The sequence below is a fragment of the Cupressus sempervirens genome, chromosome 3, assembly GCF_028749045.1.
Source record: "Cupressus sempervirens isolate cs-2001-9-10 chromosome 3, ASM2874904v1, whole genome shotgun sequence".
Taxonomy (NCBI): domain Eukaryota; kingdom Viridiplantae; phylum Streptophyta; class Pinopsida; order Cupressales; family Cupressaceae; genus Cupressus; species Cupressus sempervirens.
Genome location: NC_143120.1, coordinates 751,720,525 through 751,864,703, shown reverse-complemented (window position 1 = coordinate 751,864,703; position 144,179 = coordinate 751,720,525). Strand labels below are relative to the sequence as shown.

The following is a 144,179-nucleotide window of genomic DNA, read 5'->3' as shown; positions in this document are numbered from 1 at the left end:
TTGCATAGTAGGTTTCCTACGTGTCTTTGTTGTGCCTCTAGGTCTAGATGTCAATCTATGTTGGAACCTTTGAGTTAGTGTACTTTTAGGATTTCCCAGACTTAGAGAGTACTTGTGCTTTGTGTAATGTGATTTTTTATCCTATTTGGGACTTGAGACTATCTCTTCAGCGCGGTGGGAGTGGGCCATTTAGGTTCCACGCACTCGGGTGGTAGTGCTTTTTACTCTTACCATTGAGATTCGTCTATGGTCATCATGGCTGGAGCTTTCTTGGTTGGCATATACTTTCATTCTGTTCATGGATTATTATGACGGATGGTTAGATTTTATGATGGATGTTATATCATTATGGATGTATGGATGTATCATGTATGTTATTAGTTTCATTTATTTTACTGTACTTTGTATCATGGATTCGAGGATGATGTATCTTTATTTTTATATATGTATATTCTCTTAAGCCTTTCATACCCTGTGACATGTACAGTGGATGATTGAGCATTTCGAATTAATTTGCCAAGAGGCATTCGGAACAAATGTATATTAAATGGATATTGGGCTATATAATTATTCTTTCATGTGGATGTGGTAGTTGTTAGACTTAGGATTAATTAAATTTAAATGTGACTCAACGTCTTGGGATCCTTAAGGGATGTAACCTGTTATGTATGTTTGTTGATGATTACATGTTATTGCTTCCGCTACTATGTGTTTGATGTGTATGTTATACTTTCTTACTTAAAAAAAAAAATTGTTTAGCAAACTTAGTAAAACTTTAGGTTAATTCTTTTGGGTCCCTTGGCGGGGCGTTACAAGTGCATATGGCTTGGGGTTCTAAAGTCATTAAACCTAATCTTCATTTATTTTTAGAACAATAAACCTTGTAAAATTTCTGCAGCCAATGCTACACAGTTGTATATTTTTCTAAGAAATTAAATCATAGATCTAGCTAGATAGAAACTAAGATCACAGGAAAAATAAAAAAGAGAGCAACTCTAAATAGAATTATATCTTTCATATTCAATTCATTCATTATTTCTAAATTACAATAAGAACATAAGCATGCTTTATAGAATTGAAACCACCACATGCAAAATACATGCACGATAAACACCATTTAAAAAAATAGTAAAATTAGTGATTGGTTGTTAACTAATTGACTCATCTATAAAATATAGAGTCAAACAAGAAATAACATATTGTTATAATTAATAAACACTAACAGTCGTGCCTTAATTCTAACTAGGGAGAGTAGAAAACTGATGAAAGAAAGGGGATAAGAGGGAAAATCCAGTGGGAAAAAAACCCCCGCTTAAAATCTATGGAAAGAAATTCTTCTATGACATGAAAAATAGTGTGAACGTCTGTCGAATGATAACCATCATAGTGCTGAATGAAGAACCTCCTCCAAAACCAAGATGAAGATTAGGATCAATCTGCATGAGTTCCCCCAATGATACTACTTAAACACTAAACATATGACAAATAGAGGGAAAGACATATATCAATAAAATTGAAGATAGAGTTGACAATAATCTGCATAGCTCCCTCAAACAATGAATAGATGGAAATGAAAGGAAAAATATCTAATTGTCAAGGATGCAAGTGACACGTGAATATGTATGAGTGACCCTAATAACACTACTCAACCATGGAAGAATAAAATGGTGATTAAAATACAGTTGTCAATTGTCTATTAATCTAATCCACTTTGAAAGAAAAGGAAACATTCATATGAAGAGACATGAAAGATCCACAAAAGTAGTGCACCACTAGAGAGAAAATAATGGAAAGATCCATGCAAATAGAGCATGATCTTGACCTATCTCTAATGTAGAATTAGGCCCAACCTTTGATGTCATGAAAGTTTGATGTAAGTCTCTACTTGTGGGCCTAAGAAGAATCAGTGGCTTTTGCTCAAAATAATTGAATGGAATGAGAAAGATAGATGCTAAAAATTCAATCTTGGAAAACTCGATCTTCAATACCTGCAAAAAAAAATTGCATTTCTTTTCCTAGCAGCCTTAGCTCTAATACCATGTCAAATTTCTATAGCTAATGTTGCACAGATGTAGATTTTTCTAAGCAATTAAATTATATATCTAACTGGAAAGAAACTAAGATTATAGGAAAAATGAAAAAGGGAGCAACTCTGAATAGAATTACATCTTTCATATTCAATTCATTCATTTTTATTAAATTACAATAAGAACATAAACAATTTATATAAAAATGAAACCACTGCATGCAAAATACATGCATGATAAAAACCATTTAAACAAAAAGTGAAATCGATGATTGGTTGTTAACTAATTGACTCATCTGTAAAATATGGAGCAAAACAAGAACAAACGCATCATTAGCAGGATAACTTTAAGAAACCTCCCTTTAGAAACAAAAAGTATAAAATTTTGATGAATCAACCATTAGTACTAGGTGAAAATGTTAATTTTTATTAGTGAATTTTTATTTTCAAGTAGGAATTTTTTAAATTTTATTGGTGATTATTTTTCAATCATATACAAATTCTATAAAATCCTGGTAAATTTTTCATTATTGATTAAAATCGTGGAAAAGGGTACACATACCTAGAAACAATGATTTTATTATTATTATTAATATATGGAACCTAATTAATTATCAAACACTAAGGACTTTTATCATTATAGTTTCCCTTCAAATTATTGAATGGTGGTTTGGGGGAAGCACCCCTATTATTTTTAATGGTCAGATGATCCTAGATCAATGGCCTAAATCCTATTTCAAGCCAAAATTTTAAAAGGATACTGAGTTTTGTTGAAAGTTCCCAAAGTAAAGACACATGTCCCCAATCAAATCTATTTTGTGGCAAATTGAGAAAGGCTAAAAAATTTCATTTAAAGTCTTTAGAATAGAGATACATGTCAAATCTACATACTTAATATGTAGTGCAACTTAAATTTTTACCAAATATTGGCAAATATGAACATAAATGAAGACAAGCCTTGAAAATTATAGGCAAATATATTTGAATTGCTATGTAGAAAAATTAGATTCTATTGGTGAAATCATCACTAAAATATAAATATATATGTATTATTATTGGTGATTAGCCTAAGAATGTGACCCAATTTTGGTAAAGTACAGGTGATATGAACACCTCAAAAGTGCAAAAAATTAAGCCAAATCTAGGGTCACTGATGAGTGAGATTAGCCAATTGGTGAATATTACCCGCTAAAGTTATCCTTGATCATTAGAATTAATAAACACTAATGTAAAATCATTCCTAGTATTCATTTGACCTTCATAGTATCCCTTAATCTTAAGGATTACTCCTTTTGTTAGCCTATTTTATTTGCACAAGCTCCCTCCTTTTAAAAATTTTCAATTTCCAAATGATTTATCCAACTATGGTGGAATTTTGTGATTAGAGCTTTTGCAGAGCCTACAAATGCATCCATGATAGGACCATTTAATGTATTTAGATAACATTAATCTTAATCTAGTGGAACTAATAAAAATATTACCTACATATCTCATATTTCATAGTATTACCTATTGAGAAAAAAACGTGCTTTGCAAGTTAAAAGTTGAAGATTTTTCTAAGAAGTTATTTTACACTAGAGATCTTAAAAAAGAATTTCATAAATCTTCATCTATAAAATCTAATGGTCTTTACAACAGATATCTCAAAAGTTAAGTGGTTTCTTCATCAAGGGCTCTTGTAGCTCAAACCCTTGTTGATTTACTGATGCAAGAAGAAGGATGAATATCTAGGGCCAAAGTTGCACCCACCTATCCAAACCATCCTGAAAGAGTTAATACAATAGACGCAACACAAGGAATAGCACCAAGGAGAGAGAGAGAACAAGAATATCTTTATTGATTGCTCAAATATTCAACATATATGCCCAGCTATAAGGCCTTCTGAGTTACAACCAATTACAAATAGATTCAAATTGAGACAACCAACTTTAGGTTTGCATCCTCTACTTGATCCTCTAAGTTCTAACTAACTGCCCTTAAACTCAAACCTAGACCTCTTTAAATACTTGCCAAAATGGCTTACAAAAGATTCTAGAACATAGAAAGCCACAAGTTGGCTCAAAATAGTTATTAACTACTTATACCAAAATTAAATGTGAGCAAATTCGTCCTAAACTGGAACCAGACACAGATAACTTAGCAAATGAAGACTCCCAAAAAATTAGCATTTGGCACCCACAAAAGCTTGACATCTAAAGAAATCACTTGGTAGCAACTATGAACTTGGTATCCTCCAACACTTGACAACCAAAGAAAATCACTCAGTAACGAAAGGCACTCGGCAACCAAAGGATTCACTCAACATCCAATGGAATTCACTTGGCAACCAAAGCTAAGAATGACTTAGCATCCAAAGAGTTCAATCAGCAACCACAAGAACTCGGCAGTCAAATGAATGACTCGGCACCAACCAAATTCTTGGCATCCATTAAGAACTCAACACCAATAGGCAGAAACAACAAAAGTGCACCTGGACTATAAGGAAACCCAGGATGCTTCTTCATCAAACAACCAGGGTTGGAGAGATGATTCTCCTAAATCATGCAAGTGTCACAACCTAAGTCAAATCCAACTTAGATTGAGAAATCCATGTAGACTCTTCAATTGGTCTATTCTTCCATTTCATCAAATAATCATAGTAATATTTTCCTCTTGTACTCTTTTGAATTCTCTGATCCAAAATTTGTTCAACTTCTTCAAACTGTTGCTTATGATAATCATCAAGTATAGCCATTTCATCATCTAACTCATGATACTTGTATAAATTAGCTACATTGAATATAGGAGATATATCTATGTCATCAGGTAACTTGAATTCATAAGCATTACCACTGTCAAACTTCTTCAAGATCTTACAAGGTCCAAATTTCTTCATCTTCAGCTTACTGTATGTACTAACAGGAAATGTTCCTTTCTTCAAATGAACCATCATCTCATCACCAACTTCAAAAATATGATGTCTTCTAGACTTATCAGCATTCTCCTTATACTTTTGATTACTTTATTACAACCTTAACTTCACTTCCTTATGCAAAGACTCCATAAAATCAGCAAATTTTTCTCGTATAGCACTTCTCTTTTCTTCACCAGCAACATCTCTCAAATCTGATATACCTCTAGGGTGCATTCTAGTAACAATCTCAAAAGGTGTTTTCCTTGTACTCCTATTCATAGAATCATTATATGAAAATTCAGCTTGTGCCAATACCATCTCCCAATTACTTGGCCTATTCCCAACTAAATATCTTAGCAAACTACCTAAGCTTCTATTCACAAGCTCTGCCTGTCCATCTATATGTGGATGGAATGTAGAACTAAACTTTAGCTCGGTACCCATCTTCTTCCACAAAGTCTTCTAAAAATAACCAACAAACTTACTATCTCTATCTGAAATAATGCTTCTCGGTAATCCATGGAGTCTCACAATCTCTTTAAAGAAAAGTTCAGCAACATGCTCAGTATCTGATGTCTTCTTACATGGTATGAAATGAGCCATCTTAGAAAATCTATCCACTACAACAAATATAGAATCATACCCTTTCACTATCTTAGGCAATCCAAGAACAAAATCCATATTGATGTCACTCCAAGGTTTCTCAAGAATAGTAATAGGTGTATACAAACAAGTCTTTTAACTTACTCCTTTTGCAACTTGACAAATTTCACAACTCTTCACAAATTTTTAACATCCTTATACATTTCTAGCCAATAATACTTCTCTTTTAGCAAACTCAATGTCTTATCAATTCCAAAATGTCCAACCAATCCACCACTATGCTTTTCCTTAATCAGATTCAACCTCATAGAACTTATGAGAATACACAACTGAATACCTTTGAACAACATACCTTCTTGAATGAAATACTCATCATACTTACTTATGTGATCTGTTAGATTTGGTGCTTTGTACTCTCTCCATGTCTCAAAAAAATCAAGATCAACATCATACAATTATTTCATTTCATCAAAAACAAGAACTTAAACCTTCATTTCTATTAGCAAGGAATGTCTCCTACTCAATGCATCAACAACTCTATTAGTAACTCCACTCTTATGCTTAATGACAAATGTAAAACTCTGCAAATACTCAATCCACTTCATATGTCTCTGATTCAATTTATGTTGACTTCCCAAGTATTATAAAGCTTTATGATCAGTATACAACACAAACTCCTTAGGAATCAAATAATGTCTCCACTTCTTCAATGCTTGAACAATGGCATAAAATTATTGATCATACACAAAATACTTTCTTTTAGCATCATTCAACTTTTCACTAAAGAATGCAATAGGCTTACCTTCTTGACTTAATGTAGCTCCTATTGCATTACCACTTGCATCGGATTCAACTTGAAATACTCTATTAAAATTAGGTAAATCTAATACAGGTAATTCAACAACCTTTTGTTTCAAAGTCTCAAAGCTCTTATTAGTTCCATGTGTCCACTTGAATTCCTTTTTGTCTCCCCTCATTGTCTTAGTCATAGCATTACAAATAGCACTAAAATTCTTTATAAAATTTCTGTAAAAACTAGCCAAACCATGAAATGATCTTACCTCGCCCACATTCTCAGGTGTAGGGCATTCCAAAATTGTTTTAGACTTCTCAGGATCCATCTTTAATCCATTAGCTGAAATCACAAATCCAAAATACACAAACTCCTTTTGCATAAAAGAACAATTTTTAAGATTAATCAACAATTTTTCCTCTTTCAACCTCTACAATACTTTTCTAATATGCTCAAGATGTTCTTCTTTAGTCTTACTAAATATCAAAATATCATCCAAATAAACAATCACAAACTTACCCAAAAATCTTTTCAGAACTTCATTCATCAATCTCATGAAAGTAATAGGTGTATTAGTCAAACCAAAAGGCATAACCAACCATTCATACAAAACATCTTTTGTTTTGAAAGTAGTCTTCCATCCATCACCTTCTTTGATTTTGATCTGATGATAGCCACTCTTCAAATCAATCTTGGTAAAATAATTTTCTCCACTCAAACAATCTATCATGTCATCCATCTTTGGCATAGGAAACCTATATTTCACTATTATCTTGTTAATGGCCCTAGAATCAATACACATTCCCCATTCTCCATTCTTTTTAGGTGCTAACATGGTAGGTACAGTACATGGACTCAAGCTTTCTCTGATCGAACCTTTCTAAAACAACTCATGCACTTGTCTGTTAAGTTCTTCAATCTCTACAAGTGTCAATCTATATGGTGCTTTGTTTGGCAAACTAACTCCACGAATTAGATCCATACAATGACTTATGCTTCTTATTAGAGGTAAACCATCAAGAATATCATAGCAATAATATCTTTATACTCATTCAACAATTCTACAATTTCTTTTGGTACTCAATCAATACTACCATCTGTCACTCGGTCACCACTGACTGGCACTCGATTAACACTATTTTTTGGCACTCAATCTTCATTGAAAAAACTTAGTTTTCTTGGGATTATAGTAGAACAAACCTTATTCCTCTTTACTTCCTTTTCAAATTACTTTCCATTAACCATGCAAACTTTTATTGCAATATAACTAACCTCATTTGGACTTTCAATCAAAGGAAACAATGTTTGTTTCTTCCCTTTTACCCAAAGATTATATTGATTCAATCTTCTATCATGTACATCATATCTATCATATTGCCAAGGTCTACCCAACAAAATATGACAACAATCCATGGGCATAATATCACACAAAACTTCATCAAAGTAATGTCTAATCTTGAACTTCACAAGGCATTGCTCACTTACCAATATCTTATGCTCATCCTTGATCCATGAAATATGATAAGGTTTAGGATGCTTTAGCCTCTACAATTTCAACTTGGTAACTAGCTCTTCTCATGCCAAATCTGTAGAACTTCCACTATCAATGATCACATTGTAGCATGTTCTATCCATCTTACATCTTGTCTTGAAAAGACTTCTCCTTAAAATAGGTTCACTCATCACTTCCCTTATTACATAAGGTTCTTCTCACCATAAAATTTTCTCCAACTTCAGGTCGACTTGGTGAACCCTCATCATCTTTTTGAATCATAGCATTTCTGTTACCTTGCCTACTTTCAGAGGATCTACATTCAAAAGATCTATGTCCCTCTTTACAACATCTGAAATAATTACCATGAAATCTACCTCTAGAATAGGAATTACCTCTTCTTCGGTAAGAATTAGTGCCTCCTCAATAAGAATTACCACTTTTCCATTTGGTCTTGCCTTTGTCATCATTCTTCCATTCAAATTTTCCTTTATCCTACATAGAACTATCAGATCTAGCACTTTCTCCATAAGATCTACCTCTACCTCTCTGAAATCTACCACCTCTACCTCTTTGTCTTTGTTCATGGTTCTTTGTCAAGCTCTCCTCATCTTTCAAGGCATATTGATATGCTTCTTCTATGCTTTCCAACTTCACAAAACTTATTTCATCTTGAATTCTAGATTTCAATCAATTAATGTACTTTGCAATTTTCTCAACATCGTCATCCACATGTCTAGATCTGATGTCCAATCTATAGAACTCCTCGGTATATTCTTTCACAGTCATTTCCTTTTGTTTCAAATTTTGCATCTTTTTCAACAAGCTAACTTGAAAATCAACAAGAAGGAATTTATTCTTTACCTTGTTCACCATCTTTGGCCAAGTTTCAATCTTCTCCTTTCCTCTCCTTTTTCTATCAATTTGTAAGTGCTCCCACCATAGTGATGCATGACCTTTCAACCTAGTTACTGCAATCTTCACCTTTCTATTATCAGGAGTGTTTTCATACTCAAAGAACTTCTCCATATCAGAGATCCAATCCAACACAGCATTAGTATCGAATTTTCCATCATAAGGAACAACTTCTACAACAGGCTTTGAATTTTCCCTAGACAACACTCACAAAAATCTTTCCTCATCTTGATGTTCTTCAGGTTTTGGATTATGGTTTGGTGTTGCTGCTTCATCATCACTCACATCATCGAGATGCACTCCCCTCCTTTGGGGTGTCTCCACAGCATCTAATCTAGCTACAATTTATCTCAATTGATCCAATATAGCATTATCAACATTATTTCCTCTACCACGAACCATCTTTACAAATCAGGTTCTTGCAAGATTGTAACCCTCTACAAGTTATAGGTTAAATCCATAAATCTACCACTCTGCAACCAAACTCAAATTAGGGTTCTACACAATCCAATCTCCGCAAGGATGAATCTCAATCTTTGATACCAACTGACGTAGGCAAAAGGATGAATAATTAGGGCCAAAGGCACACCTAGCTATCCAAACCACCCTGCAAGAGTTAACACAATGGAAGCAACACAAGGAACAACACAAAGGAGAGAGAGAACAAGAATATCTTTATTAATTTTTCAAACATTCAACATACATGCCCAGTTGTAAGGCCTTCTAAGCTACAACCAATTACAAGTAGATTAAAATTGAGACAACCAACTTTAGGTTCACATCCTCTACTCGATCCTCTAAGTTCTAACTAACTACCCCTAAACTCAAACCTAGACCTCTTTAAATACTTGCCAAAATGGCTTGTAGAAAATTCTAGAACATAGAAAGCCACAAGTCGACTCAAAAAAGATATTAACTACCTATACCAAAATTAAATGCAAGCAAAGTCGACCCAAACTGGAACTAGACACGGATAACGCGGCAAATGAAGACTCCCAAAAAACTTGCACTTGGCACCCACATGAGCTTGGCATCCAAAGAAATCACTTAACATCAACTATGAACTTGGCATCCTCCAATGCTTAGCAACCAAAGAAAATTACCCAGTAACCAAAAGCACTTAGCAACCAAAGAATTCACTTGGTATCCAAAGGAATTCACTCGACAACCAAAGGAACTCAAGAGCAACTAAGAATGACTCAGCATCCAAAGAGTTCACTTTGCAACCAGAGGAACTTGGCAATCAAAGGAATGACTCAGCACCAACTGATCGCTCGGCATCCATTAAGAACTTGGCACCAATAGGCAGAAAGAACAAAAGTGCAAGATTACAAGGAAACCCAGTATGCTCCTGCATCATTTACACACTCATTAATACATTCAAATCTCCTCATTCACGTGCCTTACTCCACATGAATAAGGTAGGTGTAGACTCTAGGTAAATTTAATAGGACATATAGAACATAGAAATAAAGTAATCCATAGTATATTTAATTTTTCTTTGTTTCATTTTTCCTTCTTAATATTCTTATCATTTTTTTGACTCTACCTATGTATCTATCTTTTCCATTTTCAACTCAAATTGAAGGGTTTGAAAATTGGAAATGGAACATTGAATTTTTTGGAGAATATCATTAAAAATGCACTAAGATTTACAAAACATGTCTTCCACAAAACTGTGACATCTAGGGAAGCTTTATTTAACTCTAAAATTGAGCATTTACTTTGTAGAAACTCTTTGCAACATTCTTGTAACTTGGAATCAATAGCTATGGTAATGATTTGGTACCAAGACATTTTACCAACTGAAACAAGAGTAATAGATGGTAGTAAGTTCATTTTTTTCCAAATTCTGATATTCTAGGAAAACTTTGAAACTAAAAAAGTTTATTCTATAATATTCATTACTAGAGAATGATCCATGACAAGCTTAATTTTCTACTCTTCTCTGCATATGAAGAGAAAATGTCGAACTATTACACACATGCAAAAAATCTAGGACAGACCTTTCATCAAAGGAAGAAGAAGAGAAACCCTCAAAAATTTTACCCTAATGGTAATTGATGGTAGAATACATCTATGAATATAGACCAAAGATGGTCTCATAAGGATTTCCAAGATTCATGTAATGCCAGATTTGTAGTTAAAATGACAAACAGATTCACGATCTTTGATAAACCTGCAGGCAAGATCCTCAATCAGCAATAGAACAAAGGGCATCAAACCCACCAAAAGGAAAACAATCACTTGGAAGCCATTTTGGAAATTCCTCTGACATGCGTAGATTTGTTTGGAAAACCCATTCATCATCCCTTCTTCACAATTGAGCATTTAGATAATCAATTTAGAGTCTTCAACCTAACTAAATATGCGCATCCTGAGCTGCTTAAGCCTTCTTCCATTTAATTTGACCATTCTCCTACTACGACACCCCAACCAAGAAGGTCTAAATCTAACTCAGAACCCCCATCATCTTACATCCCTCCACGTCATCAAAAAGCATCCTCAAATGGCACCCCCCCCCCCCCCCCCCCCATCAAACCCTAAACTATCCATTGGTTTGATCTCCCTATTTAAAACTATGCATAAGCCCATTAAGATTTCTATTAAAGAAGTTGAAGACATCTATAATAAGTGTTGTAAGGGAGGAATTTTCGCAATTTGGAATGGCCCTTTAAGAGATTTCCTTCTTTTATCCGACTGGCTAGAGGAAAACTATGAGGACCGAGTAAGTATTTTCCACTATTTTGATAGAATTCTTTATCTACAATGTGAAGAAGAATCTATTAAAAAAACATTCATTTCAATCTCTGAATGTTTCTTTAATGGTCATATCATCAAATTCATAGATTGGTCTCATGAATTTCATATAGACTATATGATTCCTACATGGTTCAATATGCCTTCGCTCCCTCTGGAGTTACTTCAAGTAGATATTATTAAATCTATAGGATCTGTTGTTTGTGAAGTCATAGGTATTGATTCATCTTTCTATTGCTGTAATAGTGTTAAATTTCTTATCAATACCAAATTTAATCATCCATCAAAGTTTCAAAAGGAAATTATCACTAATAGAGCTTCATATGATCTTAAATTTCACATCTATGAAGGAGAAATAGCTGATATTTTAAAATTTTATGACATCCACAAAATTAGAACCAAATTCCTCCCTCTCACTTCTGATTTCAGAAGTTTCCTTAGATGAGAATAATGAAGAACAAAAGGAACCAGAATTACAGAGAGTAGAATTCTCCAACAAATCATTAGAAGGATTATGTATTTTAGACTGAGTTGCTTCATACTAAAGAAACAAACAACAGAAGGTTAGAAGATCGCTCAGTAGATAAAGAAAGGCTTAAAGCAATAATAGTGACTAATTACAAAGAAAAAACAAAGATGGATTTAGATGGTCTAACCCACAAAAAACATAAAGGAAAAAAGAAACGGGGAGCAGCTAAAATCAATAAGGATTCAAGCAGGAATGGAAAGAGTGTTTCTCCATAGCAGCAACAAAGAAATAGGGAAAGAGAAAATGGAGCCTTGGGGAAGCTCTCTACACCTATCCCAAATGTTGCAAATAAAGGTGCAGAATAGGAGAAGATCCCAAGCAACAATCAATTAGAAGATGAAAAGGATAATAATTGAAATATTATAGAGGAGATGGAGAATCATTTACTATTTAATTCTAAAGCAGATATCATAGAGAATTATATATCACAAAAGGAAACAAACAAATTAGAGAATACTCTAGATCAAGACATGGTAGACCAATCTCCTTCTCTGGCTCCTAGAAAGCTATGCAAATTTTGGAAAACACCAACAACATCAAAGAGTTCTCCATTCACTCCCAGCAGTTGCCATCAAAGTAGAGAGAAGAATTTAAGTATAGCAGATAAGGTATCAATAAAAGAACTTTAGCAATTTTTGAATAATAATAATACCTTGGATCTGACTATGGGGGAATTGAGCATAACAAAATTTGAAGAAGATAGGTTAAACCTCCTTATTGATTAGCTGGTTTAGGTCTTTTGTGAGGAAAACATTGAAGAGAGTACAAACACTCAAAAAGAGGAATTAATTAAAGAAATCCTCAAACTAGGAGAAAATAAGTACACATATGAAGAACTAAGGAAAGATCTATTAAAAATTGAAAAGGAGCATAATCTAAGGCAATTACAAATAAAAGAGCAAGAGGAGGAGTAGGACCAAAAGGGAAAAGATGACAGTAACAAATGCATAGTGGGAGTAAATGCAAATTTAGAAAACTAGTCTGGCATGGTGTATCAACTCCTCAAACAACTGGTACAGGAAGAAAAGGATAGGAGCACTGAAAGAAAAATTGATGGGGCCTAAATAGAAAAAGAAAACCTAGATCAGTTCGGAATCCATATGAATAAAGAAGGGCTTAAATCTCCTATCTATGGAAAATTGAAAGGCTAAAGAGGTAGAAAATCATTAAAAGAACTCACAGAAGCAAATAGGCACAGAAGAGAGTAGCAAAAGATTGATCAAATTTTCAATGTCAGGAAGGGGAAGTGCCTACCTAAGGAGCAATGAGGATCATGACATGGAATTCTAGGGGACTTAATACCCCTAGCAGAAAGAGGTTACTAAAACATAACCTCAAATATTTGATTCTAAAATTATTCTCATCCAAGAAACCAAACTAGATAAGTTAGATATTCCTAAATTAGATAAAAGGTTAGGACTTTGGAACTCTATATTTCAAGAATCTATAGTAGCTTCAAGATGTTTAGGGATTCTCTAGAATCCCAGGAAGGTAGACATAAACATCTTTACTCTAAATACCAACTAGATGAGTTGCTGGGTCCAGAGCCTCAAATCTGACCTTAAATTCATCCTCATTAATATTTATAGGCCTATTACCAACCTCAGTAAGAGATTAGTTTGGGAAGAAATTGGCTCTTTTATAAATAATTTTAAAGATAATTTGTCCTTATTAGGAGGAGACTTCAATACTATTTTAGAAATTAATGAAAAAATAGGTCGTAATCAACATCTATTGCAAGCTTCTAAGGATTTCAAGGCATGGTGCTATACCCATAGTTTGATAGACATATCGATTAGCAATGGAGTCTATACATGGAACAAGAGGAGACAAAATTTTGTATACATAGCTAAGAAATTAGATAGGTTTATGATTAAAGGGGATCTTGATGCTAATAACCTAAATTTTCACTCTTCCACACTTCTTGTTACTGGGTTCAATCACTTTCCAGTCATATTCAAGTTTTCAGAGCCACAAAAACATGCTAGGAACCCATGTAAATGTGAGAAAATGTGTTCCTGGATGCTGATTTCATTAATGATATCAAAGTATGGTGGGCACAAAACCAATTTGAAGGATCTAAGATGTATGTATTCATTGCCAAAATAAGGATGTTGAAGGAACGAATCCTCAGATGGAACAAGAAGCAATTTAATGATATATTCAAAGAAAAATTAGATATAGAAAACTAATTAAAAAACCTAAATTTAGAAGTGATTAAAAAAGGGATGGATAATGCTAGTTATATGTGAGAAAAATATTTATTGGCATAGTAAGAGGATTTTCTAACCAAAGAAGAAATTTTTTGGAGACAAAAATCTAAAGAGAAATGGTTAGATGAAGGAGACCAGAACACGAAATACTTTCATAATTCTACTTTATACAACAGATCTAAGAGCAAAATATCAGTTATTAAAAATCATTTTGGTATTGTTTCAGATAAACCTAGTGAAATCATAGAGACCTTCATTAAACATTTTCAAAATACTTTAAACAACTATGAAGGGTCCAATAGAATAGTACAGGCTAAGTTACTCAAAGTAATACCTAATATTATCACTACGGAAGATAATAAGGCATTAAAAAAACCCATCTATTTGGAAGAAGTCAAACAAGTTCTGTTTGAAATGAACCTAGAAAACATCCTGGGCCCAGATGGCTTCCAAGCCTTCTTTTACCACAAATGTTGGGATATCATAGGTGTAGATCTTTGGAAAGCAATTGAAGCATCCATAAATGGGGGTGATCTTTTATTAGAGATCAATCATTCATTCCTCACCTTGATTCCCAAAAAGTCAAAACCAGAAACCCCAGGAGACTTCAGACCCATTGCGCTATGCAACATAGTGTATAAAATTTTCTCTAAAATTTTAGCTAACAGGTTAAAGAAGATACTCCCTAAAATTATATCAGAAGAACAAATGGGCTTTGTGCCAAGCAGATCTATCCTAGATGGTATCATAACCATCCAAGAGATGATTCATTCAACTCGTATGAAGAAAGAGCCATGTATGTTCATGAAATTGGATATTCAAAAAGTATATGATATGGTTGATTGGAGATTCCTCTGTAAGGATATGGAAGCTATTGGCTTCTCCCATCAATGGATCAATCTTATCTACAAATTCATATCTACTGCTAAAATCTCGATTCTCATCAATGGAACACTAGAAGGCTACTTTGATATATCTAAAGGCATTAGATAGGGAGACCCTTTATCCCCCTTCCTTTACATCATCATGGATGAAGCATTTGGAAGAGCAGTGACCGATGCATACAATAAGAAAAAGATATCGGGTATTTTGGTTACTCAAAATATGCCCAATATCACCCACTAGCAATACGCTAATGACACTATATTGCTAGGTAGAAGTAGGATAGATGAGGCCTTAGGGCTTAAATCCATCATTAAAGGATATATGGAAGCTTTGGGTCAAAAAGTCAACAAGCTCAAATATGAGATTTAGTTTATGAATATGAAACCAGCATTGGAATAGTAGATCTAAAAAATCATGGGATATAAAAAAGGTCAAATCCCTTGCAAATATTTGGGAATCGCCCTAGACAAAGGAACAAAATCTAGCAAAGTGTAGTGTAATACCTTCGAAAAAATGAACACCAAACTCAGATGTTGGAAGGATATGGCTAACAAAGGCTGGAAAATGTACTAAGATCAGATCAGTATTATCAACCATTTCGATCTTCCCATTATCTTGCTTACCTTTGTCCAAGAGGAATCTTCATATATTCAAAACCAAAATGTGGAACTTTCTTTGGAAGGATTGTGAAGAGGACAAAAAATTGGTGCTCATTAAATGGGAGAAAATCTGCAAACCCAAGGAATTGGTTGGGTTAGGGATCAAGAATCTTCAATGGCAAAATGAAGCTCTAGGAGGGAAACTTATATGGTGCCTCTATAAGGATAGAGATCACAAATGGGACAAGATATTATAAAACAAATATTTAAATAAGGAGGATCCTCTATCATTATTTAGGACCAAACAACCCCCAAAAGGGTTAGAATGTTGGAAATTTATACTTAGTTGTAGGCACTTGATTTCAAAGTACTCGACTTGGGCTATAGGTAAGGGAAAGGAGGCTTTGTTTTAGAAATATTTTTGGGATGGTCACCCACCTCTACATAGGAACCACTCAATTAAGGATCTAAAAGACAAATTAAGCTCTCTCTAGGGTACTAGAGTCTATGACTATAGGATAGTAGTTTATGAGGAAGGTAACCCAAAATGGGTGTGGAAATCTTTGGAGGGTCTGGACGTGCATGTCGAATCAATTAATGTCTACCCAAAGCTGTTAGAAGATAGAAGGATTAGGAAATCTGAGAAGGAAGATGAACTCATATGGGAAACCTCTAACAATGGTAACTACAGTGTGAAAAATAGTTATAGGGCTATTTTAGATTCCCGAAAATGGGATGGTGTGGATATTCTGCTCAAGTTATGCTGGGATCCCTCGTGTCTTCCAAAAGCAGGTTTTTTCTTATGGTTAGCATTCCAAAATAGAATTTTCACCATGGATAGGATGAGGAAGTTTGATCTATAAGGTCCTTCTAGATGTGTTTTATGTAAGTACAATTGTTAAGACATTGATCATGTTCTTTTTAGCTATCCCTTCTCCCAAAAGTGTTGGTAATGGCTTAGGAGAATGTTGGGTTGGTCGACACCATTCCCAAATTCTTTTCCTAACCTGCTTAAGGGATGGCCCACCAGTCAGATCAAGGGTTTATATGACAAACTTTGGAACATATGTCCATCCATTATGATATGGGAAATCTGGAAGGAAAGAAATCAACGTATCTTTCGAAACCAGAATTGGAGCCTAAAGAACTAATTTCAAAAATTGAAGCTAGTATTGTGGAAACTACTAACTCGCATCTAAGAAATTCCTAGAAAGAGGAAGGTTCCTTCTCTATATGGGATGAGAAAATGAAGAAGAACTGGGTTAAACTGATTAACTCGCCACTGGTGTATCTAAAAAATAATGAGCCTAGAGAAAACTATAGATGCCCCCCCCTCCAGATGGGTGGTTTAAATTGAACTTCAATGGTGCTACCCGAGGTAATGCTAGCAAGGTAGGTATTGGATGCATCATTAATAAAGAGGATGGTCAATGGATAGATAAAAATGCTATGTCTATTTAACCTACCTCTAATAACCTCGTGGAATTAGAAGCTTTGAAAAAAGGACTTCAATTATGTCATAAATTGAAATTATCCAAAGTTATTATAGAGGGAGACTCTCAAATCATTTTAAATGCTTTGAGAAAATGATCAACCCCCAATTGGGTACTCAAATCCAATCTAGAAGAGGTCCTTGTTCTTCTAGACAAGTTTGCAAAATATAGGATTTGTCACATCTTTAGAGAAGGCAATCAAAAAGCGGATAGTTTAGCAAACTTGAGGGCAGATGGGGTCAATTCAGTTATTATTACAAACCATTCGCCTTTTTTAGAAGAATGATGGATGGCTTACCTCGGTTATGACTTCTCATTTGGCTTCCATCTTCTATATTTATTTACTCAGTTTTTATTTTTTCATGTTGCACATTTTCCCTTTTTGGATATCCCTCCTACATATATATATATATATATATATATATATTACATCCTCTCCTATATGTATCCCTAGGTTAATATTCTCATATCCATATAGACCATTATATATTAATTGTCAAACTTATATATATTTCTCTCTAGTTCTTTGATATTGTTCTCTACCATTATCACCCATAGGTATAAGTCTATAGCATATGAATTGGTATAGGAACTTTTCCCATATATTTCTATCAATATACATATATATTTGTAAGTATAGATAGTCAAAGATACTCATCTATATATGTGTGTCTTATCTCTTATCCCCAGGTTAGGTTCTTAATAGTGGTAGCATTTGGTCCAATTAACTATCATGGGGTAGGTCTTGATTTGCTAATAATGTTAATGGTGTCTCTAGTCATATAAGGGGTTTCTTCTAGATCCAATGCCCATCATGAATTGGGATGACTCTCATTTTGCCTTTAAATATGTGTTGTTGGCTTCAAGCATTTTGATGATGTTTTCATCATAATGGAAACTAGGCAAGATAATGCTGAGTTAAAGTAGGTTACATCACTAGACGACATCATCAATTTCTTCTTCTAGAGGCTTCTTTTGTCTTTATATGGGTTCTCAAGATCTCTTTATCGATTATCGACCTCCTTTTCAAAGATGGAAACTAACATCTATCTCCTTCATGCAACCAAAAATTGAACCATGGCCTTTTGAGGAAATGTAAAATTGGAACATTGGAACAGGATACTCTATATGGTTGATGACATGTCTCAATTGGCCATTAGCAGAGCCATCAGAGAAGGGGTCTTTGACTATGAATTCACCTAGAGGACCAATAGTGACATCATAGATTCCTTTATTGGCTGCAAATTAAAGGCAAAGGTGGAAGTTGAGGCCATTATAAGACTATGTTGTGATATTTTTGTCCCAACTTGGAGGAAGGGCTTGGAGAAAGCTGTTAAGAGTATTGATGATAAACTATGTATCCCTCTATCAGAAAAGTATATGAGATTACTGTTGGGTGATCCTGAATTGGCAACTACATTTTGGTTTATGTCTTTGATTATTTAGGAGAGTGTGGCTTTTTATCATGAATGGCCAAAAATGGAGGCCAACATTCAGTTTCTGCTTTGATGGAGAGGAATCATAACTAAAGAAAATAGGGACTAGCTAATGAAGTATCTCACCCTGTCCAAGGCATACATACAACCAGGAGTAACCTTCGACAACCTAGAGGCTCTTGAATTTTGCACTCCAAACTCCAAAAAGTCTAGTAGGGCCAAGACTGGTTTCGAATTTCCTCCTGAATGTCAGATTGAGAACCCCAATGACATTACTAAAGTCATAATGGTACTCTGGAGATGAGGTGTGGTCTCTAGTTTTTGTAGGTTTTGGCTAAGCATAGTTAGGGTTTGACATTTAACGGATACATAAGGATAGATATGTAGGCTAGGTGGTTTTAGTCAGTTTCAAATCTATTAAGATGATTGACAAAGGATTATATATACTTTCTACTATATAGGCGTAGTTTGTAGATAAATTTGGTTCGTAAATAACAACAGATATACTTTCTTCTAAGATGTACTAAAAACTTTGCTAAATATATAAAGTATGTTTATATAAATGGGTTTGTATGTTCATCTTTATCTTAATGTTTGGACTTTATATTGTTTTTGCCCTATGCTTCTAATGGTTGTATTGAATCATTACTTCCTTCACATCTGTATGATCTTTTAAATACAAATTTAAGTTAATATTCAATTTTCTTTTATAGCATTATGTCTCGATGTCCTTACTTTGTTTAACTCTTTGAGATGGGATTCGAATTTAGACACTACAGGCCTATGTCTCATTAGTAATTCTCAGTAGGTAGGTATGTGTTATGTAATTTTAGACTTGATGAGTATGTAACTATTTAAGCTAAGAGTTGGTCTCAAGCCATTCAAAAGAAGGGTTACAACTCCATCTCCCAGCTGCGTATTTACTGATAGTTAACAGATTATATTATTTTGTTCAAATCCTCATAGTAGGTTTGTCTTCAATTTTCTAGGGCTTGGTAATGGGCCAGTTTGGTGTTCCAAATCAATGTTTAGAGCTAAACCCTTATAGGTGATCTTGGCGACTAGTTCTAAAATTGGTAGAAAGAAGGCAGTCTTGACTGATAGTTTTATCCATATTTAGTGAAGTTGGTGTGGCAATACAATTTTGATTGATAGTTGGAATACAAATGGGATACTGGTGGAAAGGGTTAGCCAAATCCAATTTCTACCAGTCCTACACTCTTTTGGGGAACTCTATAAGAAGTTAAGACTTTAGTTGATGTAGGTTGAGCATTTTGTTTAGGAGATCTTCTGCACTCTATTTTTATTTTTCTTAGGTTTGGATAAATTGTGATAATTTAGTACTTTATTTTTATTTTACTAACCTTCTTCTTTTGAGTATAGGACTCTTTATTCTAGTTCCTTTTAGATGGATTTTCAATGATTTCTATATATATTAACTATGTTGATCATTCAAGTTTTATGTGCCTAGAGGTAGTCTTGGACATCAGAGTTCTTTTCGATTATTCCCATTGGAAGTTATTACTCATAACAGATATTTATTGATAGGGGTATGCCCCTTGCTATGATGTATTTCAAATTTTAACATGACAGTTATGTAACTTGAAATTCAATATAATAGGTTATGTATCGACTGGGGTATACCCCTTTTAAGATGTAATTATATAGGACTTATGTCTTGGGCAAGACTGGAGGGTTTCTTCCATTCTTTCCTACCAGTGCCCATTTGAACGAAGTTAAGCTGATGTAATTTTATTTTATTTAATAAAATCATTTAAGGCCTTGGTCATTTACCAATAAAAGAAAAATTAAAATTACTAGAGAATGAGCCTGTACTATCCTAAAACTACTAAAGAATGTTGTTGCATACATGTATTGGTTAGTAGTGACAATCCATTTGTTTTATATTGAAAAATAATCTATTTGAATATCACTCCTCAATGGACTAAGTAATTGCTATTAAAATCACTTTAGAATCTATGGATCCACAAAATAGTAATCTTAGTATCGACGATATTGAAAACCCATTAAATATATACCAGTGGAACTTAAACATGCTAATATTAAGTCCTTGAAAAGAATTAATTGCTTGTTCTTCCCATGAAAATTTACCCTCAAAATTTATTATTCTATCTGAGAATTAAATTGTAACTAAGAAAAGCCCATTTCAATATAGGAAGTGCTAGGAAATACATTTTAGTAAACAAATTACTTACCTTGGATATGTTGAGACAGAGGTCCAAATGTAGCTGATGGAGCCTTTAAAACCCTGCCTACTTGCTGAGAAAATATCTTATATAACATGCATATGAAGCCACAAACTTTCTGCTTGAGTGATTACCACATCTCAAGGCCTTAATGCTCTAGTGACTCTTTCATAGCATATAATAAAATTCTCGGAATATAATGTGATCATGAAATGTGCATATTATAGTTTAAACATAGAAAATAGAATTTTATATTTTCTTTTTTACCAAATTACCATAATCTATTGTCCATTTATATCTTATTGTTGAGTCTTTTTCATGTTCATCTAGTTTCATAACCATATAGAATACCATGTGACTTATCTTTATGGCCTCCAAGTAAAGAAAAATGAAGAATTGAAATACATACCTAATAACTCTAATGAAGCTCAATCTTACTAATACAAACTATAGAAATCTATTAATCTGAAAGATGCAATACTATGGTTTGGCACATGAGTCAAATTTATATCCATAAAGTAAAGTCTCTACAACAATTATTTTGATACAAGTACAAAGGCATCCAAAAAAATGATTACACAGAAGTTGGAAGAATTCCATCCACTTTTAGAACCAATGAGAAACATATGCATTGATCAAAGATTTTTCTCTACACTAGCCATTAAAGAAATGCTACCAAAACAAGCAATGAAATGCAATCTATGGGTTAGGAAATTTTTAGGTAAAATTATTTAGCAAGTCAAGAAGATGTTGAAGCATGCAAAACTATGTTAGTAGGAGTGAGTTACACATAAAATTAACAATAAAATGTGAAATCCAACTTCTATCAGATCCACATGCTTGTGGTTATCACACTAAAATTGAAGCACCAACATTCTCCCACAACCAAAGTTGCCCTATATTCTCATTGAAACCTTCCTATATATGCATGTAGAGAAAATGTCCATCAACAAAGCATACACATGAATTCTATTCAATTATTTCCATGCATGATACAAAGAGACATAATTTTTAACCATTTCTATTCCTAATTATTCCCTCTATGTTTAAATTAAATCATAAGAATTATTTAAAATTTCTTCATTATATTTAAATCAAGTGGTAATGAAAAATCATTTTAAAATAGTTTACAAAATACTTTCACAATTACTGTCATTTATTTATCTTAAGATCAATCTCATATGGATATGGGGTGTCCTCAGAATTAGAAAGACATATCTTATATACTCACCATCTCTAGTGATAAACTTGATATTAAGCATTGAAGAAATTGTTGATATTAAGTGGAATGAAGAACTATGGAAATAACCTCCAATCAAAATATTATTATTTTTAATTCTAAAAGGCTTCATTTTGAAAGACCGCCTAAATTTTTAATTGCACACACTAATTGGTGTTGGAAATCTCATTGAAAAGCTCATTGTGAAGATCAAAGAGGTAGATTGTTGCAAAGAAAGAAGGTAGAGAACGTTTTCAATCATTGTTTTGTCATTGATGTCAAACTTGCTATTGGTAGGAATGACATTTTCTTATAAGACCCAAGTACTATCACTTAGTTGATTGATGAAGAGGATTTGATCAACAAAGATGTAACAAGAGCACCTAAGGGAAAGGTTGAGTTATGATGTTGTAAAGAAGTGCAAGGATCAGTTAAGACAATGGTTAACTAAATAATGTATTGATAACATACTCAAGGATACAGAGGATGGTCACACTTAGAAACATTGGGGGAAGAAGTTGTAACAAAGTCGATTGCAAAGCCTAAACTGAAATTTTTAGTGGGTACCGAGCAAGTTAGTTGAAACTGAGCAAGTTAGTTGAAGCTGAGCGAATTCCTAGTTGGAGCTGAGTCTCAGAAAATTCTAGTGTGTGTCGAGTGATCCTCAGGTGCCGAGTGAAGATCAAGTGTCAAGCATTAGAAAATTCTAAGTTGGTGTCGAGTGATCTTCAAGTGCCGAGCATTAGGAAAATGCAGAGGGTACCAAGTAACATAGTATGTGTCAAGCACCAGTATTTCAATAGTGCCAGCTGCTACACTATTTCAAATGACAAAGATTCACCTAATCTGAGCCAACATAGTGGTTACATTGAACTTTGTGAATAAGTTGGAAGATAAGGATGATGAGCCAGTGGCACAGAATCTTATGTAAACCATTTTTGGGTGAATTCTAAAGGATTATTCAAGAAGTTTCTAGAGAAAACAAAATATGGGTTAGATGCAATGAATCCTACCTAATTCATACAAACTGAAATTAAAGAATGGAAGAATCGAGTAGGAAAAGGAACTCCAAGACTTCTATTTAAGGAGTCCTAGACCAAGAAGCAAAGAGCTGCTAATATTGTTGTTGTTGAAGAGCCAAATCTACAAAGTGGTTGAAAGGGTGTCAAGAGGAGACATCTTGGAGAAGGAAGAGCACAAAGGCTCTATTTCTACGAGTGGTCATGAAGAGATGATTGACTAGTATATTGAGTATGGAGACTCAAGGAGACAAATCTTGAAAGGAGGGGAGCTATTAAGAGTTGCAGAGATTGAAGGCCAGGAAAGGTTATGAGTTGAGAAGTGATATGAGATCTGCAAGATAAGTTGTATGTTGTAGTCAGGTCAAGATTTTCTAATACTCTCTAGAAATTGTATTAGATCTAAAAATCCTATGGACCTAGGTTGGCCTAACAACTATTTGTAAATCCTTTAACAAGGTGACATTCCAAGTGAATGTTCTAAAATCCTCTAACTAGGCCCACTTCATATAGGGTGGATAAATCCTCTAAAAAGGTCACATTTAACAGTGTGTTGTAAGCTTTTAATAGGGCGGGCCTTTCACCAGGCATCACTTTAGAAGAGTGATAATTGAGTAGCATGTTACTGGTAGTTTTTTCAAAATTGGGTTTCCACATAAATCATTGTTTCATGTGTTGATTTACAGTAACCTGCTGATTAGATAAGTTAAAGCATGGATAAATGAATGGTTGAATGGGTTCACTATACTTAGTGAAAAGTTTGAATAGGACATTTGGACCTTGAATAACTGATTAACCCCCTCCCCCCCCTTCTTAGTTATTCTAAAGCATTTCTACCAATTGGTATCGGAGTCATCTACTAATTTAGTTTCAAGGTACTAGAAGCAGGAAGATCAAGATGTCCAAGAGAGAAGTTCCTAAGCTCAACAAAGACAACTTTGTTGCATGGAAAAGTCTGATGAAATTGCACTTTGGATCAATAGGCGAATCTACACAAACCTCAATTGAAATAGAACATGTAACTCCAACAGGACCTCTGACTGTAGATTATTTGAACAAAAAGGAGCACAACCAAGCAATGTTGGAAATTGCCTCTGCACTTAACTATGCAGAATATGATGACATCAAAGACTATGACACTACATTCAAGATGTGGAAAACCTTATCAGAAATCTATGAAGGAGATCAAAATATCCAGAGAGTAAAAAGAGAAAGCCTAAGAGGAAAGTTTGATGACATGAAAATGGAGGAAGGTGAAAATGTTGCCTAGTATGTTGCAAGAATGAAAGAAGTGGTAAGTATAATAAGAAGTCTAGGTGGTCAATTGGAAGAAGAAACTTGCAATCAGTAAATACTTGAGAACTCTGCTCCTTATCTATGCTATTGGAGTTTCATCCATCCAAAAGCTAAGGTGTGTATAAGGGAACACACTAACCTTTGAATGAATAGTGGGAAGAATTACTATATTTGAGCTATCTAGTTTTGATAACTACAGACCTGATAACCTTGAATCTGCTTTCAAGGCCAAGATGACAATAAAAGACACTAAGAAAGACACATTAAGTAAGAAGAGAAGGAAAGGAAAACATGCATCCGGTGACAACAGCATAGATGAGGAAGATGTGGAATAGTTGGAAGCACTACTGGCTAGGAGATTCCATAGAGGCAAAGGTAAATTCAAAGGTAAGCTCCCTATTATATATTTCAATTGCAATGAAGTTGGTCATATTGCTGCAAGATGTCTGCAAAAGAAGAATTACAAAGAAGGAAACAAGTATAGGAACAAGAAAGAAGATGACAATAAAGATTACAAAGAAAAAGGCAAGAGATCCTACATTTTTGAAAAAAACTCTAATGAGAATGATGATGAAGTAGTCTATGTAGCCATGAAGGATGGATCAAAAAAAGATGAAGATGAAGCAACAATATTAGTTACCTATGTGAACAAGAATGACAAGTGGATGTTCACATCACATGATAGGAGATAAAAGTAAGTTCATTACCTTTACTCAATATGATGGAAATGGTGTTAGATTTGGTAATGATGCCCCATGTCAAATCAAAGTAAAAGGTTCTATTAAGCTCACAAAAAGGATTTCATGTGATAATGCATACTATGTTGAAGGATTGAATTACAAATTTTCGAGTGTATCACAGTTAGGCAATGTAGGTTGCAAAGTTGAATTTGGAAACAAAATTGCCAAGATCTATGACATTAATGGAAATTTGATAGGAAAGGGTGAACAAACCAGGAGTAATCAATTTTATCTTGATATGGGAGATGCAACATGTGTTGTTGTTAGACTTGATGATGTGTGGTTGTGGCATAAAAGACGGTGTCATGTTAAGTTTGATAATCTGAGCAACATCAGCAAAAAGAAGAAGGTCAGAGGGTTGCCCAAGTTGAAGAAACCTAAAAACACAATGTGCAAACAATGTCAACTAGGGAAGATGACTAAGTCTAGTTTCAAAAGAAAAACACACATTTTCAATGAAGTACTAGAGTTAGTCCATACAGACTTATGTGGTCCAATAGAAGTGCAAAGCTACCTAGGAGACAAATACATAATGCTATTTGTAGATGATTATTCTAGGATGATGACTGCTATCTTTTTAAAATAAAAATCTAATGCTTTTCAAATGGTTAAGTGGTATTTGGCCAGAGTTGAGAAAGAAACAGGAAAGAACCTGAAATGCCTAAGGTCAGAAAAAGGAGGTGAGTTTACATTGAAAGAATTTGAAATATTTTGCAATGACAAAGGCATCAAAAGGAAAACATCAACACCAAGAACTCCACCACAGAATGGTGTTGCTAAAAGGATGAATAAGTCAGTGATTGACTATGCTAGAACCTTGATGATGGAGAGAAATGTTGCACTAAAATACTAGAGAGAACTTGTAAGTACTGTAGTCTACACATTGAATAGAGTTCAAGTCAAGAAAGGTACAAATGCATCACCTTTTGAACTATGGTATGGTCACTCACCTAATGTTAAACATTTCAAAGTATTTGGTTATAAATGTTATATTATTAAAGATACTAGAAGTGGAAAGTTTGATGCAAAGAGTGATGAAGGCATATTCCTTAGATATTCCACTAGAAGTAAGATGTACAAGTGTTTGAACACTAACACTAACAAGATTGTGGAGAGTGCAAATATAAATTTTGATGAACATGCAGAAGTTCTAGTTGATGAGTCCAAGCAATCAGAAGATTATAGATCCTTTGTATACTTCTATATTGGAATGATTGTTGAAGACAATGTTGCAAATCAAGTTGGGAATCAACAACAAACTTCAGTATCTATTGAGTCTCAGCCTGTGAATGTCGAGTTGCATTCAGAAGCTGAGTTGCAAAATGTACAAAATACACATTCTGACTCTGAAAATAGTACATTGGAAAGGAATGATGAAGAAGAACAAAATGATTTTGAAGCTGAAGGATCAAATATAGAAAGAAGGATAGAACCAAGATTGGCTAAGTATGTGAGAAGACATCACCCTATAGATCAAATTATTGGTGACAAAGATGCCAGACCAATGACAAGGAATAGACTCAAGAATGAATCATGTCTATTGAGCAAGGTTGAACCTAAAACAATGAAAGATGCACTGCAAGATGATGACTAGTATATAGTCATGGAAGAAGAGATAGATCAGATTGAGAAAAACAAAACATGGTCTCTAGTTCCTAGACCACCTGATAAGAATGTGGATTGGTACCAAATGGGTGTTCAAAAAAAAACTTGATGAACAAGAAAAAAAGCTAGACTAGTTTGCAAAGGCTATGCACAAGAAGAAGGATTAGATTATGGGGAAACATTTGCCCCTATTGCAAGAATAGAAGGAGTAAGAACATTACTTGCATATGCTACATACAAAGGTTTCAAAGTCTACTAAATGGATGTGAAGTCTACTTTTCTGAATGGTATACTAGAAGAAGTCTACATAGAACAACTAGAGAGATTTGTTGATGAAAAGAACAAGGATATGGTATGCAAACTACACAAAACACTTTATGGATTGAGGCAAGCACCTAGAGCATGGTACGAGAGACTACATAAATATCTTGTAAAGATTGGATTTGAGAGAATAGATGACAACAACAACAACTTGTACATCAAAGCGGAAGAAGGTAAAACCATTTTGATATCAAAAATCTTTGTTGATGATATTATATTTAGAGGAAAATATGTTTTATGCAAAGATTCTACTAATCAAATGAAGCATGAATTTGAGATGTCAATATTTGGAGAAATCAAATTCTTTGTTGGATTACAAGTACATCAATTGAACAATGGCATATTTATGACCCAATCTAAATACATCAAGGAAGTACTCAAAACATTTGGGTGAGAAGAATCAAAACCAGTTAGCACACCAATGGCAACAAGTCATAAGCTATCCAAGACTAATGAGTCTGCTGAAGTGAATCTGACATTGTATAGATCAATGATTGGAAAACTGCAATATGTTGTACATAGTAGACCAGACATTACATTAGCTATTGGAATAGTAGCAAGATTTTTTACAAATCCAAGAGAAAATCACTTAATGGCAGTGAAGAGAATACTGAGATACCTGAAAGGAATTGATGGCTTTGGTTTGTACTACAAGAGGAGTAAAAAAATTGAACTAAGAGCCTACACTGATGCAAATTGGGGAGGTAACATTGATGATAGAAAAAGCACCAGTGGAGGAGCACTTTTCTTAGGAAAAATGTTGATTACATGGACTAGCAAAAAGTAAAGCTACACCTCACAGTCCACTGCTGAAGCTAAATATGTGGCAGCTGCTATAAACTGCACCAATATTATATGGATCAAACATTTGCTAGAAGGTATGAAGGAAGAAGTAACTGAGCCTATGATAATTTATTGTGATAATACAAGTGCTATCAATATATCAAAGAATCCTATAATGCATGCTAAAACCAAGCATATTGCAATTAAGTATCACTATGTAAGAGAGTTGGTGGAAGATAAGCAAGTGAAGATGGAATATGTTAGCTCAAAGGAATAGATTGTTGACATTTTCACAAAGGAACTACCTAAAGATTCTTTTGAGTATCTTAGAGCTAAGTTAGGGGTGATACCCCTAGCCAAGGCTACTTGAAGCAAAAGCAAGTATGCCCTGCATCAAATAAGTTGATTGATAAAGACATTACACATTGATGCAGAGGATGTTTACTTTGGGATTCATGCCTAAAGTAGTAGAAGTGTTGAAGCTCCAAACTAGTCACAAGCAAGGTGACAAAGGGAGAAAATTGAATGAACCTACAAAGCTACACTTGCATATTAAAGATGCTAATATGTCTTTGGCATTGTTGTCAAAGAGGGAGAAGATGTTTTAAACTAATCAACGGGAGAAGGATCAAGAAAAGGATAAATAAGGAGAAGTGAAACATAAACTAATCAATAGTATGGGGGAGAAGATGTGAGATACTGATCAAATGAAGATAGAAGCAAAAGTTAATAGAAATAATTAGGGGATTGATCAGAAGAACAGAAAATGAATAATACAAAGGAAGAAAAGACAAAGAACAAGGATACAACAACAAAGAGGGAGAAGCTGAAATAAAGCAATCAAAATAGTAGAAGGAGATATGAAGCTACAATTACTTTTTGGCATTTGACTTACTATTCTAACCTAGTTAGTTTGTGGTAGAATAGTTTAGTCTGATGGTTGATTAATTTGGTTTGCCATCAATGCCAAAGAGGGAGATTGTTGGAAATCTAATTGAAAAGCTCATTGTGAAGATCAAAGAGAGAGACTGTTGCAAAGAAAGAAGGTAGAGAATGTTTTCAATCATTGTTTTGTCATTGATGTCAAACTTGCTATTTGGAGGAATGAAATTTTCTTATAAGATCTAAGTACAATCACTTAGTTGATTGATGAAGAGGATTTGATTAACAAAGGTGTAACAAGAGCACCTAAGGGAAAGGTTGAGTTATGATGTTGTAAAGAAGTGTAAGGATCGGTTAAGGCAATGGTTAAATAAATAATGTATTGATAACATACTCAAGGATACAGAGGATGGTCACACTCAGAAACACTAGGGGAAGAAGTTGTAACAAGGTTGATTGCAAAGCCTAAACTAAAATCTTTAGTGGGTACTGAGCAAGTTAGTTGAAACCGAGAAAGTTAGTTGAAGCCAAGAAAATTCCCAGTTGGAGCCAAGCATCAGAAAATTCTAATGTGTGCTGAGTGATCTTAAGGTTTTGAGCATTAGGAAAAATGCAGAGGGTGCCAAGTAATACAGTATGTGTCGAGCACTAGTTTTTCAATAGTGTTGAGCTGCTGCATTATTTCAAATGACGAAGATTCATCTGATTTTAGTCGACATAGTGGTTACATTAAACTTTGTGAATAAGTTAGAAGATAAGGATGATGAGTTGGTGGCACAGAATCTTATGTAAACTATTTTTGGGTGAATTCTAAAGGATTATTCAAGAAGTTTCTAGAGGAAATAGAATATGGGTTAGATGCAATGAATCCTACCTGATCCATACGAATTGAAATTAAATAATGGAAGAATCGAGCAGGAAAAGGAACTCCAAGACTTCTATTTAAGGAGTCACAAACCAAGAAGCAAAGAGCTACTAATACTATTGCTGTTGATGAGCCAAATCTGCGAAGTGGTTGAAAGGGTGTCAAGGGGAGACATCTAGGAGAAGGAAGAGCACAGAGGCTCTACTTCTACGAGTGGTCATGAAGAGATGATTGCACTGGTATATTGAGTATGGAGACTCAAGGAGATAAAGCTTGAAAGGAGGGCAAGCTATTAAGAGTTGCAGAGATTGAAGGCCAAGCGAGGATATGAGCTAAGAAGTGATCTGAGATCTGCAAGATAAGTTGTATGTTGTTGTCAGGTCAAGATTTTCTAATGCTCTCTAGCAATTGTATTAAATCTGAAAATCCTATGGACTTAGGTTGGCCTAACAGCTATTTGTAAATCCTTTAACAGGGTGACATTCCAAGTGAATGTTCTAAAGTCCTCTAACTAGGCCCACTTCTAACAGGGTGGATAAATCCTCTAACAAGGTCACATTTAATAATGTGTTGTAAGCCTTTAATAGGGTAGGCCTTTCAACTTCAGAAGAGTGAGAATTGGGTAGCATATTACTGGTGGTTTTTCCCAAACTGGATTTCCACATAAATCACTATGTCATGTGTTGATTTTTTATGTGTTATGCTTGCATGTTGATTTATAGTAACTTATTGATTAGATAAGTTAAAAGATGGATGAATGAATGGTTGAATGGGTTCACTGTACTTAGTGAAAAGTTTGAATAGGACATTTGGACCTTGAATAACTGAATAACCCCCCCCCCCCCCCCCCGCAGTTATTCTAAAGCATTTCTAACAATTGGATGGTTATGTCCACAACATTTGAAAAACAAACACTCTATGCATTATCCATTAATGCATGTCGATAAACTATTGTAAAATTCCCTTACAACTAACAAGAATAGTAATGAAGGCAATATAAGTTAAATTTTGTACTTTTGAATTATATTTTCTTGAATGAAATATTGTGGTATTGGGTGTTAGTTCAAACCTCTTACAAATTATAGTTGTAAATCAATTATTTAAATTATTAAAAATATTTATCTCAATAAAATTGTTATATAGAAACTATAAAAAATTGGGCAATACATTGTTTAGGAAAATATGCATATTTTACTAAATTTTTGTATGAAAGTCATAAATGATTACTCGATTTCAATGATTTCTCTATAAAAATAAAAATTCTAATACACTTAACATACAAAAGCAAATTTTACATGAGAAAATTGGTATTAACTTATATTTACCTTTCACATATATTTCTCTTTCTTTAACTCTCTCCACCTCTCCTCTCATTCCTTATTTCCATTTTCATCTATATGTCATTCTCTATATCTTTATTAATATCTCTCCAACTTCACCCTCTCTCTGTAGATATCACCCCCTCACTTTTTATATCTCTAACACCTATATCACTCTCATTTGAAAAAACTATATGTCCTTCTCCCTACCCTCTTAAATATCCTATATCTTCACCTTGCCATTTCTCTATCTCATCATTTCTACCTTGCTATTAACAATACAATATTAAGAGTGTAGCCTTTGGAAACACAATTCTTGAATCAAATTCATAAATTAAACTTATGTTCTTCATTACATTTTGGCTAAATGGTTTAAGGGTTCACAAATGCAGTAATAGATTGCATATTCTTACTCTAGCAAAAAAGGAAAGAACTTTAATTCTTGTGTCCCTTGTTTATCTTTGATATTTTCTAAATCTTTAGTTCTATCTTTTTTACTATAGCAAGAATGGAGTTGTAAAATTTTCTAGACCACATTATTTCTATATAAGACTCATTTTGTGTGTTCCATTAGATGTATTATGCTCTCGTGTATTATGCTTCTTGATATATCTTTTTGTTTGTCAGACTCTCTTTGGATGACCCTTGTTTCTTTATTAGTGCATGGCTACAATTGTACCAACCCTATCATGACAATACTCTATTTGTGTCATCATTTATCTATATGTTATATGCATGTTATATTGTAGATGTGATTTTGTAATAAATATGATTTTGGTATGTCCATGTGTTGTTTCATGTCTTGTGGTCATTTCTTCTAACTTGCCTATGTTTGGGGCAATTTCACCGTGTGCTTCTCTTTTGGATGTATACATACCAACTTAATTGTTGTGCTTCCAATAATAAATACACAATCACTTTAATGTGAAGGCATGGACTATTTTGTATTTTACACTTTGTGCAAACATGCCACAAGAATTTTTATTACAATTTACCACAACATAATATTTTCTAGTGTCATTACGACACCCATTTTGCAGTCTCATGTCAATTCTTTTCTTCTTACATGTTTCACAACATCTAGTTTGTAATCACTTTTTTCACATTATCTAAAAAAATTTAAAAATTCTTTATAATCTTTAGCAAGATCAACAAGACTTTACTACACATGTTTGACTCTAGGCAATCAACCCTTACTAGACCTAGATGCCATGCCTCTTCTCTTCTGTCTTTTGTAAGTAGCCCTTAGTAAACCTAAATTCTACAACCTTCTTTCTTCTTGCATTCTCCCCATGTGTTTGACCTATGGTTATTATTTTACTTCTTTTTTCCTGCTATTTTAATTAATCTCAATCTATTTTATATTTATTTAAATTAAATTTTAAAGATATTGAAATTGTAATAAGATTTGAAGTTATAAATAATTTTTTGAATCTTAGATTTTTCAACTTAACGATATTATGTAGTGATATATTATAATATTAGATTATATATTAATATATGTTATATATTTAAAATATAATTTTAATCATTGATCAATGTTATACATTTACCCTTTTTTATCTATTTCTCCCTACCTTCCAAATAAACACTTCAACAAATATTAGCGTGTAACTTACAATCTTATGTATTTTCATTCTCTAGATAATAGATCTTGAGTGTGATACCAACTTATATATGTATTATATTGATTCTTTACAAATAATAATAATGCTGAAATTTCTTCATTATATAATTTAAATTTCGAAGGAAATTCGTAACGCAATTGTGTGCCCGCTAAAACAGACTGACATGGTGTAAGGACCGCTGGTTTGATATGAGGCTGTTATTCTGAAACTATTGAAAGATGCTATTAGTGGGCCCCTCGTGCAGTTCAATTTACTCCAGCTTTGAATAGACCTCAAAGAGCTTTTGAATGTAAACCGTATTTCATCCGTTTGGGCCTACGCTGTAAACATGGGCCTTCACCCCGCTAGCCGGGAAAAAAGGCAGACGCGGACCCCACATCAATTTCCAGCCATGTCTATCATATGCCCATTCAAATGCATGATACGTTCCGATGGATACGAAAGAACAAAGAAAAAAGCACATCCATAGTCATACATGATGGGGTTGCGTAAGAGCTACATTTACCCAATCCGCTCTCTTTCCATCCGCCAGTATATCATCCAACGCTTTCCTTGATATTTTCATTACCCGCTGCTCCGCTTACACGAGTTTCACGTTGGTCCCGGCGATGAGAGTTTGATCCCCATTCTTTGCTGGGTACTCGGCTTCACGATAACGTGAGTATGTTGCAATTTTCTCAGCGGACTTCTGTTAAATTATTTGCACTTCGGTTTTTCGCCAAATGTCTTTTATTTCTCTGGCTGAGTAGTGTTCTTTCGCGAAAAAGGGTTTCTGCAGTTTAGAAGTATTGTTTCGGGCCATGAATTTTCTTCCGCTCTTTTCTGTGCATATTCTTTGCTGAGGACTTTTGTTTTGGAGATTATAACAGTTTGTAACGTGATGAATTGTACTGATTGGATTTTTTGTTGGTATTTTCAGTGGTTTGACAGTGGAACGGCTGCAAAGCACGACTGCTACAGTTTTTTCAATGAAAATGGCACTGTAGCCCTCTGACTGGAAAATTTAGGGAAGAAAAGCGTGAGGACAAGAAATTGCTGACTGTGTAACAATGGAAACTCTGACCAGCGCGGAAGCCTGTGCAATAGTAAATGCTTCCAAACTTTCCATTCTGAGTCAGAAAACTGGTCAGCCTTCACATTCATTCAGAAAATTCAGTCATCAACTCAACGCCGGATCCGGGATTCTCGATGATAAAGGTGCTGAATGCCAAGGTTTCTCCATTCGGTAAGTTTGTTTCCTCGGCTTTACAGCTATATTTTCTTTTCTTTTTCATTTATGCAGATGGTGAGGCTATAAGGGCATATATTTTGCAGTGAATATGTTGGGAAAATGAGGAGCGTGAACATCAGGAAATGTTGGCCATTTTCGGATGGTTTGCTAGAAGATGGATTAATCAGAGGGGGAGATAAACTGCTTCCGCCTATTCACAGGCCTTGTAACAAATCGTGCGCCTGGCAAAATTGCGCCGGAGAAGAAAGGGAGCTTGAGACCTCGGTTCACAAATCGCAGCTTCATGATGATCCGCCGGAAAATAATTTGGGCACGGCCGACGGAACAATAGATCCCCAAATGACTATCTGTTTAAGTCCATGTTCTGAAGCGGACCTCAACATTTCTAAGGATCTGGAAGAGCAAATACGAAAACTGAGAACAGTTCAAATTTCAGGACAGGACGAGAGCGGTACTAAAGATGAAGATAGTAAACAGATAACAGAAGCTAAACATGCCGGATCGGATGTGGACCGGTACCGTCAGTGTTCATTTGGACTACAGTTTTCCAGATCAGAGTCTTGGAGTATTGAAACCCTAGATCGTACTTATCAGTCTCCTGCAGAAAGGAAGCCGACAGGAGCGCATACGAAACAACCGCCCGAGTCTAAGGAAACGGCCACCGGAAACCGGGACGGAAAACTGGATACCGCTCTGTGTAAATTAGATTCCATCGAAGAAAGTCCCGGTCGAAGTTGCAGATTTGATTTGACGGAAAGCGATTGCCAGCTATTTATGGATGTAGGTAACCGTCAGGAAACGGAAAAGGGCGAAGAAGTAGCGGGCGACCAGGTACTCGGAGGATCCGTGTCGAAGCAATCCGAGAGAAGCAAGATTGAAAATCTGAATTCTCAAGCAATTAAAATGGAGTCCGTCACGCAAAGAATTTCTGACACTGGCAACGACGAAGTTTCTGCAGTCAAAATCTGTCCCGTTTGCAAGACATTCAGTTCAGCCACAGTAACAGCTGTGAACGCTCATATTGACGATTGCCTTGCCCAGGCATCTCAGGCAGAGAAGAGGCGAAGCAAAATGCAAAATCACAGGCCGAGGAAACAGAAGAAGCGGTCAATTGCTGATATCTGTGCTGCTGCAACAAAACACAGTCATTTAAGTGACTTCCAAAAGTTGGAGAGGATAGAATCAGATATAGCTTCGACCGCACCTAATTGCAAGCTAAATCAAACTATTGGAAAGGTACAAATAGGTTTAACAAGTCCTGCTTGTGATGACTTGCCAAGTTTCAAGTGCAAGCGGAAGAGGGCAAATCGGGGTAATTCACTTGCTGGGCACGGAATATCCGGAAATGGAGGTGGAGCAGCTGGATCATTGGACACGAAAAGAAAACTTCCACGTCTTGGTATGATACCGATTATTTCGAAAGGACTTGAGGTATGTAGCAAATCTTTTCCATACACCTGTCGCTTTGTTCTTTTCATGTGCTATCTCTGAGACTTTCGTTACTGTTTCCTCAGCTTTGTGCTAAATTACCATTCGCGAACTTTCTCTTTTTCTATGGATTTCTTTTGAACGGAAACTGCAAATTCGCTTCTTATAACATAGTTCCACAATCCCTCATCAACATAGGTATCGCGGCCTAGGTGAAACATTCTAATTTCGTATGGTATTGCCTTGAGGGTCTTATGGTTCTAAACAAATTAATTTAGGCTACATAGCCATAGTTAATGATTGAATCCAGGCCACATTACCTGATAAGTAAACATGTTGAATGGCAACCCATGAATTGTAGTAGTAAATACTCCAATCTATACCGTTTCGATCAGGTCTGTAGCTGTGGATCAAGGTTGAATATCAACTAAATGAAAACTGCTTTTCCTGCACACAACATTTTAGAGAGATTTTGTAAGACAATGTATCTACTTGCCATCTTTAAACATCATATGCCAAGGAAGAAATTAAGTTTGGAAAATTAGTCAATTTTGATTATTTAATACTTGTAATTTAAAAATCAAGCTTTAGTATGATGTTTAAACCATTTAATATCGACTATTTATCCACAGAGTACGGTTTTGAAACAAAAAAGACATCATAACGAACAATTGACTAATTACAATTTTGAACACTAAATCCACGAAAATGCCATTTTATCTCTCTGTTACTGGATAAATACAACCGATCGGCTTTGTTTGACGCGTTTTAGCTCACGTTTATAAAACTACCTAATCCATTTTATCGTCCGCATTCTTTCAACTGTATCGAGCATTGATAGTTTTAACAAACGAATATGGCTATAAAGTGGCGAACCATTGTTTCCAATATCAACAAAAACATATAGTTTAAATTATGTTATGATGTGACCATAGCTATTCCATGCTTTTACGCAGGTATACACTTTCAACCCAATCCCGGGCTCCTAAAACGCTATATGTACAACAGTTGGGTTCGACCTACAAAATTTTCCATCGTGCTTATACCCAAAATTACAGTAATTTAAATAATCTCATCTCTCTATATGGTTGATTGGGAGAAATTATTTCAATAGCACCCAAGCTTTCCATGCAGTTTTAAGTAAAGCATTGATATACCTCGAATTTATCCTTTGCCCATATACCATCAGTACGACAGTCTTTAAGGTCTAAAGGTAAAATGTAGAAAATGCTTTATGAAGGGTTTGAATTTCTGGAGTTATAGTGCCAGCATTTTTGTTCCGCTGCAATTTTCTGCTCTTTCAGAAAGTTATGTTTGAGCTTAATGATATCCTCCAAATTTACAATTATAAGATTTCGAAGAGGAAATAAAGTAAATCAATGCTCTCAACCAATCGAACACTACAATTAATTGATAGCATAAGCGGAAGAGAATTAAAATCTCATGAATTGTTACACACATTTATGCTTCATCAAACGGCATATTTTTGTTTTCAGTAGATTGCCTACCAAGTCGATTAACTCCACTACTACTACTTCAATAACATTATTAGCGCAAATCAATTCTATTACTAGTTCATTAACATCATTATGAAAGATTTCATTAAACTGAAGTTAGAAATTGTCAATGGTCTTTGGTCTATATCTGAAGTTGGAAGGTTCTTAAAGAATCTATCAGAATTCAAATCTGACTGAGTGCCTGACTTCCATATCAGATAGATTTTAAAGAAATTAAAAAATAATAAATAAATAAATGTATGATACATATTTAGTTTATTTAACTATTCAAATTTCAATTACGAATGATAATAGCATATAATAAATAAATATTTATATAACATATAGTTTTGAGGAACGAATTTTAAAATATTTCTAACTCACAATTAGTAAAAATATTGGAAATTCAATATGTAGAATTTTTTCCTTTACATTTTAAATCTTTTTAAAAATGAAATTCACTTAAGACCATTTTTCAATCAACTACTTATACTATATGATAATTTTTAAAATAATATGATTTAACAAGATTGTCAATTGTTTTAAATTGATTAAAATATTTTAAATAAATGAATATATTTAACAATGCTAAATATTAGTATTTATTTGCACTTGTTTCTAATTCTTACTAAAATTAAATACATTGTTCTAAACAAAATTTAAATTTCACCTATACTAGAAATGTCATAGTGAAAAATAGCTATAAAAAGTTTTTAACTATTACCGAATGAGTCTACAATCATACATAGTTAAACAAAATAAAAGAGAATATCTGTAGAACTTGTATGACTAATTTTATTGATAGTATATAATTATATTATATATAATAATATTAAAAGATTAAAAATTTATAAGAAATTTTAAAAGACAAGATGTATATAACCATCCATATTTATATATCTACATATACATATAGAATGTCACCAAATCTTATTTATAACATTTCCTCACTCTCATAAATAATACAACACTAGCAAAATAAAATTAGTAAAATAATATTGAAATCCACATTACATAATATTTGTTTGTGTTAAGTCCTAGCTAGTCAATAGTCTACAAACATTATATCTTTATATCTTATTCTCTTTAATTTAAATTGAACTTTTTTGCAATTAACATTCCTTAATACATAAAGAATATTTTTTAGGCTTCAATAAATATTTATATATGAATATAAGTTTCTATAATTTATGGGGATCGATGCCAAAATAATTTATTCACAATTCCATTAAAACAAATCTACTATGCATGTCACAACTCTTCTTCTTAACAATCTCTTAAATGTCGTTCCCTAGACCTATGTTTTTAGATTGACTTTTTTAGCATTTGTTTGCCTACAATCATACTTTCCCAATTTCAAGATTTTAGATTTTATTATTTTCTATTTTGACAATCTTGATTTTATTTAAAATTTTAAAAACATTTGAAAATCTCAATAATCTATTATTTCATGAGGGACTTGAGTTCTATAGAGCTCTTCTTTTAAATGAACCAATCACTTTTTACACAAAATTATCTCCTCATAAGTAGGAGATATTTTTCTACAACAAGTTAAATTGTTGCTATCAAGATCTAACGTAGTTTTTGAGTCAAACTCATTGAACCATATTTCATGAGTAGTGCTTCACACAAACCCATCTCTCATGAGAATGAATGGAACACTTGGCACTCATTCAATCTAGGTGATGCTCATAGTGGTGAAACGGCGAGACTACTTGGGAGGTTGCCCATCCTAGTACTACTTGAATTTGAGCACACTTAACTATAGAGTTTTCTCCATGGTTGAACCTGCTCTACTTGAAACTCCATTGACAAAACCAGCACCAAGTGTTGTGCCTTATGAACCATTCATTAGAATGCCCCTTAAGCTCATCAATTGTTAAGTTGGAGAAATTTTTCCGCATAGCTGCTGAGTGTTTCATTCATTCTCATGTGAAATAGGTTGGCTTAGAGTAAACAACTAGTCATAAAATATAGATCAATGAATTTAACTAAAAAAAACAGCACTTAATTCTGATAGCAAAATTATCACCATTACAATAAAATGTTTTTAATAGCCAGTTTACGCATGTTATAATATCATTTAGGCGCTTAATAGTCTAGCCTTCCTTAAATCATGCAGAGCCTATCCGAAACCCTAAAACAAAGAACACATAAAAGCGTGGTCATTACCGCGTCAACCCATCCGTAAATTAAGGAGGAATGGAATCATTGGCGGACCCGATAACTTCTCCGCCGCATTTAGTACTTGAAGAATTATTTTATGCGATCCCTTAAAGTGATCAAGCTTCTGGACAATGTAACAACAACAGAATATTGTCAGGCGTGCCAGGCTGTCAAAAGTGTTCACATGTATGTGGATAGGCAATAGCCATGCGCGCAATTATGTTATATGAGTGAGATTTATATTCCACTCTATTTGGTTTATAATACGTTTCGAGATTTCAGACCATGAATAGCCAACTATGGTTTACGAACGCGTCTGAAATTGGAAGGAAAGGAAAAATAACCTGCAGATTAGATAGGATGAATATTTGCACTACACTTAGACAAGGTTTTACGGATTGTACTAAATCAAACCAAGTCTGTAAAAGAAACCGCAATAAAATCGCGTTCGTACGTTTGAAATGACAGGGAGAGGACAGCTGTAATTTTCGGACGTCTTTGACAACGGTATTTTATTCGGCAGTAAGAATTAATCTTTATCATTAAATTATCCGCACTCATAATCACGCGTTTTGTTTAATAAACATAACCCTAAAATCGTGCGACCGTAATCGACATTCATTTGTGCTCATGTCTCTCTCAAAACAATAAAATTATAGGCCCCATTCACACAATAAGAGTAAACAATTATGTATAATGGCATTGGCAAGAAGAAATGGATTAATACAATGGCGTAATGATTACGTTATTTATGCTGGGAAGGAAGTTTCCTTTATTTCAATTCAACGCGATGTGGGCCAGGCGGCTCTAGTGGGACTAGGAAATCTTGCACGGTCTGGATTGTGCCTTGAAATGTACGCCAACCTTTGTCTTCGCATTTATATTGTTAAATACTTTATTTAGCCTTTTCTTCTCTCGATCTGATTCCTACGACCCGCCCGTCGATTTCATTTTATTGGAAATTTGCTCGGCACCACAGCAGATCAAATTAAGCGGACTCAAAATCAAGTAAATACTATAAAGTAACGCTATTAAACTGCCATTTCATATTTGACAGCGTTTCCTTGGTCAGTCGTCTGACATATGGATCTATTAACATGACATTGGTAGAATGCTTAACTGCCTCCAATTATCATTGATTGTTTGTTTGTAAATTACGATCTTTTGTACCCCAATAGAAAACAACTTTATTAAACGTAATATAAACTTTCTAATGATTTTTCGCAGGCCCAATGGCCCGTTTATCTTTTTGAAGGGTAATTGCGTTAGGGTGTCTATTCACAATCCATTGTCGACTGTTATCGCATGACAATTACGAGAGACATTTCAATCTGATACGATTAATACGCTTTGTATTCTTAGTCGAGGAGGGGATATTCTCTTGACATTTACGAGAAACAATGATCTCCGTCCAGTTATTGTTTCTATGAATAAGTGGGTTGGCGTTCTATTAAATAGAAAATGGAATTCAAAACAGAACTAGAAACAAATAGATAGCGAGAGTCAAACGGGACAAAGCCTAGGGAAAAACATAAAAACTTCATATTACGGGAACTGTATTATAGTTGTCTTGAATGTTATTGCCTCACTTTTTTTCAGCGCGTACTTAACGTCGTTTTAATTATAATAATAATGATGATGACGAAGAATCTATCTGGATTGTCGTTCATTATAACAAAGTATTCCAAACAAAAGCCTTCTCAAGATAGGATGTTAGTTTTAGTCTAACATAGGCTGTAATCTATTGTTCTCCAGCTTGATTGTTTGGTTGGTTTCTCCATATTTTTGTTTCCTTGACTTGTTTTCTTCACTTTTTAACTTTCGATGGCTTATGTTAGGTTTGTAATGAATTGCTATCCTTCCCCATTTATTTTTTTATAAAATGACTAGATAATTCCCCCATATCCTCCATTTCACTGGGAGATTCAGACATCAATAAATCAATAATCCTATCCGCATTTCGATAAGAACACAAGTGTTCTACACGTGTCCATGCTAAGGCCCCTTCGCCTATTATTGTAGGGGCCCTCACTCTAACCCTCTGGCGACGTACTGTATCCTAGCCATAATTAGATTTAATAACTCTATCTAATTATAATTTATATCTCAAGCACTAAAATTACAGACGAGTGTGATACTCTTGACCACTATAATAGGTTTGGACATGAAATACTTTCACTCAAAAATATTTGGAGACCTACATAATACAAAGTTTTAAGTAAAAATCTTTCACTAGAAACTACTAAATATATAATTAAATTAAAAAATATAATGTTTTATTTGAATTTCTTAATGAGAAATGAATTTTAGTCAAAATAATTTAGTCTGGAACTATCTACGTGATAATTTAAATGATATCTTAATACCTTGGAAGGACATATATATTTTCAATATCAACTTAAAGTTTCAATTACCATTATTATTCTCTTCAAAAAATTAAAATACACTTAGGGCCCATTTGGCAAGGGAATACAAGTGGAACAGGCATATGTATATTCTTAAGATTTTGAATTCTCGGTTTGGATGCACCAAATTCGAATTGGAATAGGAATAAAACTGGAATACATATCCCAATTTTGGCCCAAAAATGAGGATTTGCTATTCCACCTAGATAAGTGGATTTTTTTTATTTTAGAAAACATAAATTTTTGAGTCCGTAAATTCCACATCAAATTCTGGGTGAACCAAACAAGAATAGAATATGTAACCCCATTTTCTATTCAAGAATAAGTATTCCTATTAGCATTTTTATATTCCTGCTGCCAAACAGACCCTTAGATTGAGCTTGCAGGAATTATTTATGTTTTTTTATCTATCAAGTAGTGGACAACAATTAAACATGTGACTACTTAAAATACAAGTGAAAGTAAAATATGATTTAAATATTTATAATGTATTAAAGGAGAGAAACTTGTCCTCCCTAATTATTATTACACTGATCAATCTTTTATATAAAATATGTCAAAAATAAACACTTAATAAGAATAAAAAAAGAGTGTACTAAAATTTTTATTAGACAGAAGTCAAGATTAATTATTACTATTTGTTGCATTTTTTTTTGTTTTTTTGGTGCTCTATTTGTTGCCTGTCTTTTGAAAATTTGTTTTATTTAATTTTAAAAAACTAAAATTAAAACTAATTTGTAAATATTTTAAAAATTTATAAACATGAGTTACATTAAGTGCTCTATATTTTGTTAAATTACATCATAAATTAAACTCTTTTTGTTACCAAGTGACAATTTTTATTTGACATAAACTTGATTAATTAAAAAATTACTATCAATCTTATAGTGAGTACAACCAACCAATAAATTTGAATTATTAAATACCAAGCTTAATAGAAGACATCAATTATCTAGTACTATTATATAAGAGATTATATAGACTACATAGAGATTTTTAAACTTTTAATTCAAATATGTCTTGTGCCATTCCTAATGTAGTGTCACGGTAGTGACATAATTCAACTACTTGTATTGTCATAAATGAAGCCCGGGCCAAATTATTGTACGATTATCAATGTGACTCACGAATTGTAATATATTTTTAGTCAAATCACTATGAAGTAAAGTTATCTTCACATTCATCTACTCAATCTCAAAATTATGTTCTACTGCAAGTGCTTGAATCAACCAATTCGATATTAGCTTTGAATTAAAGGAAAATTTGACCATAATTGATTATCTCTAACCCATGACTAATTTTTCATAATCAATCTTCTTCTTTACTTCTCAACGCTGCCATATGAATCAATTTTCATGTTAAGAACATATATTCATCTAATAGATTCGCATCCATCACAAAAAGGTACTTGATCTTGTCTATTATTTTTCTTTAATGTTAATTTATTTTACCATGGCCTTTCTCTACGATTTCACATCATTCGTATCCACTGTCTTCTTTGATATCTTTGCCTCGTCAATGATAGAAAAATAAATTGTATATCAAATCACATGGAGAATAGTTTTGGTAGACCTACTTAAGATTGGAGATCGAGATTCCATGTCCGCTTTTGGAAAATATTAACTATCGAATCTCTCCTACCATTTGGAGTTTCCTGTAGGCTTCACATCTAACATTATCGATCATTATATTTAACTAAAATATATATATTTCATTTATCTAAGGCTTCGCTTGTCTAAATAGAACACTTCTATGATACAAAGTTCTTTTCTACTCTATCATATGAACCAAGTTTTATTGTAAGAACACATTTGTATCCCAAAAAAAATTAACATCTTTCCAAATAATGTTACGTGATATTGATTAGTTTTTCTTATTGTTTATTGTTCATATCTTCTTCTAGGTCGTATTTCAAATATTTTTATTCATCTATGCCTATTATATTCTTTAATAACCTATGCCTACCGAAACGTGTGTTTAAAAAGATAGATATTATATTATGTAGAGAATACATTTGTAGCTAGTATTTTGATTGAGTAGACCAGCTTATAATGAGATGTGGACATTCTATATCCTCTCTTCAATAGTATAAGACGTCAAATCTCTCTTCTTCTTTTTAAAATTCTTATGAACATCTAATCTTTTTATATAGGTATTTATGTTGATCTAAAATAGAATAGTTTTCATGTTCTATTACAACTAAAATTAGTGAAATTAAGGATAATATATTCTTTAAAGAAAAAACTTCTTTTATCAAAAACTCCTTGATGCAAGTAATGTAAAATCTTATAACATTTCAAATCACTATTATGATCGATGAAGATATAGAAAAGATTTGTGTTATCTAATTTTGAGTTTGTCTTCTTAGAAATATGAGCATATGACTCACAACCAAAGACTTGAATTTCTTAATTGCATATGTTTTCCTCAACCACACCTTTATTAAGCTTTGTAATGTTCTCTAAAATGGCTAATGTATAATTCATATTAACTAGGGGGAAACCCATGACGAATAATTTTTCCCAAAAAAAACTCTTTGACACCAAACTTTCTAAAAATAAGTGTAACCCTCTTATTCAGTGTGATTTTTGCTTTGACTATAAAGAATTTTATGCTACTATTATTTATGGCCTGAATTTGATTATTTGAACTATTCTCCTTTGTATTTTTATTAAATTTTTATTATAAACTTATTTAAGTGCATTTTGTTACTAAGTTATGGAGTCATTTTAGTTCACTTATGTTTGATGGTTCTTATATTTTAAATTAGGATCAAGACTCTTCTATACTTATCAATCAAAAATAATGTTTCTTATATCAATGACTACAACACTTGTTTGATATGTTCTAAGCATCTCTCTAGAATTTTGATAAAGATAAAAAAATATTTCTCAAGTAAACAATCATAAAATTATAACTAAAAATGTATTACATTATAAATGTGCTTAGTATATTTTTCATCCAAAAAGGGATAACTAATCACTCAAGAAACTCCACATTCATCAAAAGTATTAAATTTATATTTTTTATTCTCTACCATCACACTTTACCATTGCTCACATCATGATAAATGATTCCACATTCTCGTATTCATCATTTATATTAGATATATCTCTTAGGTTCTTCAAATATATATTTAGTTCACATCCTAATTTTTTTTCCCTTAGCATCTTAAATAATCAAATTCTTAATGCCCTTCTCCTTCACACATTTAACATGAACATTTGAAGGATTTTCAATTACTATTATCATATCCTATTTTTCCTCTTTCATTGTCCATTTATTCTATCACTATAGAAATTTATCCTATGTTAATTACTACCATCTCTTCTATTGCAACATTTGAATTAGTACTTCAAGAATTTGATATAATATTTTTTTATTGCATACTATAACATTGCCTTCTATTTTAAAAGGATAATCTCATTTTAAAAGGATAATCTTTTGTTTCCTTATGCTGACTGGTTCTTCTGGGTTGGTGTTATGGTCTTGTCTCTAGTTTTCTAGTATCTAGTTTGGATAGCCTTCCTGGATGCTTTGCTCCAGTCTGTTTGTCCTTTCAGATTCCAGAGTTTTTGGTTAATTTTACTGGTCATATCTGTTGGTTTCAGGTCACTGCAAAACCTGGTTTAGTTGTTTGGCTGGTTTCAGGTCCTTTTAAAACCTGGTTGTGCTTAATGGTTTATCTTTCTCTTTGATGTAATGAGTTTCGGGGCCCCTTCAAAACTTGTTTTTACCTTAATCTAAAAAAACATTGCCTTCTATTGCTTCTATATCTATTTAATTAGTATATTTATATCTTTCTCTTTGAGGAATTCATCCCTTTAATCTTGGGTAATTATTTCTACCATGAATTACTTATTATTTTTTTAACTACCTTTACTTAAAATTGGATAGCTTTGGTTTTCTTTCAACCTTATTAATTATTAATTTTTCCTAATACATCCTATCAATTCATTGATACTTTCTTTTATCTTTTTGCTATGTCTAGACTTGGTTATCACATTTTACAATTATTTCTACTATTCAATCATTGTCATATCTTCTGATCATAGATTATATTAAATTTTTATTATCAAATATTGGTAAAAACTAATTTTAATTGCCTTAGTAACATTAGAGGCATAGAGTAAAAAAAAGAGTCTATGATTTTTCATAACATGTATATGATTAGTCTATATCAAGATATAGAGAGCAAAAAATAATGAAAATAACATATATGCAATGCCATTGAGACCACAAGGATAGTCAATCAACTCTCTTTTCACATAATTTCTACCAATTTTAATACCTTGATGGAGGGAATTCCACTTAGACATCTTCAGTAGACCTAACTTCCTCAATTCTAAGTTCCTTCTTGAACTAAAGAAGATATTGGTTCTAGATGTCTCATTAATTTAGTTGGTTCAACTTCTTTATTGTGTTTCTTATGATACTTCCTAAGTTATTTATGGAATTAAGGATTAGTATTTTTCTTATATGTCCAAAGATATCCATAGAAAAAATCTTGTTGCTTCACTATAAGAAGTCATCTCCTAAAAGCTTAGGGAAATTTGCATCAGCTATGTTCATGGTCATTGCGACCTATGTGGCAACATGGGAAAAGTTGATTCATTGAAAAGAACCAATAAGAATCCTCTTGCTATTAAAATCATCATCATTTCTCGCCTTCCAAATAATTAATAGTATCATGATTAAATGAGGAAACTAGAAAATAATATGATTTTTCCAATAAGACTTTATTGTTGAAAATGTAGTATAGACTAGGTGATTGAGAAGCAGGGTGAATCAAGAACCAATAAAAGTTATACTTTAGTTCACCAATTAAACATTCACCATGTAATCTGATCTAATTGCACGAATGAAAGATTGAAAGTAATAAAATATTCATAACACTTCGACACAATATTGGTAACCCAGAAACCTTCCAAATAGAAAGTAAAACTGGGGTGGGGTTGATACCCACAAGCTTTATTACTGTAGTATAAAGTTATCATGTTAAAACTTACAATTGACTACTTTTGGTGATCTGCGCTGTTAGGAGCAATAAGGACAATTAGGTCCACCTTGTGAAAGGATTTTACAATATACAATGAAGTATGTACTCTATTAGGAGATTTGGAATGAGTCTGTTAAGTCCATCTTGTTAAAAGATTTGACTGATGCACCTACTAGGATGAATCAATGGCTGATCTTTGATCTGCAACTCATTTTTCTAAATGAGATTCCTTTGAATAACAATGATCACTAGATTGTGATAGATAAGTCTCTACTTTTCCTTATACTACTTGTAGCCTTCTTCAATTTGCAATCATCTACTTCTTGCTTGTTCACATACATTCTACTTATGTTTTGGATATGATATAAGACATTACATATGTACCAATCCACTTAACTATCTTCTAGATTTGGCTACAATACCAAATTCATCATAATTTTCTAAGTCGGCTCACTGCTATACTAACTCAGATTCTGAAGACAAATTGGTGATGTTCTGACACTCAACAAACACTGTGAACACTCAATAGACTCTGGCACTTGGTTAACATTGAAGCTCAGTCCATACTGATCACTTCAAGTAGTACGAACTCAATCAACATTGTATGACTTGGTGAATAATGAAAAACTTGGTAGATACTAAATTGCTTGGTTGACACTGCATAGTGCAGTCAAAATCGACTTTATTTTATTACCACTGCAAGCTCGGTAGACACTATAGAGCTCGGTTAACACTATACTCTATCTTAGATGCTTGGTAGATACTATGAAGCTCGTCATGAATTGTAGTTTAACTGATTAGCCTAGTAGCATTTGAAACACTTGGTTAACATTGTTAGAAGTATGATAAGCTCGATAGCAACTATAGAGCTCGGTAGCAATGAAACCAATTGATTAAGTGTTAAGTCACTAATAGACAAATGATTTGACCATAAGCTCAACAATCTCTCCCTTTGGCATTAGTGACAAAAAACACTTATCATACCAAAAATTTGAATGTTCAAAATACATGTCAAAACTCCCTCTGCCCATAATTTGGGTCTTCAACTCAGTTTTGACTATTGTTTATTGTTGTTGCTCACTAACCTCTTGCTCTCTTTTTTTTTCTTTCAAAATTTATTTTGTAGACATATTTTATGTTGTTTGTACATGTGTTTCCTTTCTTATTATGACTCCCCCATACATATATTTCTCTCGCATACATATATCTGGAGTATGATAATGTTCTCCCCCTTTTTGACATAAATGCCAAAGGTGTAAAATATTTACAAGTTAATACCAAAATGTGACAAGAAATCGCTATCTACCTTCAAAATGATTGTCATTGTCTTGTCCCAATTTTCTTGCAATACCTTTGATGCATGCAAGGCTATCTACACTTTCACCGAAAGTTCCATCATATGATCAACAATGGAGAAATTATTATCATGGACCAATGTATTTGCATGTGCAACATGTTTTTGCATTGCATTCATGTTGGGAAGGATCGTGCCTTGAATATCTATAAGTGTGGCCCTTATCCTAGCTTCTTCCTTTAATAATTCTACCTAAAGACCTAACAAGTATATGATCTTTACAAAATGTACAGAGTTGTAACTAGGATCAAGTGACAATTGTTGTGCACTTGCCTTCATATCCTCATCTATCTTGGATAGTTTGTCTTTTATTTCCTTAGAAAACTTAGATACATCACTTAGCTTTACAAATAGAGAAAGAACATTATTTACAGATGTTTCAAGTGTAGCAAGAATAGTAGATAATTCTACTTGGTCAATAGCTAACTTCTATGCTACCTTCTACGAAACTTTATTTTCAAACTTTCTTTCCAAATTTTTTTTTTTGTCCATTAAGCTCCTCATTGTACTTGCAAACAACTTCAACAAGTTGACCCAAAATTGTTTGCTTCTCATCAACCTCAATATTTAGTGCATCAATAAATATTCCTTTTATATCCTCAAGCACTTGATTTTCCTTTTTTCTTTCTTCTCTGAGCTTTTTCTATTTAGCCCTCTTTTTCCATAGCTACCTAGGGTATCCATTTCTTGGTCTTGCACTCTAAAGATTTGTGTCCTTGTTTGTTGTAGTTGTGACACTTTCCTTCAAACTTAGGTTTCACTAAACTTTGATTTACCATTGCTCCAACACTTGTTTTATGTATGACCTATTTTTCCACAATGACTACATGTAGGCCTTTTGTTCTTCTTAGTTCTTTGTTAAGATGAATCACCTTCTTCTATGTATCCCAATCCAACTTTACCTTTGTGTCTGAATTGAGTTTTCTTATCCAGTTGACCCATGCTTTCTTGTGAATTCATTATCCTCTCATTGGTTTGCCCCTTTATGCTAAGATCATTCTTAAATATTTAATTTTTTGTCCTCAAGTTGATACTTCCTCTTGATTTGCATCATTGAGTTAATTAATCAGATTTAATTGCTGAAGATATAGTTGATTGATTTCATTATCCTTTTCTTCTATCTCTTCTTTGGCTTTGTCCTTTTTATTCCATGACTGCACATAATATGACTGATTGAATTTCTTGTTCTCTTTTCAACTTTCTAGCTTCTTCATGAAGAGTAGGATTCTTTTCAAGTAGATCTGTGATTGCTACATCAACTTCATCTAAACTTTATTTCTTGACAAATGTGTTCAATTTTTCTTCAGTGTAGATATTGTCATTCATGTGTGCTGAAAGATCCTTTCTTCTTTTTAGGGATTGAGAGAGCTGCTCCTTCACTTTATTGAGTTGATCCATGGCCAATTGCAGATCCAATTTTTCAACACTGTATAGCTCGGTGAACACTGAGAAACTCGATAGATACTGAATTACTTGGTTGACACTACATGGCGCAGTCGAGGATGACTTCATTTTGTTAACACCATGAGCTTGGTAAACACTACATAGCTCGGTTAACACTGTACTATCTAAGATGCTTGGCAGATACTATGAAGCTCATCATGAACTATAGTCTGACTGATTAGCTTGGTGGCAACTGAAACACTTGGTTAACACTGCTAGAAGTACGATAAGCTCAGTAGCAACTGTAGAGCTTGATAGCAATGAAACCAATTGACTAAGTGTTAAGTCACTAATAGAGAAATGATTTGACCATAAGGTCAACATTTATAACTAGTATTTTTGGTTAGTAACATTCTAGAACTTATGTAATCGATTTTAAAAATTTCTCATAGTTTATTACTGAAGAAACATTCAAGAAATTTTCTTGATAGATTGTGTTTTCCTACTGATAAAGAAGATCTAATCAAATGACAAATACACTAGCACAAGTTCCATATAACCATATTACCATTTGGGGCATGGTTGGAGCCCACTTGAAAAAAGATATCCCCATTATCAATAATATCCCATGTGCATCTATTACAAGGAGAAGATCCACTTTGTTTGATCTGGTTAGCACACTTTTTGTAATCAATTGGGTGGTGTCACCCTTACCTCTCTCATGCTTGGTTACGACTTGAGTGGAATCTCTCCAAATCATCTTATGGTCAGTTTCCAACATAAACCCTATGGCTTTAGTTCTTTCAAAATAATGGTTTCTTTTGAATGATTACTATGAATGAACTTAACAATGGACTTCCTCTTGGTGGATTCGAGGCCTATAATATTCTATAAGAAATATAGTTAATTTTTACCATCTAAACTTTTGGGTTGTAATTCATTGTTTATCATAAGAATGTAAAAACACTTGAGAATAATATTATCATTCACTTTTTTTTGAATTGGGATCTACAATTCATAAACTTGTCCTCTTCTAATTATTTTCCTTTAGAATGCTCTATTGATAGCCACTAGAGCTTATAATGTTTTCACCTTTGGTCTGCCTCTAGTCTCTTAAGGGATGGGTTGTGAAGGGGGAAATTGTTTACTAACACCTCACTTGTGTACATACCATTATCTAGATAATCTACACCAAATACCATTTCACTAGAAACATGACAAATCTCTTCAATATTAAATCTCACATTTGTGTACATACCATTATCTAGATCATCTACACCAAATACCATTTCACTAGAAACATGAAAAATCTCTTCAATATTAAATCTCACATGGTTACTATCTCAATTATTTTGATAAAGGCCAAATAAATAGGGCATTCTCATGCTAGGAGCATCTTAAGAGTATTCCTATGACCATTAGGGCATTTGGTTTTAAGAATAGTTTGTGAGTCATCCTGTTCTTTCTCTTCCACTATAATAAATTGGCATATGAAAGTTGTAGATAAAACTTGTAAGTTCCAATCATATCCTTAACATCACCATTTGAATGTTGAACACTCAGTAGGAGGAATATTTTGACCCTACTATGATAAATCAACCTTGTCTTCAAGTCTAAGGCTAATGAATTTTCTAGTGATCCACTCTCAAGTTCAACTGATATACAATATTCTTCAAAAAAATTCTCTTCAATCCATCCTTAACATTATAATTTTAAACTTTAGCACAATATTTACTATCTTAAGATGATTTAACTCAATTAGATATAATCTTATCAAGAACAATATTTTGAGCATCCTTGTGCCTCTTTATACTATCATCAATTAGGGCTCTTGTATATGAAGATTGGGATCAATAGAGAGAGAACACACAACTTCAACAAATAAGATATAAAAATAAGGAACCCTCCAACTTATTGTGTCTTGAGGAGGAACCCTTCCCCCATAGCTTATTGGTACAACACTAGTAACAACTAATATAGAACTTACAAACTCTTTTAAAAACATGAAATTTGTTTTACAAGCATCTTCCCTATTTTCTAGTACATCTAGATATTTAAAAATCTTCTTAATGATAGGAATGTTGGTCCTTGTTGGTGTAAATAAGTATTTACTTATTACACATACTTAAGTTTACTTAGGTTAATGAATTATTTAATTATTTTGCATTATTTTGTTAGTTATTTAGGTGAGTCACTTAGGAGTTTGTGAACTCTCACGAGTTACGCAACCCTAATTATGCACATGGTGTCTATAACACATGATTTTGCATCATTCACTAAGTTGTCATGTTGACAACACAGTTATTCGCACTCCTAATTTAGCACATGTTGTCTACACCACTGATTTGCGTGCTACACCATTGTAGGCTTATCCTCACATCATTGCACTTAATTCTATGCTTAATAGAGGATAACCCATATCTAGTGGACATGTGTCTAGTTGTATGACTTATCATGATGTTGACTTCTATGCATTCTAGAAGCTCTCTTGAGACTTTTATATACAGGCACTCCTAGTGTACTCTCAAGATGGCATATTGAATGAATATCGTCATTATGATCATACTCTCTCTATTTTGGTCTACTGTGTGCTTGTGTTTGAGTTCCTTGGTCTTGGGTGAATTCTGGCCTAAGCCAAATTCTTACATGGTATTAGGGCTGAGGGAGATTCTCTACACATAGTTGTTTGAGACCATTCATGCTTTCACACCTCAACCTGAATCGGAAGCATCCACAAAAATTGAGAGCATTTAGAGCTAGATCTAACCTTGTCGTTGCATCTAGAACATCGATTTGGTGAAGATCGACTATAAATTTTCCTATCCTGGGTGAAAGTTGATCGTGAGGCAAAAAAAATTTGCAAATCAGAACCCAAAGGCCCCAATTTGCGGTTTGGGTATGATCATTTTTGGATCTAATTAATTAGTTATTCAAATCTGAATTATTTTAATTCTCTGTATTTTTTGATTTTATTTTCAGAATTATTTGCCCAATAGGGCATTCAGGCAGAATTTTTTTTTATTAGAGAACCAGGCTGTCAGATCCCGGCTCTATATTTTGGGTATTTATTGCAAGGAACATTAATATACAACGGGCCTATATTATAATTCGAGCCATAACACTACCATAAATCTGTGGTGAATAAGCAACGGAATCTAGGCCACCCATGCAAATTCTAGCAGAGCATAAATCCAACCTCGGCATGTCCACATATTCCACGACATAACCTTTCTATCACATGGTGGCATCCACATAATTTCCCCCAACCAAATTCTGGCCAAAGGCAGGCAACATCTGGCGAGTTTCATTTACCATGTGGTGCATGATGTGGTTGTTTTAAACAACCATCACTTCCAACGACCCATGCATGTGGGATAAAAGGTTGTAAACACCGGTGATTGCCAAATAAAACCCAGCACCCGGCAATAGAAACTCGACAACTTTTCTGGTTGTGCAAATCATACCTTTGGTGCATATTTAAACATCCCAGCCACTGCAAAAGAGGAACTCCACATCGCTGCTCCCGCGGGTGCATTCTGCGCACTGTAGGTATATTTCGACAGTTCCTCCAAAAAATCGAGCAACCCTGCACTTGACATGTGTCACTTGTAGCGCAGACTTGTGCCATGCAGGATAGTACGCTAGCCATGTGGCATTCGCCCCCACCTGCCATCGTGTAAAGCACAGTCAAGGCTAGCTACCCACCCAATCAGCGACACAGTCAACCTATGTTAGTGCCTAATTAGCAACCAAATCAGCAAGGCACAATTTTTTTTCTGCCCCTATCCATACATTCCATATATAGTACAGATGTACGAATCTGTACAGTGACATCACCATTATGTATGCTTACGTAATTAGGGGCTTAAAGGTGTGCTGATGTCATCCAATCCATGAGCCTAAATTTGATGGCCATCTAACAATCATTCCTGGCCAAATTTGAACTACTATGATGGCCATATGACTGTCAAATTTAACCCAATCATTTGCTAATGCAACCCCTCTCCAGATTGATTTTGGTTTTTGTAGTCTGACTTTAGGAGGTCATAACTTGAACATTCGAACTCCAAATCAAGTGCAATTTTTTTTGAAATTGGGTAAAATTTCCTACAAAATTTAGTGGTGTAGCTCTTTTCTAGTTTTGGTTCACGGATTTGTCAAAATTTTCTTTTTTTGGCGATTGTACCTGCATAATCCTGCATTTTGCAACTTCAAATGCTCTGTACAGGAACATCTAGAGTCAAAAATAGGTTTCATTTTTTTTGAAAGTGCATTATTTTTTGTCTACTTTCCAAATCTGCTATTTGATTGTAGAGTTGTGTGGAAAAAAGTTTCACTTTCAGCAATAAGACATTTCTTTGCTTTGTAATGCTTCAAAATTGTAGCACATTGGAAAGTTCCAAATTTGTAATCTATTTAGAGGTTGTAATAAGAAAAATTAGAAGTCCACGAAGGCCAAAATTGGCAAGTGGCCCATTTTAATCACACTACTAATAAAGTGCCCAAAGCATCTATTTTGGGGGGGTTTCTTGATTTAGTGAAAAGGGGGGGTGTTCTTGGTGTTGTGTTCTATCTTTTCTACACGTTTCTTTCATTTTCTACATTATGGGCAACTTTAAGTTTCCTAAATTAACTCCTCATAACTATGCCACATGGTCCATAAAAATTTCGTATTACTTAATGCATAATGGAGTTTCACAATATGTAGATGGTACTCTTCCTAAACCAACAGGTGATAAAGTTTTAGCAAGTGATATTTCAGCTTGGGTAGCAATGGATAGGAAAGCCCTAGGTGATATATGTTTGGGGGTAGATGATAAGATCATGTATCAAATGAAGAAGTGTTCTACATCCAAGGAAGCTTGGGATACCCTCGAAAACCTTTATGGTAAATTGTCTAAAGAGGATGTTTTCAAAATTGAAAATGAGCTTGTCTCCTTATATCCTAAGCCATATGACTCCATACAGGATTTCATCATCAAGGTGAATGAACTAAGGACAAAGCTTACTGATTGTGGGAGTTCTATCAAAGATGAAAGACTGGTCTATCTCATACATAACAAGTTGTCATAAGAGTATTCCACATTTGTATTTTCTTTTAACACCTCAAAAACTACCTTAAGGTTTGCCTATAAGAAAGTCACTTTTGATGAATATGCTAAACTGTTGGATGATGAAGAAAAGAAGTTGAAATCCATGGGGATTCTCAAATCACCTCAGTCTAAATCATTGGTGGCCAACAATGAGGGTTCTCAAAGTTCAGCTAGATAGTCTTCAAATAAAGGAAAGGGTAAGAAGAAGTGGAAGAACAAATCAGAGGATGCAGAAAAGACAACACCACAATCCAATCAACAAGGCAAGTCCTCAAATTCCAATAAGAAGGGGGACAACAATAAGGAGAAGAAGAAGTGTGCTTATTGCAAGAAATCAGGTCATAAATAGCATGAGTGTTATCTCAAGAAGATTTATGAGTTGACCAACATCATGAAGAAAGATAATGTTCCATTGCCTAATGCTTATAAGGATAAAGGGTCTTCTTAAGATTAAAAGCGCAAAGGGAAAGCTTTCATGGAAAATGCAAACTCTTCAAAGGAATGGATATTTGACTCAAGTGCCTCTTATCACATGGGTTCTTCAAAGGAAGATTTTTCTTCAATGACACAGTCCAAGGTACCGCACATCTTCATGGGGAATGATAGAAAAATGGAAGTTGAAGGGAAAGGAAACATGGAAATGGAAAATGGAGAGTTTCAAAATGTTCTCTATGTTCCAAACCTAAGTTCAAATCTCCTATCAATCTACCAAATCACTCAGCTCGGAGATGGACATAGAGTTGAGTTCCTTCCAGACTCAGTAAAGGTACACAGTCTTAAAGATGACTAATTGGTTGCAGTGGGGAAAGTGAATCATAACAAGAGGTTGTACTCTTTCTCTCATTTTGTACCCAAGTCTCCTTCAAAGGCCTTGTTATCACAATCCAATTCAAACATGCAATTATGGCATGAGTTGTATGGTCAACTTGACTTTCGCTATCTTCAACAACTTTGCACATATCGAATGGTGAAATGTCGACCTCAAATAAACTTTTCTAAGGGTGAATGTTCAACAGATTCAGTAGATATGCATCTAGAGGGGAAGTTACAGAAAGTGAAGTCTTCAAGAGCACTAGGTGTTCTTTAGATGGTGCACATTATATTAGTAGGTCATTTTGCATTTAGACAGGGTTGCTACATACTTACCTTTGTTGATGACTTTTCAAGGTTCACTTGGGTCTATTTTCTTCATAACAAGAATGAAGTGTTGGAAACATTTCTAGACTTCAAGACTCATGTAGAACGGAAATCTAGAAAGGCCATCAAAGTTCTCTGAATGGAAAATGGAAGCATGTATGTGAACAGAAGACTTATGGACTTCTGCAGACTTGAGGTAATTAATCTTTAGACTCCACCAACATTCAGTCTACATAAGATAGATGTTGCAACATTGAGGATCCACACTCTTAAGTCTATGGCAAGTTGCATGATACAAGCCAAGTCTCTAGATCCATCATTAGAAGTCAAAGCAATCTCTAGTGCTACTCACATTCTTAATCGATCTCCTCATCCAGCCTTAGATGGAAAGACTCCTTTTGAGGCATGGTATGGCAAAAAATCTATTGTGACACACTTCAAAGTCTTCGGTTGTCTTACATGTGCAAACAGATTTTCCAGGGGATGCAAGGCACAGTCACCTCGGCCTTGTACCTTAATTGGTTATGAAGACAGTGTGAAGGCATACAGACTTCTAGATCCGGAGACACATCATATTTTTGTGGAGAAGGATGTTCACTTTGAGGAAAGTTCACAAAGATTGTCCTCTAATCCTCTTTGCACATCATATCATGTGGAAACTAACAGTGACACCAGTGATAGTGCTTCAACAGATTCAGACACGTGGAGTTCTATCGACAGTTGCAGTGAGAGGTCACTACATCAGTTTAGTCCATATGCATACATTGCCATAGTGATAGGTCCAAAACAACAAGGTACATCCAGTCTTCTAGATACCGCTTTAGTGACAGATTTGGGAGACAATATTGATGATCTCCCTCTTCTTCTTGATGTAGAAGCACCTTCTTTAGTTGTCACAAGGGCTCCATTAGACTCTCTTATTCATTCTCTACATGATCAATCCTTACAAGTTGAAGTGATTGTGGATACTTATGCCCAATAATTGTAGCAGGGTTCTTCATCAGTTGTAGAGACAGAGAGTTCTTTGAGACAGGTTCTTTAGCCAATTGAGCAAGTTTCAAAGACATCACTTATCCATGGGATTCTTTCCACACACAGTGGAAGTGTCTCATTTGTACCTTTGGCATTGTTTCTTCCTAAGGGGAGGAACACCATTTTGCAGTCTTGGATCAACTTCTTCATCGGAACAGTCACTGCTCAACATTCTTCTTTGGGGGGGGGGGGGGGGGGGGGGGGGAGCCTATCCTGTCTCTCTTCCTCTTCTCATCATTCTCTTATGTATATATTAGATGTATGTCATAATGGAGGGGTCTTGATTACTCCATCCATCCATGCATCCCTATTTATCTCTCTTTTTGGGGGAGGGTTTTTCCCATGAGGTTTTCTCTCTTTCTCCGCTTTATGAGAGATTGCATATCATTATGTACATGAGTACCTAACATGGCCTAGTAGCTGGGACCCATTCTACATTGCATTCTAGACTTCATAAGCTTAAGGGCATTCCCCTAAGTTGCACTTAAGAGGGGGTGTTGGTGTAAATAAGTATTTACTTATTACACTTACTTAAGTTTACTTAGATTAATGCATTATTTAATTATTTTGCATTATTTTATTAGTTATTTAGGTGAGTCACTTAGGAGTTTGTGAACTCTCATGAGTTACACAACTCTAATTATGCACGTGGTGTCTACAACACATGAGTTTGCATCATTCACTGAGTTGTACTGTTGACAACACAGTTATATTCGCACTTTTAATTTAGCAAATGTTGTCTACACCATTGATTTATGTGCTACAACATTGTAGACTTATCCTCACATCATCGCACTTAATTCCATTAGAATATACATCAATCAACCAATATTTTTTTAATCATAATTACTTCATCTATCCTACCAAAAACAACCAATTTTTAATCGGTAAGACTTCAAAGTAGAGTAGATATATGATTTAGAATGTTAATACTCTTTATAAGATAAAGGAACTTCCTTAGTGGTAAGTAGAACTAGTATTGAGATTAGGTACCACCAAACTCTCTACATCATCAAATTTCTTCTTCCATGTTCTAACTATCTTCTAAGATTCACTTGATGTTGCAATGTGATTATCATTTATAGTAGTCTTTCAAACACTACCAAACCTACATGAGTAAGCATAATGATCAATCTACTGACATTTAGCATTCTTCTTACCAGATATCACTTTATGAACCTTAGTTTTTCATTGATTAGCATTATGACCAAAGTTGTGATAGACATTGAAGTTTCCATGAAATATATTATTCATTATGTTCTTCTTTACCTAATTTGGAACTTAACTTTTGCACTGATTTTATTTATGACCAATCTTATGATATCTAAATAATTGAACTTTCTAACAATTTCTCCTCTTACAATCAATTGCCTTACGACTAATTTTTTTTTCAATTATAACTGAAATCATTGAAAGATAAGTACCTTTTCACATTCAAATGAGTTACTAGAGGCCTTCTTTGATTGTATCTTGATTTCTGACCTTGAATGTCACTTCAACCTTTACATCATCTTCAGTTACCCTCTCCTTGCCTTTGTGTTTTTTATTTATTCATTCACCGATAAAACCTAATCCTTATTTATTTTTATGCCATTTTTACAAGGCTAATAACTAATTCAAAATAATGATTATTTCACAAATCTTTTCTTCATAAATTAACTTCTTGAATCCTAACTATAAATTTACATGTTGTTCTAAGATATACTTGATGACATTCAAGATCCCTCTCAAGCATTTAACATCTATATATAAAGGACCAAGATCTACTACCAATTGTTGAAAATGTCAAATAACTAAGGCAGGATGAGGGGGTGAAATTAGTTCCACATTAAGAATTTATAACAAATGTAAACAAGAAAGTGCATAAACATCAACACAAATTTTAACATGGTGCATTTCGATTTACTATTTTTTTGTGTACATATTGTTTTACCTTGACTATTCTCTTATTTTCATTTTTCCTCATTGTTCTTTCTCTCTTTTTATTAATTATTGTCCCGTTGGTTTGTGTGTTGCCCATCCTAGCCCCATCTCCTTTTCTTTTTATTCAATTTGGGTCTGCAACCTATTATTTCTTTTCTTTGTTAGCTCTCTCATCCTCATGATGGATCATTGAGTATGATCTAAAGCATTGATGTTGATAAACTCACACACAATCTCACCCAAAAGCATAAACATAATATCATGGATTGTGGAAATCTTTTGCAATTAATGGAAACCCAAACTAGGAAAAACCACAAAGAAACTAATTCTCATGAAATGAATAATGATCAGGGTCCCACCAATTAAGGTGATCTTTACAAATGGCTATCAATTTTCTCACAATGGTCAACTCATTTTCAATTACCCTATCTACCCTTATATATAAATATGACTAACTATAAATTTAGAAATCACTGATAAAATATGAACTAATATAATTTGAGAAATGGAAGGTTGAGTGAACCCACAATGGAGGTGACCAAACCCTTAGCAAATAACCACATAGTGAAAACACATCACACAATATTACATATGATGTGCCACAATGTAAGGCCTTCTTGATTATGACCAAATACAATAGAAATTATAGTAATATTTTTTTAAGATCTCACATGATCCAAATAACTCCTAGCTAGCCTAGATTTGTAACAACATAGCAATCTGGTAGAAACACCAAGCAAGATCTAAACTTGTGCTCATAAGCCACCAAGAAACCTTCTTGTTTCCTAAGCCCACACTTAGGTACTAGCCTTGCTAAAATTTTCTCCTCTTGGCTGCTACTCTCTAGCTAATTTTGAACTTCTCTTTTTGCACTTGCTTCTCTACAACACTATACAAACCCTCCTTTTATACAAGTGCATTACCAAAAGTCGGCCTATTGTAAATAGTATCATCTAGAACCCAAAACAAGCTTAACATGCCTTAGTTGGCTTACAAAAATCATTAAATGCATAGGAGAAAGACTAAGACCATAAATAGGTCCTCACACATCCCATAATCGATCCACTTCACAATCACACACAACACAAATTAACTAGCCATGTCAATCGATCAAAATCTTCTAGGAACACTAAGTTAGTGAACCAAATCACTGAAAAACATTAACAACCACCAAGCACACTGAGAATACACAAAGTATAATGAGAAAGCATATCCACCAAGCTCCCTTTTCAATGAGCACAAGTTCCACCAAGAAGACCACTAATTGAACACCATAAGTATAACTGAGTTCCTTCAATTATCAAATTACTTGGGTGAAACTATAACAAAGAACAACCCAAGTAGAGAATGAGTGTCATGTCCTTTTAACCAATTTCACCTACTCCAAGGTCAAGAACCACTCCAATAGTCAGGATTGCCAACTACAACATGATTCTCTTACATAAGACACCCCAAGTATGAAAAATGTTCTCATCAGTTTGAGAACATCTTCTAGGATTTAGCACATAAACCTCGAACTCGTTCTTCACATACATGTCATCCAAGTCTTCGACTTCTACACTCTTGCCTTTTTTCCACATTTGTAAATCCTTTCTTGCAATAGACAACTTCACATCTATCATCATTGCACAATAGGTCTATTTTCCACATTGATCTCTAACCCTTCAAGAATCCTTTGACACAACTCACCTACAAAAAATCTAGTTCCTCCTAATGAGTTCTCCATTCTGCAAATGAATCAAAGAAAACTTCATGCCATCCTTCTCAATGGTAAATACACTCTTGACACAATCACATCCACTTCCCTACAATCATGCTACCAAGGTCTGCCAAGTAATATATGACAACTATTCATGTCCATAATATCACATAACACCTGATCTACATACTACCCATTCTGAAAATCAATAGGAGACTTTTGCCTCACTTCTAAAGCATGCTCGTCTTGCAACCAACTAATCCTATATGGTCAAGGATGTCTCACTCTCTTTAAACTAACTTTCTCAACCATCTCCTTAGCAACTAGCTTATCAGTACTACCACTATCCATCATCAAATTCCAATATTTACCTTTAGTCTTACATCAAGTCTTGAAAAAATTCCTTCATTGACAAGGTTCCAACACCTTACTAAACAATACTTGCCAAGCTAGCAAGTTATCTTCCACCTTGAGCTCATTCATCGAGACTTCATTCTCATTCACAACAGAAGCTCTTCTATCATTGACTTTCCTATCAGCATTAGAACAATCAAATAATCTATGTCCTTCACCATATCAATCGCAAGTTCCTTTAAATTCACCTCTAGCTATTCTTTTCCTCGATTCAATGAGTTTTAGTTCATCTTTCTCAATCATTTTTTCCTTCCTGGAATGATCTTGTTCCTCCTTCCTTGAGAATTACCTTAATGTTTTTTATTCAACTTATCTTCTACCTTCTAAGCATACTGATAAGCATCCTCAACCAAATCAATCTTCAACATACCAATCTCATCTTGAATATTAAATCTCAGGTCAGCAATATACCTAATCACCTTTTCCTTCAAAATTTCTTTATGTCTAGACCAAATAATTGACTTGTAAACTCTTTGGTATAACTCTTCATAGGCATATGTCTTGTGTCAAATTTTGCAATCTCTTAAACAACTCAAGTTCATAATCCATAGGAATGAACTTAGCCTTCAACTTTTTCATCATTAATCTTCATCTAGTGATGTTGTTTTTCATCTTCTTTTTCTCTATCTCATTGCAATTATTTCCACCATCAAGCAACATATCCTTTCAACTTAGTTTGTGTCAACTTCACTCTGAGTGGATCACAAATATCCTCTAACTCAAAGTACTCCTACAACTCACCAATCCAATCAATTTGGTCTTGAGGATTCAATGTACTTGAGAAATTAGAAACCTCCATCTTACACTTTAGTTTCAATCGAGCTTCAGATCTATTCAACCAACCATTTCTTAATAGCATGAATGTTGATGATATCCTATGGGGGACTATCATAATCATCACTGGAGCATTTGGGAGATTGGTAGTATGATCATGTGTTCCATGCATGGAAATTTTTGTCATTGATGTTAACATACTGGCTATTTTGTGAAGATTGATAGAGATTGAGATCATAAGGTTCAAGGGTTGAAGATGAGGTCTAGCATAGTTGAGGACATATTCTATAGATTGTCCTGATGACATGGTTCAATGCACTTGTATAAAGTCAAAGACTGGTGATGGTTATTCGAGATTTACATACAATAGTATATAGACAGAGTTCTTGAGAACCAATTTATGGTAATTAGATCATATCTCTTAACAAGGATAGAATCTAGTTAGCGCAATTAGACAAAGGTAGAAGAAACCATGATGATGATGTGATTGAGCATGCAAAGTTTGAGGTTGCACGTGTGAATATTTTCAAAGATTGTGAGCTCATAGTATCTTGTAGTTATGAAAAGATGTAATGTAACATGTTTTGTTTTGTTTTAATAAGGTCCTATTGTAATTGTAAATTGAGAAAGCCTCAAGGCTGACTCAATAAGTTAACTTGGGGACTTGGTATAAAGAAAAGTTATTTTCCTTACGATTAAGAGTGAAGATGATGCAAGTGAATGTAAGAAAATTATAAATGTGAATTACATGTGAGTGAGAAATCTAAGGGATTTTTGTGATGCTAGATTGTGGATCTAGTATTGAGATGTGAAAAGTGTTTGGTGCAGTAGAGGCATGGTGAAAGAGGGAGTTGCTTATATTTGGCAGAGAGTTCTAGTAGATAGTTGATCATTTGATATTGTTCTGAAAGGAATAATAGAAAGGCCAATTGGATGGTGAGTTCGGTGGTCTTTCTTCTGAAGCTATTTGGTCAGTGGGTCCTTCTGCCTTCCACAACTTCTAATAGAGTTGGAATCCCCTTAAAAGGTTTCAAAGTCTTCTAATAAGGACTAATTTGTACTAAATGTATTTCATTGACTCCTAACAGGGTCCATCCTTTTCCATGAAACTTATATATTAGTACATAATTTTGTAGGTGTCATCCCCACCGAGGTTTTCCCTTTGATCAAGTATTTTCCTAGTTAAGAAATCAGATGTTATTGTGCATGGTTATCTTATTTTGGTTATTGCACTTGTTGATTGTATTTAATAAGGTTAATAAAAGTTATTTTGTTTGGATAATTGGTTCATCCCCGCTCCCCCCCTCTAAGTTATCTTGGTGGATTTCACTTTCTAACAATTGGTATCAGAGCATCAAGTCCTTGAAGGAAAAGCTTAACAACTTAAGGATGTCTATGGAAAGTCATCTTAGATTAGAGAGTATATTCTAAAGTTTGATGGAATCAACTATGACATATTAAAAGAGAAGATGAAGACACACTTGCTATGCATGGGTCTTGGATATTGGTTAATTACTAAGAATGATAAAGAAGTGATTGAAGAAGAAAAATTTGAAGATTGTACTAATAGATAGATAGAACTATTCATGTGCAACATGGTTGCCATAGAAGAACATTTGACAACCCTTCCTAAAAATGAGTACAGTCTAAATTGGATGTAATTATATCAAGAAGCTAATATAATGTAAAATGAAAATGTAAGAATTTATTTTGGTAGAATAACAAAAATTATTGCAAGAATTAAGGCTTGTGATAGAAAAAGGATGAAGATAAAATTGTGTGGAAGATCTTGAAAACTTTGACACCTACATATAAGCAGACATCACAATTGATTAAACAAGTTATACCTTGCACAGAGAAGTTCACAAGGAAGACTCTTCTTGGAATATTAGAGTCAAGAAAGATAAGCCTAAGATAGAGTGGAGATTTTTCTAGAATTGAGACAACATTCAAAGTAATTAAGTGCTCGACCTACATTAACAAGGAATGCGAGCAATAGCAGAGATTATTCTAGGTCAAGCAGAGGAACAACTAAGGAGGACATAAAGATTGAACAAGGAATTGTCTTACTTGTGAAAAGAGAACCTGAATACAAGAAAAGCTTTCATTGTTGGACTTGTAATGAATATGGTTATTTTTCTTCTAAATACCCTAAGAAAGTAAAGAAGTAAAAGAGGAATTTTAAGCTTGGGAGACCTAAACAATGTCTTTATGCTAATGATAAATATCTGGAAGCTAGTGAGAAAAGATTCCCAAGTGAAAATGATAATGAGAGTGATGAAGTAGGATTTGTTGCAGTTAAGGAAGAGAATCTCGAAAAAGAAGAAGTTAGAGAAGAAAAGGCATTAGTGTCATAAATTGAAAAGAAGAAATCTAATTGGATCATAGATAATGGTTTTTCACATCACATGAATAGTGATATGAATAAATTTGTTGAGTTCAATAGTGGTGATGGAGGAATTGTCGGAGTTGGAAACAATACAACTTGTCATATAAAGGGAATAGGATCTATTACTCTTTATGGTAAAGCTAACACTAATGATGTTTATTTTATTGATGGTCTAAACCATAATCTTTTATGTGTTGGACAGTTGGTTGACAATGGATATCCGTTGCAATTCACAGAAAGGACTTGTATTATCAAAGGATAAAGATGGTAAGCTAATTGGTACTGATGCAAGATCAAGAGGCAATGCTTTTTAGTTGAACCCTATAGTGATGACATTCTTGGTTGCTAAAGTTGATAATAGTTCATTATGACACAAGATTTTTTGTCATATAAATTTAAATAAAATTGCGAAAGAGAGAACTATACTTGTTAAGGATTTTCCTAAAATAGTGAAGCCTACTAACATGGTATGCAAGGAATGTGTTATGGAAAAGTAGAAGAAAATTTCTTTTCCAAGCAAGAAGTTTACTACATCAACAAAGTTGGAGATAGCGCACAAAGACTTGAGTGATCCTATAAAGACAAGAGTGTTCTATGGTGAAAGGTACTTCATGATTCTTGTTGATGATTTTACTAGGATGATGGGGGTAGTATTTCTTAAAGAGAAATATTAATCATTTGAGAAGTTTAAGGTGTTTAAGAAAAGAGTTGAAAATGAATTTGGACTAAAGATTAAGTGTTTAAAATCTAATAGAGGTGGATAATTTACTTCAAATGAGTTTAACAATTTTTCTGAAGTAAATGGCATCAAAGACAACTTTCAACCCCTAAGACATGTGAGTGGAATAGTATAGCAAAAAGCAAAGATAGATCAGTAACAAAGGCAACAAGAGCTATGAAGTTTGAGAATAATGTTTCAAAGACATTTTGGAGAGAAGAAGTTAACACAACAGTATATATAATGAACAAACTTCAGATTAGAAATGGTACTAGTAAGATCCCTTATGAACTTTGGTTTGGATATGCATGCTCAGTCAAGTATTTTAGAATTTTTGTAAATAAGTGTTACATTAAGAGAGAAGATTCCATTGGTAAGTTTGATTTAATAAGTGATGAATGTATGTTTCTTGGTTATTCATTGAAGATTAAAGCATACAAATATTTTGATCAAAGACCTAAGACTATTGTTGAGAGCACAAATGTTAGAGTTTCAAATGAGAAGTTTGGAATTCAAGAAAGAATACTTGATTATGATTGAGATGAGGAGACTAATTTAAAGGTTAACCAAGAGAATATTGAGTTGTTTTATAAAATCGACAAAGAATTGTAGAATGATATACACATTGTAGGAGAGAAGCACCAAGGAGTGAATCTAGAGATGAAGTAAGAGTTGAGACAATGACACCTAATAAGAACTTGATAAAGAATTAGGTAGCAAGGATAGAGGAGTAATGACAAGGAACAAGATACAAAGAGAGGAACTATGTTTGATTTCTCAAGTAGTGCCTAAAATTGCAGATGAAGCTAGTAATGATGACTTTTGGATTCAAGCTATGTGATAAGAACTATATTAGATTGAGAAGAGTGACACATTGATATTGGTTTCTAGACCCAAGGACAAGAATTTTATAGGAACTCATTGGGTTTCCATAAACAAGATGAATGAAAAAGGTGAGGTTGTGAGAAATAAAGCAAGACTAGTATGTAAAGATTATTTGCAACAAGAATAAAGATTATTCACAACAAGTTCAGGTATTAATTATGAGGATACATTTACACTTCTTACTAGAATAGAAGCAGATAGAATATTTTTAACATATGTGGCTAACAAGAAATTCAAAGTGTATCATATTATGTATGTGAAGTTGGTATTTCTGAATGAAGAACTTGAAGAAGTTTGCATTGAGCAGCCTAAAGGATATTCTTTGACAAAAGAAGGAGATATGGTCTGCAAGTTGAAGAAAGCATTGTATGGATTGCAACAAGAACCTAGAGCCTGGTATGCGAGGTTGGACAAATATTTGATAAAATTGGGATTTGTTAAATGTACTATAGACAGTAACCAATACCTAAAATAAATTGAGAATTGTTTACTGATTATTGAAGTATTTTTGGATGACATAATCTTTGGAGGTGATGATGAAGCAACTAAGTAATTTGCTAGAGAAATGAAGGAGTTTGAGATGAGCATCATTGGTGAGAGGAACTATTTCTTAGGTTTGTAGATTGTGTAGACTAGTGATGGTAATTTTTTATTACAAACTAAGTATCTAAAAGGCTTGTTGAAAAGATTTGGTTCATAAAGTTGTAAACCATTGGAGTGCCTATGGTAACTAGTCATAAGTTATCTAGCAAAGATGAGACACCTACTATTGGGCATAAGAAGTAAATATCCATGATTGGAGGTTTGCAATATTTGACTCATACAAGACAAGATATACAAAACTATGCAGTTGGCATTGTTATGAGATTTCATGCTGGTCCTAAAGAATCATATTATGCAACAATAAAGAGGGCTTTTAGATATTTGAAGGGAATACTAGCTTTTAGATTATGGTATGACAAATTAATTGACTTTACCTTATGTGCATATACTAATGCGGATTGGATAGGCAATATGGATGACATAAAGAGTACAAGTGGTTGAACATTTTTCTTAGGACAAAGATTGGTTTCTTGGGTAAACAAGAAACAAGATTGTGTCTCATAGAGCACAAAAAAATTAAAGTATGTAGAAGTAGTGAATAATTGCAATCAGATCATGTGGATAAAGCAAATGTTGAAGGATATTAGAGTTGAGTTTAGAGAGCCTATTATTATACATTGTGATAACACAAGTACAGTGAATATGTCTAAGAATCCTATGTTACATTCTAAGACAAAGAAGATATCTATCAAGTATCATGTTTTGAGAGAGAAACTTGTAGAGAAAGAGATCAGACTAGAATGTATTAGTACAAAGGAGCATATAGTAGACATATCTACAAAGCCTGTGTTGAAGGATACATTTGAGTATCTGAGAGGTATGCTTAGGGTTATGTCCCTACCTACTTCTGAGTAGATGATCTAGATATTGCATCAGTCCAGTGGTAGTGAGTACTATTTTTCATCTGGACTGAATGTTGGATTCTTCCTCTATGTGCAAGAATCTATTCTTGAGTTGAGTCATGAAGGACTCTTGGTAGTGGGTATTTAACATTGTCTTTGGAAACTTGAGCTTGATGAAGATATTTTTGCACCAAAGTTGGCATAACTATGCCTTATTCATTGATGTCAATGGGAAGATATCTACATGGAAAACATCTCATGGTACATGGAGACAGAGAAGAAGATGAAGAAAGTATTAATGTCAATGGGGGAAGTATATCTATGCTGGAGAAACAACATTGATGGAGAGTTGTTCCTTATATTCATATTTGATTGATGAAGAGGATTTGAAAAAAAAGAGTACAACAACAAAGTTGTTTGGTATTCATGGAACTTAGATGTTTTTCATCTATGTTGTCATCAATGCTAAAGGAGGAGATTATTAGCATGCATGTTGATGATATTCCTATGTGGGAGTAACCTAGTCATTCATTGAGCATTTGGGTGATTGTTAGTATGATGATATGTTGCATGCATGATAGTGTTTGTCATTGATGTCAACACACTAGTTATTCTGTGAAGACTAATAGAGATTTTTAAAATTGTGAGGTTCAAGGGTTGAAGATGAGGTCGAGTGTTGTTGAGGACATATTTTATAGATTGTCCTGATGATGTGGTTAAGTGCATATGTAGAAAGTTGAAGATTGGTGATAGTTGTTCAAGATTTGCTAAAGATAGTATACAGACAAAGTTCTTGAGAAGTAGTTTCTAGTAATTGGATTATATCTTTTAATAGGGATAAAATCTTGTTAAGTGCAGTTAAACAGAGGTAGAAAACAACATGATGATGAATTGGTTGAGTGTGGAAAGTTTGATGTTTTTTGTGAGAAGATTTGCAAAGACTATGAGCAGATAATATCTTGTAATTATGAAAAGATGTAATGGAACCTATATTATTTTATCTTAATGAGGTCTTAATGCAATTATAAATTGAGAAAGGCTCAAGGCCAACTTAATAAATTAATTTGAGGATTTGGTATAAAGGAAATTTTTTTCCTTGTTAAGCATGAACATGATGCAAGTGAATGTAAGTGAATTGTAAGTGTGAGTTACATGTGATTTAGCAATCTACAAGATTTGTGTGATGCAAGTTTCCAAATCTTTGGTGTAGCAGAGGCGCAGTGAAAGAGCGAGTTAATTATATTTGGTAGAGTGCCAGTAGACAATTGATCATTTGTTATTGTTTTGAAATGAATAATACAAAGACTAGTCGGGCAATGAGTTCATTGGTCTTGCCCCTGAAGTTGTTTTGCCAATAATTCATTATGCCTTCCACAACTCCTAACAGGGATTCAAAGTCTCCTACTAGGGTTTGATATCTACTAAATGTATTTCAATGACTCGTAACATGGTCCATCCTTTTACGAGGAACTTATATATTAGTACATCATTTTGTTGATACCTTCCCCACTAGGGTTTTCCCTCTAATAAAGGGTTTCCCTAGTTAACAAATATGGTGTTATTGTGTATGGTTATCTTCTTGTGGTTATTACACTTGCTAATTACATTTAATAAGGTTAATGAAATATTTTTTTGATTGGATAACAGATTACCTCCCCCTCGCTCTCTATTATCTTTATGGACTTTAGTTTCTAAGAGTTGTGTTTTCCATAAATCTCTCCATCCGATCAGTCCTCTCTTCTCCACTAGGTCCAAAAACATTAAAGTCTTTAACAACTTCTTCATAACCATATTTCATGCCCACATTCCTCAGTAAACTAGTTATTTATCTCATGATCTCAACGATAGATATCATTCCTCATTAACTCCATCTCAGATCTAAAATCCGATCTATCCTTATCTGAAATCTTAGTCTCCAAAGCATCACAAAGATTTGTAATCATCATATGGTCCAATCTTCTTGGAGGCATCTTCCAAGATCTTCGAAAGAAAAACCCTCTACAATAAATCCAACCTAGCACCTTCTGAGAAACTTGAGTTGTTCACAATTCAAATCACAACTTGTTACCTCACCCAATAAACTAGGAAGGGTTTCACAAGTCAAGAAGACAGATCTGCAATAAGAAATACTCTATAACCATGCTCTAACAATCACCAACCAGATCAAACATTTTCTTTGATACCACTTGATATAGTACAAGGTCAAATGAACCCCTAATGTAGGTGACCAAGCCCCCAACAAATAACTACATAGTGGAAATACATCACACAATAGAATATCTAATAGAAAATCCAACTCTTTTATTCTTAAACAACTAACTAGATGCAATGTGTCAGGTTGTAAGGCCTTCAAAGTTATAGCCAAATACAAAAGCAATTATAGCAACAATTTTGCAAAATCTCACAAGATCCAAATAACTCATAACTAGCATAGATCTATAACAACATAACAATCTAGTAGAAACACCAAGCAAGGTCTAAACTTGTGCTCACAAGCCACCAAGAAACCTTCTTATTTCCTAAGCCCACACTTAGCTATTGGCCCTCCTAAACTTTACTCCTCTCGGCTACTTCTTTTTGGCTAATTTCTAATTTCACATTTTCCACTTGCTTCTCTACAACACTACCCAAACCCTCCTTTTATAGTCGCACGGCCACAAGTCAATCTATTGCAAATAAAATTATCTAAAACCTAAAACAAACACATTCCTTAGTCGACTTACAACCATCATTAAATACACATAGGAGAAAGAACCAAAACTCTAAATAGGTCCTCACACATCCCATGATTGATCCACATCATGATCACATACAACAAAAATTGAATAACCAAGTTGGCCAATCAAAATCTCCCAAGAACACCAAGTTGGTTAACCAAACCACCGAGAAAAAAAAATTTATCAAGCACGTTGAGTATAGATTAAGCATACCAAGCAAGCACATCCATTGAGCTCCCTTTTCATTGAGAAAATCATCAATCGAGAACCATAAGAATAATCAAGTTCCTTGAGTCACCGAGTTCCTTGAGTGAAACTACAACCAAGAATTACCCTAGTAGCGACCAAGCATCACCTCCTTTCAACTGAGTTCACCAACTCCAAGGTCAAAAGCCACTCCAATATACAGGATTGCCAACTACCATAGGATGTTCTTGCATCAAGAATTTGCATGACTATGCATAAGAGAGTTCCAATTTAAAATTACATAGATCACTAAAAATAAAATATCCAATATAGATCCTCTATTAGCACATATTAATCTTAAACAACACAATAGATAAGGCCCTACTATTACAATATTCTACAACAATCGCTTTTATGCTTGATATACCAAAGTCTACTTCACCTTCAGATCTTTATCCCAAATGCTTGCACTATACTCCACTCTCATACCATACCATACCTTGTATTAACTACAATAACATTTTCTCTATTTATATGGATATCTAATCCTACATATGTTGACCACACCAAACATGTGATGGCCTCAATACAAAAGTTTATAATAGTTATATAAACTACATTTTCATTGGTCCTAGATCTAGGAAACACTTAAGGAAACTTTAAAAAATACAACAACAATACCCACAAATAGGTCACACTTATGATAAATGTAATGTATATTACTTATTCTGAGATTATTAGAGCACCATAATCAAGTCCAAAATATGATCCACAAAATATTAATAAACCACTAATAGTTAAAACTTGATAAAAAATTATTTATAATATGATATAGCTGATATATGAAAACCATATGATAAACTACACCATTGTCTATATATCAAAAATACTTGGAAGAACTTTGTATGGATAGGGATCACTAGGAACCAATAGATAACTCCATGTAATACTAATCACTAAAAGCATGGAAGTGATAGAAACACATTACAATGACATAATATAATGGCATAATTACCATACTAAACTATCTTGCTAAAAATTTGATGGTTGACCATTGTATCAATCTTAAAGATTTGAACAAATTCAAATTTATTTCTTAGTCTAGCTATCACCAATGTTCTTATAAAAATGTGGACATCTTGATTACTTTAATTTGTCCTCACCAGTTCCCTTACAATCCCTTCCAATTATGACTTTCCTATTTAGCAAGATATGTTTGCCCCACTTTCCAACAATTTTCTTATCTTTGTCATGTGCATTACTTGGGTAAGTCAGTACCCTCTATATTATATTTCTTGAATAATATTTTCACAATCCATGTTGGTAAACATTTCACTTTAAATTCAAGTTTATTTTAAAAATAAAAAAACTTTTTTTGCTTCCCCCATTAATGGTAGCACATGCAAAAGTTGTTGATTGTTATAGAGCACAATCCAAGAAAATTAGAGGTATATAAAGACCTATGGGCTAGATTACAATTGGATAGCCCGAAGAAAAAAGAAAATTGAGGTGATAGAAACTATAATTATAGGGATGCCCAACCATATTAAAATCACCTTCCATGACCTAATCATTCAAAAGTAGAAAGTTATGCATTCATTTCAACAATTGCATTATATATATATATATATATATATATATATATATATATATATATATATATATCTGTGTGTATATACATATATGCATATGTACACATGTACATATATCTTATATACATACATATGTATCTATGTAAATGTACATATGTATATATGTATATGTACACATGTATGCATATGTGTGTGTGTGTGTGTGTGTGTGTGTGTGCATACATACATACATACACACACACACACACACACACATATATATATATATATATATATAATACTAAATTAGAATTAAACACCTAACACAATAATAAATAAAACCCACATCTAAGATAATCAGAAGAAATTAAGAATAAAGACCTGATGACACATCCCCTCGTCATCCATATTAATGTTTAAACTTGATAAACATTACATGCCTTTTTGTTGATCAAAATGCTAAACTCTACATGAATCCTTCCAACTTTAACATTTTTGAAAAACTATGAAATAGTTGTGTCTATTGATAAACTATATGATTAACTTTGTGATATTGCTATTGGACTAATAGGCCCATCAAATTCTATTTTATTGGAGGTTGCTGGTAATTTTACTTTCTTATTATGTAGACATCTAATATTAATTAGCTCGACCAAAGGAACGAGAACTAAGGGAGAACCAATGTAAGTAACTAGTCAAATATCTAATGACTTAAACATTTCACACTAAGACTTGATGTCTAAGCTAAAAGTTTTAAATAGTCAAAATTAATTTACTTTTTCCAAGCTTAATTTAATGTCTATTATTTAAGAATGATCATCAAAAATTCAAAATCTTGAACTAAACCAACAAAAAGTGAATTGCCCCAAATCAATGGATTATAGTTGATGAGAGAATAATCTCTACAATACTCAAGACATTTTGTTAAAACTGTGGAAAAAATGGTAGCATTGTTTCTTTTTATCTTCTCAGATATCCCTTGGGGAAGCCTTGTTGCTCGAACCCCATCTAAGAGGAAAAAATCCCCCCAAAGTAGCCAAGACACCACCCCAAAAAAGAGTAATATGGATAAAGACATTATAGATGTTAAAAACCATGATTATGAGGATGATGTGAGTAAGGATAGGATCACGATGGGGAAAGGTGGCCAACAAGAGGCTACCTCTTCCAAAAGGAGATAAAAAAGAATTAGATAGAAGAAAAAAAAACAAAATCAATAGAAGAATGACAACAAGGACATTCTTGAGAGTATGGAGGAATTTAAGTTCCTTGAGGCTAAGAGCGACGTAGAGTATGAAACTAGAAACAACGATACAGAGGATGTGAAGTACATGAGGAAGAGGAGGCTAGCTATGATGGGGAGGATGAGGATGTAGAAATGGTGGAACATGAGGGTATTATTGAAGTTGACCTAGGAGGGTTAGTTGATAATCAGAATGATCCGAATGACCCTATTGAGGCCAAGGAGAAAAATTAGGAAGATAAAGGCTACTAAGGAAGAGGAGGAAAGGAACATGGCAAGGGAAGTCATTCTTACAAGGGTTAAAGAGCTTGAGGACAACCTTAATGGTAGATTGGTATCCATTCAGGCTAGAATTGATTCCTTGGACAAATTGTAGAAAGATACCATAAAAAAAATTTGAGATGTGTTTGTTTGTTGAAACTCTATGTTGTATTCAGAGGGAGATTATGGAAAGAATGGTTTTGGGAGTGGTGACGAGCAAGAGCAAGATGTACAAGAATAAAGAGGTGGAGCCAACTAGTAAGGAGAAGGAAAAGATATAGGACGCTAGAAACACCATAGATTGGCAAGGGGAGCTCAACCAGTTGATCAAGGGCTGGATGACATTAAAAAAGTTCAGTCTCTCTTTCTGTTTTAGTTTTTAGTTCACCTCTTGTAGAGGTGTTTAAGACTTTTATTAGTATTAAGTTTAAAATGCTTTATGTTTGTGAACTTACACTACTCTAAGACCTCTAAGTTTTTGGTTGCTAAGAACTTGTGAACTATTAAGACTTTAAATTGCTACAACTATGTTATTGGCAGACAGTTAATCAATTCCTATATTTTGGATAGATTTCTATGGTTGGAAGCTCTTCCTTCAGTTTTTGGTTTGATGCAATGTTCAATCAGTTTAATTGTTGCACTTGTGATTGGTATCAGTAGTACTGTTAGATCTTGGATATTTTTTATTATTTTGAGGAATGACTTGTATGTTGGTTCTGGTCTTTCTGACTACCTACTCAGCTATAATGACCATGGACTGCATTTTTATATTTTTAATCTTCGGAAAAAAACATTCATCTCCATTTCCTTGCTATCAATTCACTACTCTCCATTTCTTGTGTTAACTCACCGTATCCTAATAAATAATGAGTTGAGGGTACACATTCAAGGTTTCTATACGTTAATACGATAAATTTTTGCTCCATGGTCTTACTACAACTACATTAAGTTGTATTTTGTCGTCAAAATATTTAAAATGTAAAAAGTTTATTGTCGTCAAAATATTTAAAATGTAAAAAGTTTATGAATTTTCTTATTAAAAATAATTGTAAAGTACTCGGTCTTACTACAACTACGTTAAGTTGTATTTTGTCGTCAAAATATTTAAAATGTAAAAAGTTTATTGTCGTCAAAATATTTAAAATGTAAGAAGTTTATGAATTTTTTTATTAAAAATAATTGTAAAGGACTCGGTGTATTGTTGAAATAGTTTGTAATCTCCTCCACAGAACATTATGCGGGCATTTCTTGTTTAAAGATAAAATAGATAATTTTGCATGAACGTGCATGTGCTTTCATCTGTTTTTGCCCGCTCTTCGTACGATACTTTTGTTATCATGCAGCAAAAGTTGTGCAGCTCATACAAAGATGAAAGGATTACAAACCGTTCCAACATGTATCTCGAGGAAATTCACTGTGGGCCTAACTCCAGACGGTTAGGAAAATACTCTCTTATAAACAGTCTAGGAGAGCTGTGGTCCTCAACGGAAAACAAAATAGTAGAAAGATGCAAAGTCCAACATATAATTTGGTGCTGGAATCTACATAGACTCTTCCTCATTTCTTAAACAATGAGAACAGCAACCATGAAATCTACAAGGCAAGTTTCTTGTAGTATCACCACTTGCGGGTCACCGCAAATTTGAAGCGTGCATTTATTCAAATTTTGGTAAGCAAAATGAGAGCCACCCAATATAAATTCGATTCGTCTATAAACTTCGCTTGTCCCTCCTGGCGATAATAGTTAAATTAAAGGGAAAAGTATAGCAGCTTGCTGATAATTCAATGATGTTTTTTTGAAAAACGATATTGGACATTAACTTACGTAGATCGCTAGATTTTCAGTCATTAATCAATCAGATTAAAAAATAAAGCTGTAAAATCGATAAAGAAATCGCTCAACGTCAACAAAGACAATTTAAGCCCATGAATTGGCTTTAAGTTTTCTACATCTTATCTTTTTTTTCCATGAGTGGGATACTAAAAGTTCGCCTAGGGTGTTGCACTCGTGAACCCTGGCTCTTTGGGTCGTGGCAAGGGACGGAGAGGAGCGGACACTCTGGAACCCATCACCTGATCCGGATTACGACGGATTTGTTCAGACCGGGTACGGGAGCACATGTGGAAAATGTTTTTGTTTCTTTTATTTTCTCAAAATTTTCAAAAAAATTGATTTGTTATTATTCAAAAAAATTATTTGCTAAAACATTTGTGACAGCATAAGGTTTTAGAGGACTTCGAAATATATTTAGTGCTTACTCTTGTTTTCCTTTTGCATGTAAGAATTTGAACCCTTATCTATTCCATTTTTAAAGCTTTCTTATAGTCATTACATCTAAATTACATACATCTCTTTTTCACTAGTAGACCTGATTTCATAGTTGAGAATCTGTTTCATCATAATTTCTTATGATGGTTTAAGTTCTAATTATTTGCAATCTTACCATTCCATTATCGATAAGAATATAATGTTTTGATTAAGTAAAAATAGGTTTTGAAAAGACTCGAAACCTTGTACAAAGAGAAAAGAAAGATATAGCAATAAAGGATCTTAACACAACTGAGGAACACCATCCAGCAAACTAGAGGAATTCACCATAGTTCCCAACAAGAGGGCTAAAAACTAGCCTAGAAAAAACTCAACAAAGGACCATCAAGATTTACATTTTCGGCCAATTTTTTGAGACCGTAAAGACATCAAAGAAAGGTTTGGAGGATTTGACTTTTTTTCCTTTAACTAATGTCCATCTATCCTCCACCTTTTCAGCAGCCATATGCGAATCCAAAGATGAACCTGAAGAACCAGGGCAAATTGCAAAAGTATCCATAGAAGGGAAAGGGGTAGCACCACAACTAACTTGCAAAACTCTCCTAGAAGGAACATGGGCATCAATACCCACAACAATAGGAGAAGAGACACCTGATCCAACTCCACCATCCATGTTCTGGATAGAGACAACATCAAAAGAAGGGACAACCTTAACATTCTGAACCAAAACCACCTTAGAGATAGCATCTGTAGCATTAAAGACAGCAGCAGTATCAACTACCAAAGAATGATTAATCTAAGGTGAGAAATCTACCACACCCCCTTCCTTGGAAACTCTTTGAACTGTGTAATGATGGTCCAAAACCCCCAACCACCAAGAAGATGATTTCTTTGATCTAACCTAATCAGAGGAACATGACACAACGAGATGGCCAGTCTTATGATATTTCTTACATCTGAAAGGAATACCCTCATAATCAAGATTCTGGGTCCAGGAACCATTTGGAGAAGCCAAAGTAATCTATTCAAGGAGACACTTAGAAATATCAACCTCCACAAGAAGAGGAGCATATGTAATCTTAAACACATCAAAAGAATTTGTATCAACCATCTGGAAATCCCCAATGGCCTCACCCATGGAATCCAAGACTGAATCCAGCAAAAAATGAAGGGGAAAATTCTGCAATCTTACCCATAAAGGTATTAAATTAAAGGATTCAATAAGAGGATCAAACCCTTGATACCAAGGTTTGGCCATCAGGGGAAACCACTCCTCCCAAGAGAAACAACTATTACACAAGCTAGTTTTCCTATCTGCAACATTTTCAAATTTCAAACTAAAAAAATCCCTTGCCATGGGGTAAATTTAAACTGTATCAGTTATGATTGGTTCCCAATGTTTGGAAATCCAAGCATGTAAATCCGTAAGAGAGGTCCAAAAACCCCTAAAACAAAAAGTGGTAGTGGTAGAAGAGAAGTTCTCTGCAATTTTGAAGATCTCATCCATAATATCATAATCAAGATTAACCATGACATGGCTACTTACAGAGACATGCAACATCAAAGCACGATATCCCCCTCTTCCAGCAGAGGTAGGACCATAAATGCATGCCTTAAAAGCAACCACATTTGCATATGAAATCAATGACCTCCCCATACCAACCCAAGACCCTGAGGGGGCCATCTGGGAAGATCCTAGCAACGTTTGAGATAGCCTAGAAGACCCACCACTAGATGCAGTAGCAAGGACAAAAGACTTCCCAAGAGTAGCAACTACCAACAAAACACCCCCAAATGCAATAGGGAACACAACATCAGCAGGAAGATGGTGAGCAAGAAAAGTATCATTTTGAAATGAGTCGATCGCATGAGTCAGAGCTAGAGCCATCGTTCCCAAAAACATGCCACTATAAGATAAAGGTGTTTCAACTTTATTTTCTTAAACCTTTGTCTTCAATTGTCTAACTATAATCCATTGTTAAATATAGTTTATTGATAATGTGTATCTTTGGCTTATTTGTAACAATTTATAACACGTGATAAATGTTATAAGTTAAAAAGGGCATGGAAAGGTAGAGTTAAATATTAACTTGGCTAAGATAAAGAATTTATTTAGCTTTTGTAGATGTACCAAAGAAAAGGACAAGGACTAATGGAAGGCTCGAGGGTAATGCAAGAATCTAATAATATTCAAGGTAGTAGGTGAAAAATTGCATAATTTATATGACATAAAAAAAGATTACAAAGGGAAAAAAGAAAATAATGATTTTGATTTGGATTTGGATTGTAAAGTTTTTTCTACCTCTTCTCACTTTTAATACATAGAAAGGTGAACTTGTAACTATGATGACTTCAATTATTCAATGGTCTCTCTTGTTCAAAACACTTTTTGAGTACTATTTAGACAGTCGACTCAAAATTAGTTTCTCTAGTGGGAAGAGAAAACATATTTAACTCTTCTTGCTTATCTATCTATACTTTATTATCAAGATGAATGATAGGGGAGTGCAAGTAGAATGTAGAAATGGTGGCTGATGTCAGAAAATGCAGTTTAAGGTGGAAATCCTTTTTCAATATATGTTAGCAACTATATTAGATATGTCAGTTCGTGCAATGTGTAAAATATGGTACACACACACACACACAGATTTACCTAAGTAATGATATGTAATAAGAGGTCCTATTGTTCCTAACCATGTTAAGTAGTGCTAAAAGGTCTTACAAAGAAAGTGTACAACTTTTAAGATGGTACATTTAGCGTCCTCTTTGAGAGTATGAGGTAAGTCATACTCATCATAAAGAAAGAGAACAAAGAAAATAGACGTGATAGAAACACATTACAATGACATAATGCATTACAAATTATAATGACATAAGCCCCCTAACTAAGGATTCTAACTCTACATCCATAAATAAGGGTACCAAAATATAGCAAAAAGAAAACTAAAACACCAAGATAAAAGACACAAAAGGGGTTAGGAGTAAAACAAACTCCAAATAAACTAATGAAGGAGACCTTAATTATAAATGCCTCACCCACTTATATAATGTATTGAAACTTATTGCAAGATCATAAATGATCGCGTATGAAAATTAATAGCATCACCAATGATGATATAAACTATATGATCTAATCTACTACACTGAGATGATTACCTTTCCCAACAAGATTTGTGTATTAATCTAAACCACAAAAGATAAGATTAAATAGTCTACTAGGTTTGAGTTCCGGATTGTCAATCCAATTAAAAATAATAATTCTTTTTGGTAGCTTTGCATCCATGTATATGTGTTCTCTTTATGAATGGATTAGGCTCTATTATCCACAAAGAAATGTTTTTGTTCTTGGCATATAGATTAATTAATCAATCACCATAGGACTATCCTATTTCTATCTTTTTGGATGGATCAAGGTCCTTTATCCATAGGGATATGTGTATGTAAATTTTCATCCAAGGGAAAGATAAGGGCCACATACACCCATCAAAGATAGTCTGCAAAAATATTATAAATAATAATGAATAAGTGTCTTTCAATGGAAGGCATATGTATTTCATCATCCTTATAATGAGTATTTATAAATAGGCATCATAAAGAAAATCAAGGATTTTTACTTTTATCACCAAGGACATGTACTTAAAATAATGTATGGCATAATCTTATCTAACATATTTGAGTCTCATAAGCTAATATAATAGATAATTATCAAAGGATATGTCACTTATCACAAGAGATCGTTGAAAGGAAGAGATTTTAGCTACAAGACATCTACCTTCAAGAGGAGTGTTCAAATATATGCAAGATAAATAAGGGAGAGTAGATCAAGAATCCATGGATTAGCTCTTATTACAAATCAAGAAGAGACGATGACCAAGGATTCACACCTCTTTCATAAGAGAGAATATAAATGAAAACAATAATTCTTAATAAGAAATAAATATCACATGATAAGAAAATGTCATTTTTTTATAAGGAATATAGATCCGTGGATAAAAATGGAAAAAAAAGAATATTCAACCTTGCCCCCCAAGTGTGAAGGCAAGATAAAATATAATACAATTTGAATGATAGATAAATTGTAAGATATATATAATTCCAAGCAACATAAGTTGTGACGAGAGAGATGTCCTAAGACATATATGCTAGAAAAGCTATCAAATCATAAAGAAGACAAAAGAGAAAGAACGATACTAAGGATGATCATGAAGGATAAACATGTCCCTTCAAAGAACCAAAAAAAAAAAAATTAATCTAAGAGAAGTCGATATATTTTGTGTAACTAAGTATCATAGTAAAAAAGAGGAATGTGTAATAAAACAATGCAAGAAATGTATAGAGAAAAAAAAAGGATGATGGAAGGATACCATGTTATACCTACTTAGCAGACATCTCAAATATAAAAGCTATGCACTTCCATGTAAGAAGAACGTCGTGGTATAAAAGAGATGAACAAAAAAGAGATCATGGATCCCTAAGAGTTATGAGAAAGAATATTTAATATGCCCTAACTGAGATATCTTTTATGACACACATATTTGCACTTTCAAGAAAGTATAGGGTTGCAATGTGTAATATAAATATTATTCCATTAAACAAAAAACACATGCTAAAAAGAACATCAAAATGTAAAAGAATGCAATTTCATAAGGGATGTTAGATGTATTGAACAAGAGGACACATTATACTTCCATAGGTTGTTCCTATTTATAATAGACACATGGTTTCAAGAAAATATAAGATTGCACTTAGGATGTGAATCCTTGTGTAACATGATAAATTTATCTAAGAGAGGATGTCATCATATAAAAATAAAACAAGATAATAAAGGTAGGAATTGGATTATGAGAGATAGATAGGAAAGTGAAATACATTTCCCTCCAAGTGAGGAATCAAGGAAAATGACAATTATGATGCTCACAAATAATCACAATGAGCTCACAAAGAATAATCTAATAATGCCACATAATGAGAAACAACATAAAAGGAATGTAGATGTATTAGTTAGAGCGATCATCAAAATGGTACCATTTATCATTGCAATTCATTTGAAACATACAATAACCAATAAATTATTTAATTTTACATTACAAATGATAACATTCACTAGTCTTATGGCTATGAATTTGACGAAACATACAAATTCCATAATTATGTTGTTAAAAGTTTGGAAACCTAGATGTTTAATGAAAATATTGGACATGTTAGAAAGATAAGAATATCCTTTAGGTGGAAGTCAATTGAGATCTAAATAGAACCATTAAAGGTGCACAAATTCATTAAATAAAGGTACTTTATTTTCAAATTCAAGGATCTTGGCTTCGCTATAGAATTTTGGTGTAAAATCTAAGATTCCCCAATTGCCTCAAAAATTTGACGAGCCACCTATTTGATTTGAAGGAAGATTGGGAGAAGGAAAGGGACATGGAATAGAGTTGATTTTTTTAGGACCCTTATCTTCTGTGGTTGGATTTATGATGAGAAGGTCATTATGGTCACTTTTTTCAACAATCCCAAATTTAATTTAAGATCTATCGTGAATAGTATCAAAGTTAAGAGAAAAGGAATCAATAATATTATGCTTTACTTCTAAGGGGGTCTTAGGAGAAGGAAAAACATAATGCATCAAGTCCTTGTCTATAGAAGGAATATCAATGAAACTCATAAGAAGTGGTTTATCATGAGAAAAATAACCATATCATCATGCACCTATATCAAGATGGGTGCATGAGTTAGGGACAAATCTATGTCCTTATATAAGGGTTCATCTCAAATAGGAGCATCATTAAAGGAATGAATATTGAGTTGAAGAAGGGGATTTTTAGGAGAGGAAAAATCATGACTGAAAATGGCTTCATGTGGAACAAAATAACCAACATCTATATCCAAGTGTTTATCCTAAATAAGAAATTAATCAAGGGTAGGAGCATTTCATATGAATAAAGAAAAGTATGGAAGAGTCATAATCACGACTCAATAAAGCTTGATATTTATATTTAAAGGGATGGCATAAAGTATTTGTTTCTTGCATCCAGATATCATTGTGAGAGAGACACATGTTAGGAGAAGGACCCCTAAAGGTAAGGGAACTCTTGAGTCCCTTGAAACCAATAACATTGATCTATATCTTTGTTAGAAAAATCTATCCCTTGCTAAGAGCTTAAAGCATCTACAACCTTATTAGACTTCCCACGTGTTTCAAAACTCTACAAAAACTCAACCCATTTAAAATGCCACTAATTCAACTGTAGTTGACTTTTCAAATATCGCAAAGTTTAACTATTAGTACATAAAATAGACTCTTTAGGTATTTAAGGTAATGTCTCCATTTCTTCAGTGCCTAAACTATAACATAAAATACTTGAACATAAACATAATTTTCTTTTAGCACCATTCAACTTCCCACTAAAATAGGCATTGGGTCTTACTTCTTGACTCAAAATAATTCTAATGTCATTACCACTAGTAACATAGTCTACTTGATTCACGTTATTAAAATTTGGGAATGCTAAAATAGGCTATTTTGTAACTTATTGTTTCTAAAATTCAAAGCTCTTATCTCCTTACATAGTCCTCTTAAACACTTTCCTATCCCCAATCATTATTTTAGTCAAGGGTCTATAGAAACTCCTAAAACTTTTGATAAATTTCCTGTTAAAGAAAGCCAAAACATGAAAATTTAAAACCTCACTAGTACTCATTGGAATGGGTCTTTCAAGGATAGCATGCACCTTCCCTAGGTCCAATTTTAGATATTTTGTGGAAACTATTAATTGCATTTATATACTAACTCCTTCACAAAAATTCACTTCTTCATATTAATCAATAACTTTTCTTCCCTTAACCTCTCATAGACCCTATGAATATGCATTATACTCTCTTTCAAATTCATATTGAAGATCAAAATATCATCCAAGTAAACAATGACAAACTTACCCATAAACTATTTCAATAGCTTGCTCATGAGCTACATGAATCCTAGCACAAAAGGTATGACTAATCACTTATACAAGCCCTCATTTATCTTGAAGAGTATCTAGATTTATTTATATCCACTCTTTAAATCTATCTTTGTGAGTTGACAAATCCACTCAAGCAAGCTATAATGTTGTCCATCCTTGGCAAGGAAAATCTATACTTGATAGTGATTTTGTTGATAGCTCAAGAATTTGTACACATCCTCCATTCTCTATTTTATTTGTTCAACTCTTCACTTTTTGCTAGTGTCTTTCTATGTGTTACCTTATTTGTATTATAACTCGTGGAGTCTAGTCCATCTGATGTTTGATCTTTTTCACAAGTGATAATCCATCAAGCACATTATTGGGTCCAATATCTTGAAACTCATCCAAAAAATCTACAACAATTTTAGGTTCATCTTTTACTTCCTATTTACCAACTTTTGGAATTTAAAAAAAAACACATATGTTTATGTCTCATACTTTCTAGAAAATTCCTTCCATCAAACAAATGTATTTTTGGAATTACTAAAAGTCTTCTTCTCTATTATCCTAAATGGCTTTAGCTTATGTCACACACTATATTTTGTCAAAGAATAAGTATTTGTGTACCCATCATGTGATGTATGTTGATCAAATTTTTAGGGCCTTGTTAGTAACAAATGGAAAATATCCATAAAAATAATATCACACAACACCTCATCATGATAGTTCATAATCTTAAACTTTACCAGACATTGTTCATTAAGCAAATAGTTAGGATCCTTTTGAAACCAAGAACTCTAGTAGGGATTTGGATGCTTCTTTCTTTCCAACTTCAACTTCCTAATCATTTCCTCATAAACACGATGATTTGTGCTACCACTGTAAAAATGATAATGCATACTTTACTATTACACATGCACCTTGTACTAAAAAATGCTCCTTTGTTCAATTTCATTCTCATCAGTCAACAAGGTTCTTCTACTAACCATGACTTCTCCTCTTTCAACATCATCAGAATGTAAGGATTTGTCATATTCATCTACATCCCCATCTCATGTGTTAGCCTCATATCTTCTATTGGTTCTCCCTTGATGTTGAGGACACTCATAAGCCCTATGGCTTTCTTTGCAATGGAAACATGTTTGATGAAAGCCTCATTATCTTAGTCCTTTCCCTCTTCATCTTCCTCTTCCTCTTTAATCCTTATTACTCTAATCATGGGAATGACTGAAATATATCCCTTATAATTTTGATTTCTACACAACTCATCATTCTTCTTTTGATCTTAATTTTGACTTCCATAATATGCTCTATTAGATCTTGGACCATGACCTCTTCCACATTTTTTTTATTCTAAACTTCTTATTCATTTTTCCACCCTTATAATAAAATTGGTATTCCTCTTCAATATTGGTCATTCTAACCAAGATCAACTTGTCCTCAATACTTGGTGTCAACACATTAAGGTAATGGGCAACTTTGTCCTTGTCATCTTGTGTATGGCATATTTTGATGAGAACTCGATTGAACTCATATGTATACTGCTAAATAAATATTCCCACTTGCTTCAATGATTGCATTTTCTTCAAATATCAACCTCATAATCAATGAGAATAAATTGTCTCTTTGATTTCTATTCTTTGATTCCATCTTTTGATTTTCTCATTTCGTCTTCCATTTCTTTCCAATTAAGTCTCCTGCCATGAAATGTTTGCATGACCCTATAGTTTTTCCTTTGAAAATATGACTCTCTTAGGATCTTTGATATCTTTACACTCAAAATATTATTTGAGATCATTGATCCAATCAATCAAATCCTTCAAGTAAATATTTCCCAATAAATATGGGTACATCACTCTTGGTCTCTTTCCAATCTTTGAAATAATTCTCAAATGCCTATCTTGGTTAAGATTTAATTTTGGCCTTTCTTGTTCTATTTTCAGTTCTTATCAAATTCCTCCTTAGTTTTATCTTTTGCTACAATATTTGTTCCTCTACACAACTCTTCTTGTAATGCATGTATGTATCTTCGGGGGGATCTAAAACCCTCTTTTGTCACACCTTCAACTCTGTCAACATAATTCCTTTGTAGAGGTATTTTTTGCACTTATCACTCAAACCTAAAACCGCAATCCTAGTGCAAACTTCCTCACACTCCAATATGTGTCTATACACTCAGGAACATATGCTTTGATAATACTTGATGAAGGATACTACCTTTCTCAATTAAACACACACAATCTAGAATAGAGAAATAACAACAAATTACAAGAATGGGAAATTGACTTCTTATTATCTCCAACAAAAAATAATTAGAATATTTATAAACATAACATGAAAAGTCACATGTGCAATTTTCTTACAATAATGTACAAGTCAGAGCCACCATATACATCCCTATAACTTTCCTAGATAACTCAGATGGGCCTTCTTCATATAAGAATTTTTCAATCTCCCAAGAAGGTTCTCAAAATTTTAATCCTGGACTATGAGGCCAACCACCATTAAGATATCATTATTTATATTTTATAACATTAGAGTTGGCCTCAAACAACTTTAAAACCCAAAATAAATTTTGTTTTCATTCATTTCAAGTAGCGTAACTTTTGGAGATCATAATTCATCACCTGTTTCTCTGGATTACTATTATGAGCCCAATTTGGAAACACAATGAGCTACTCTATGACACCTAAATTGTGCAAGCTCTAGTTATCTAAGTTTTCCCCCTTTTGGAACCTCTAAATCTTTTAAAATTGAGTTAAAAAAATATTGTACCCTGTTGTGAATACAAATAAAAATTCAATATCTTTCAAACTAGACCTGATCTTACAATGAAACATTACTAGAATGTTGGTATCTCCAAACTAAACCTATACGTAAGAAATTAGAGCATTTTTACCTTAAAATACTAACTTACTAAAAATAGTAATATTCTAAAAATAACAACTTTGTACTAAGATTGGTCCTTATTGAAGAGACAAGCCAGAAAATATTTTTGAGTGATGCAAGATTTCTCTTACACCCATGATACTATTACATCAAGATTGGGGACCAAATCTTGTAAGGAAGGCACCCCCCTTGCAACCTCCCACATTCACATATAAAAAATAACCTTTTATTAACAACACCTTTTTATTATTTTAAGGATGATAAACCATTTTCCTAATAGGTCCATGGTTTAAAACCTAACAATAGTGTGACCACAAGTTTTCTATACTTAATGTTAGTATATTTGGTGCTTTTGGATTAAACTGTGTAAATATTTATGAATCACCAAGAATATTGTCAAACAATGTCAAATATGGTTGAGTGTGCTAGATAAACAACATTCTCAATTGTTTTTGTTTCTATAAAAGAGTTGTATGAATGTTTATTTCAAACTATACACAACCTCTAAACCTTTAGAACAAATTCATGCATAAACACTATTATTGTCTTTCATAGAAGATGATCATCAAATCCATAAACATGAGTAGACAATGGATGAGATGGAAAAGTGGAACGTGACCATGTTTTAGAAAATCCCACTACACCAAATGGGTCTACAAAAACATGAACTCTCAATAAAATGGATTGAAGATAGTTCATTTTTCAAGACTCTTGTTGAAAGACATACCTTCGAAAAACACTTAAAGCACTCAAGGGATATGTTCAAAGATAACTAAATGTCAATTTTTTTAATTGGCACACTTGGTATGTTATTGTCTTAGGTTCTAAACACACATGTTGCTTAAGTTTACTTAGGGGGAATTTAAGAATATGTCACTTCTTGTTATCATATTATCACTTTTGTACCTTAAGAACTTCTACTTTTCGCAAAAATATACACTTTAACACTTTTTTAACATTTGGAGGGTGATTGGTATTTAGTTCATATGTTAGACAAACTCATTTCCACCTTAGAGGGTGTTCCAATTGTAGTGGACACATGACACTATGATATCCCCATTTTAAGATAGAAGTTTAATAATTATTAGATAATACAATATTATTAAATAAATAATTATAATAAAATTATATATTAAAATATAAAAAATAAGAAATAATAATTAAATATAATTATTATACTAATATAAATAATAACATATGTGATCTATCAATAAATAATATTATAAAGAATTAAATAACAATAAATTTATAGTGAATGAATGAATAAATAAAATGTAATACAACAAAATATTGTAGAAAGTATGTTACCTTTATAAGTAGGATTTAATAATAAATGATAACAAACATAAAATAAATATTATAATATATAATACGAATCAAATAAATCTAATGAAAAGTCAAGAAATATGTAATAAAGAGATGTGACTCCTTCAAATTATGATATAAAAGGGATGACTATTCATTTAAAAGAGGAGGAAAGAAGAGGAGAAGGTAGGAGTTAAATAAGGATTAATAGAAGAGGAAATGAATGAGAATATAAAGTGCAGACTTTTTAAAAGGTTTCAATGATGAAAGGATGGGACTCTTTTAAAAGGTTATATAATTATTAATGATTGTGACTCTTTGAAAAGGTTGTAATTATGAAGTATTGTGAATTTTTGAAAGAATTATAATTATGAAGTGTTGTAACTTTTGAAGGATTATTATTGTGAAAGGTTGTCACTATTTGAAAAGGACATAGATGAAAAATAAAATAAAGTAGAAAGTAGGAAGACAAAAAAGGTATATTAAGGACCAATCAAATCTTCTAGAAAGAAAAAAGAAATCAATCACAAGTAAATTATAAGTCCCTTGTGGAGCCAGGGATGGGAAGTACCAGTTCTGCAAGGCAAGAATAAAGTAAGGAAGGAATATACATACATACATATCTCTTTGTGTGTGTATGAAAAGGTGGATTTCTATATGGATCATTCACTTGCTTAATGGTTAAGATCAAGCGATTTCGTTTCAAGGGAAGAGAGTGATCTCAATATGGCATTGTCTCCTTAATGTCAGTATGTGAGGTTAGTCTCCATTCGAGTGACTTGAGTGAGGATGTGTTGAAGGAACACCTTAGTCATTGGATACCTTCTTTGTATGTGTTGAGGGTACATACATTGTCAACTTAGTCTCTAAGGTGTTTTGGGTCCATTGGACCATTGCATTGTGATAAAAGACCCAATTGTGAGGTTGGTTGACACAATGTGTACTTATCAACCTTGTAATGAAACTCTGTCAAAGGGATCAATATGTGTTGATTCTGGCATTTTAATGTGGCTATACATATTTTAGGTTAAAATGACCATAATGTAGGTCTTAGAGGGTTTTAGGAAATGAGAATCATCAAAAGTAAATCAAACCTAATGAGGCATATTAGGGCTCTAATCATAATGGGTGTTTAGGGTTATCAAGGAAGAGTTGGGATATGGGTCTCCTATGGTGAAGGTAACATCCAAATGGGTATTTTAATCCTTGGTTTTTTTTGTAGGACTTTTAGGGTTCCACAAAATTATCACTAAAAATATGGGTTCCTATGGCTACTAGATCTTCTTGTCCATTAGACCTAAAAGGGAATTTTGGATGTGGGGATAAATGGACATTGTAGGAGCCTTATTAAGGTCTTAAACTTGTGGTTTTTGACGCATGGAACAAGAGGACACCTTCTAAAGTTAAGTGTGAAGTAAATGTGTTCAAACCATACTTAACGAACAGATCTTGAAGGGTCTTTTGATAGGAATATTGGGACACACTAGTATAGTGTGGTCAATGAGTGTTAACTTCATTTTTTTTGCAATTCAAAATGGATCCTAGTGAAGTTGTCAAGGAAATCATTATAGTCCTAGTATAAGCACTAGGAGACCAAATAATTTTTGATTGGGCTCATAAACAACCTTACCTTGCACTACTATGCATCATAATGGTATCTGAGAAGTATTGGTCATTGGAAAAAGAGTAGTAGTGTATGTCAACAAAGAAAAGTAAAGGAGAGGCTAGGACAATGCCCCCAAATGCGATAAATGTGGAGATTGCTAAAAGACTCCAAGGTATGGAGGAGATGAATAGGGCCTCAGAAGAGAAGGTCATGAAGTTGGGAGGAAAGGGGAAGAGGGATGAATTATTATTTGAAGATGAAGAAGTGGAAGAGGTGGAGAGCCCTTTGCATAAGTGAGTGGAGATCTCTGCAAATTGGAGACATTTCATAGATGCCCTAAATAAGGTTGGAAAGAAGGATAGTAAAATAGATATCCCTATATTCATGGGTAAGATTAACCTTAAAGAAGTGATGGAATCATTGAATCCATTAGAAAAGTACTTTGAATTTGAGGAAATCTCTGAAAATTACAAGGTGAATACTACGAAGTGTAACATGAAAGGATATACCCTTAGTTACTAGAAATTTAGATAGAATGAAAGGATTCATAATGAGAATAATACCATGTAGTCATGGAGAAGGATGGTATTAGAACATAAGAACAAATTTACTTCTAATGATTATGAGGTCCTTATGCATAAAAAGTTGTAGAACATCAAGTATAAGGAATTATATGTGAGTATCTATATCAAGGAGTTTCAAAAATTAACTCTTACAGAAAGACAACAAGAAAATATGAAGCAATAGGTGGGCAGGTGTCTCAATGGCCTAAAATTTAGTATACAATATGGAATAAGCCTCTTTACACTAAACACTACGCATAAGTGCTTCCAAATGGTACTCAAGATAGAAGAAAGACAATGGAGGAAATGGAAGCAAGAGGGTAGAGGAAAAGGGGAAAGAAACTTTAGAGGCAAGAATAACTTTACAAGTAGTAGAGATCTCCTAAACCACAAGGGGAGACTATTGACCAAGAGAATGATGGAGATTCAAGTCAAATGGGAATCTTTAGAGGCAAAAGGCAAATGACCAAATGGTAGGGGAAGGGACCTAAGTCTCTTCACTAGTAGATGCTATAGTTATAACCAAAATGGTAATCCTACACAAAGGTGCCTAGAAAAGTGAGGACCCAATAGCCAAGAAGGGGATAGAAGGATACAATTAACTCATGAAGAGGGTAGTTAAAGAGTGGCATCACCTTCAAGGCCTACAAATCATGAACGAGGAGAATGCCTAAAGCTAAGGAGAACACTTTTGAAGATACCTACTACCAAGGAGCTGCCCTAAAAGAGATCCATGTTTAGGACCACTTGCAAGCTAAATGGTAAGGCATCTAAGGTAATAAAATACTCTAATTCATGTGATAATTTGGCATTAGTAGAGATGCTAAATAATTTTTATTTGCAAAATATATCATATCCTTACCCATACAAGGCATCCTAGTTGAATAAAAGACAAAAAAACTGACAAATGAGCAAGTGTGGGTAGAATATCAAAAAGGAGAGTATAAGGATAAACTATTGTGTGAGATAGTTGTCATGGATGTTTGTCATCTTCTATTAGGTAGACACCAGCAATATGATGTAGATGCTCAACATGATGTGATAATAAATGTTTATTCCATAATTAAGGATGTTGTGAACTTTATAATGACCCCTTTCTTTAATGATGGTAAAGACAAACATGTTGTGACTAGTGTGTTGTTAGTTGGTGAGAATAAATTCATAGAGACTCTCAACGAGAAAGACACCCCATGCTTTTCTCTTATTATGAAACCTAATGACAAACCTATTATCAAAACTCAAGAAAGGAGGGTTGGTCCACGATTTACTAGACAAGTATAAGGGTCTAGTTGCAAGAAGTATGCCAAAAAAAATTATCCCCATCATAGATATCATTCACCACATAGACCTTATACCACGGGCCACTCTTGCCAATAAGGTAATCTATAAAATGACCCCTATTAGAATGAAGAGATTGCAAGGAAAATTCAAGAATTGTTGGAGAAAGTATTCATAAGGAAATATTTAAGTCCAAGTGTTGTTACTGTAGTGCTAGCCTCTAAAAAGGAGCGTAAATGGAGGTTTTGTACTAACTCTGGGGATAATAACAAAATATCAATCATATATAGGTTCCATATGCCTAGGATTGAGAAGCTATTGGACTACCTAGAAGGTACAAGATACATTTCAAAGATTGATCTCAACCAAATCATAATGAGGGAAGGAGACATGAGTAGAAAATTAAGCTAAAGACCAATGAGGGTCTTTATGAGTGGTTAGTTTGTTAGATAACATTGTGTGGGGGTTGAATCAATTATCTCCATTCATCCTACAAGCCATTCAAAGAATTCAATACCAAATTAAACTTTGTAAAATTTTACAACAATAACTAGGTAACCACATCTAGCATCATAATTCAAACTTAAGATCTTTTTCCTTCAAATTGATCTATCTCAATGTTCTTTACTTTACTGAGTATCGAAGTATTATCTTAGCTTATATTGAGTTGCATCAATATGTAAATAAAATAAAAATTAACTTGCAACACATAAGCATTCACATATTTTGACACAAATCTTTAATGTGGATACAATGTAAAGGGAAAAAACCACCTGGGAACAAGCAACCCAAAAATCTCAGTCTTCTAAAGTGAGCTTTGTTAGGAGCCAACCTTGTTAAAGCTTTACATACACATTTTTAGTGTGACCTGGTTAGAGGATTTTCACCAAAGATCATCCAAAACTTATTACTTCCTGTCATTACTAAAGAGTGGCTTACTCTAAAGGACTTACAAACATCACTAATAGATGTCACCATATAGGATTTCGCATACTTATTAGGTTCACTTAGTTAAGACATTTTATCTACTACAATGGTAAGAAAATAATAGTCAAATGATCTTTTAGGTTTAGTACTACCTTTTCTTTTTCAAATCTCTATTCTGGTTAATTTCTACCTTATGATCTCTTTTAAGCTGAGCCACACTCTTTGTCTTTCACCCTACACTTACTCTACTTGATCTTTCTTTTGTTCTTCTTAGTTCACCTTGTTCTTCTTTCTCCTTTATATTTTTTCCTCTTTATCATTGACAATTAGCAATGGTCAACAACCAAAAATGGTCTCAATCATCTCCTCAAATAGTCAACTTTTACCTTCCAAATCCTTCCAGATTTTGCCGCTTAATTACAATTGTAGATCTCAAATTCATTGCATCTAGTCATTCAGTCCATACTAGTTAACTTGAAAGTTTGTGCTTAATCTGAAAATAGAGAATCTTCTCCATATGGTTGTCTTTGAATCCATAAAAAACTTCTTCCTTATCTTTTATGCTTCTTGAACATTCTCAATTTGATCATTTCTTAGCCTCAAATTAATCTTTTCTTTTGTTCTTCTTGATGAAAATTGTAATTTCACTCAAGCAATGCATCACTTAGTTAACACTGAATGTTGACTTTTCTTTTCTAGACCCTTGGTGACAACTATAATCACTTGATTAATACTATAGGCCTTCTTTCATCGACTCTCCAGTTATGAACTTAATCACAACATAACATGATTTCAAACTAGTCAAACCAATAGTATAGTCTTGTAGTCCACTTCATTCAAGTACCCATTGAATACCAATACTTATTAACTCTATCATCATCATACTTTTTTCAAATCTTCTTCATCTATCAAATGATATGGTAATCTATTGAATTAGCATAATATTTAACCAACTAAAGCTTGACATCAATGAAAACATAACAAGTGATATAACTCTTTTACATACACTAATATCATTCTTAGTTACATTATGTGTTGAGGCTAAGAATATCCCTCTTTGGCATTGATGGCAATGCATTAACATAATATTTTACATTACAAAACATTAAACATAAGATAATCAAATGTATGCATTGTGAACAATACAACTTTTTAGCTTTTTGACTTTATTCTCTTTCTCTGTAACATATTATAACATCAAGTTCACTAGGTTTGTATCTTCGGCAACTTCATCTTGATATTTTTTCAATTTCTCCCCCTTAAGGTATGTACTTATTCTTTAGCAACAACTCCATCATTCTTCTTTTAGTCATCTTCTCTCCTTTGGTAATTCTCTCCCCCTTTTTGTAATTCTCTCCCTGAGTCATTCTCTCCCCCTTTGACGACAATGCCAAAGGTAAATATAAGTCCCAATGTGAAACTCATAAAACCTTTGAGTAATACCTTGTACCTTGCATTTACTATTTACATCAATTTCATTACAATCACTCACACATCTTTATAAAATATTCCTAGAGAGTGAACTCTTGCATCAACTCCACAAAGCTATATTTGATCATCCATGAATTGATGCACCAAGAATCCTTACTTAGTGAATTTTGGATCAAGGAAGAACCCCTAGTTTACCTCTTATATACTCAAAAGTAGCCTTAGGAAATGGCCTAGTAAATATATTTGCAATTTGTTCTTTAGATTTCACATATTCAAGCCTCTCTAGCTTCTCTTGTACTTGCTCTCTCAAGTAATCATACTTGATAGATATATGCTTGGTTTTTGCATGCATTATTGGACTCTTTGATATATTTGTTGCACTAGTATTATAATAATAAATAGTCTAGGCTCAATTACCTCCTCTTGCATTCCTTCCAATAGTTTCTTAATCCACACAATATTAGAGAAATTAATTGTAGAAGCAACATATTCAGCTTCAATAGTAGATTGTGAAATGTAGCTCTATTTCTTTCTTAACCATGTTATCAATCTTTCTCCCAAGAAGAAATTTCCACCACTTTTGTTTTTTCTATAATTTACCTTACTAGCCCAATTTGCATCAATGTAGACTTTAAGTGTAAAGTCATCATCTTATTTGTACCACAATCCAAAATCTTTAGTTCCTTTCAAATATCCAAATATCATTTTCATAGTAATCATATGAGTTTCCTTAGGACTAGAAGAAAACCTTGTCAAAATTCCAACTACATAAGCAATGTCAAGTCTACTGTGTACAATATACTATAATTTACCAATCATTTATCTATAGTGTGTCATATTACATCAGTAGTAGTGTCATCCTTTGATAATTTGCATCCAGTCACCATAGGTGTACCAATTGGCCTAAACTCATCTATTCTAGATATTTTCAAGGTTTCCTTTACATACTTAGATTGGGTCACATAAATACCATCTTTTTTTATGAGCCTGTAAACTAATAAAAAATTTGATCTCACCAATCATAGATATTTCAAGTTCCTTTCTCATTTGATCAGCAAATGATTTACATAGCAAGTCATTACCACCAAATATAATGTCATCCACAAAAAATTCATCAATCAACACCATGTTTGCAGCTTCACTTTTCAAATATAGATAACTATTTTCACTCATTCTAACAAATTCAATCTTAATCAAATATGAATATAACCTTTCATATCATTCTCTTGGGTGCTTGTTTCAGTTCATAGAAAGCTTTGTTTAATTTAGAAGTCATGTGTCTCTTATCACATTCAACAAATCCTTCTGATTATTCTATGTACGCTTCCTCTTCAAGTATGCATTCAGAAATGCAAACTTAACATCCATCTGATACACTTTGAATTTCTTGTTGGTAACATAAGACAACAATATTCTGACTCTTCCCAATCTTGCATAGGGGGAAAAGTCTCTCCATAGTCAATTCCTTCTTCATGGGCATAACCTTTGCAAACTAATAGTTCCTTATTCCTCACAACCTCACCATTTTCATTCAATTTGTTTCTAAATGTCCACTTTGTTCCAATTACATTCTTATCAAATGGTCTCGATACTAGTGTCCATGTATTGTTCTTCTTAATCTAATCAATCTATTCATTCATAACATTAATCTAGTCTTCATCGTCAGGTGCAGCTTTAATACTTCTTGGTTCAAATTCAACAGTTAAACATGTATTGTCCTTCAACTTACTTCTTGTCATCACTTTGACACTTTTATCTTCAATGATTTGTTCAAATGAATAGTTCTTTCTCACATATTTTGCTAGCACAAATTCAGTTCCTTGATTACTAGCATTCTATTTAGTCAATTAGGACTCGTCATCTTGCTCAAGTTGTATTATTTGAAACTCAGGCACTACATGCTAACACTTTGTGATTCTATGTTGTTTCTTAGGTGTTATGTCAGGAACATCTTCATTGACATACACAAACTTGTTATAATCCTTTGGTTTGTTTTTTCTTTCCTCATCATTCTTATCTGCAAACTCATCAATTCTAACATTTGCACTTTTAATCATTGGGCCTTGTTCAAACATTTGTATGCCTTTCCCTCAGAAGAATATCCAAGGAAAATACCTTCATCACTTTTTGAATCAAATTTACTAATCCTTTCATCTTTATGAATGTAGCATCTACTTTCAAATATCTTGAAATAACTCACATTAGGTGTATGACCATACCAAAGATCATAGGGTGTCTTGTTTGTTCTTTTCTTCAATTGAACTCGGATGAAAGTGTAAACTACAATGCTAATGTCTTCTCTCCAGAGTATTTTGCCAATACCTTTTTCAATCAACAAATGATCTATTCTTTCTTTCAACAATCTCATTCTAGTGTAGTGTACTCAGTGCTGACAATTGTCTCTTAATACCATTCTCAACACAAAAATTAGTAAATTAAATGGACATGAATTCACCACCTCTATCAAATCTCAAACATTTTAATTGTTTACTAGTCTCTTTTTCAACTCTTGCTTTATACCATTTGAACATATCAGAAGCATATGACTTCAACTTCATGAATATGGTTGACATCATCCTAGAATAGTTATCACCAAAATTGTATGAAATATATGTCACCATAATAACTTTCTACTCTCATTAGTCCACACAAATCACTATGCACTAATTCCAAAATGTCATTACAAGTATGGGTCTTACTTCAAAAAGTTGACTTTGTCATCTTACTGAACTGACTTTGTTTGCACATAGCATTCTTAGGTTTATGTAGATTTGGTAAGCTTCTAACTCTTTTCTTCTATTGGCCTTAATTATATTCTCTGAGTTTGCATGACATAACCTTTTGTGGCATGACAATACATCTTCAACTTTTGCAAACATGCAAGTATCAACTCCATGATCAAGATGCTATTTCCACTATCATAATAGATCTTGACCTTTCTATTATGAAATTCCATCTTGTGACAGGTCTATATTATTGAACTGAGAAATAGCCAACAGATTATATCTTAGTCCTTGCACCCAATATGCATCATTACATATGATCTGGCCATTCAACATCAATGAACCTTTACCTTTTGTTGGACATGGAATATCATTTTCTAGTTTAACATTTCCACCATTACATTTCTCAAATTTATCAAACTTACTAAGATCTCCAATCATATGATGTGAGAATTTAATATTAACGATCCATTTATCATTCTTACATATATGTGAAACAAGAGATTTATCATCCTCATACCTTTCCTCATTGGGATCTTCTTTAACAACATACACCACTTCTACTCCATCTTTCTCATCTTCAATATCTGACTTGGTTTGTTCTTCCTTAGCAATGAAGCATGACTTCTTCCCTTTGTCCTTGTAATATTTGTTCTTCCTACACTTATGGTCCTTCTTATCATTCTTGTCTTTCTTTTCATCTGTGTACTTGTTAGGACATTTTGTAGCAAAGTGACCAACTTCATTACATTTGAGACATATCAAAAGTAATTTATATTTACCTCTCAATAACCTCCTTGGAAGAAATTCTTCAATATCATCTATGTCATCTTATAATTTTGACTCGCTTTCATATTTACTACTCTTCTCTTTCTTTGAACTACCAATGGCTTGTGAAGTCTTGAAAGCATGCCCAATTGCAAGTACACTAATATCAAAATTACTTAACTCAAATGCAATCAACCAACCAACCAAACCATCAAGTGTAAGATTATTATCAAGCATACCTCTAACTTGTTGGATTGCAAAAAATCTAGTAGAATAGAGAGGTTTAAGATAGTTCTTAGAAATTTACTTACAACTTCAGAATCACGATAACTCCTCCAATAGATTTGATTGCACTCACAACTTCCTCAATTTGGTTTACATACTCAACATCATTTTTACCTTCATTCATTCTCATGTCATTATATTTATTTGAGACATTTTCCCTTTCTCTTAGCACATTCTCATGACCACCATGTACAAGTGCCAACTTATTCCACACATCTTTAGCATTAGTACAGTTATTGATATCATCAAACTTGGCATCATTCAAGGCAAATATAATCTATATCATCAAACTATTATGTTCTTTCTTCTATGTCATTTCTTCCATAATCATAGGAGGGGTAGGAGCAACATATGAATTTTCTAGCCAGTGTAGTGTATTGTCTCCAATACCAAATACATGTAGCCTCATTCTATTTTTCCACAAAAAGTTATCCATGTTCATCTTTTCTACCTTGCTCTTATACATCTTTAGACCTTTAGCTCAAGTTCCTTCAAATGTTTTCTTCAAGCACTCTTCTCTGATACCAATTGTTAGACAACTAAGGAGTCAGAGAGGGGGGCGGGAGGTGAATTAGTTATCTCGAGTTATGCTACATGCCTTTTAAACAATTCAGTACCAAATTAAACTTCATAAACTTTCACAACAATAACTCAGTGACTTGAAGGTCGTGGCTCAATGGTTTGGCATACTTTGAAGACAGGTGTGATGTTGGTGAAGAGGGGTCTGTTCTGGATATGTAAAGGAGGTTCTCAGGCTTTGTTTTGGTCTGATGCTTGGGATGGATTCCCTTCCATTTTATCCATATACCCTCATCTTCAGCCTCTTTGTGACTCTTTTCTTGCCGCTGGATGGGATAAAGTGGCTCATTACAAGACTCCTTATCAATTGGGACTTGTTGTTGGTTACAGATGGAAGCATTCTTCTGATTGGCCTCCTAGAGGTACAGACATGGATCGTCAGGAGCTTTCTCAAATTCTGGCCTCTAGAGAGTGTTCTTCTTTGCTTGGTCCAGATGTTTTGGCTTGGGGCGGTACCTTGTCTAGTAAATATCATGTCTCTGCTGGGTATCAGGAGATAACTAGACAATTATTTGGGGATGCTGAGGTCCCTTGGTGGAAGCAAGTTTGGAATAAAGTTTCTTGGTCCAAGTGCAATTTTTTCATGTGGCTAGTGGCTCACAACCGTTGTCTTACCTAGGATAATCTTTGTAAACGTGGATTTCAAGGCCCCTCTTATTGTGTTTTGTGTGGTAATGGAGAGGAGTCTGTCTCCCATTTGTTCTTCCATTGCTCCTATTCTACTCAGATATGGCACCTTTGGTGGAGCGCTTGGGGTTGCTCTTGTCGGCATGCTTCCTCTTTTCCTGAGTTCTGGGCCCGCTTGGGTAGTGCTCCCTCTAAGTCTTCTTCTCTCCATGCTGCTTGGATTTCTGGCCCATCTTTCATGCTTTGGCATATCTGGTTAGAGAGGAATCGTCGCATATTCCAAGATGTTCGGCTTGGTGTTTTGCATCTTTGGTGGAAAATATCACATTCTCTTCAGGAAACTATTTTTATGAAGTGTGAGCTTGATGGTCGTATGGATCTGGTTGATCTTGCTATCTGTAATCACCTCAATTTTCATCTGCAGGATGGGGTTGCAGCTCATAGATTTCCTTCTATGTCCAGGCAGCTTCACCATCAGAGGAAGGGTCGGGTTAACCGAGATGGGCACTAGACTCCTCCTCCCTGTGGAGTTCTGAAAATTAACACTGATGGTTCTTCCCATAGGAATCTTGGTCCGGCTGGTATTGGCAGAGTAGCTCGTTGTAATTCTGGGGATGTTAAATTTCTCTTCTCAGTTCATAAGGGTGATTATACTAACAATCTCATGGAAGCTCAGGCTATTTTATATGCTGTGGAACAGTGTTGCTTGCGGGGATGGAGTAAGATTATTTGTGAGTCTGATTCCCAGGTGGTGGTGAACATACTTTCTTCGCAAGAGCTTGAGGATGTTAGTTGGCAGCTGGCCACTGTTGTTAAGCAGATTCTTTTCTTCTCTTCCTCTTTTCAATTCATTAGGTTCACGTATATTCCTCGTGAATGGAATAGAACTGCTAATTGTTTAGCCAAATGGACTTCTAGTCATGATCCGGGTTGGAATATTAGGGATAGGAGGCAACTGTCCTTTGAGATGGTGCAAGAATTTGATGATCTTATTGCTCAGGATCAAGCTCCTTGTTGAGCTCTCCTTGTTGTATTCCTTTCTGTCTTAATAAATTTTTACCCCTCTTTTTGCAAACAATAACTCAGTGACCACATTTAGCATTTCAATCCAAACTTACATTTTTTTTACTTCAAATAGTTAGCTCATTGTTCTTTACTTTACTGAGTAGCAGAGTATTATCCTATCTTATACTGAGTTGCAATAATATGGAAATAACATAAAAACCAACTTGCAACACATAATCATTCACACATTTTGAAAAAAAATTTAATGTGGAAACCTTGTAAAGGGAATATTGCCTGGGAACAAGCAACCCAAAAATTTCACTCTTCTGAAGTGAGCTCAGCTAGGAACCAACCTTGTCAAAGGTTTTCATGCACATTTTTAGTGTGACTTGGTTAGAGGATTTTAACAAAATATCATCTAAACCTTATCATTCCTTGTCATTACAAAAGAATGGCCTTCTCTAAATGACTTATAAATATCACTAATTGATGTTGCTATACAGGATTTCACAGACTCATTAAGTCCACTTAGCTAAGAGATTTTATCTACTATAATGGTAAGAAAGTAATAGTCAAATGATCTGCTAGGGTTAGCACTACCTTGCTTGTTTAGGTCTCTATTCTACTCAATTTCTACCTTCTGATCTCTCTGGCTAATTCCCACTCTTTCTCTTTCACCTTGCACTTACTCGGCTTGATCTTTCTTTTGTTCTACTCAGTTCATCTTGTTCTTTCTCCTTCAAATTGTCACACTTTATTATCAATAATTAGTAAGAATAAAAAACTAAAAATTGTCTCAATCATCTCCTTAAATAGTTAACTTCTACCTTCCAAACCCATACAAGTTTAACCGCTTAGTTACAATCGTAGATCTTAGATTCATTTCATCTAGTCATTCGGTTAAGACTAGTTTAACTCAAAGTTTGTGCTCAATTTGAAAATAAAAATTCTTTTGCATACGATCATCTTTGAATTATTTCAATCGTTGATCTCATAACAAACTTTGTTGTTATCTTTTATACTTCTCAAACATTCTCACTTTCATCATTTGTTGGCCTCAAATTAATCTTTTATTTTGTTCTTCACTCGTCGAACATTACAACTTCACTCGGTTAACACTGAACTTTAACTTTTGTTTGCTAGACACTTTGTGACAGTTGTAATAACTTAGTTAATACCATAGTCCTTCTTTGAATGATGCACCAATTATAAAATTATTGACAACATAACATGATGCCAAAACAATCAACCCAACATTATGCTGCCACAATTCATTCAACTACCCATTGATTACCAATACTTGTCAACTTTGACGTCATCATACTTTCTTCAACTCCTCTTCATCAATCAAATCCTCCTCAAATATCAAATGATATTATACTCTACTAAATTAGCATAATTTCTAACTAATTAAAGCTTGACATCAATAACAACATAACAACCGATATGACTCTTTTACATACAATAATAGCATTCTCATATACATTTTCAGTTGGGACTAACATGGTCATGACATTTGGCCTTTCAAATGTGCCCATTAGTTTTATGTTCCTTATGAATGAGGTACTCAAACCTTTCACTAATTAGTTTGTGTTGGTTTATTTAGGTGACATTATGGTATTCAATACAAGAAAAGAAGAGCACTTAAAACACTTATATATAGTGTTTCAAAGATTCCATGTTGTGTTATCTTGTAGGAAGAGTTGGTATTTATGTGTTTTGTGATCTCAAAGGGAATATTAAAGATGGACCCCTCCAAATTGGAGGTCATTGTCAATTGGCCAACCCTAAGGAATGCAAGTGAGGTTAAAAGTTTCCATGGGCTTACAAGGTTTTATAGGAAGTTTGTCAAGAATTTTAGTGAAGTATGTGAAATTATGTTTGATACTATAAAATGGGAAAGTAGATGTAAATTTAATTGGATATAAGATTTTAATAGATCTTTTGAATATTTAAAAGAAAGGATGTCATGACAACCCATAATGATCCTTCCTGATTTTAACAAAGTTTGTACAATAGAGTGTGATACTAGCAAGTTGGAAATAGGAGCAATGTTAAACTAGTTGCCTTATTTAGAAAGTAAAGGCATTATTTGTTGCCTAAAGAATTCATTGTGTATACACATATCCATGCTTTGACATTTTTGAATAGGTGGGAGAAGTTAAGTCATATACATATTAAATAGTTTGAACATTTGTAGGCTTTCACTTTTACAATCAAGCACAATAAAGGTGCTATAAATAAAGTTGGAGATGCTCTCAATAGGAGGGTCATAGTCGTGCAAAAAAACTAGTTGGTAAGCATGAGAGTCAACTCTCTCAAAGACATGTATAAAAAAGATGAAGACTTTAAGGAAGCATATGAGATATGCACCAAATTTGAAAACAACTACTATTATGATTTCTCTGAGTATTTAGTTCACATAGGTTTACTTTTCAAAGTTAGTCCATTAGGTATACCAAAAATCTCTATGAGATAAGATATTATTAGGAAGGAATGTGGTAGCTTAGCAAGTCATTTTTTGGGGAGGTTGGTGCCTCTATCCCATCTAGGTGAAGGTATCATCCAACATAGCCCTATGGATTTGTGGCATGTGCTAAACCGCCTCTCGTAGATCCTTATCTCTAGTTGTTGTGGCATTCATTAACAATCTGAGCTTTTGGTGTAATGGAAGTGGTGATTCCAATAAGTGTTATCAGATCATTTTGTCACTTGTTCAAATCCCTTGGGTCATGCTGAGGGGGGGATTTTGGGGAGGTTAGTGCCTCTGTCCCCTCTAGATGAAGGTATCATTCAACATAGACCAATGGATTTTTGACATGTTCTTGACCACCTCCCATGGATCCTTGTCTCTAATTGTTGTGATGTTCATTGACAAACTGAGCTTTTGGTGTAATGGAAATGGTTATTCCAATAATTTCAAGATAAATAAAACTTAGAAATGGTCAAAGGGTTCTACCACTAGCCTAAGTTGCAAACTTATGTAAGAAGGTTTGTAGAGGCTTTTATTATAAGTCAAAAGGCCAAGGGTTCTAGTTCAAATGTAGGGATATACAATCCTCTATCTATCCCAAGCAAACCATGGGAATGTATAAGTATGTATTTTGTTCAAGGACTTTCTAGAACTAAGGCATGGTATGACAATATATATGTTTTTATGGACAAGTTTACTGAAACTGACCATTTTGTTCTATCCAAGGTAACTCATGATCTCTCATATGTATTAGGGTTATTCTTAAAAGAGGTGGTTAGGATCCATGGATTTCCCCTTTCATCTATGTAAGATAGAGACTCAAATATCACTGACCACTTTTGGAGAACTTTGTGGAAGAAACATGGGACAAACTTATCTTTCTCTTATGCATATCACCCTTAATATGATGGTCAAGTAGATATAATTAATAGATCTCTAGGAAGCTTGTTGAGGCGTCTAAAAATAGAACATGGATATGTATGGGACACAAGCCTACCACAAGCAAAATTTTCCTATAAGGACCATATTGATAGAAGTACAGGTAAGAATCAATTCCAAATAATTTATGAGTCCATCCCAAAGGTGTCTTAGAACTCATAGATCTTAAGGACATGAACAATAGAAGTACACAGGAAAAAGATTTTAAATCAATAGGAAGGAAATAAATCAATAGGTGAAGGAATAACTAGAACATATTATGGATAGGTATAAGCAAGCAACATATAGGAATAGATGAGAACTTCAATTATAAATAAGGGACATGGTAATGGAACACTTGAAAATGACATGTGTCCTTAGCAAAAATATGTATTACTCATAATGAAGAAGATAGGTCCATGCAAGGTTTAAAGGAAGTGTGGAAACAATGCCTATCAAATTCAATTTTCCCCTGATATTGGCATATCACCCATTTTCAATATTTCTAAATTGTATTTATATCAAGGTTCTTTTAATTATGATGTGGTAACATGTACATAAGAGGGAACAAAGTATGCATTGCTAGAAGAATTGCCTAAGAAGAAACCCTTTCAAATTGAATGTAGCCTTGATACTATTGAAGAAAAGAAAATGAGGAAGACTTGCTATGAGAACCTGATTAAATGGAAATATCGGCCACAAGAATATGCTACATGGTTTATTGAAAAAGGCATTATCAAGACAAGTGTTTTGTTATAGATTTCAAGACTCGTGAGCTTGAGTTATTTTGGCCTTTGGAGTATGGTATAGGAACCCCTCTATCATAGGATATCGTCTTGGCATGTCTTGAGGGTACATAAGGTGTCAATTCAATCTCTTACATTTGTTAGGCCCATTGCACCATTGCATTGTAATAAAAGACCCAGTTGTGAGGTTGGTTAACATATGGTGTGTTGATAAACAAGGGTTATAGAAAATACCATGACCCATTCAATCATATTAAATGTGCTAAGGGGTCCTCAGATCACTTAAGAGACACATTAAGTGATCTAATGGGTCATAAGGTACCTTTATGACCTATTTTGACCCATTCAAATGATTATATGTGTTCAAAGGTCTTTGGACACCTTAAGACATACATTATGCTTTTGAATAGGGTACAAGGGGTCATAGGGTACCATATGATTCCTTTTGAACCATTCAAACCATTATGTGTGCTAATGTGTTCTTAGATACTTGAAGGCACACATTATACTATCAAGTGAGTCAAAAGGGATCATAGGGTACCCTATGACCTCTTTTGACCCATTAGATCCATTATATTTGTGTTAATGGATTTGAGGACCCCTTAAGACACATTATGTGATCAAATGGGTCAAAAGTGGTGATAGGGTACCCTAAGATACCTTTTGAACCATTCAATCACATTATGTATGCTAAAGGGTCCTCAAACCCCTTACAACACACATTATGTGATCCAATGGGTCAAAAGGGGTCCTAGGGTGTCCTATGCCTCCTTTCGACCAATTCAAACCATTGTATGTTCGCTAAAGGGTCCTCAGACCACTTGAGACATATTATCTGATCAAATGGGTCAAAAGGGGTTGTATGACACCCTATAACCCATTTTGACCCAATCAAACTAGTATATGTGTGCTAAGGGGTCTGCAGAACCCTTTAGAAAGTATTATGCAATAAAGTGGGTCAAAAGGGGTCATAGGGTTCCCTGTGAATTTTTTTGAACAGTTGGATCCATTATATGTGTGCTAAGGGGCTTGAGGACCCTTTAAGACATACATTGTGTGATCATATGTGTAAAGAGTGATCATAGGGTACTGTATGGCCCCTTTTAGACCATTCAAACCATTTTATGTGTGTTAGTGGGTTTGTAGACCCCTTAAGACACATTATGTGACCAAATGTGTTAAAAGGGGTCAAGGGTACCCTATGACCCTTTTACACCATGTTATCATATGACATGTGCTAAGTGGTCCTCTAACACACACATTTGTGATCAAATGGGTCAAAAGGGGTCATAGGATACCATATAATCCATTTTGACCCATTAAAACCATTATACATGTGTGCAAAGGGCTCCTTACACCCCTTAAAACACACATTATGAGATCAAATGGATCAAAAGGGGTTATATGGTACTCTATTTTTATTTTTACCTATTGGATCCATTATATGTGTGGTAATAAGGGGTCTGAAGACCCCTCAAGACACACATTATGCGATCAAATGGGTCAAACGAGATCATTGGATAATCTATAACCCCTTTTAACCCGTTTAAACCATTATATGTGTGTTAAGGGATCCTTAGACACCTTATAGCACACATTACTTGAAAATTTAAAATATTTTTTACCATAGAAATATATTATGTTGGAAATTTACAAAGTGCGCTAGGGCTATAGTTCGCTCACACTAAACTGTAGTAACACTACAATGTAGTAACGCTATAGTGCACTAGCATCATTTTAAATATTTTCTAAGGATGTGGTTTGCACTATTCGAACCATAATGCAATCATGCAATATCGCGATCATGGTATTGTGCAATCACACAATGCTTTGGATTGGAAAAAAAAAGTGGCATCTATTTGCTACCACAAATTTTTGCATTTACCCAAAGGGTCTTTTGACATGAAGATTTGGACACACTAGCATATAGTGTGGTCAGTGAGTGTTAACTTCATTTTGTTTTGGTAGAAAAGAATTGAAGAAACTTAAAGAAGGGTCCTTGTGAGTAGTCAAAAGGGTTCCTAAGGAAGTTGTCATGGAGATGATTATAGTACTGGTATAAGCACTAAGAGATCAAAGAATTTGTGATTAGGACAAACCTTAGAGAGAGAACCCCAAAGAAGACGAAGAAGTAACCAAGGATGGTACTAGAATTGATAGTATACTGTTGAGGAACCATGGATCCTAAAGAGGGTTGGTAATCCTTATCTAAAGATGTCTTTAAGGTTGGAACTACAATAGATGGTAGAATAGTATAGGTAGACTTTTTATTGTTCAATTCTAACATTTATCTTGCAAATATTACTTGTCCCAGGCTAACCTTAATAGTGTCATCAAAGAATGATAGTGTCATCTTGTAGGGTGAAAGAGGATATCTGAAAATAATTTATATGAAAGACTAATATCAAAAGACAATGGAGATTGGAAGACGTTCAATCATAGATGAGACAACCACCTAAGAATTTTGACTAAAAGATGTACATATTTCAAATCAATAGAAGACATTAACTAATTGTTTAAGGACAAGTAATTTGAGCAAGGGTGGATTTTTATGTCACCAATTTAAGGTATAATTTTAATAATAATTAAATAACACAATATTAGGAAATAAATAATGATAATAAAATCATATATTAAAAAATAATAAAAATAATAATGATAAAATATTATTATTATAACATAAATAATAATATATATGATCTATTATCAATATATAAGATTTAAAATAATTAAATAACAATAGAATTATAATGAATGAATAAATAAATAAGACTAAATACAAGAGGGAATATTGTAGAAAGTATGTTTGTTTTCTAAATAGGATTTAATAATATATGAGAATAAATATAAAATAACTATGTAAATGAAAAATATAATATAGAATAATCTAAATTAACTAAATTTAATGAAAAGTTAAGAGATATGTAATAAAGAGATGTGACTCATTCAAATTAAGATATAAAAGGGATGAGAGTTTATTTGAAAGAGGAAGAAAGAAGAGGAGAAGATATGAGTTAAAGAAGGATTAATGAAAGAGGAAAGGAATGGGAAGAAAACATGAAATGGACTTTTCAAAAGATTGCAATGATGAAAGGAAGTGACTCTTCAAGAAGGTTGTAATTATGAATGTTTGTGACTCTTCAAATAGGTTATAATTATGAATTTTTGTGACTTTTCAAAAGGATTATAATTATGAAGTTTTGTGACTTTTTAAAAAATTATTAGTGTGAAAAGTTTTTACTCTTTGAGAAGGACATAGATGACAAATAAAACTAGATAGAAAGTAGAAAGATAAAAAAAAACATATTAAGAAACAATCAAATCATCTAAAGAAACAAACAGTCAAACACAAGTAAAGTATATGTGCTTTTTGGAGCCAACAACAGGAATGTGTATGAAGTAAGAATAAAGGTTAGGAAGGTATGGATAAATATTTTTATTTCTTTATATTAATTCATTTTCAGAATTTTTGTTAGAGATAATTTGTACATATACATATGTATATATGTATATGTAAATGTAGATTTCTAAATGGATCATACATATCCTTAATCTTTATGATTAATGGTTAAGATCAAGAAAGTCCCTTTTGAGGGAAGCGAATAATCTTAATATGACATCACCTCCTTAATGTCGATATGTGATGTTAGTCTCCATATGATTGACATGAGTGAGGATGATACAATTTTAATCACCATAATATTTTGTTGATGATAGCATATGCATATGCAATACGGGTTGTGGACAAAACTTGCCTCTTCCAAGAAGAATTTTTGAAGGAGCACTCTAGACAAGATGAAGAAGTAACTGAGGATGGTACTAGAATTGATAATATGTCATTCATGACTCAGAGATCCTCATGACGGTTAGGAATCTTGATTTTGAGATGTCTTTAAGGTTGGGATTATGATAGAGAGTAGAATAGTACATTTGCACTTATTATTGTTCAATTTTGACATTTATTGTATAGGTATTACTTATCCCTTGAGCTAACCCTAATATTAGGGACATTCCAAATGCTTTCACGTTTCCATCTTATGTGGCTGATAAGTTTTATCTTTATGTGGCATGTCATAATATTAATATACTTTTCATACTTTGACGGACTTCTAGGTTCTCACCCTAGCCTATTTAACCAACAATTCTTCTCTATAAATCATCCCAGTTAATTCAATGGAGTGAATTTGATTAATTCATCTAGTCTTTCACAATTCTTGATGAGAATACAATTTATTCTTGTCATATTATTGCTATCTTTCTATCATGTTTTTCATCAGGCCTCTAGGTCATGGGTAGCTACCTTCATAGTTGTATCCTACATTCTATTCTATAATCACTGTATAAGATTTTATAGAACGTTAATAAAATAGTTGTGGCATTTTTCTTCAGATCATTAACACATATGGAACAATTTATCAATCTTATCATGCACGAATGTCATAATAAAGATCCATGAAGAGGATACTAGATCATATGAAATAAGGTCCTAATAGAAGTTTCTAAAAGCATTAATAGAGTATGTATCATTTGGTGAATGACCATAGATATTTTCAATTAAAATCCTTGTTTCTCTTCCCATTCATGAAAAATGTAATAACACAATATTAGTTTCAATCTTGGAGAATTTAAACTCCTACAAAATCAGTCATTAATTTAGAGGTTGATCCCAAATTTCATTTTCTACAACTTGAGAGTTCATCCTATGGTCATTCAATAGATGAGTTTTCAGTAGGGGTGAATATTCAAACAATAACATCACCTTTTAACATATGGGTATGTGCACAAAGATGGGGGACCAAAAAGTTGCCACTTTTTGGTTTTCCCCAATCTAAGGCATAGTGCATACGCACTATTTTGTGTATATACTATAGTATATACACATTATGCTTTGTATTTCTTGAACCATAGGCTCGAACAAGGTAAAACATAGCGCATACATGCTATAGCGCATACAAACTATAGTGTGTACGCACTATTGAAAAATAGAAAATAAGTACCAACTTTTCAAATTTAAATAGCGCATACACACTATAGTGCGAACAAATTATTTAAAAATAGAAACAGCGTGCCAATGTTTCAAATTTAAATAATGTGTACATGCTATAGTTCATATGCACTATGGTCTTCATTAAAGATTGTTAATCCTAAGGGTTGGATTTGCCTTGGATATCCAACCCAAAAGGCTTGGACATCTAAAATAGGTATTAGACATGATTTCCAACAAGTATACACAAACAAATGTAGGTTTGGTTATGTTGCATCCATTAGGTTTTCTCATGGTTATATAACGAGAGAATCGGGTAACACAATATTATTTATCTCCTTGTTAGCTATCTAACCATTTTTTTTTTTTGAACTTGGATTATTGTTAAGACTTTCAACACTAATTTGTTTGCAATGTATGTCCATTTTTTTGTCAAAAACCAACTTGTAGTATTTTGGGGATAGATTCTCACTCTTTCATCATTTCTTGTAACAAGTTATATTTTTAGAAACAAGACTCCATTCTACACACTTTTTAAAAAAAGTTTTTATTTTCAATTAGTCTTCAATGATTTCTAGGGGTGCGACAACAAAAATTCATATTTTTAAGATGACTCAACTTTAAAAATTCATAATAAATCAAATATAGAGTAAAAATTTACCAAAAACAACTGGGATAAACTACGTAGTGTTTGCTATCTCCTTACTAGAGTGATTAAAAGAATTCAATTTTTTTCTAAAATTTTAGGTGAAGCACACTTGACACTATGTTATAAATTTACTCAAAAAACAAGACCATTTTGTGTGCTCCCCCTTTTTAAGGGTCTTAAACTCCACCATTTAACAAAAATAGTAGTAGTTTAGAAACTAGATTCAGAGGGCTACAACTTTTGTTTTTGTCATATCTTTAAATATTGAGTCCAACTATCTTCAATTTCTTGCCGAAGTTTAGATTTGTCCGATTTCAGAAAAAAGTGGCAACTTATACCCCCTTTTTGGTCCCCGGTCTTTGTGAACTTACCCGTATACACCTTCAATATTGGTACTTGTAAGAAAGGGATTAGTTGCATCAACACTTACAACAAAGAGGCATGTGAAAAAGATATTTGTACTAAAGGAAAATGTTAGTTCACATACATGCTCTCACCTTAGAAAGAAAATGGGTGACTAAGTAGAGTATGTTGTGGCATATGTTCATGGACCACATTATTGAGAATAATGAAAGGACTTTGAAATACACAATTCTCGTACAGGCAACAATTAGTTTTTTTAAACACCAAATCTTCAAGGAAAATAAGATTGATGTTCAATTTTATTTTCTTTCATAAGTCTTCTAAGACGTCAAATCTTATATATGTATTGATGTTTTTGATAGTGTAGATGTGTCTTTATACATTAATTATGTTCCTTTATTTTGTTTTATTTTTTACTTAGGTATATATTTTCATGCATAGTTATGTGGCCTTTTGATAACTCAAAGAGTTCATCTCTCATCTGAAAAAGAAAAGAAAAATAGAAAGTTAAAGGTGTTAAGAATAGGCAACTTTCAAGAATATCATTCAATGAATTATGATAAGTTTTATAAAGCGAATGTATGATATGGCATAAGATGCCATTTACTCCTTTTCAAAACAAAGTTGTAGAAAATATGCATAGTTCTGTTTATGGAGCTAGTAAGGTACATGGTCAGTGCTAATAGTTTGGTAAACCACAACAAGGAAAGATACATCATTTCATGTCGCTGAGTAATACGTCATTTTTATGAACATTTATAATTAAAATACTTTTTGAATTTTAGGTAGGAAATAAACCCTCACTTTAGCATCTTCAAGTATTTATTCTTGATACATATGCTCATACCTTGAAGAATATAAGATGTTAAAGCTTGATTATTAAACCATATCTTCATCAAGTATAGTGATAATGTGAGAGGGTACAAGTTACAGTGAGATCATATGACTGGGAAGCTATTATATATTCACAAGGTTATCTTCGACGAGTGCATGACCTTTTCTTCATGGTTCAACAATTAGATGGGTGTGTGAAGTCAATGATGTGGTTACAACCAAAAATTGAGATACTTGCACTTAAGATTGATGAAAGGTTAGTGAATGACCTAACAAAGATCATAGTATAGAGAGCTCAAAGAGTTGAAAAGAAGAACCTCCACATCAACACTTGACAATATTTACGCAACAAATGAAAAATAAAGAAAGAGACATAATTTTATGAACTTTATATATATATATTCCCCTAAATTACTAACACTTGTTAGCCTCAAACTATGACTCAGGTTATGGAGATGGATTATAAATAGCCTTATAATAAAATTCAGGTTGTGGTCTTTTGTTGGACATTAGTAAAATTATCTTATCTTATCCTATAAGTTGTTCATGAATGATAAAATGGATTCTTTAAAGAAGAATTTTGCTTGGGATTTGGTTATTTTTCCAAAGGATTTGAAGCCTATTAGTTAAAAATAATTTTTCAAGAAGACCGATTTGATGGAGTTCAAATGCACAAGGCTAGATTGGTTGGTGAAGGGTTATTCTCAAATTGAGGATATTGATTATGATAGATTAAAATCAATTTCCAAGATAACTTTAGTTTGAACCATATTTTTATTTCCAACAAGATTTAATATCGAGGTTTGTAAAAATAAACATGACAATAGATTCATTACAGGTTGACACAGAGGCTGAAATTCATATGGCACAATTTGAGAATGATGTTGGTAAAGGTAAAGATTCATGGGTTCACAATTTAAAACAAATCTTTATATGGTCTCAAATAAACTACAAAAATGTGGTGATGGAAGTTTTTTTTTAATATTTTGAGTTCCTCCACGTCTACTTACTAGTTATTAGTTGAGCAATGTGCATATCCACTAACAAATTTATAGAGGATGCATCTCACACTCCTTGTGCTAGTGAAAATGAGAGTCTAAATATGTGTTACGATCTATATGACTAGGAAAAACCCAAGCAGTTGGGAAATGCCATTATTTGGATTATCCTTGTATAAATCATTGAGCACAGATGAAGAGAGTCATGGGGTACTTGGCTCCTTATTCTAGTGATTTTTTATGTTGATGACCCTTTTTTTTTGCACAAAAATTCTGGTTCATCCATGGCTGCTTAGAGTTTCTACAGTTTTGACTAGGGTTCTAACCCTCATGTTCAAGTTGAATCATTTTTATTGTAGATTCCTTGTGGGTTTTCCAAGATCTCAACTAGGATGTCAAAAACATTTGAGCACCTCAATTTTCGTTCCTTAAAAATTTTGTACCAATTGGAATAAAATTTATATTTTAGATTCTTTCTAGGTCTTTCAAAATCTCTTCTAGGTCTTCATAAGATTTCTTGGGTCTTCCAACAATTTTGTCTTGAAATTCGTGCTTGCTAGGTTTTGATCTTTTTTTCCTTAAAAAATGTATCTATTAATTTGTAATCTACGATATTCATGTGAGATTTTGTTTTCTCAATTTATCAATTTTTTCCTCAAAAATCATTCTTTGGGTTCTATAATATGCAAAGTTGCATGGGATATAAGGACTTCTACCATTTTTTTCAAAAAAAAATGATGCTTTATAAAACTTTGGTTTTTGAGTTTTTTTAATTTTTATGACAAAAACCATGGCTTCTTGCATTTTCTTATGAGTCATAGTAGTCTTCTGCAAAAGTTCTTGGTCTCAACATTTTATGTATCTAGGGAAGGTCTCAACCATTACAAAATGTTCTGACATCCTTGCAGTGACCATTAATAGAGTCTTTTAGGATAATATCTTCCAAAATAGAATGTTTCTTTAATGGTCATCTAGTCGTCTTTTGTTTATATAGGAAAGTTTCATGTTCTGTCATTTGTCAATTTATGTTTCTTTTTTGAAACATCTTGTTTGTGCATTCTATAAGAACGTTTCCATTTTTTGTTAATAAATATCCCATTATTTTGTCATCTAGTGTGTGTAATACTTAACCTATGAGGTTCACAACTCTATGAAGCTCAACTAGATTATGAATATTATTACTCATCATTTAGAGACTATACCTGTTATCAACAATGTTGTTTATGGTTGTCATTCTTTTGATGTCTCTAACCATAATTGTGGTGCATCTTCAATTCATCAACTTCGTTGCTAATGTTTTGAAGTAATCTACTAGGGTGTAGAGTTTGGTTGATGTGAAAATGGTTAGCATGTAACCATTTTCACTCTTCAAGTGCAATAAAATAAGGAATATGACTACGGATGAGAAGCTAACATGAATTGTCATAGTTCCAAAAGAAGGCAATAAAAAATGGAATGTTGTCAATTAAAAATATAATATATAGTATCCTATGGGAAGACCTAGTAACTCTTAACTTCGAGCCACGATGATTTTTTTAGTTTTGTATTCTTTCCATTGACCTTTAATCATTTACTTGTCCTTTATTGAACAATATTTTGGGTGTTAATGTTTTGTTTTTAACCTTAAGAAAATAAAATCCTAGATTTGGTCCTTTCTTTGGATATTAATCTTAAATGTTATATTTTTAATATTTTGTGTTAAAGATTTAAGGGTTCTTTTAAACTAAGCATATTAAAAGACATTCTATTTGACTAAATTAATGTTATACATTTTGAATTGAATATATCTCAATTTAACTTAGATTTATAAAAAAAACTTAGACACATTAATACGATTCTTGAAAAAGGTCACATAGAATTGATCATAGAAGTAAATACAAGAAATAGTAAATTCCTTTAAACCTCAGCTTCCACAAGTTTGATCAAATATTTCATTTTAATTACTTTTACTGAAACAAGTCAAGAATTCATTTAGCAATCAAGATCTTAACTTTTTACAATATAAATCATCCTTAAAACATATTGAAATGTAAAATAGACATATCATTAAAAACCAAGAATTGAACCCACAAATTGAATTAGCTTATGTCACAGCCAAGATTAAATAACTAACTGCAGAGAAATGAAGGATGATAAAAAATAACTTGAAACATTGCTATCTAATGACTGCACCCTTTCTCTATAGTGGTGATCTAGATCCTTCAAAATAATATGCACTTTCTTGTAGAAGGTTTAACTTGTATGTTTACTTGTCTTCGAAATGAACAAACATGTAGCTAATGGTAGACAAGCTGTGAAATTAAAAGGATCTATGTTTCCAAATTAAAATTTATATGCTTGTGTCCAGAAATAGCGAAATTGTTGACCCTTTTGTTACCTAAAAATTATATTTTAGGCATATTTATTTGTTATTGTAAAACATACTTTTTGGCATGCGAATATTAAAATAGAGTTGATAAGTCTAGTGTTTCTAATTGTAAATATTTCAATTAATAATTTTAAGGATATCCTAAAAAGAGCTTCCTCTCAATTTAATCTGTGAAATTGAGGACTCCTGTTATGATCTCTTTTTGCACTAACATTTCATATTCTGCATTGCGATCTATTATCAGATACAAAATTCTTCTACAGAATTATTAGCATAAGCATATTCAATTATTTCGATGGATTCAAAAAATATTGCATCTATTAAACTCTAATCCGTGCACATAAAAGATTGAGCATAATACAATAGGTACAGAAGCAGGGGCTATATGAGTTTAGCATTTACCATGATGTCTATTGCATTTCAGGATCCTAAAATTCAATTGGCTGCTTCTAATTGCTCAAAAATTGATCATGGTGTCAAATATCAACTAAAGCACTCAAGCATTGAAGAAGAATCCAAAGATTTGAATTTTGAGCGATCACAAATCACGGAAGTGAATCAAATACAGAATTGTGATTTCCCTACCAATTATAATCAACTCTCTGGCAAGCTTATGGACCACATTTACTCTGTATGTATGTTGCCTAAAGAGGAGAGAGCCATGAAAGACATAATTTCTAATTGCAAGAGACAATTAGATGAAGGTGGAATGCTACTTGAAGATGATAACACTGTAGTTCCAAGTTCAACATCCACAATGGCAACTTCTGCTACCGATATTCCCCAATCACGTGTGATGAGTGTCACAAAGAGTTTGCCGAACGATTTACCTACTTCTAACAATGAGGAGTTCAATATTTGGGGTGACGACGAATGCAGGCATCACAAGATATACAGCACTCAAAGTACCAGAATGCATGTCGAAGAAACATCCAAAAGAGAAGATCCAAATTTATTAAGCTTGTCGGACAAGAGTCCTGTAAACAAAAAGCTTACATTTTTTAATCCGGGAAAAGCAGAGGAAGCTCAGAAATCAAATGGCATCTACGACAAATTGGAATGCAGTGTCCTGCACTCCTTCAAGGAAGACTCCCCTCTGATAGAGACAGAGCATTATGATCAGCATGCTGAACCTGCTATATCCGAGTATAAATTTGCTGCTAAGACGGATGGAATGAATGTCCAGGTAGAAGATACAAAAACTAATTTGGCTGATAGTTTGGACAGGGAAAAAGAAAGCTGGATGAACAATGTCAGAGTTATTCAGGATAGCAGAAAGATAAAAGAAGAGGGTCACTCTGGAAATATTCAATTGGATCTCAACAAAAAAGTATGTGTCATTCCAAGAGATTCTAAAGGACGTTTTCTTAGTTCTCACATTATGGATGGGGACAAAGATGATAGTCTTTATACCCAATGGAATCATGCACCGAGGTATAAATCTACAAAGTCACCCAGGAGTTTGCCTAACTCTTCTGTAAAGAAGAAGAAATCTTACAATGTGGAAGCTCACCTATCTGAAATTGAAAATGCAAGGGACCATGCAAATTTAAGCCTCTATGAAAATTGTTCTGATAATGGTTACATAGGTTCGCCCCTGGATTCGGAAGAGGAGCTTGTCAAGCCAATTTCCTATACTGGACAACTATTCAATCAATTATACAAGGCTCCAAAATATACAGTTTCTAATGAGCCATTAGTCTCACAAGGTACACATCGAGATTTCAATTTTGTGGAAAGAAGTAAAACATGTCATAATGCTACCTTAGTTAACCAGCCTCTTCAAGCATGGAGTTCTAAATATCTACCACAGGAGGACTACTCCATTCAGTTTAAACAACCTGACTATCAGCAAGAGTACTCACTATCTAATAATAATCAGTCAAATTCTGACAAGGGGCTTTCAGAACACTCTTCTCTGCCTGACAAGAACCGAACAGATAAAATGTTGTGCAGAAGCCCAAGTTTTGGAATTCCCACTTCATCTATTGCATCGCTGGATGCATTCTCAATGTTTTCTATACAATCAAATGTGCCGTCTGAATACCAGGGAGATCAGAATGAGAAAGCTTCACTGTTGGAGAACATTCATCCTCAGGTAGATATCTCAAAGAGGAAACAATCTACTGCCCAACCAGTCATGAGATTAATGGGGCAAAGTTTCACAATTGGAGGTGAAAATGAGTTCAAGGGTTCCTCTAAGCATCCTGAGCAGTGCAATACCAAAGACACTGTTAGCAGAAGCCCCATTGGAGCCCCAACATATGTGCCTTCTACCATCCAGAGGATGACTGGTTATAGTGGCTGCACAGCATGTAATACACGTCAATTAGATCTTCCAGGTCTTGGAGGAAATACTTTGTGCCCACATTGTAAAGTTAAAGCAAATACATCAAAAAGTATTCAGCATAACTTCAAAGTAGCACAAAGTATGGGTTCTATGGAATGTATTGCATGCAATCAAGATAGAACATTGGATAACTATGTTCCCAAACCGGGAGAAAGAAATTTCTCGCCAAACTATGTTCATGGACATTCTTCAAAGCAACAAAGTGATTCTGATAAAGCTTGGATATCCAATCCTCTATTCTCAGCCCCAAAAGCTAATATGCTAATTTCTCCTGTCAAGGCCTTGTGCAACAAGCCAGACCTAAATAAGGGACGGAAAATGAAATATAAAGATTCTCACGTAAGTAAATGGGATTGCGCTGTACAGAAACAGACTTGCAGACAGCTGTTGGAATCATGTTTAGAGAAGTGCACATTACAAAAACAAGAGTCCAATGATAGCTCATACACCAGTACTTCATGTCCCCCTCAAATTTATTCTGATGTATGCAAACCATTATCCCGTCCCATTGGCAGCTCTGGTAACTTTTCTGTCCCTCCACATTCTTTTACCGGTGCCATTGCTCATTCAACATATTTTCCATTGAAAAAGAAATATCACTCCCAAACACCTTCCTCCTATTCATATATTGTCGATTCTCCAACCTTGGTAACGCCAGAAAAATACATCTATTCATCATTGACTTCAGATAAAACTGGTGAACAGACCTTGAAATTTCCCAGGACTACAACCATAGAAACAAATGACTCTATCCATCAGAAAATGGGAGTAACAGATGTTTATGTTGACAGAAAGAGCCGAGGCAATTCAAAACCAGGAGAATTTGTCAAAGAGACAAAAGAATTGCTTGGAAAATGCATCTCTGAAAAGCGTGAAGACTGTTGGACAGCCCTAATGGAGAAGTCTCATACATTCTCAAGAACAGAGGGCATGCACAAACGAAAGAGAGTGATTCGTCAGGAAATATATCCTTCCAATATAGCTTCTAAGAATCTCTTGAGATCAGAAAAAATTAAAAATAACAAGTTAGCCTTCAGGCACAGTGAAATACTAGGAACGAATAATAGCAGGATTGAACCATCAAGCGATGGAGGAAACTCATCGAGCAAGTTGGAGAATGAATCAGGGTTGAATGTAACTTCTCATGCCAGGTTTTCACAAAAATGTCTGGAGAAGGAAAGTGAATTATTCATGAAACAGAAACCTGATAGCAAGTGTAGAGAGGCAAAAGCATCAACAGGGTCGTCACTCAAATTTACAGAACCAAAGAAATTAATTGGAGGGATGAAGCACACACTGAAACCCTTTTCTATAAATGGAAATGGAACGCAATTCTTGCCTTATATGCATTTTACTCTGCCATTTGCTGAAACAAGTGGGGAGGAAAGAAACGAAAATTGGAAAATGTAACTTCAAGTAAATATACTAACGAATAACCTAAGTCACCTGGTATAAGTATTGACAATGGCATTCAACACCAGTATTTACCACTGGTAGTATCAATAATCAACTGGTGAATTTATATTAGCCCATACCGTAATTCATAGACAGAGGATGCCTGTAATTTAATATTCTCTTACATTTTTGCTTTATGAATGTTTATTAAAATTTTTTGATGAATACAGCATGTTCATTTATACTTTAAAGATACATTATTAAAAAAGGTTAGAGGATGTAAAATGAATCTTCAAGAATCACTCGGGCAGTTTCCAGCATGAACAGTGATGTGGGCTGAGCTCAAAATCAAAATCAAAACAAACCAGCCGCTAGACAGCTAAAACAATGTAAGTATGAAATAGAATAAATTTAGTTTTAGCTGTGCAAATTTTAGAAAGTTATGATGAAATAGAGTAAATTTAACTACACTAATGTACCGTGGATTGGATTCCTTTTGATATAATCGGTTTTTCACTTCAGTTTACCATGATTATATGCCATACTGATTATTGAATTTTGTACCACGGAGCCCTCTCAGTCTTCTTCAATGAATTTTTTGACACAATGCAAATTGTATCTCCAGTTTGGTTATCTTCCTGTTCTTGAAAATTAAGGAGTTCTAATTCATGCATATTAGTTTGTTGTAACTTGCAAAAATGTGCCACATTTTTAATTACAACTATTCTACGTTATATGTATGTTAATGCAAAAGATGTGTGATTAAAATCTCAGCAATCTCTTACTTTTTCAAGAAACTTTAAAAATCAGCAATCCAAGTAAAGCTCATCGTCCATAATTAACTTTGGCAAAACAATTGCATTCAAGCTCCCAACTTATCAGAACATTCAAAGAAATTTGTTGACGTACTTATAATGTTGGTTTAGTTCCTACAACTAGAACTTGAAATGGATTTTAGTATCAGCCAGAGGCAGAGAAGATGTACGATGAGCTGGAGGTATTTCAGAGCAGGAAATCATACCAAAAAATGCCACGAGCCATCTTCCAACTTTCTGCTAATCTTTTCTGCTCGCTAAATGGTGTCCGTCGCAGGGCAAAATTGCCAACAATGTCACTCTGCAATTCTTTTAATTCCTGCCCAAGGTCATTGAAACAAGATGCACTCAAATCAATAGCGCGTGGTAAATAATTCACACACTGTATGCATATCCGAAACTGACGGCAATGCTATATAAACCACTTTTCAACTTTTCAACAAGGCATTTCATCAAACATGTCGCATACCCTAGTAACGGTTCCATCTTTAATAGTCCCATGTCTCAGAGCTGCTAAATTAAAAATCCCCAGCAAAAGCCTCTCAAGCAATAGTTTTACGGGGATACTGAATTTACGTATCCTAATCCAACGCTCTTACTGCTGGGCACAGGGTTCCATATGTATAAAACAATGTGAATACGATAAAAACAAATTCCCGTGAAACCCTGACTTTTGAAAAGCTGGAACACCTCATCAAGAGCATAGTTTCTTCATCACCCCATTTCATTAAACGTTCCCGATTTTTTCACATAAATTATATTTGTCGCCCTTAACTAATATCACCCCATAATCTCAGAAACGCCATACTTACCTGGTTTACCGTTTCACTGTGCCGCCAAGATAACGTCAATTACCGATGGAATCGACGTTTCGTTAATAGAACGTAAAAAACGTTGACCTAGAAACAAATACCATAAAATCATTGAAAATTTAATGGGGAGAGATCACACGACTTCAATGTGTATAAGAAGGTTTAAAGTGAAATTCTAAGAATTTTAGCTATTGTAACTATTTTATTGTTATATAAGGTTAGTTTTGTTAATTATTTTCAAATGTAGAAATTTGAGCAGAAATTTATTTCATTGAAGTAATAGTAATTGAAAATAGTAAGTTGAGTTAATGGGCTTTTGGTCTATTGGTGAAGTTGAATGGCTCAAAAAGAGCCCACCAAAGATCTAGTTTTGTTGAGTGCAAGGCTCCGACACCATAAGGAATAAGGTCAAGATCGTCTCCAGGTGATTTTGACGACATGTATGCCCCTCAGTCCTTGGCTCTAAGCTGAAAAGGTTTCAGGCACGAGTGGGCCCGTATCGAGTTCTTAAATCGCTTTATTGGTGGCCTTCATTGGTTGGTCGCTCGTAGGCTCTGTGCCTCGTTGGGCTGCTTCATAGGTTTGAACCCTCCATTAAAAAAATTTACTAAATTAAGAAACATTTTGACGAAAGAACACAGAGGTCCAAGGTGCATTATTAGGGTTTTGTTTGCTTGCTTCAGTGTAATGTTTGCATCATGCATTTTTCCTTGTTATGTTCCATTTATTGTAGTATTTTAAGCTTTTGTATGGCTCTTGCAAGCTTTGACCCAACAATTAATGTGATGTTGGTGTTTGGCAATTTGGGCAATTGTGGCACCATTCAACAACCAACATCGCAAGTTTGTATTGAAGGTTTTTTATGAAGTACACCTTCAGCTACTCCCAATTTTGTGTTCTCTATATTCAAGATTTTGATAATGCCAATTAATGTCTTAAAAAATATAGTTTAGTGCGATACTTGGTGGGGAAGGTTCTACATAACAGCATGCTTCATACCCAAGTTGGATAGCATAAAAAATGGGCCTTGGTATGTTTGGGCATCTTTGGTTGTTTTATCATCCTAACTATGAAAGTTTACTATTTCGATCAAAAAAAACTTAAAGGTCTAAAATTGATAGAATTCCTTAGTATGTTTGTGCCTCGTTGGCCATTCTAGCAAACCATTGCCCAAACCCTTAGCAAGGTGGTTTGCATAGAGCTTGGCCATTTTTTCAATGCTTGTCTACAACAAAGGGTTTGTGTAGAAGTTTATTTGTCTCATGACCAAGCAAAAGGATTATTCAAATCTAGATAGGAAGTCAATCCTATACCAAGAAAGTGCTCTATCTAAACCTACCTAATACTTGTTACCATTGTCAAACCTTTGACTATAAGATTGAGGATTTCCCACTACTCATCTTGAGGACAAGAAATCCTCCCAAGGAGACAACTCTTCTCTCATATGATATCTACCATTAATATAAGCTCTTGAAATATATGTTTTATTGTCTATGTGTGTTTGTCTTTTGTTAATTTTAGTTTAGCTATTAGTTTCTATTAATAAATGTAGAGTATTGGCTATTATAAATTTATGAAAATAGATTTTATTTCTATGAATTTATTGTGAAATTAATTTGTAGATAGGTTATGAGAAATTACCATTGCATTAGAGCTCTAGACTCTAAATAAAAAGAATTCTTTTTGTGAAGCAAATATAACGAAAGGACAAGCTTTAGCATGTATCTAAATTTTTGTTAACTAGTGTTCAATATGAGGACAAGCTTTCGCATGTATCTAACTTCTTATAGTGGATGGTTCGAATTACATTTGTTCTCAAGATTACATATATTTACTTGTATAGCAGTGACATTACATGTGAATGAGCCTATTGCTTTGGATTCACGGGAAGTAAAGGAGGCTAAGGCATAGAGAATCCTTCTTGATGGAGTAAGAGATCATTTAATTACTTATCTATAAGGGAAAGCCATTGCTAAGGAGATGTGGGATACACTGACAAGACATTATCAGAGTAAGTATTAAAGTCATTGATTAAATGTTTCTTAATGAAAAATTGCATAAAACTGGGATGTCTGAAGGTGAGAGTGTGAAACCTTATTTTTTCAAGCTAACACAAGTCATAGATGAGTTGGCTATTTTTGGAGAGATGATTAGGTGTGTATAGCATTGAATGGTTTTTATAAAGCACGAGAAATTTTTGTGAAGTGTGTTGTATGCAGAGATCAGCTACCTAATTTGGTAAGGCTTTTGGATCATATTTTCTAAGAGGAAATCTATGAAGGTTCTCATCAAGGAGACCAGACAAAGAAGGATCAATACAAAGAATATATTATTCTTCCAAGAAAAGGTAAGATGAAGTATAATAAAGGAAAAATAGAAGGTTCTTCTTCCAAGAGTACGAAGAAGAAATATCTAAGAAAGATAAAATATTCTCTCTTTCTCTAAGAATTGACTTTACTTAGTATAGTGCATTTGTTCATCATATGACATTATAAAGGAAAAATAGAAGGTCAAGAAAAGGTAAGATGAAGTATAATAAAGGAAAAATAGAAGGTTCTTCTTCCAAGAGTGGGAAGAAGAAATATCTAAGAAAGATAAAATATTCTCTTTTTCTCTAAGAATTGACTTTACTCAGTATAGTGCATTTGTTCATCATATGACATTATTTTCCTATAACAATTTTTTTCTTAATCATGACTCTCTCTTATACACAAGAGGTTCATGTCTTCAATCATTACCTCTTCTTTATTTGGAAAAACATGTCTATTATAAACAATTTACCTTACTATGTGTTTTACATTTGTCATCCTTTATCCAAGCATGCCTACTTCACCTATACACAAGGAGGTTGAATAGGTTCATTCTTGTTCTTCTTCCCCTCTTTTATCTTGAAGTTGTATCTTTGTTTAGGAAGTCTTGAAGGTATATGTCTTGCTAACAAGATCTCTTCCGTTCAAGGACCTCTTCTTATTTAAGTGATATATCCTTTTCATGAAAGTCAATGTTCTTAGATTGTAAGGGTTAATGACCATCACTATGAATATAGTACACATTGTTGCTTTATAGATATCTCCTTGTTATGTGAAGTTACTATCACTATTATCCTCTTTATCACATCTATTATATAAACATGATAAGGAGGGGGGGGGGGGGGGGATATATACACCCTCCTTTGTGTTATAGTTTTACAATTTTACCTTTTACAATATGTTGAATCACACACATAGATAACACATTTAAATTCAATATGCTAAATCCCATACATGATTAAACATTCAAATTCAATCTCCTAAATCCCATGCACATGTAACACATTCAAATTCAATATGTTAAACATCATACATGGATAACAAATTCAAATTCAACATACTAAGTCCCATACATGAGAAATGCATTTTTACTGGGCCACACCATGGTGATATGGGGATATTGATCTATGGGTGAAACTTTGATGGGTTGACTAGTGGATTAGGACCTTGTTAGACTATTCAGCGCTATCTTTTGCAAGCATCTCTTCCTGTGATTCATGGTAGGGTGGCCACCTTACCAGGTGAGGTAACCACTTATCTTTACCTCTCTAAGTTTTGCTTTCATGATATTAGGAATAGATCATGAAGTCATGATGTTTCTGATGTCACGTATCCTGTTCTTATGTCATCATTTATTCTCTTGTAATAGCCTTCCAAATATGACATTAGTGGGTGAGACATTGATGGTCGAGGTCTCTTTACTTGTTGATTTGGGTTTGTTTTAAAGTACTAATGCATTTAGTATCTTTGTCTTGCATTTTTGGCTTTGTTTATTTTGTATTTTCCTTTCCTAGTGCATGGGTGTGTGGAGTGAGGATCCTTTGTCTAGGGGACTCATTCCCTTTGACTAAGTGATGTTCTATCTAATTTTCATTTGTTGGAATCTTCCTTCTCTACTTTACTATGAGTGTGTAGAAATCCCACACTCTTGCTAAAGTGGGGTCTAAATGTATCATCCTAAATTGGAATTACTTTAATTTAGTGATGGTTTAGCACCTATTTATTGTAATTTCATGATAAATTTTTAGTTAGAATGCATTGGCATATCTCTTCTTATATCTCCTAGATAGAATTGGGGTAGGATCTAATGGATCATCCATACTATTTTATTCTATGATACAAAACTTGATGTCTAGAATTTATTCACATGGTGTTCTTCTTTTTCACCTCCAATAAAAAAAATAGTTTTTCACACTAAATCGAGCCTTTTTCCTAAAGTCTAAACTAAATCCCTCAAAATCTAAGCCTATCTTGGGACCCTACAAGAATCATGAAGCTTTGTGGGCCTTGGGAGTGGGGTGTAGTATGTCCCTATCCAAGGACTAGGATATAGTACATCCCTATCCTAGGATTGGGGCATAGTGCATCCCATTTCAAGAACTATTTTGGATCCCTTTATTTTCCATTGTGTCAGGGTTGATCTGAGGGATCATTTCTTTCCCTAGTTAGTCCTTGGAATTTATTTTATTTCTAACTCCTTTATGAGAACACTCAGTTTCTTTCTTTGGCATCATTCCATGCATATCAAGATTCCATATTCATCCATAATTAACTTGCTCATTCTTGTACTAGATCATTTGAGCACTCTACAAGAATTCTAGGTGTTTAGGAAAATTCTCCCTTGAATATCAAGGATTCAAGCATGCAAGCAATTGAAGGAGTTTATGCAAGATCTTTCATAGAATTTGCAACATTCAATATATCCCTTCATACATTCAAGATCCTTTATTACATCTTCTATATTCATCCCTCCAGAATCTACATTCATTCCTAAGGAAAATTTCAAGCACATTCATTCTTGAAGGTTCTAATCTGCTTTGATTTCCTTTCCTAGGGTTTGTGAAGTTGAGTAAAGGCTTTTATATAAAAATATTTGATTATATTCTAAATTCAAGAGCATATTCATAGATTTACATTGCTTCATGTTAGATCTACTTCTACTACTTTCTAGCATCTCTATCTCAATTTCAAGGTTATATCCTAAACCATAGGTTGACCAAGGAAAAGCCTCCTTCAATAAACAAAAACACTTTTTCTTGCAAGTTAAAGATCTCTGAAAGAATAACATAACACATATGTGGATACCCATTTATCCAAACTTCATTGATCCAAAATCAGTTTTGTGATGGGGCACATAAAATAAGAGACACATTTCTTCCCCATCTTAGACAGTTGACTTTGTCTTAAGTTTGACTCTGTCTTAAGTTGACTCTTTCTTGAAGCTGAATGATTTGTGGGTTTTTTAGATCTTATAGCTTCAAGTCTAGACTCCAAGTTCTAGCATTTCTTGACATCATCTGACAATGTATTTATAGGTTTATATTTTTTTAGGTGATTTTTTCCCCCTTTCTATTTCCATACATATTTCCATTCCTTTAGGGTCAGATTTATATTACAAATCTACCTACATAAAACCCTTTCTTTGTAAAGGTGAGGGAGAAGTAATTCCAAGTAAAACACCCCTTTGGCATAGGTTGTTGACACTTTACTTTTTGTTGATCGAGCCTACATTAGGAGGTGAATCTTGGTTTTCACCCTTCATCTCTTGCACAAGGTAGTGGATTCATTTCCCCCTATACATATATTGTGTTTATATTTCTTTAAACAACCCTTATTTATCTATTTGAACAAGGTGATAAAAAGATCAACATATCGTAAGCATTATTCTATTTGTATGTACTTTATTCTATATGTTGTTACATCTTACATTGAACATGTGACACTATTTATAAATGTGTTTTATGTTGTTTTCTTGACATGATGAAAAATGGTACACATTTTTTTAATCTATATGATGCAAAACCAAAATGACTCTTCATCTTAACACAATATGTGCTACATGTAACACTTAATAAACACATTTTTCCCAAAGGAAGGGTCATTATCACAGAGGATATTTTGTTGTTACTTAAGAAGGATTAAAATGTGGCCAAATGATGAGATTTTTCACATGCCTCTTAATTATTTAACCATTTCCCAAGGTCACTTCAAAAGCAAATTTCTATTCGAGGAGGGTCTAGATGTTAGGTTAATCATTAATTTTTCTTATACACAAATGATTATTTATATCTCCTTAAAAATTGCCTTTGTAAAGTGTCTCTAAATGTATCAAATATCACTTTCAAGGTTTTTGTATTTTTGTTAAGAAAAGGCTTGTAATGCCCCGCCAAGGGATCAAAAGAATTATACTAAGTTTACCAAACAATTTTTTTTAAACATGAAAGATAAACCATTCATAACATTTGCGGAAGCAATAGTAACATCCAACTGAAAGTAAACATAACATACATAACAAGTTACATTCTTTAAAAATCCCTTAACGTTGAATTACTTCTAATTTAACCATTCATCTAACATTACATCCTTAACAATGAAATAACAAGGATACATCCAATGTTCTTAAAACCATATACAAGTGTACATTTTAAATTGCTCAATCATCCACTATACATGTTGCAAGATATGAAAAGCTTAAAAGAATAAACATCCATGTAAATAAAGTACATCATCATCCAATATTAATCCATGACATAATGATACCATAACAATACATGATACATCATCACAAAAGACATAAACATCCATCATAAAAAGATAACCATATATCACAAACAGAACTAACTAAATGCATGGTTCCTCCCAACCGTAAATAGCATCATTAGACCATCATGGATCCTAGCCATCCCTCCGTGCGTAACATTCCAAAGCACCGAAGAGATCATCGGCTATAAACATAGTAGGAATGTCACTCCTAAAAACATCCTACTAACATGCAAAGTAAAGCATAATATATCATCAACTAACATATGCAAATCATCAATACAAGAAACATACCAGTAAATACATCTACCATAATGCTCCAAGAACACAATGAAGATATATACCAACCAAGAATGCTCCAGCCACGGTGTCTCAAACGGATCTCAAATGATAAGAGTGATAAAAAAACTACCACCCGACCGCGTGGTACCTAAGTGGTCCACTCCCACCGTGCTGAGGAGATAATCTCAATTCCCAAACAGGATATCAAAACCACAAAGCATAAAACTCTTAAAGTCTAGGAATCCTAAAAAGTATACTACTCAAAGGTTCCATCACACAAAATCTGACATCTAATTCCCAGAGGCACACAATGACATGTAGGAACCTACTATGCAAGCGGGAAAGTGTCATCACATTTATCTCGTACAAGTTACCCTGGCAGTTAGCTAAACTCCACGGGTCCATACAGATCTCATGCGGCCACTAGTATCCTCTCATACTGACGAGGCATACTATGGAATGCAAGGTCGCAACCATGCGTCTCACTACTCCCATCCTATCCTGTACAAGCGCTCAAGGTATGGGCGAGAACATCCAAAACAATTATCTTTTTAGGTTCATTTAATCCCCATTTAGTGTGTAAATGTTATCACTTATTAACCAAACTTACAATGAGTTATCCTGGCAGCCACTTAGGGCCCCGGCCCCCATTACAAGCCACTTCCCGACACTACAAGTAGATTACCTACCCTAATGCTCATGGAATCATAAATCACCACAGTCCTGTACAAGCGACTGTAAAGAAATCCAAAAGATAATCCATAAAAGAAATCATCAAATATCCACAATAAGAATCATCAAATATCCATGATAAAATCATCAAATATGCATAAAATTATCAAATCTCCATGAGCAACATCTATAGAAAATCATGACCACAACAGTTCTCTATTGGCAACTGAAGGCATCACTAATAATCATAAGTATCCATTGGTTCTCAATAACCAAAATAAACCATCACATCCATTGGTTCTCAACAAGCAACCAAGAATATCTCAAAATCATACTGATCGAAGACTCCAAAATGGTTGAGTCAAACATGTCACAACATGACATCATCAAGAAATAAATCCACATCATAGTCCCATCATGGCAACTAGAAATTAATCCAAGGATAACTGATCGATGACTCAAAAATGATTAGCTCAAGTGTCTCAGATACATATACATCTCAGCTTCGCACATGAAGACTGATGAACAAATACAAATATTTCATAGAGCATACGATCACATTACCATGGTTGGGCTTATAAAGATCGAGACCAAAAAGATCAACATGCCAACACATCTCATAACCCCCAAGCCTCTGGTAACAACCTAGGACTGGTCAACACTAGTTAACCCAAAACCCAAAACAAGAAGCATATAGAATACATGATGCAAACACATGTTCTGGTTTACTAATATCTCATGGATGAGTTAAGTGTAGAGGTTTCCAGTTTTCTGTTTGCAAGTATACTTTCAAGTGTCTTAAGTTTCATCTTTTGACCTACAAGTCAACCCATTTGTTCCCCGATAGCATTATCCTAAGAATAACTTAAGGATAATTATTTACTCTTTAATTCATTTGACACTTAATAAAATCATTCGCTTTATTTTGCTAAGATCCATATTACTAATTGAATAACTCTTCCTTAATGTTATTTCTACATTTCAACGTAGTCAAAGGATCATTATTCATCTAAATTACAAGGGAATCAATTATCAATCTTTGAATAAGAAGATTATAACTTTATTAGAATGATCAGTTTAACCAATCAAATAACATAGGTACACCATCCATGACCTATTAACATTCTAATAGTCTTCAATTAGAAACTTAATTAAGTATTACTAAAGTTTGATTCTTTTAATTTAATCGTTATCATCATTGACAATCATATAATATCCAACGTCATAATTCAAGTCATAAGACTTATCAACTTCGATATAGATAATTTACAATCTTGTCGAAAGATTTATATTAATTAAATCTCCATTACATAACTTAAGTATTAAATCCAATTAACTCTAATTGATTGATTTAATTAATAATTTCACAACCAAACCATCAACTCAATGAGTATTAGTTGACTAACAATAGTTTGTATGTCAAAGTCAACTTCAATCCAATATACAAATATTAATATTTTAATAATAATATTAACAAGTTATTTTGGAAATCTTATCCATAATGACTACATTCTTCTTTCTTAACAATTTTGTATTAATGATAATCATTTTCTAGATAAATCTCTATCGCATTTAATTATATTGACAACTCATTAATTGATTAGAATCAATTATACTTCAATTCCAAAAACTATTGTCTTTACAAAACTCCAATCGTTAAATAATCTCTTCTAGATTAATTCTAATTGAATTAACCGTTTATACTATTATTTACTAATAGTTTGTAGACCCAACAACTTAGTAAATAATAACTCAGATGATAGCGATGCTATAACAATGACTCCTTGACAATTTAAATCTTAATCCACTTTTATCAAAATCCCATAGTATAAATTAACATTTCTAAATTAAAAGTCAACTATATTATTATCCCAATAAATTATTTAATATAGCTTCATGAATATTCATCGACTAATGACTAACGGTAATTGTAAAGAATTAACTATATTTTGATCCATTATTAGTAAGTTAATGGTAACTTGTTATTAAACAAGTTATATTAAAATTCTCATTAATAGTTCTACAACACCAGATCCTTCATCATTTTCTACTCAGTTTAATAACAGTCGACGATTTGAGTATTCATACAAGTATGATATATAATGTAGCAAACATTATTGCTAATCCATGATTATATATATATATATATATATATATATTTTTTTAATTATCACATTCCATTATTAACAAATATATATATTATAACATTTATAATGTTAAATCTTTATAACATTATAACATTAAAACCAAACTATAATTAATAGCTTTGATTAATAAATATATATCTTTTAAACCATATTTAATAATGTTATAACATAATATAAAATATTTTACACAATGTACATTCCTTTAAAGAAAGGCGGATAACCACCGGCCACAATACGTGCGGCTTGCGGATCGCAGGTACCCTGCGATGACGCAGGTACTCTGCGATCACGCAGAGCCTGCATCTGGTGCCGCCACCCATAAAGGAATGGAGAAGGGGGGGAGGGGGGGGTGCGGTGGTTAAAACCCCGCCCACCCATATATATATAAATTCTCATTTTATAAAACGTTTGTAGTAACGTTTTACTATTGTGCGCTAAGATATGTGGTTCGAATTTATAAAGTTTTCCATTTTGACTTTACACAAATATATATACATATATGTATATATGTATATATATATATATGTGTGTGTGTATATACGTACATGTATGTATATATATATATGCACAATTTGCTACCAATTTATTACTGCATTTAAAATATATATAATTATTTATATGCAGATTTATAAAGGGAAATATATACTTCAATTTAAAGGCTTAAACAAGAATTCTTCCCTTTAAATAATTTTTTTCTAAACATATCCATTAATCCATCCAATAGGTTTAACTATAAATTTGAAATCATCATTCTCAATTTAATTTTAATTCGAACCCAAACCCATTTAGATCTAATTTCTTCCTTAATTGGATCTACGGTTTTCTAATGTTTTCTTCTCAACCAACAAAATATCTAGATTCCAATTCAATTATAGATTCAATCACAAGAGTATTTGGACACATCTATCAGACATGATGAAGACAGGAAGAGAAAAAGTGCAAAGAGAGTATGTGATTATCATGAGTGGACCTGGACACTGATGCTAATTTTTCCATGCCTCAGAAGTCCATAGAAAATCCTTCCCTTCTCCATCATTCGCAATCCTTCCAAGATCCAAGCCAACCGAGAATCTCCAAGTGACTAAAAATGCTAGAAGGAACATAGAAGCATGTAGAAAATATATGAGCATATGAAGAAGAATATGAGCTTGTAACTTGCAGCCTCCATTCAGCTTCTACTTCAGCTTGTCCAAACACACTAGGAGAGCCTCTATTTAAAGGCCTCTAAGATGCATCTAGAGTGTCTCTAGAAACCACTAGAAGATAAGCATGACAACCAAGCATGGGTCTTCTCCAACCTTCTAGATGAGTCTTAAGGTTGTAGACACCATGTGCTCAAATAAAAATTCTAACTCCTAAGTGTAGATAACTTATGCATTCTTAGAGTGCAAACTCCAGTGTTATCTACATGACAACTCTCGAGAATTTGCAAACTCCTATGTGAGCAAATATTAAAAATAATGCACATTAATTAATATAATATTTAATTTACTCTTTCTAATTTAATTTATTTATTTATTAAATCTCATGCACTAACTTTTATAATTCCACTTTTCAATCTTAATATATTTATATTTTAATCACATGAGATTTAAAATCTTTTAATAATTTAAAAATATATTTTCCACTTTTAAATTTCATTTTTCAAAACTTAATTGCTAAAATATTTATTAGCTTTAATAATAATATTATTTAGTCATTTATTTAAAAATGAGCTCTAAATATATTATTATTAAAATAAATATTGTCACATTCCAAATTTAAACTTTTAACTTTTTATTTTCAAATTTAATTATTTTATTTAATTAATTTCTCAATTAATTAAATAAAATAAATATTAAAATACTATATTAATTTTTCATTAAATTAAACCATTAATTAAATCTTTTAATTAGGCTTAATTAATAGAAAATACATTAAAGACTCACAAGGTAAAAATATGAAAATCCATCATAACAAAAATACATACAAAATCAAACCAAAGGTTTAAATCACGAATTACGTCATCCAACATATTCGGAGGGTACTCAACTCAGATACTTGTCCTAATTTTCCAATTAGAACAAATGGCTTAAAGGGTTGGGATTTGGACTTGAGAATTTATCTCCCCTCTCTTATCATTGAGATAATGTAATAGGGTACGCTCATCTTGACAATTCAGGGAAGTTGATACCCGGTACCTGCAACCTGCATAAAAACCATGCATGTACAAGCACAACATATATACTAAGCTAAAGAGGCAATGGCAGGAAGTGGTGCATCGTGTAGATCTCAACTAGCAGGTGACTACGACTCCCTTTCTTAACCACATCAGACACGCCATACAAAAGCAAACACGCAAAGCAAACACACACACCATACACATGCAAGTATGGGGTAAGTATCCATAAGAAAACACATATGATAATAAATCATCTTACTAATCATCATTAATAATTGAAAGAAATGTAATAATCACCATCAATAATTGCGAACACTAAAAATAATCATCATACATACATGAAATGTAGAGTCTGAGTAATCTCATCACATAATAAACTGAATCCATAGCACAATATTTGCTAATCCCAAAACAATGCTGCTAACCATCAACATGAAACTAGCTCCAAAAGAGTTCAACAATGATAAAAAAATGCGAACTAGGGACAGGCACTACATCCACCCCCCCTGGGATTAGGCTTACTCCTGGAAGCCTACAAGAATGAAAAACTAAGATACTTACTATGCGGGTCCCATTGACCTCTTTCCTTTATAAGAAAATATGATTCCACTGAGGATACTACAACACACTTAGAGCAATATGATTTTGGTTTAATGGTAAACCAAAAACCATATCGATCCAACATCATTCCTTTAACAACTACTGAAATAGATCCCTTAATATATTCTAAACAAGAGCAACTTAATACTTGCAAAGATAAACAAGGGTTTGCTACCTTAAAACATAGATAAAATATATATGTTTTACAACTAGAATATGTCTCAATTTTCAATTTTGCCCATGTTCAGGTTTAAGTAGAATTTTCAGTTTTGAAAGCTAAGTGTTGAAGTATGAAAAATATGCAAGTAACAGTTTTAAGTTTTGTTTCAGTTCACTTAGTTTCAAGTTTTCAGTTTGAAAAAGATACACATGATAGTTTAAAGTTTTCATTTTGTTCAACTAGTTAACAACTAGTGACATTCCAATATACCCAGAGCTCCCAATGTTGAAACTCGGGCTCTGATACCAAATGTAATGCCCCGCCAAGGGATCCAAAGAATTATACTAAGTTTACCAAACAATTTTTTTTAAACATGAAAGATAAACCATTCATAACATTTGCGGAAGCAATAGTAACATCCAACTGAAAGTAAACATAACATACATAACAAGTTACATTCTTTAAAAATCCCTTAACGTTGAATTACTTCTAATTTAACCATTCATCTAACATTACATCCTTAACAATGAAATAACAAGGATACATCCAATGTTCTTAAAACCATATACAAGTGTACATTTTAAATTGCTCAATCATCCACTATACATGCTGCAAGATATGAAAAGCTTAAAAGAATAAACATCTATGTAAATAAAGTACATCATCATCCAATATTAATCCATGACATAATGAAACCATAACAATACATGATACATCATCACAAAAGACATAAACATCCATCATAAAAAGATAACCATATATCACAAACAGAACTAACTAAATGCATGGTTCCTCCCAACCGTAAATAGCATCATTAGACCATCATGGATCCTAGCCATCCCTCCGTGCGTAACATTCCAAAGCATCGAAGAGATCATCGGCTATAAACATAGTAGGAATGTCACTCCTAAAAACATCCTACTAACATGCAAAGTAAAGCATAATATATCATCAACTAACATATGCAAATCATCAATACAAGAAACATACCAGTAAATACATCTACCATAATGCTCCAAGAACACAATGAAGATATATACCAACCAAGAATGCTCCAGCCACGGTGTCTCAGACGGATCTCAAATGATAAGAGTGATAAAAACACTACCACCCGACCGCGTGGTACCTAAGTGGTCCACTCCCACCGTGCTGAGGAGATAATCTCAAGTCCCAAACAGGATATCAAAACCACAAAGCATAAAACTCTTAAAGTCCAGGAATCCTAAAAAGTATACTACTCAAAGGTTCCATCACAAAAAATCTGACATCTAATTCCTAGAGGCACACAATGACATGTAGGAACCTACTATGCAAGTGGGAAAGTGTCATCGCATTTATCTCATACAAGTTACCCTGGCAGTTAGCTAAACTCCACGGGTCCATACAGATCTCATGCGGCCACTAGTATCCTCTCATACTGACGAGGCATGCTATGGAATGCAAGGTCGCAACCATGCGTCTCACTACTCCCATCCTAGCCTGTACAAGCGCTCAAGGCATGGGCGAGAACATCCAAAACAATTATCTTTTTAGGTTCATTTAATCCCCATTTAGTGTGTAAATGTTATCACTTATTAACCAAACTTACAATGAGTTATCTTGGCAGCCACTTAGGGCCTCGGTCCCCATTACAAGCCACTTCCTGACACTACAAGTAGATTACCTACCCTAATGCTCATGGAATCATAAATCACCATAGTCCTGTACAAGCGACTATAAAGAAATCCAAAAGATAATCCATAAAAGGAATCATCAAATATCCACAATAAGAATCATCAAATATCCATGATAAAATCATCAAATATGCATAAAATTATCAAATCTCCACGAGTAACATCTATAGAAAATCATGACCACAACAGTTCTCTATTGGCAACTGAAGGCATCACTGATAATCATAAGTATCCATTGGTTCTCAATAACCAAAATAAACCATCACATCCATTGGTTCTCAACAAGCAACCAAGAATATCTCAAAATCATACTGATCGAAGACTCCAAAATGGTTGAGTCAAACATGTCACAACATGACATCATCAAGAAATAAATCCACATCATAGTCCCATCATGGCGACTAGAAAATAATCCAAGGATAACTGATCGATGACTCAAAAATGATTAGCTTAAGTGTCTCAGATACATATACATCTCAGCTTCGCACATGAAGACTGATGAACAAATACAAATATTTCATAGAGCATACGATCACATTACCATGGTTGGGCTTATAAAGATCGAGACCAAAAAGATCAACATGCCAACACATCTCATAACCCCCGAGCCTCTGGTAACAACCTAGGACTGGTCAACACTAGTTAACCCAAAACCCAAAACAAGAAGCATATAGAATACACGATGCAAACACATGTTCTGGTTTACTAATATCTCATGGATGAGTTAAGTGTAGAGGTTTCTAGTTTTCTGTTTGCAAGTATACTTTCAAGTGTCTTAAGTTTCATCTTTTGACCTACAAGTCGACCCATTTGTTCCCCGATATCATTATCCTAGGAATAACTTAAGGATAATTATTTACTCTTTAATTCATTTGACACTTAATAAAATCATTCGATTTATTTTGCTAAGATCCATATTACTAATTGAATAACTCTTCCTTAATGTTATTTCTACATTTCAACGTAGTCAAAGGATCATTATTCATCTAAATTACAAGGGAATCAATTATCAATCTTTGAATAAGAAGATTATAACTTTATTAGAATGATCAGTTTAACCAATCAAATAACATAGGTACACCATCCATGACCTATTAACATTCTAATAGTCTTCAATTAGAAACTTAATTAAGTATTACTAAAGTTTGATTCTTTTAATTTAATCGTTATCATCATTGACAATCATATAATATCCAACGTCATAATTCAAGTCATAAGACTTATCAACTTCGATATAGATAATTTACAATCTCGTCGAAAGATTTATATTAATTAAATCTCCATTACATAACTTAAGTATTAAATCCAATTAACTCTAATTGATTGATTTAATTAATAATTTCACAACCAAACCATCAACTCTATGAGTATTAGTTGACTAACAATAGTTTGTACGTCAAAGTCAACTTCAATCCAATACACAAATATTAATATTTTAATAATAATATTAACAAGTTATTTTGGAAATCTTATCCATAATGACTACATTCTTCTTTCTTAACAATTTTGTATTAATGATAATCATTTTCTAGATAAATCTCTATCGCATTTAATTATATTGACAACTCATTAATTGATTAGAATCAATTATACTTCAATTCCAAAAACTATTGTCTTTACAAAACTCCAATAGTTAAATAATCTCTTCTAGATTAATTCTAATTGAATTAACCGTTTATACTATTATTTACTAGTAGTTTGTAGACCCAACAACTTAGTAAATAATAACTCAGATCATAGCGATGCTATAACAATGACTCCTTGAAAATTTAAATCTTAATCCACTTTTATCAAAATCCCATAGTATAAATTAACATTTCTAAATTAAAAGTCAACTATATTATTATCCCAATAAATTATTTAATAGAGCTCCATGAATATTCATCGACTAATGACTAACGCTAATTGTAAAGAATTAACTATATTTTGATCCATTATTATTAAGTTAATGGTAACTTGTTATTAAACAAGTTATATGGGGGCCCTTCTAAAAAACATGTAACCAAGGGAGTGTAAGAAACAACCATATATAGGAAAATGTTTAGAAACTTGGTCTATCCAATTACATCCTTGAGATAGGAGGGGTTTGAATAGTATGTTCCCAATGAAATTCATCAACACTTGGCTACAATGGAATGTATCCATTGGTAGTGTCAATTTCAAGGTAACTCCTAATTTGATGTTTGAGTTGTTGAGTTTTGATTGTAGCGGTGACCAGATAGAAAGGAAAGGAAATAAAGACTATATAAAATATCTAAAAATGTTATTTGGGGAAGGTAAAAAGCCATAGGTTGTCCCATATGGTAATGTGTATGCTTGTTCTTCTCTTTGTAACCCATTTTATTTTCTTTTCATTTTTGTTATGAAATACTTTATTTTAGAGAGATGGTTCACATCCTTTCATGGATACTAGTTTCCTATCTTGAACCATATATCTCATGGACAAAGGATAAAATATTTCTTTTTAATTCTTTTCCCTAAGATATAGCATTGATAAAAGTGAAACCCCTGCCCCTCCCAACTCTCCCCCTCCCCCCATTAGGGCCTCATGTATGTTCCTTATGACTACATCTATATTCGTTCACCTTCTATTAGTAGGTGTGTTAGGTGCATGTTGTCAGAGAAGCCTCTTATGAGATTTGTTAGAATTGAACTTCTAAGTAGTGATCCTCTCTAGGAGAATCCTAATTTGACCCCAAAGATAAATGTGAGTCTGAGTCTTGTAAAACCCTTTCTATGTAGAACAAACCCCCACCCCCCACCCATCTCATTATTTCCTTTAAAGAAACTCTTCTTGACACTACCCTAGCAAAATGAAAAGAACCCACTAAAATAAATGACTTCTAAATTTAGAAAGAGTAATCCTCAGGTGAAGAATCTTGTTGATATTGATAAGGAAGAATTTCTTTGTAAGCTACTTAATACATGATGATGGTAAGAGAGCTACAAATTCTATTGAAAAGAAGCAAGAAATTAGTTCAGGAGAAATGATATCTAGAAGACTAAGAAATAAAAGGGTAAACAATGAAAAAAAATCCTAGGATAAATTTGTGTTGGCAACAAACCAAGAATTTTATCTGAAGGAAAGTGGGAGCACTAAGAATATTGAGGAAAAATAGTATGAAAAAGAAAAAAAAGGAGGATGAAGACACAAATGAGGAGAAGTCTAGTAAGATTATTGTGAAACTAGGCAATACTCAGCATATGGAGAACTTAGAATGCACATCCCTTATTCCTGAGGAGGCGTTCATTGAGAAAGAGAGCCCTCAAGGCCAAATGAATTATAAAGTCAAGGAAAGTAACTTAATAAGATATATTCAAGCTCTTGAAAGTAGGGCTACTATGTTGGACAATATTGTTCATCATCAGACATTATGCTTAAATATTTGGATCATTGTTATCTCTCTCTATAGATTACATGATGGTCTCATACAAAAAGAAGTCCTTGGAGTGATTTATGGGAAAATAAGGTATATGGATAATATAAAAAGGCACATACCACATGATCATGATGAGGAAGACCTTGCAAAGGAAGATACAAATTAGTGTAGGAAGGATCTCAAATGCCTCTCTATTTTCTCTTGTGGATAGTAGTTTTGTTGTTTTATGGTCCTACTCTTGTGATACAACTTATGGTTTCATTGCCATTATGCTAAAGACTAGTTCAAAAATCAATCCTATTGTATACGTACAGAGGATTTTAGCTACTAGTTTTATTAGTTTACTTTCACTAATGAACAACAAAATGGTTAATCTTAGCAAAGATTGTAATATTAATTATGTAGTGCCTCTCCAAATCTACTCACTAAGGAGTTGTTTTGGTAAGTGGATATTCCATTTTGAACTATCTATAGCTTAATACATGTCCCTCTAATACAAATAGTATGAAATAGGACATATTTGGTCATTATTATTATTGATTATGTGTGTATGTATGTGCATCTATGTAAGCAAATGTAATCATACATATATACATATAGATACATATAATTAAGCATGTGTAGATAAAGTGAATTAGATATATTAATAAGTTAATTGCAATGAAGTTTTATATTAATAAATTAACCCATACTAGAAAGATTAGATGGCAAGAATTTTAATTATTAAAGTAGTCATCAAATCTTGAGTAAAGGACTATTATTATTGAAAATTTCCTAGCCTATCTTGGAACACCAATAATTTTGATTGATATTGATTCATAAATCAAAGTGATTAATTTTGTTTGAAATTGAGGTGCACTTATCTATTCTTGGGAGAAAGACTCAATTCAATTCAATTAAGCCATAAATGTGAAGGGTTATCAATCATGAATTAGATGATAGATCTACATGAGAATACTTACATAAGAAAGAATGAAACTTGCATTTAAAGCTCCAATTAGTATTATAAGAAAATATTTTAAATAATAGAGAGAGGGGTTTGTGATGAAATATTTAAGAATAATAATAATAAATTTATGTTTTTTAAGTAAATTGATTTTCCATACAAAGATAAGATACTATTTTATAGTCTTGAGAATAAAATTTAATCATTAATTAAGATTTTGATCATTAAGTGACATATAATTATATCTAATTTGGGTTTGAACAAGAGAGATCTTCCCTTCAAAGGAATGTATAATAAGTATTCAATTATGACAGAATAGTTATCTTTAAAAAAAATGTTATTTGAGACATCGTGTCTAGAGATCTACATAAAACTTTATTCCTATGATTTTTATTCTACTAACATTTGATAATAATTTGTAACTTGACTTCATAGGGAAAAACATAGTTAGTGATTATCTTATAACTAAGCCACATTGGGGTAAGTGCAAATAGACGGGGGACCAAAAAGGGGGTATAAGTTACCATTTTTTTCAAAATCATACAAATCTAAACTTTGACAAGAAATTGAAAATAGTTGGACTCTATATTTAAAGATATGATAGAAACAAAAATTGCAGCTCTCTAAATCTAGTTTCTAAACTACCATTTTTAATGTTAAATGATGGATTTTAAAGCCCTCAAAAAGAGGGAGCACACAAAGTGGTCCTATTTTTTGAGTAAATTTATAACATAGTGTCAAGTGTGCTCCTCCTAAAATCTTAATTTTTAATTTAAAAAAAATTAATCTCTCTAGTGAGGAGTTTTCTAAGAGTGCGTAGTTTATCCCATATTTTTATGGTAATTTTTTTACTCTAAATTTGATTTATTATGAATTTTTAAAGTGAAGTCATTTAGAAAATGCAAAATTTTATTATAGCACCCCTAGAAATAATTAAAGACTAAAAAAATAATAACTATTTTTTAATATGTGATAGAATGGAGTTTAGTTTCTAGAAAAGTAACTTGTTGCAAGAAATAATTAAAGAGTGAAAATTTATCCACATAATGCTACAATTTGGTTTTTGAGAAAAAATGGACATACATTAAAAACAGATTAGTGATGAAAAGCTTAACATAATCCAAACTCAAAAAAATCTATATAGTTAGATAGCTAACAAGGAAATGAGTAATCTTATGTAACTTGATTCCCTTATTAGATAACCATGAGTAAATTTGATGGATTCTACATGCAACCAAATCTACTTTTTTTTGTGTATACTTGCTGGAAATCACATCTCAGACTTACTTCGGATGGCCAAGCCTTTTGGTTGGATATCCAAGTGAAATCCATCCCTTAGGCTTAGAAATATTCAATGAATGCCATAGTGCATATGCACTATAGTGTGTACATGCTATTTGAATATTAAAAAGTGGCACTTTTATTGCATTTTCAATAGTGTGTATAGGCACTATAGTGCGTATGCACTACTAAAAAACATAGTGCATACATAATATAGTGTGTACACACAATGAAAAAACATAGTGCATACACAACACATTTTGCCATGTCCGAGCCTATGGATTGGGTAATACAAAGCATAGTTCATATGCACTATATCTTTGATGAGGAAAAAAAAAAAACTGACAATGTTTGGTCCCCCATCTTTATGCACGTACCCATTGGTAGAAGAAAACTTATTTTTTAAGGATCAATTTGTTAATATTTCTTGATGTGATATCAATTATAGAAGGCACAACTATTTGTATTGCATAGAAAGGAAGGAGAGATGAGAGCGAATAATTTATGACACATTTGATGAAGACAAGAACATAGAAAATGTATAAGGGGAATATTGCATATTCCAACACTTTGGATATGAGAGCATGTTCTGGATAAATGATCTAACTTGAGTGAAAGGTTGAGGATGCCTTTATCTAATGAAATGCCTCCTTGTTATACAATTCACAGTCTACGTAGAATGAGGAGAATAAAAAAAAGGAAATGATAAAGGTGTTGTCACTCAAGCACAACCATCTTATTTCATAAACCTTAAATTAATTCATAATCTAAATCCAAAATATTGGGAGTTCTTTCAAATTCTAGGAAACAAATATCAAGGATAAATCACATGTCCTAATAAATCATTAGTGGAATGTGTCAAAGGTTCTGAAAATGAATTGTTAACAAAAAAATACCACTATCTTCAAAAGGTACATTTCTCTCCTTGTCGCCTCTTTCTTTGTTCATAAAGTGTATGGTGCATTCAGTCCTTATCAACATTTTATTGGTTTCTTTACTTTTTATCATGTTAGCAACAAATGCAATGAAGGATAGGTTTGTTTCATTCTACATAAATATGCATAGTAGTTGATTTCTTAATTGAAAATGTGAAAAGATCGACCATAACATTACTACAAACAAGTCATGCAAAGCATCAAAGTTCCTACCAATAGTACAATGATTTGGATCTTTAAAACTGTACAGGGCTTTGTGTACTTAAGCAAGGAAAATTGTAAGTGCTTAGATTACCGCCCTATAGAGGGGACTTGTTTTAAATTTTGTATTTAATTAAGTCATAGATGAATTTCAAATTATGACCCTATAGAGGGGGCTTGTTTTAAATTTTGTATTTAAATAAGTCATAGATGGATTATTAAAATTATTCTCTTGTCTTCAAATTGTTTTGTGGAGTTTATGTCTTGAATATTATGTATGAGTTGGATTGTAATAATTTTGCAAAACAAATTTGTAAATTTGCTAAGATTTTTTGAGAAAGTCTTTAAAGAACCATCTTATTGTTTTGACTAAAAAAGGTAGGAAGAGGGTCCTAAACCTAGAAAATAGTAAAAAACACAAACCATCTCTGCCTTGGGCCATTATAGCGAAGCAATAGAGAAGAAAACTCTAACCCCAGTGGTTAGAGTCCCACCCAAAACTTACATAACATAAAAATAATCAAAACATGTCATGCTCTTTCAATAGTTTAAACCATCCATACCTAAAACTAACATAATTCTAAACTTGAAACTACTAAACTCACTAACAAAACCAAAAGACTTATTGCCCCAACAATAGTGGGGATTATCAGAGTTATCAGTGATTAGATGGTAGCTCAACAACATCAATGACATCATAACGTAATTAAAAAAACCCCAAATTAGTTACAGGTAACCACCATAGACCTAAAGAAGTGCCAAAAACACAAAAAAGAGGGGCTAGACCTGATTGATGTTTTCTCAATCTTCATTAAGGTACTTTATCTCTTCCATCTAGTTCTTGATCCATATGAAACTCTTTATTTTTTGACACATTTCCTACTTGGTTTGGATCTCCTTTCTTACTTTACTCTTCCCATTGATCACACTAAACACAACCTTTCTCATCATTTCCTTCAGCACCTTAAAATTGTGAAAAAAACCCCACCCAACTCAAGTTCAGTGATGACCTTATTGAACTTATTGTTTAGCTCACCATTCTTCTCATTAATTCCAATGATACTTTTTTCACAGTCCTTTTTGAAGTTTTCCAGTTGTCTGTAGACAACATTAGGGAAGAAATCTTGTTCCCCAACCTCAGTTTTATCAAAGGACTTGAAGTATTCATCTCTAGAAAACCCAAGGCCCACCACCATTCCATTTCTTGGGGAATCTAGGTTTCCCAATTAGAATCCTCTACTTTTTCTATGAAAGATGCATCTTAAGAGTAGCAACCCCTAGCTTTCTCTAGTGTTTCCTCCACTTCTGTCTCTTCCACCTTATTCTCCATTTGAGAATTATGAGAGTCCTCCCTAATTTCTTCCTTATAACTCTTCCTTTTTAATAGAATATTCAAAAAATTACAAGAAATTTCTTAGGGTATTTATCCATTAACTGAATTAAGCATAATCCATCAAATTTAGAATAGCTTGTAAGTCCATAAGTATTTCTCTCCACATGGTCACCCTTTGATGATCATTCTGAAAACCATAATATTCTCTCTCCAGCAAACATGCTTCTTTTTCTTTTTTCTTTTTCACAGAATTTTTTGTTCTCTAAATGATCTGTCCAATCCTTTAATTAGTTGTCACTTCTTAAATTCTTTCTTTGTCAGTGCCAAATATTGTAGATCTTCTTTACCCTAAACCAATATTCCCCTTCTGATTTTTGGAGTTCATGGCTCTTTTGTCCACCTCAAAATTAGACATTTCTTCCTCATCATTTTTGTCAATGTCAATAATGTCTTCCAGCATTTTTCTTTTTTTAAGGGTACTATCTAGGCTAGATTTAGTATAAGCATTCTTTCATTTTTGGGGGGCTTGAAGAAAAAGGGATTGTTCCATGAAAGTGTTAAGCTTCTTGGGCTTGGAGGACTAAGGGATTTTTGTAACTTGGGACAGCTCCAGAGGGGAATTTTCTGAGAAAATTTCTTCAATAACCACCAAGGACTTAGGCCCTTTAGGAGTAGAAGGGTTTTCAGTGGGTGAGATACATCTACCAAATCATGGATGGTGAGCATAGACATGATGGTAAAGGGAAAAAATGAGCCCATGGTGGATAGGAGGGTTTTACCCTAGGACAATGTTGTTGACTAGAGAGGAATATAGGAAGAACCATATGATTGTTGTGATAAGTAACATGTCAATAGTAACATCATTAATTTGAATTTTTTTAGCAATTATAAATTTAAATAAATTCTAAAAATAAATTATATGTGAAAACTATGTTAGACCATTTAACGTAAAATTGACATTATCCATATTAAAATTTAAAAAACTAATTTATTATTAAATTAGTATAATTTATTTTCTTTATTAGTTAAAAATTTGTCAAGTTAAATAATATGTCAATAAATGATATTTTTTTAACATAATTATATTTAGTTCTAATATTGTAAAATTACATAAGTCAAAATAATACTAAAAGAAATCTAAGTAGCCCAATTGTAAAAAGATAAAGTTGTTATTAATGAATCACATAAAATTATCATTAATGAAATGATATATTTTCATACATTTTGAAAAAAAAATTAACATATGGTAATTGTAAAAATATAAAGTTGTTATCAATGTGTTGGTTAACAGTTTTTCCTCCTATTAGATTTTATAACCTTACTCTTTGATACCCAATGTTTGGAGAGACAAAATGAAGTTTACCAATAAATGTGTTAGTGTATGTATTCTATCACTACCCTCTGAATTATTAGGTACAACTCCATATGATTTGCAATGATATGCAATGAATCTATTTTTATGAGATTAGAAGTTTTGACATTATAAGCTCTTAACCAAAAAGTAGTAAAGGATAACCAAATTGTTCATAGGCATAAACAATTTGGTTGTCCTTGGATTTGAATAACCTATCACACTCAATGGAATGACCATATTAGATTATCTTGATATTTCTAACCCTTGCTTCTATTCTAAATGAACCTTAACATCTAAATGTAGAAGAGGAATGAAGAAGATATGCACATGAGGGAAAATGGAATTGCTTTCACTATCAACCTTGAATGAAATGGAATTCAACCAATAAATAATAGATTCATACACATTTATCTTTTGTTTCCTAGTGAAACTATCTAACATGTTATGAAACTAACAAGAGAAGAAACATAACCATATATAAAGAAAGTAAATGGAATCACTATACTACAAACATCAAAGTGAGATGGAATTCATCTGATTATTCATAGAATCATACATGACTTTCTTTCAACTCTTAATGAAAAACTACTCTATGCATGGGCCACAAAACATGACAAGCAAATAGGGTAAATGGAATTATAAACTAATTTACCATCAACTTTTCTAATCTTAGTATTGTCAGATAAGGTTACATTTAGAGTTTATTGTTATCCTTCAGTTCAACAGAGCAACAGTCACAAAATAGAAAAGGGAATAAAATGTGAAATTATCCATGTGGCATCTTTCCTATTAATGATTTGAATCTATGGCACTTATGAAAATATGCAATGGTTGTTTAGCTTCTTTCAATCTTCATGAAATCCGGTAGAAAATCATTGTTTTCTTCATATTGTACTATTTCACACCAAGTCTATATAATTCATAATACAATGGTCACTATAATTTTAAATTTCCATTGTTGATCTCAAATCAATGGTTTAGATTAAATCATTATAAGTCCTTTTACTTCTTCCTCGCACTTTCCTTCGTGGGTCCCTTTTGTACATGTGTTGAATTGTCATTATGTCACTATGATTATTCCTTGCACAACTCTTTATAATGACATAACAATGAGTGTTGATTTATTTTTTATTTGACGGTGGCAATAAAAGATCTTAACCCTTTGTTTACTTGGCGATGCAGGTCCACTTGCCAACTATGCACATCATGGAAGATAGGTGGCACTATTTCATTGCTTGGAGAATCTGACGTTGGATTGCTTTGCTTTATGGTACTTTGTGGAATATAATGGGACCATTAGGGCATGCATCATTCTATCGTTATGTCACTATGATTAACAATTGAGCAACTTTCTATAGTGACATAGCTACAAGCGCAGATCTTAGAAGATCTAATGATCGTTGAAAAGGTCTTATTTCCAAGGTGACTTGACTATTCAACTCAATGACATGGATGTTTAGATGGATTCTAGACTATCAATTCGATTTTAATTTAGTTTTCATGACCTTTGACTGCATTCTTCACCATTTATGCCAAATTCAATTGATATTGTTTATGGCTTGTTCTCATGATCTACATATCATCTTTTAGCCTCAGTCTTCGATGTCTTCACTACTGTTTTCTCTGAATATACCTATGGTCTCTTTTAAATGTATTCTTCCTTTAGATAGAGATCTTTGACCAAGCTCTTTCACCATTTATGATGATTTATTTGCTTCTCCTGCACTTTATCTTGATCATCTATGATGTCTTTCATGAAAACTACAACATAACATAAATCTTTGTCTCCAACATGATTAAGAATAAAGAAAGATGGACCATTAAGATATCTAGACCTTCTTCTCATCGGGGAAATGCATAAAAATCCCTCCAAAACCTAATCACCTAGCCATTGGACTAGTGCACTGCTCATGATTTCCCACATCAGGTTAGCTCAAAGGAATGATGAGAAGAAAGGCCATCCTATGGGAAATCTAGACTCAAACTCAAGATATTAACACTTGACTTGATTCAAAACCCTAGAGAAAAAAAGATATGAATTGAAACTTGGACAACAATGGATTTAAGCATGGTAATGCTTGAAAGAACTCTGGCAATCTCTGGTTCTGCATAAAAGGTAACAACTTGGAAACAAAAAGAATAGACTAAACTCTAGGAAAACAACAACAAACTACCTAGGAAGGCAAGAAACTAAACTAAAGCAAACTGCATGAAAGGAAAACCTACCTATCTAACTACTATGGAAGGGTTACCAACTTTCAATTTTCCATTTGATACAACTTCAAATACTGCATATTATAAGAACATGGAAGGGTATCTCTAGTGGGATATGCCAACTTGAAAGAATTATTTAGATTCACTTGTATGATCTAAAATGGCCCTTTCCAAAAAGATTGAAATTTGGAATGCATGCCTCTTAGCTCATGTCTCTCATCCCATAACAACACCAAATCACCTTCTATGAATTTTGTAGGCCTTGCTCTTCTATCAAACAACCTTTTGACTCTTCCCTAGTGTTTAGTGATTTTATCAACCATCTCTTCTCTTTCTTCTTGCAGTTTGGTAAGATACAAGATCCTCATCTCTAATCTAGCTTTGAAAACATCTTCTTCAATCACAGTCTTTAATTTACAAGCAACAAGCTCTAAAGGCAATGGAAAATTAGCTTCCACTCCATAGACTAATTCAAAAGGTGAGATAACTATAGCTCTTTTAGGTGTGGTTTTCTCAGCCCATAAAGCATCATGAATCTTCTTATGCCAGCTTTTCTAATTATCTAAGACCAATTTCTTCAAAATATTAATCAGATTCTTATTACTAGATTAAGTCTATCCATTTCCTTGAGGAAAATAATTAGAGGAATGACCAACTTGACTACATTATCATACCAAAACTCAATAATTTTTGAAGAAGAGAAATAAGATGTATTATCCATCATCAACTTTATAGGAACTCCAAACCTAATCAATATATGCTCTTTGAGAAATTTACATACTACATCTGATGAATTCTTCTTCATTGGCTTTTCTTCAACCCATTTACTAAATAGTCTATGGCAGTTAGTATGTAAGAGTGTCCTTGATTGGAAGGTGGATTAATTGGGCCTATAAGATC

General features: G+C 33.3%; 1 protein-coding gene and 1 long non-coding RNA gene across 2 annotated transcripts; one reads left to right on the top strand and one right to left on the bottom strand.

The window, feature by feature from the left end:
- Nucleotides 1-33,067: 33,067 nt before the first annotated feature.
- LOC149569006 (uncharacterized) lies at nt 33,068-115,969 on the top strand. The gene is made up of 4 exons (XM_089821813.1): nt 33,068-33,178; nt 33,441-33,746; nt 33,836-35,183; nt 112,424-115,969. Exons 2-4 carry the CDS (start codon nt 33,571-33,573, stop codon nt 115,757-115,759), a joined length of 4,860 nt encoding a protein of 1,619 aa, XP_089677939.1. The 5' UTR covers nt 33,068-33,178; nt 33,441-33,570; the 3' UTR covers nt 115,760-115,969.
- Nucleotides 115,970-116,579: 610 nt separating this feature from the next.
- LOC149569005 (uncharacterized) lies at nt 116,580-117,504 on the bottom strand. The gene is made up of 2 exons (XR_016361712.1): nt 117,029-117,504; nt 116,580-116,878 (listed from the first exon to the last, which is right to left on the bottom strand). It is a non-coding gene; the product is annotated as an uncharacterized LOC149569005 (long non-coding RNA).
- Nucleotides 117,505-144,179: the final 26,675 nt, after the last annotated feature.

What these genes read in the sequence shown, in the direction of transcription:
- LOC149569006 (XM_089821813.1), top strand. Translation starts at nt 33,571, where the DNA reads ATGGAAACTCTGACCAGCGCGGAAGCCTGTGCAATAGTAAATGCTTCC. An exon ending in TGCCAAGGTTTCTCCATTCG is followed by an intron (nt 33,747 to 33,835) that starts GTAAGTTTGTTT and finishes TATATTTTGCAG; the next exon opens with TGAATATGTTGGGAAAATGA. An exon ending in TTATTTCGAAAGGACTTGAG is followed by an intron (nt 35,184 to 112,423) that starts GTATGTAGCAAA and finishes ATTGCATTTCAG; the next exon opens with GATCCTAAAATTCAATTGGC.